Source organism: Felis catus, chromosome B1, assembly GCF_018350175.1.
Source record: "Felis catus isolate Fca126 chromosome B1, F.catus_Fca126_mat1.0, whole genome shotgun sequence".
Taxonomy (NCBI): Eukaryota; Metazoa; Chordata; class Mammalia; order Carnivora; family Felidae; genus Felis; species Felis catus.
The window spans coordinates 195,353,248-195,496,425 of record NC_058371.1 but is presented as its reverse complement, the minus strand read 5'-3'; the positions used below and the strand labels follow the sequence as shown (position 1 = coordinate 195,496,425).

Below are 143,178 nucleotides of genomic sequence, written 5' to 3'. Positions count from 1 at the left end.
CTCTTAAAAACTGAGAACAAACTGAGGGTTGAGGGGGGGTGGGAGGGAGGGGAGGGTGGGTGATGGGTATTGAGGAGGGCACCTTTTGGGATGAGCACTGGGTGTTGTATGGAAACCAATTTGACAATAAATTTCATATAGGGGAAAAAAAAGAAAACGTAAGAACCATTTGACTGATACGTACTCCATACTTGACTCTAGTTTTGATTCAGTAGACCCAGCAATAACAAGAGTTATTAAAATTGTAACAGCTTCAAATAGATGTTAGCTGGTCCCCATGGGTCTTTAAGAAAGGGTTTTGACTTTTTTTTTTTTAAGTTTATTTATTTCTGAGAGAGAGAGGCAGAGAGAGGAGGAGAGAGAGAATCCCAAGCAGGATCCGCACCATCAGCGTAAAGCCCAATGTGGGGCTTGATCCCACGAACCCCTGATATCACGACCAGAGGCAAGATAAGAGTAGGATGCCCAACTGACTGAACCACCCAAGCACCCTGAGTATTTTGACTTTTAATACAGATAGGAAAGTTAGCCTCCTGAGATGTGATCACTATCTTAATAATCACAATCTTTTAATATGTGTAAATTATTATCATAAGGCATTCTTGATTTCCCCACTTTAAAAATAAGCTGTTGAGGGCCGCCTGGGTGGCTCAGTTGGCTAAGGAACTGACTTAGGTCATGATCTCACAGTTCATGAATTCAAGCCCCACGTTGAGTTCTGTGGGGACAGCTCAGAGCCCGGAGCCTGCTGTGGATTCTCTCTCTCTCTCTCTCTCTCTCTCTCTCTCTCTCTCTCTCTCTGCCCTCCCCTGCTCACACTCTGTCTCACTCTCTCCTTCAAAAATAAATAAACACTAAAAAAAAAAATACACATAAAAATAAGCTGTTGAAACTCTGAAATTAAAATAACTGCTTTACATCCTCTCTTAAAGTACCCTAAAAGTAAAATCTTTTGGAGGGAGTTTCTATGCATCCGCCAAATGATGTTTATAATTTATAAATGCGAAAAAGTCACCTAATCCTAATACATGCACAGTGTTGAAATTCACCCTTAGCCACTTTGATAATGCACAGAACATCCTCATACTCTCAGAAATTTAGTCGAAGAAGGGATGACTGTCTTCTTTCTGCCAGAATGGAACTGTTTGGAGGGGGGAAGACGCCTTCAAGTGAAGAAAAGGGTCAGACCCAATTAAATCTGCAAAGGAAACTTCGAAAGGATGAATGCCATTAGCCCAAACTGGAATGTGGCCAGAACACGGGGTAATACTTCAACTCTTAGGAAAAGTGCCAGGGGGATATTTAACAACTGCAGGTGGCCAAATGCCTTTTCGTAAGTCTCATCAGAAAAGTCACTTCTGGCAACAATATTCACCAAGGTAAAATAATATTATTTGACAAACTGCCTATTCAAGTACTAGTTTAAACTCTGACGTTTGTCCGGTTATCAGTTGAAACTCCTTCTCCATAGGACAAGTAGAGAAATGAAATACTTCTGTTACTAAGCAAGGTGAGAACATAGGAAACAATTGTTACTTAAATCTGGCATCAGACTTCCTTAAATGAAACATCAATTATCATTTTGTCCAACACACTGAGCCTTGATACATGCGTGGTTTTGATTTTTCCTTCTAGGTTTTACAAGTCTTTGGGATATTTTAACCAAGATTTTATTCCCCACAATATTTCCTCACTATTATGTTTATCTTCGATGACTTCAGTCAGGTTTATATTTTCCACATCTCCAAGAGAAAGAGCTTGACAAGTTAAAAAAATTCACATCGCAAAACATTAATATGGTACACTTTCTTATAACCTTCTTAATCTTTCTTTTTATCTCTTTAATTTCATTTCCTTTTAAACAACCTCCCCCCACCCCCCCCCCCCCCCTCCCCCCCCCCCCCACACACACACTTTTTCTCTCTTACCTCGCTCCCTCTCCTGGGTTGCAAGGGAAACATTTCGTGAACTGTGATATAAGGGCAGTGGAAAATGCAAGCCTGTTAAGTGACATAACACATCCATTCTTGAATCCTGCAAAGGATATTATGTGAGCAAATGCACATCGTGAAACCTGAAAAAGGTTCCCGGTTGAAAACGCTGAACGCTTGAGAGCTCTGCCTTTACCTGCTGTGATTTAAAAGGCTCGAGGCCTCATTTTGAGCCACGAAAATTCAAAGTGACAGAAACCTACAAATTTTTATTGCTGTGCATTTAATAAAATTTACATTTACAAGCTGTCAGTGTGAAATGTTGAATAACTGGTACTTTCGCATTCAGACGAGCAGATTGGGTTGTACCGGGGGTTCATTACTACCTACTTACACGTTCTTGAAATGCTCAGAATAATCCTTCAATCTATGACTTTTGATATCTCTTAATTCAACACTGCACAAAAACACCATTGAGCCTGCAGTAAGGTCAACAAAAGGAATTTATTGTGCTCCCATAAAGCAAGGCGTAATTAAGAGCCCCCTTTCTGCTTGTTTTAATGTGCTAATACGAGAACATTAGAACCAAGGAACAGCCAATTGCTAGGCGTCTGCAGCAGCTGCCTAGGTTTTTGGTAATTTACTTACTCAATTATGTCGACTCTCTTAAATCCACAACACTGGTGGGTGGTAAGGTAGAGGGATAATAAAAAAACATAGAGTAGGAAACGCTTTTAATGCATGTTTTATGTGCATCTTGGGTAACATTTTTTGTTTGTTTGCTTTTGAGAACAAGAATTAAAGATTGTAACTTTAGGAAACTCAGCACAGGAATAACCATGCATGGGTTTAAGACACCTCTAAAAATTATGACATGTCTAATAATCCTATGATTATGTGGTCTGTTCTGAAAAAAGAATATTAAACCAAATGTTTGACTCAGTATTACAAAAACAGATTATCTAATGGCTTCCAAGGGGGAAATATGAGAAAGACCATTCATAAAGTTCCTTAATAGTAATAAATTACACACACTTCCTTATTCTCCACGTAAATGGAAAGACAAAGAGAAACTCTGAGAGAGAGGATGTGTTCTCACACTTTTACAAGGGCCACTGTAATAAAATCTCTTAAAATTGTTTGCTATCAATATGAATCTGATATTCTTTTGAAGTGAGCACCAAAAAAGTGCTCATTACACTTGTAAATATCTCACTTTTTTTAACATTCAAAGAAGCCTTGAATGCCAACCTCAACGTCTTCATTTTTTTTTTTTTTTTAAGAATACATTTGTTGTGTATGCAAGTCAAAACACAAACTGGGGAAAAAGGCCCAAGGTGGAAACTTCATCCTGAATTACCTTGCCACTATTCAAATATTAAAAGTTAAATTATTGAACTAAATGTAAATCACTGACAACAATGGAAATTCAAATGACCTCCTTTTAAACTTTATTTAAATTATTTCTATAATTGTGGCTCTCATATAAAAGGGCACATTCTTACATGTCAATATAAGCTGATACTTGGAGGGGAAAAAAAGTAATTTTCTTCAAATGTCAAAATTTATGTAGCATGCATCATTTATTTTCATTTCCATTTAAATTCCATGAAATGTGTTTGATAAATCAAATAATCTCTATACTACAGCTCAAAAATTGCAAAAGAATGTACAAATACCAACCTATTAGTTCTGATTGCATATTAGATACCCTTAAGCTTTCCTCCCTGGAACTTCTCATTCTCTCTTAATCAAGGAGGAATAATTTAGAAATAAGAAAGAGCAAAAAAAAAAAAAATACCCTATTTTAGTCATTGTATTTGAAATCAGTTTTATCTTCTGCCTCAAAGAGAACATTTTTTCATTTTAGTCTCAAAGGAATTGAAGGTATAAAATATTATACTAATTAAGTCATATACAATATTATGTTCAGTAATACAGGTACCTTTCTCAGTTTTCAAAAGCAACTTATGCCTCATTTTTCCTTTTAGTTGCCAGAAGTGAATTAAATAGTTTGGAAGGGAGCCTATGAAACTTTGTTTTCAAAATGAAAAGTGAAACCTGAAAATGGCTGGGAGGCTGCAAAATGACAGAAGAATGTGTAAAAGCCGTATTTTCCCTTTTTTATTTTCCTAATAATGAAGTCACTGGGCTAGAGGGACCCTACTGAGTTTTCATGGTGCAAAGATCACTGAACTAGCCTCTGTCTGAATTCTGTATGTCCAACTGAGCCACTTGATTCTGTGTTATTCCGTCCATTCTGAAAGATTGCATCCTGCTCAGAAAGTATAAACAAATATGATATCTCTAACAGAGCAAAACAATTTCACCTCTCAAAAAAAACAGACACTATAATCATTGCACGGTAAACATGGCAGTGACATATCTAAGGTAACACACGCCCATAACTCATCTACTACACTCTAGAAGGATCTTTTGCCCTCATTCATCAGCTCAGAGCAAGCTCAGCCTGACCATGAGTATTTACATGCTGACCCTTCCTCAGACACGTAGTTTCAAGGTCTGTTAAAATGCTAGGGTTATTGGTGTAATGCGTGCATTGAGTAGACCGGGTCTATATTAGTTGACTGGCTGCCTTCAAGATAACTGAACTCTTAGTAACTAAAATAACACCAATATTAATATAATTGTATTTACTAACCTCTTGCTACACCCTCCTGCCTGGCATAAGTGTTGGAATTACAAGTCAGACGGCGCTGAACAGCAATCTTCAAGAAAATTGCTTTAAATTGGCCTTCATTAGCGCTCACAGCCCTGGAAAACAACTCCAAGTGCATGCCTTATGGAAGGTAAGCCAGTAGCAAGAGCTCCCTATTAAAAAGGCAGCACATTAACCTGCTCAATCAGCATGTACCACATTCTAGAAATACTATTAAAGAGTCTTTAACCACAAAATAATTCCGCTAATTCTAAGTATTGGGACAATTAGGACCAAATTTAAAATTTCAACCTTCAATGGCATGTATGTTAATTCCAGTTTACTCTCTCCATTTTAGAGAATTGGATATTGCCATTGAAATTTTAAATTTCCTTTACACAAAGTTGTTGCTGGGTGATAAAAAAAAAAAAAAAAAAAAAAAAAAAAACAGTGCCACACAGTAACCAAGAAGAAAGAAACTAGACCTTTCCTAGGGAACTCAATTTAGATACCAACAGCAAGAAGAAAATACATTTCAAAGAGAAGAAAAAAATTCTTCTGTTTCATAGTTTTGCTTTGAAGAGCATGCTCTCTCTTGACATCTGCATAGTAAAAGGGAGTTTAATTTCCTTGGTCAACTATCCTTTCTGAAAATCCTGCATTGGCAGACTTGGAAATGGAAGGAATTTTTCCCGGGGATTAATTCGCAGTTCTTAACACTCAAAACGCTGAATATCTTCAGTAGACAAGCCAGGGAATTTGGTGCTGGGAGTTACACTTTTTAGCAAACAAATGTTAAAGAAAAATGTTTTTCACAGAAAGAGGCCACATGAAATCTATCAGATATATGAAGTGGTCTGATACGAAATTGATATGCGTATGAAATCCCCCAACTCAGCCCCCTCCGGTTTACAACTTGAAAAAGTTCCAGCATTTCATCCTTTATATTGGCATTTCCATTTCTGAACCTTACCACTGGTTTTGTTCCAAAAAATGACATTTCAAAACAGAACAGTAAAGTAAAACATTTTAGGCCTAGCAAATAAGACCACCTTCTTGAAAGCCAGGTAATTTTTCTCAAAGTCTAAGTTCATAGCCAATTCTTCCATTTCAGCTCGAACCATTTAATTTAGTAAACATTTTTTTTTTTAATACAAGGTTCTGTGAATTCATGTCTGTTCAGTGAAACATGGCTATTCATATCAATGGAGAGAGTAGCTTAGAGTAGTGGCTAAAATTTGCATCTGAAGGTCAACTGATCCCAGGTCCACTCTTTACTACCCATATGACTGTAAGAAAGTTAACTGTACCCTGCAAGGCTCCACCTTTTCAACTGTTAAGTAGGGATCATATCAAAAATTTTCATAAGAAGGAAATGAAATAATGTTTGTAAGGGATCAAGCGTAGTGCCTAGCACCTGGGAAGCCCTCCCTAATGGTAGTTATCTCCATGCTCAACCTGATTATTTTTAAAAATTAGATGGAGTAGTTTTAGACTAAAAATGGCCAGTCACATCTTTTAAAACTTTACCAGTATTCAGTTCAGATTTCAATTGACCCATCATACACTGCTTATACACACCAGATAAAATGTGAAAACCTGGATCATTCATAAAATACTTCACACACACACACACACACACACACACACACGTAGGTCAGGTTTTTCCCTCCAAAATATCTAGTTATCTGTTTCTCTTTTTTTAATGTTTATTTACATTTGAGAGAGAGAGACAGAGTACAAGTGGGGGAAGGGCAGAGAAAGAGGGAGACAGAATCCGAAGCAGGCTCCAGGCTCCAAGCTGTCAGAGCAGAGCCCCACCCAGGGCTCGAACCCACAAACCAAACCAGGAGATCATGACCTGAGCTGAAGTCGGACACTTACCCGACTGAGCCATCCAGGCACCCCTCTGGTTATCTGTTTCTGTAAACAAGACTTAAAGTGACAAAGCGCATGTTTCACTTTTCTTCAAAGGCTTTTACCATCTTAAAAACAATGGTGCTATGTTCCTTCGTTTGCCATGTGCATGTAAACCAAATTGTATTTTAAACATTTATTTCAAGATTTGTCTTGAAGCTGATTTTAAAATTTCTTTTCATTGTCCACCGTCGAGTTCTCAAACCTTGCTCTTTATTCTAACTCCAGATTCAAATAAGCTACGTGGTTTTTTCTTTGCTAGAATCTTGATTTCTTAAAATAAAAAAAAAAACTGTATGAATGGTAGGTAGAGGTAGGTACTTTTTTCCCCCTTCAGTTCTCTTGCATACACAAGCAATTTTCTTCAATATAGGTAATATAAATTAGTTCTCTTAATTGCAACACCCATCAGGACCCAAGATTATTTATGTTTATGCCAATCTACCTGTTCTTTACTGGGAGTCTAATTGCCTTATCAATATTTTTAGTCTTATGTTTACAAATAAAGGAGTAGAGAAGCCCAAGATAAAAGCCCACGTGGCTCGCTGTCTGCAAGGGGGGTGAGGATTATTTCATACTCATTTACTTCAAAGAAGAAAACTGGGTACTCTGTTAAGGGAGCAGGAATCTATCTATCTATCAATATATCTATTGAAGGAAGCTTCAGTTTGGGTTTCCTATTTGTAAGGTAAAGTTGGAAGAACAGCCCAGGCACAGCAAGGGAAAACACACACACACACACACACACACACACACACACCCCTCCAGCACAATGATGTTCTTGCCAAATGATCTCTGAAGAGACAAACTGATTGAAGAAACTACCCAGGCCCAGTTTCCTGAGGGATCAAGAGCTTTCTTCTGTCCCCGGGACCAGAGCCACAGCCACTGGGGTGGGGTGGGGGTGGGGGGGTCTGTTGGCTGTTGCTGGGCATATAGGACAACACAGATTTAGCCAGCTTACCCTTCGATGCCATTTTCTACTTGCCTCCCTCTGTCCATGGAGGTGGGGACTCCAGAAGTCAATGGGAGTTCAGGGCATATGAGCCTGTGTAAAGCAAGCCCATACAGCCCAACCAGGCCCATAAAAGCCAGGAAATGAACAAGTTCAAGTTCTCATAGTGTGTTAATGTGCCCACAAATGTACCTACTTTATACATTTAACAGCTCATGTAGTAATGAAAAATGCCATGTAGAACATATACCTGCATGTGCAAGGTGGGGTAATTAATATGCCTGTATGTGCTCCTTAATTGTTTCATTCCCTGTATTTTTGGTTAATGCAACACTCTGCAAACTTTTATATAAATAGTTTGTGTTTTATATGGATTTCCATGTAAAAGAAACCAAGGGGGAATGACGAATAAGGGAAAATTCTAATGGTATTCTTACTGAGTTTCATTAGCTCAATATTCCACCTTATTTTTCTTCCCTATAAACCGCCAATATATTGACACACAATTTTCAATGACTAGCTTGGTCACTCAGCAAGCTGATGGCCGGCTTAGGAAAAGAAAAAGGTCCCCATATCTATCAGAATTAACATGTTACCTTTTGTGTCCTTTCTCACCCAAGCCATCTCTGTAAAACAGCCAGATATCAAGTTTGGCATTTGAAGTGCAAACATGTTTGCGTTGTCAGTTGAAAACTGGGGAAGCATGGGATAAAGAGCTGAATTTTAAGGTTTTCACTATTACTAGTGAGGTGTGGGTTTGGGTTGTTTTTCTAGGAGAAACCCAAAGGCCACTGAAGATGTTTTTCCATCAATTTTTCATAAGCATTTAAGCTAAAGGGAAAAAAAAAAAGGTGGAAAGGTGGGAGGACATGGTTTTCTTTGGGGGAAGGAAATTAGAAGTCACCGCAAATAATTCACCTGGATAGGTAAAGGCGAGCAAACACTGTTTGCTTGTGAATCCCCGACAACCTCATTGCCTTGTACCCAAGGGAGGAGACAGAACCTCTCGCTTCATTTCAGACCGGCCGGGAAAGGGCTTTGAGGAGGGAACCGGGGAGGGGCACGTTCCCAGGTGTGGGTTCAGCTCGGCACTCGCCCGCGGCCTCCGCAGGTGGCTCTCCTTGGCACAAGGCCGGGCGCAAACCCGCTTGCTCGGGAAGCCTGACGTGACCCCCGCCCAGGGTGGCAGGAAGCGACGCTTCTGTTCCCTGCGAGGAGAATGAGGCCTCCGCCGGTCGGCTGCAACGGGACCCAGTTTGCTCGAGTGCTTCGGCACAAACCGCTGCAAGACCCGAGCTGGGAAACGCAGGACCCTGGGCTCCCCAGCTGGTGACCGCCCTCCCCAAGTTGGCAAAAGCCTCGTCGCCGGATGGAGTGTCGGCTGGGTCCCCCGCCAAAGCGCTCGGGGCCCCAGGAAAGCTGCAGCGCGTGGCCGCTCCCTCCCCTGCCGGGACCCGGGGACGCCTGTGCTGTCCCGGACCCCCACCGCGTGCGCCACCACACCGACCGCGCGAAAGCGACTCCCGGAAACTGGGGCCGGTGGCGGCACGTGGACCTCCGCCTGGCTGGAGGAAGTAGCCCAAAGGCAGAGTCCTGGTCCCAGGCCTGACTCTCGACTGCTAAACTGTCACCTCCCAGAGGGCGAGTCTCTGGCTGTCCCTGGCTCCCCCGTTGCCCCCGGCACCCAGGCTGTCGGGACAGGCTGACCCGGCCCAGGCCGGACTGCCCTGCACGCGCCTACCGCTCCCCCCCCCCACCCCGCCCTCCGCAGGCGGCGGGTCTCCCTGTGAGGTCCCCGGACCACGTGCACCAGGACCACCCGTGGGGCGAAAACGCGGACTCGGGGCCCCACCCTCACCCCGTGAAAGCAAGCACCCTCCCCGCTGAGTTTTGACTCGGGCTGAAGTTGGAGGCTTGCTGGGCCCTGGCCGATCGCAGCTTTTGCGTTTCAGAAGCATCTTCAGCTTCGCAACGAGAGAGACATCACCACCCCATCTTACTGGAGAAGGACCTACAGCACCAAGAGGGGCGGGGGCGCCCAAAGCCCCTCGCGGGCAGCGGCCCTGCGCGGCTGGGGCCGTGCCCGCACGAGCCCTGCGTGGGGCGGAGCACAGGGCTGCTAGGGCCTGGAAGATTCCTGGCTCCCACTGCTCCTGCGTACCGGCTCCCTCCACCTGCCCCCTGGGACCCAGAGGCTGGCGTTCCGGGGGGGTTCCAGGGCGGGGGGGGGGGGGTAGGGTGGGGGACGGAGCCCCCAGCTTGAGGGCAGAGGCTGGTTCAGCCAACTGCACACTGCGTGGCTTTCGCCAAGAGGGGGCAAGGGGAGGACTGGTCTGGCAGGTGTCCGTGCGTGGGGGCCAGGCCATCTTCGTGAGAGTGGGGACTGTGCCCCTCAACCCCATCGCACCCAACTCAAGCTGCCCCTGTGGCCCCTAAGCTGTTTCATCCCACCCGCGGGGGGCCCGCGCCTCCTGCCCGGTTACACTCCACTCAGGCCCGGCTTATGCCCCCTCACCCTCCCACCCGCGAGGCTGCCCCAGGCACCAACCCAGGACCGGATTCCTGGCCTCATCCTTTTTGCCTGCCTTGCTAGGAGACACCGACAGGATCCAGATCGCAGCCGCCCTGAGCAGCACCCCCCACACACGTATACACTCCGGGCTCTTCATCCTCGGCCTCCAGCACCCTGGAGGGACTCAGTGTTTGGGGGGGGGGGGGGTGGAGGGAACGTTTAGTCCGCGGAAATGGGGTGGCCTTCTGATTGGAGCGCTCGGAAATAAAACTAAATCAGTGTCCTCTGCGCGCCGGGCTGACAGCCCCTAATTCACAGAACTCCCTGCTCTGTTTGGGACCGAAAGACCCAGGTATTGAAGGCAGGGTGGATCCGGCTGGTGGCCCCGTCCCACTTCCTCAAGTCCACTTCGGTCGCGGGGGAGAAGACACGCCAGCGTGGCATCAGACCCCTTCCGGGCCCCGGGCTTGGCTCAGCAAGTCTGTCCGCTTGCTCACCGTTAGTAACAAGAGAAGAACAATGCCTTCCTCTCTCCGCAAGTAGTCGGGCACCGTTCTGGGCCGGAAAGACGCTGCGGAAAGCAGCATAGAGGCGCGGTCAGAGATGCGAGGTGCCACGGTTCAAACCCAGCTTTTTTGCTCGGGAAATTACAGGACCACAGAAAAATTCAGTTCTTTGCACTTGAGTCCTCGTAGCTGCGATATGGGGGTAGCAATACGTCTCTCGTAGAACGGATGTGGCAAATTATCGAATGGGCAGAGGTAGCTTGCCATGGAGACTGACCCCCGGGGAAAGCTCACAAAATCGTTAGCGGTCACTTCCATTATCCTGCTTCAGAGTGCGGCGAGCGTGCTATCCGTCAGTCTCGACAGCAACCTCTCCGTAAGGATCAGAAGGAAGGGGCGCAGACGTGAAGAGCGCAGGGAGACGCCCGCACTGCGGCCGCCAGCCCGGCGGATGCCGACCCTCGGCCCCTGCCAACAGGGCCGGAGAGCCGGAAGCGCAGAGATCCTGCTCGCTCTCCCAGACCTCGGGGTTGTGGGTCGCCCGAGGCGCGCCCGGCGCGGACCAGGTGCCCCAGAGCAAACCGCGGGCGCAGGTGCAGCCGCGCGCACGGTTCATCCCAAGCCGCCCTGAGCACCCGCGCTGGGCACCCGGGAGCCGGAGGAGCAGGTGCTAAGAGGCCCCCCCGGATTCGCTTCTTCCGAAATGAGCTGCTAGATGGCCTCCTGTCTGAAAGAATTCTAGCAGGAAAGTTCTCGGCTTCGGGATGTCCCTCAGTGAAATGGACAGAAGTTGCACCACAAGCCTCTTGCAGGCTCATCCGGGAAGGCTTAAAAATGCCCCCGGAGGCTTCTTGTGAATGTGTCCCAGAAGGTCCCGCTTAGGCCCTTTTATTCCAGGCATTTATGATCTGACTTGGGAATAGGGGCTTCCATTTTTCCAGGACTGTGTGCTAGGCAAGTTGCCAAACCTTTCACATGCTCTAATTCTAAATCTACAAAATAGGTCCTGAAGCCTGTGGACCTTTTAAATCCCACGGGCAAACGCAAAGTGGTTTCTAAGATCTGGCAAGTAAAGGGGATTTCTGATCAATTGTCCTGCGGAGGAGGAGTTCGGGAGCCCCAGATGAATTCGGCCCTTCCGCTGGCCTTTTGTGAGGGGCTAGGCAGCAAGTGCCCTGTCAATCAGACTTTCATCCATTGTGTCTGCACCAACCCCAGACCTGAGGGATTATGATAGGCGTATTAGCACAACACTTCGATCTCCACCAGTGGACTGAGGCAGCTGGTGCCACGGCCTGCGGGTCCCTTCCAGTGGATCACAGCATCCAATCTAAGAAGAGACTGATTGTTCTGCAGAACACCTTTAAGACTAACTTCCAGATGACCCAAGCCTCCCCGGCCCTTCCTGTTGGGAAATTCTGGAGTTTCCACTGCTAAATGGAAGTTGTTGTCTTTCTTGGAGAGGTGGCAGCTGGCTCCAAGAGGCCGTAATGGGCACCACGTCACCCAACTGTGAGTGGTCAGGTCAGCCTTGAACTCAGGTAATCCCTAAAGTCCTTGTCTCTGAGCGGTCATACCCAGGCGCTCACCAGAGCACGATTATATCGTCTTCCTCTATACTGGGAACACACATGTCTGTAAGGGCAGTTCATACACCAAGAAGAAATAAGGGCTAACAATATTGAACTCTTACTGTTAGGCAGTGAGATCAATGCTTTACATCTGTCTTTTAAAAATCATTTTACATAACAGGAAACCAAGCAGATTAAGTATCTGTTAGCTTAAGGTCACCTGGAAACAACAAGTGAGGCTGCGGCAGTGACCGAGTGCGGTCCACAGCAGACCTTGGGTGCAGGGAGAGGCGCCCTGCGTGGCGAGACCCACGGGGAACCGTGGGGAGATGCCAGGCAGTAGGGACGGCAGGGAGCCAAGGGCACTGGGGCGGGGATGGTAGAGTAGTGGGGATGGGGCAATGTGGAGGCGGAGAGCCACCCCGCCCCCCTTTCAGACCAGGACGCGTTGTTTCCCTTCTCCAGCTGTTTCCAGAGTGGGCATCTGGTCTGGTTGACCTTGCTGAGTCTACGCTGCTTCTGCGCACTTAGATCGGAGTGATGTCTGCAAACTCAGGTGGTCAGTCCCTCCCAGAAGAGACTTTGTAGAGAGCACCAGGGGTCTCCTCTTCTTCTGGGCCCTCGAGTCCTTGGCTCAGGACTCTGCACAGACAGCAGATAACCTCTAGGAGGCACCTACACCCTCTAGGGAAGCTCGGGGCTTCCTTTCAAGATTGGGTTGCATTCCTTAGCGACAGGAGCATCCCTCACCCACCACCGTGGAAGTGGCACAGTGGCTTTGCTGGAATGGAGCCCCAGCGAAGGTTGGCGCCTTCCCAGTGCCTGGACAAGAGGTCTCTACCGCTCCCTCAACCATATTCGTAGGTGGGTGTTTTCATCCCCATCGGACAGAGAATGGATCTGAGGTTCTACGACATAACTCCCAAGGCCAGGTAGTCAATTCTGAGCAGACACTCCTCCCGGGCCGGTGGACCTTCGTGCTTCCCTAGAACAAAGTGCATCACTCACTATCAGGCCCTCACGCCTGTGTGATGAACCCTTGTTACTGCGACCCCCTGGCGGAGGGGCTGTATCTCCATTTCTCTCTCTTCAAGGTCTCCCGAAGACACACGCCTGACGTGGGGGGGAGTTCGAGGAGCACAAGGGAAGCTACTCTTGAAGCAAACTAGAGAATGTTGGCCAATGGAGAGGTCCTCTGGGTCCACCGAGCCTCTAAAAACGAGCAACACCCGAGACACGGACGGGGGACTCACAGTTTCAGCTTTCTGCCTACTGGCCTCAATTTCTTCACACCCTAGGTGGGAATAATAATCTGCACCCTGCTGGTGTGCGCGCTGGATATGAGTGAGTGGTCAAGGTGAATTGCACCACCTTGGAAAGTGGTCAAGAGCCTGGGTTCCGGGCACGACTCCATCTGTACCAGCCCTTGGAGCAAATTACTTAGCCTCTCTGTGCCTCAACTTCTCCCTCTGCGTGAACTCTCGCCACAACGTTCCCTAGAAAAATTTGCCTCCCTCGGTCCGAGGCTTGCAAGTAAAGGAACATGCCAGGTCTCCCTTTCTCGGGCTGAGGGACACAACAGTCTCACTGCTCAGCACTCCAGAAACGGTTTTGAGAAGAACCTCCCCTCCAATGACCAGCCCTGACATCTTGGACAAGACGCACTCCCCTCTCTGCCCCTCTGTGCCCTCATTTGCAAAGGGAGGGGTCCCTAAAAATGCATCCGCCTCTGAGGTCCCTTCCAAGTTCCGGTGTTTGCCATTGGTAGTTGGAGGAACCTCCTGTTGGAGGGAGAGGCCGGGAGACTGAGCAGCCAGCAGAGATGGGCCCACCCCAGGGGCCCCTCCAGCTCTCCCCCCACCTTGGGCGCGGCCGAGGGGGTGGGGGGAAGCACGGGGCCGCAAGATCTCTTTGCCCCAGCGGGGAGGGAGAACCGTGGGGCCCACAGTTCCCGCTGCCACATATGGTGTGTGGATTTAGGTGTCAAAAACCGGAGAATTAGAAATGGTAATTTTCCGTCATTATGGCTGAAACGCGATCTGTCACAACAACTGGAACATGTCTCCGCGCTAGCGAAAATAATGTTCGTGATTAGGAATCATTACGCATGTCAAGCCGAGTCCATTAAGTTGTAGGGAGAAATTAGGCTTGACGGGCGGAATCAAACTACAAATATACAGGCCTCGCCTTCAGGCGGCCGAGCAGCAGCCCTGGGCAGGAGGCGGGCCAGAGCACCATGTTTTCTTAATAGGAAACCGCCCAGAGAATTAATACCCGCTTTCTCGCCCCCCACCAGGGAATTCCTCACCTCTCCCCACCGCCCAGACCCCACCCCAGGAGAGGGAGTGGGGCACAGAAGTGTCCCTGGCCAGTAGCTGGAAGCTTTGAAGTCTCACAGGCCCCCCCGGGGTAAGTTTTCTGCTCACCACTAGCAAGTTGTGTGACCCTGCCCTAGTCACTTGACCCCTCCTGAACTTGGCTCCCTCATCTGTAAAGGAGAGATAATCCCACCCACTTCATGGGGTTCTCCTGAGGATTAAATGAGATCAGATTTGGTCACCAGCGAGCACCAGAAGCCCTCAGACCTGAGAGATGCCTTTTCCCTTGTAGGAGCACCCTGCTCTGCACCGGGGGGCCCTGGTGACAGGCCCTGTCTTTGTGCTGGGAAGGGTTGGAGATTAGGGCTGGGTAGCCACAGCTGAGACGCCCTTGCCAATCAGGCCCTGAGAAACGAAGTCAGAATCTCTGAAAATCATGGAGGGGTAAACTCAGAGCAACCCGTGTGCCTTGGGTAGACCTCGTACCCCCTTCCCCATCACATTGCCAAAGAAACAGAGCGCCGGGTCCTCCACTGTGCCTCCCTGGGTGCCCCAGCCACCAGCCCAGAGGGATCCGTGGTGTCATGGGACACCACACTGTCACCAAGGAGAAGTAAATGGTAAAGGGAACCAAGAGTAAGAAATCTTCCTTTACAGGCAGCCCTCTCAGTCCCCTGCCCAGATGAAAAGGCATTTTACTATCCCCTGCTCTCCTCTGTAGGGAGTTTGGGGAAAATCCCCCTCCTTCTGCTGGGGGGGGGGGGAGACCAGTGTGAGAGTGTGAGTGAAAGAAGGCTGGTTCCTGTCCTGCCTTGGACCCTTGTCACCTCGGAGAGCTTGCTCTGTACAGGCACCAGCTCCTGTGGGCTTTGCCCACATTTTCTCCCATTATCTCCCACCACACCTAGGTCTCCAGAGTTCCTTCCTACGAGGAAGCTGAGGGTCAGAGGTTAGAGAACTCACCCAGGGGCCACAGAAGCCGGGAGAAGTGACAGCCAAGCGCGCCCAGGCTCCAGAGCCTTAACCCGGCGATGTGGCCGAGGCCCTCCTTCATCTGAGCCTCTTGCTACGGGGTGGGGAATCTCGCCTCGCCTAGAAGTGGTGGAAATGAAATGAGCTACGAAACTGAAACGTTCAGTTCGGTGCCTGACCCAGCGCACTCTTCCCGGGCCTCATTCTTCTCCTCCGTAAATGGGATGCCGGTGGCCGCGGCCCTGCGGTGGGGAACAGAGCGGAAATATGGCCAGCGCTAAGTAGTTTGGAGCCAGCCAGTCTAGTTCGAACCCCATCTCCGCCAGCAGTAGCCGCAGCGCAGGGTCGATCCCCAAAGTGGGGTAACAGGAATGGAGCTGCCAGGAGGAATGAATGAAATAATTCAAGGAAAGCACTCAGGGAAACAGAGTAAGAGCTAAATAAAGCACTGATTACCAGGGTGGCGGTTGGCCCGCGCAGGCTTGGACGGCTGCTGTCTGGGGAGGAGAGGCTGGCCCCAGCCCCCTCCGGAAACTTCTCAGCGTTTCAGCCGCTCCCAGCCCTGGAGATCGGGAACTCGGACATCGGTTCCGAGAGCTCCTGGGTCACGGGGCTGCTCCTCCTGGGCCCTCCCGCAGGCCTCTGGGAGGTGAAGGAAGTTGTTCAAACGGGAGGAAGGCAGGAGCGGCCCGCGCTGGGAGCTCCCGGCCTTTTCTCCGCCCCCACGCTCTCGGAATAGGGAAGACTCAAAGAAGGGGTTGAAGGAAGGGACACCACGGGGCAGGAACTTGGCCCGAATAGGGACCTCCTGGTGGAGCCAGTCGGAGACTCAGCCCCAGCGAACGGCACGCACTGAAAGCGCTGTTAACACACGGTTGACATTCCAGTGACCTTCCCGGACTAACCTCGCAAATGATACCCCTTGCGCGCTGAGCGCTACCCCACGGCCTGCTTTATTTTCCTTTCGGCACTCGCATCCCTGCCTCCCACTAGATGGTAAACCCCACTAGGATGGGGCCTCTCTCCTCTGCACCCCTGGCACAGAGTAGCCGCCCAACAAATATTGCTGGATATCTGGACAAACGAATGAAGGAGGAAAGAGGGACTGTCAGCAGTTCCACAAAAGGAGGTTTCTCTAGAGAAAGAAAAGCAAAGAAAAAGAAAGAAAGAAAGAAAGAAAGAAAGAAAGAAAGAAAGAAAGAAAGAAAGAGAAAAACACCCTCTCTGTAATTCCCCTCCCAGCTCTATTGAGGTCTCCCCTTGACCTACACCTGTGAAGGGTGAGACCCCAGTTCTCCTCCCTGCTATCCTGTGGCTGTCTTTCCAAGGGTGTTCTGGGGTTGCCTTCTCCAGACCGAATGATAAAGCAGGACACGAACCTCCTGCAGACATCAGCAGCAGCATGGAGGTGGGGGAGTGCTTCCCCGTAGGCAGCATTGCACAGAAGGATTAGCGGAAATCAAATAATACGCATCTTAGAAAACAATTATTTTAAGAAACTTTTCTGCCAGTTCTTGTGGACGGAAGGAAACAACTGGAGGGGCGCTTGGCTGGCTCAGTCGTGGAGCGTGCGACTCCTGATCTCGGGGTCGTAGGTTCGAGCCCCACCCCCCACCTTTGGGGGTAGAGAGTACATAACAAAATAAAATCTTAAAAAGAAAAAAGAAGGAATCAGCTGGAAAGCCATTGATGTATGTCTTCTTTAAACCTTAAAAGTCTACACAATGAATTTATTTTAAAAGCATCATTGCAGTCGCAAAAATACACAGGACCTGTTGCATACAGGGTTTGCAGTGCGGGTTGACTGTTCTCACCGTTTTGCTTGCTTTTACAATCACTCAACATCTCTTGTCCACCCCTACCCATCTCCGTAGATATGTTTCTTTAACTGGTAAATGTCTTTATTTAACTGGGCAAAAAACATTATCAGGCTGTGAGCATTTCATGGTGCCTATTGTTCAGGAAGCACTCCGTTCTTAGACTACCCCATCTTTGCGGAGGTTGGGGGGGGTAATTATCTCTATTTTCAGCAGAGCAACACCATGTGGGTCTTCATCAACCGTCTAGTTCCAAGTCTCTGTTCCCATGGGGTTTTTCAGGAGGAAGCTCTTAACGCCTTCCCTCCTGGAGAATCAAAAAGATGTACTTGGATGCCTGGGTTCAGCATTTCTGTCTGTGAACTTTCTGCAGGCACCAGCTTCTCCCTCTTTGAGGCTACTCATGGAACCAAAACTGCTTGCCGCCGACATTGAACAGAAATGGGCCGGGAGAATCTGTTCATGAAACACAAGCCGCTGGACAGTAGGAATCTTTCATCTAAAAACATGTGAGTGCCAGGCCCTGAGTTGACAATCCAGAGATTGCTCAAAAGCAGTTGTCCCAACTAACAGCACAGCCTTTAGGTGGTGATCACAAGTCTGCTCCCCGGGGGGCGGGAGACCAAGTTCATCTCAAGGCCTCTAGATGAAGCCTTCGTGCCCAAGGCCAATGAGCACCCCCCGCCAGCTAGGGCCCCCCCACCGGATCCACCAAAATAGCTCTCCCAGGGTGTCCCCATCCATTGGCCCGGCTCTGCACTCAGTGAGCCAGCTGACACTCTCCACCATAGCCCCTGTCCAATTTTGAAATTGGACCAGTGTCCCACCCCACCCCAAGTCCCCCTCCCATAAAAACCGGAAGCATAATATTATTCAGGACCATGGTTTTTTCAGTCCTTAGTTGGTCAGGTACTGTGTACATTTTTTAAAAATGTTTGTAATGTTTATTTATTTTTGAGAGACAGGGACAGAGACAAAGCATGAGTGGGAGATGGTCAGAGAGAGAGACAGAATCTGAAGCAGACTCCAGGCTCTGAGCTGTACTGAGCAGTCAGTACAGAGACTGACGCAGGGCTTGAACTCACAGACCGTGACATTGTGACCTGAGCTGAAATTGGACACTTAACTGACTGAGCCACCCAAGTGCCCCTACTGTGTACATTTTAATATGATAAAGTATGAGATGGTGAGAGGCTTTATCCAGTTTGCTCACAGCTAAGGTGGCTGCCAGAGAGCCAGGAAGAATTTGAGCCCCAGGCCTGGAAGCCCGACCCTGAGACCCTCGAAGCTCCTCCCTGAGCCCAGCTGGGAGAACAAGACTTTGGTGAGGTTGGGGAAAGTGTAGCCGGCCTCAAGGCCGGCCTGTGGATACGCACTCGCACTCGGCCGAAGGGAAGGATGGAGTGGGTACAGACAGGGACAAAGCTTTAAGGATCCTGATCGTCATTCAAAAGTCCTTCAAGTATGAACAGAACGTCAAAGAGCAACAGACTCCATGAGTCACTTAGAGCCACTGCAGGGGCAAGCCCTCCGGACGCTGGGACCCTGTCTTCCCGGATGTTGGAAGGCCAGGTCAGATGATGCCAGAGCACGACACTGAACCCAATATTACTTATCACTGCAGCAAGTGATAAGGAACAGGACAGTGGGACAGCCTCAGGCGGGACGTTTAATTGAAACCTGCCAGGAGGGTTGACTCAGGGAAGGCCTGAGACCTATATGTTGAGACCTGAAGGGCCACCATGAACTTGGTCAGGCTAGGTGTTCCCTTTAGTCGACTTTTTCTTTCACCTGCTCTGTGTCCTAGGAGTTCTGTCTACTCTTTCCTTTCCAACGCAGTTGGTGGAGGCGGCGTGGGGGTGGGGGGGAAGGAGGACCAGTTGTTCAGCTTCCCCTAGAGGGAGGGATTCCCAGAAGTCAGTCAGCCTAGTGACACTCCAGCTCCAGGTCTCGCTTGCGGGCGGACCAAGCCCCTGTCGGCCCGCCCTCACACCTGCACACGAGCGAGATTTTACAATTTAGTTTTTCGATCTTCAGGGAGAGGTGCCACTTTCATTGACAATCGATCGTTGCAAAAAACACAAGCAAAAATGTAGCAGAGCGGGAACAAAAGGCCAGACCTGCGGGTTCATCGAAGCCGTGGGCATGCTTTGGGGCCACATTAGGTGACTCCAGCTCCTTGGCGACCTCTAACCTAGCAGTCCCGCATCCTTCAATGGACGCAGTCTGTCGGGCTGGGCTGTGCGCAGCAAGGCGTGGACCAGAGGGGGACACCGAGGTCCCTGAGAGAACACTGTGGACACTCCCACACCCATCCCCGCAGCCCCAGCCCAGCGAGGCCCCCCCTGCGCCCAGGGCAGCAGCACCGAGAGGCAGCGAGCTTGTCTATGCGTAAAAACGCCCCCGCATTGCTGGGCCACACCGCCAAGGGAGGCCTTGGCTCGCACAAGGGGAGCCATTCAAAAATGTTAATAAGCTTATTAAAATAATCGGCTTTACTGGCTCCTTTTACAGCCTGCTGCCCACCCTTGCTTTCTGGTGGACCATGGGAGAGAAGGCACTAGTGGCATTAATTTTTTTTTTTTTTAACGTATTTTCCGTCCAAGGACAGGGGACTCTCCAAGGCTCAGTGCGGCCACAGAGGCGGAACAGCCTCAGGTCTCCCCCACTCCAGAGCTCGGTGGGTGGGGAGAAGTCCAAGCCGAGGAAAAGCTGGACTTTCCAACCCGGCTGACCACCCAGGCTTGGGAAGTGGACAGAGGAGGCCCAGAGATAACGGCCTTGGGGAGACCCACGGTGCGGCAACTTGGGGGACCTAGCTCCTTTTAAAAAAATAACACAAAACAACTCTCCCTCCAAAAGACTGCTCAGGAAGGGCGCGGCTCATTATTTAAAGCAGAAAGGCTTTGCCTTTTACCTCCGCTCCAGAGCCAGAGGTGAGTGTGGACTCCAAACATTACCCAGATTTAAAGCGCACGTCACAACCTTTTTTCTTTTTTTAAATATAGATGCGGAGAAGAGAAGTTAATTGCCTCCAATTCATCAAGTCAGTGGCAGAGCTGACTCCTGCCTGTAGACTCAGGCCCGAGGCAGAATCACTCTATGGATCTATGGGGCCATGGAGTCCGATTTGTGCAGGCTGGAGAGAGAAGCTCTCACCTGGACATCTCAGATGTCCAGGGCCGCACTCCCCTAAAAGGATAGGGCGCACCCCCAACTCTTAGGAGGGGAGCTCAGTCGGGGTGCCTGAGTGTGGCGACAGGAAGCGGGCCAGGCCAGGGAGTGGAAGGACTCACCGAGAAGCCATCAGAAGCCCCCCTTATGCCTGGAACTCTAGTTGCTGTTGCAGAAACAGTAAGGAGTGATGTAGGCACCGAGGCCTAGGCCCAGATCACGCGCTCTGAACTCCCGGGCGCACTAACCGCTGGGGTCCGGGGGCTCCACCGGGGCCTGTGGGCGGGGCACCCCTGGAGAAAATGCGGGTGTTTCTGGGAGGGAGGGTTTGGAGTGCGCGGGCTCCGGGCGTGGAGGCCGGGGTGGGGGAGGAGACAGCCGGACACGCACTCTCCCGCGGGCAAGGAGGAAAGCTTTGAGCCCAAGATCTAGCGCACCTAGCCAGACACTCCGGGGAAGGTGTTGCCCTGGCTCCCGCAGCTACTGCGTCTTCCCTTTGAACTTGACATTCCAACAGGAACTTTCATTTGCTAGTTCTGCCGATTCTGGGTCGGCTCCGGATCCGCCAGAAGGAGGGCGCCTGCCCCCCATCCCCCCTATCCGCCTCCTCCCGCGCCGAGGCAAAAAGTAACCGTAACAGCAGCGTTCCTGGCGGGGTGCGGGGCGGTGGGGCCGTCTGCTCATTTCTCACACCCGCAAACTGCCCCAAATGTGGACATTTGACGTTCCCCCCACAGCCTCCTATACACCCAACAGGTTGGAAAGAAGTTCATCGTTCAACTTAACCTGGACTCCATACCGGACCACCCCAGCTTGAGGGGCCTTGGGAATCAATCTTCTTTTATAAACGTTTTAATGATTTGGGCAACCAAATTTATGTTGAATAATTTCTATGTGTAACTACAGAAAAAAAATAATTTATTACATGATGTAACCATTTACAGTATAACTTTTTTTTTTTTTTGCCGCCTGCTTTGGCATTTCTTCATTAAAAAACAACAACAACAACATATTGATCAGGAGACTGGAAAACTGGCTAAGCCCCAGAGTCTCTACACCTCTAAGGGACCCATCGCTGAGCACATCCAGGTCACTTGGAAAACCCTGAAGGGTGCAGGAGTTCAGGGAGACTGTTTCAGATCTGCCTACGAGCATTGCCCAGAAGTTCATAATAATAATAATAATGGCCACAGTAGTAGCGAGTCCACACTGGTTGTACTGTGCTTAATGGTTTTCAAAGCACACGCATCCAGTCACCCAAAGCCAAACCTGGGAGATGCTTGCTCTAAAGGACCATCTATCCACACTGCCAGCCTCAAATACTAAAATATGCTTCTGAGCTTTGAATGACCCCGAAAGGCCTCTTTATGGCCTCTAACTTGGGTCAAGTCACATTGCCTCTTTGAGCCTCAATTTCCCCGTCTGTAAAATGGAGACCAAGCCCACGCAGCTAAGGCGGCCACAGGAAAACGCTGCGCAGCAGGGTACGGAAGCCCTTTTTCAGGTGTAAGGTCCCTGACAACAGACCGTAGTATCGATGTTTGGGGTTGTTGTTATTATGTATTGTTTGGCTGCTCGCCCGGGCCTCCCTCGGATTACGGAGCGCTCAGCTCCCGCTTCCTTGGCGGGTCTGGGCGCGGCCCTCACTCTCAGCCAGGGCTTGTGCAGTAGCCACGCGCAGCTAGCGTGCGTAACTCCCAGCCGCTACCCGCCTGCAGCGCTTTTCAATGTACGAAGCGCTTTCAAGCATTTGCTGTGTCCCGCGGTCCTCACGCAGCTCGGTGTGATTTCCAATTAAGATTGCTAGCACGGTGAGGTTGGTGGCCCGCAAGACTGGAGCCCTGCAGCGCCTGGGCAGGGCGCCTCCTACCCCCCTTCCCCCTGGCAAAGTCGGCCTCGATCCCTCCTCGTGCTTCGCGGACCAGGAGCTCCTCCGCCAGTGTTCGGGTTGAGGGGAGATGTCTAATTTTCTCCGCTGCTCAGGCTCGGCCGGCGGCAGCTTCCCCGGAGGCAGAGGCCGGAGACTACCTCTTCCTGGCAAACACCGACGAAACGTGAGTGGAGGGTCGGCCTGGCCAGGATGGAGCTCCGGCGGCCGCAGAGTCGCAGGATCCCCGCGCGGTGGGACCTCTGCAGGCCTCGGAGGAGGTCTGGCCTCTGTGCGATGCTCGGTGCGGCGCTCCCACGCTTGCCACTTTCTGGGCCAGCAAAAGCTCCTCACTCCCGGCTGCCCTCAGACGCCGCCCCTCTAGGGGCGCAGTCCCTCGGGGTCCGGGGATCCAGACTGGGCTCTCAGAGGAAAAGGGAGATCTTGTGGGAGCCTTTCTCAGACCTTCTCGAACGAAGTCAACCTGTCCCTTTCCCTAGCGCGGAGGACTGGCGGGTGGGCGCGGATTCTCTGCGGCCCGGAAGCCACTTATTTTCTGAAATGGAACTCATTCCTAAGCTCCCCGGTTTGGCCCAGCTCTACCGAGATACGCCCTCGCGTCAGTGAGCCCCTCAAACCTAGTTGCTTGGAGTTAGAGGAAGGTTGGGAGAGCCAAGGCCAACAGGCCAGGGGTTGGAGTTACACACACACACACACACACACACACACACACACACACACGAGACATTTGGCAGCCTGTCATCCCAAATTTGCTGCCCAGAGCCCAAGAATCATCGTGGGCTGAGCCTGAATCCTTGGGGCCGATTTCAGTGCAGGTACAGCTGTTCGCCCCCCTTCCCAGCCATTCCTCCCGCTATAGTTTACCCCTGTAAGTGTGTACGTCGTCCCCAACTGTACCGAAGGCCAGCGCTGAGATTCACTATGGGCCCCAAAGGATTGAGAAAGACGAAAAGGTACCCCCCCCCCAACATTGGGCTCAGCTGCAGCTCCGCTGGGAAATCAGGCCCCAAGGAAACCGACAGAGTACAGGGCACGCCAGGGGCGCAGAGAGTGAGTGGACTAAGGTCCCCTCCGTCAAGGTGGACAGGGAGCAGGACTGACTGTTTCTCCCTTTTTTTTTTTTTTTTTAAGGCGGGGGTGGGAGTGGAGAAGGAAAAGGAAACTGAGAAAGTAGTACCGCCTATTTCCAACAGGTCCCGCGTCCGCGGCCAGGGGCCCAGGTAAAGGTGCCGGTCTTGGGTCTCCCAAGTGCGTTGGGAAACCTCCCCAAGCCCGGCTGGACCCGCAGGCTGACTCCGACTCCACGAATCAGATCACAAGGCGCTGGTGGCAGGGCCAGCCGCGGGGGAGGTCAGAGGGAAACTGCCACAACCCGGGGCAAACTGAATTCGTTTGAGTCATTTTCCCCAGGCGTCTGGAGCCAGCCCGGCAGCGCTGGCCCTGGCGGGGAGCGGAGAGGGGACGCGAAGGGAGCGGGCACCGCCGGGCCTACTCGAAAGAAAATCCCCGGTCCTGTCAACTCTAGAGCTGCAAGGGTGGAAGACAAACCTACCCCCCCTGGGCCCCAGTCACAAGTATCTGACATTTTCCCAGAGGGAAGTAATCGACCCTCTCCACCCTCCCCACCCCCGCCGGGGAAACCTCTCGTTGTGGCGATCTCTGCGGAGAGGAAGGGCAGAGACTCTGGCATTATCGGAAATGTTCCTTCTACAAGGAAAATGCATTCGTGATTAATTATGAGGTTAAAATGGAATTTTTAAACATGCCAAAAAGGAACAAAATGATTGCAGGAACCACTTAGAAGGTGTTGGACTCGGGGACAAGGGAGTGCATATCCCGAGGGCCTGTGCCTTTCCCTGTGCGCGTTGCTGTGTCCACAAACAGGAATCGGTTGGGTAAAGCCCAAGTCGCGACTGTCCACCCCGCTGCCTGCTGGGCCGAGCGGCCTGCAGACCCCTGGCCAAGGACTTTGGGCTACAAAGGCCTAGGGGTCTTGAGGCTGGAAAAGGTCACGGCCTGGGAGGAGGGCGGATCGGCCTTTCTGCGCCGGGTAAAATTGAAAGTAGCTGGGGCCTGGGTTTGGCGTTTCCCTGCTCGGCGGCCGGCCGGGCGGCCGCCGGCCCCAAGGCCTCAGAGCCTCCAATGTGGCATTAACTCTTCCTTGCTCGACGCGGACCCGGCGGGAGGGGAGTGCAGCGGTGAGCATTTTGCTCTGGCCAGGCCTCTTGACAGCCTGGGGAGTCTGAACGGGGCCTGGGGGGGGGGGAGGGTTGTGTTCATCTGTAAAAGGTAAATAATAAATAACCCTCTCCCCACTCATTCTCTGCTTCCGCCTCAGGCTTCTGTGTGGATCAGATGACACCGTGTCACAGAGAGAGTGGAATCGCTCTGGAACAAGGTAGAGGGCCATTTGCACCCTGCCTGGGTCAAAGCTCAGTTGACCCTCCCAGGGGTCCCCTCATTATAGCCTTGTTTGCCCCTAGTCGCTTTAGAATTTCAGCTTCTTGCTAGCCTATTCTCCAAACGAAATGAAGACAGGGTCACTTACAGAAACGCTCGGAAAGTTGAAAGCAGAGAGGACATGGGCAGGTGCAGAAGTCAGCAGGTTAGGAGGGGATTGAAGCTGGGTGCAGGTTCAGTTATGAACGATTTCCAGACTCAGAAACCAGTCCCACGGAAAAAAAAATAATAAAAGGGAATCCTAGGCATTTGCTCCCGATTTAGTGGGATTCATCTGTGACTTCTGCAAAATCTCCTAAATCGCCATTCCCTGAACTACATGGGTTTAAGCACTTTCTGAGGGGCTGGAAACACGGCCGCTTCCTCGAGGGGAGAGGCATCCTTGGTCCAGGACCGAAAAGTGGTTGGGAAAATGAGCCCCAGACATTTTCACGGTACTGGATTCCCCAAAGCCAGACGGAGAGAGGCTCAGAGAAAACACGGCGTCCAAGAGGGCATGTTAAACTAAAAGTTTATAAATTAAAGGAAAAAAAAGATAAAGCGAATAGAGCTTCCAAACTTCACAAATCTTTTTAAAGTTAATATTCTAGATGAGTGCACAGTGCCCTTAAGGAGGCAAAAAGCGATGAGGTTGACAGGATCATCTGTCTTGGGGCAGGGACAGGGATGACAGAATCCTGGGTCAGAACACAAGGATCTCGGAGGATGGTCGGTAGGGACAGAGGGCTGGGTGGCTGAACAGCGAGGGATGCCATGGAAAGGCTGGTCAGGGATATTCACATTGAATACAAAAATAACCGTTATTTGAATACAAACAACTGAAAAGTGCTACAAGTTTTAACCTCCTTTAAAAAAATAAAAAGAAATACAGGAAAGTTTCTGTGAAGGGCTGCTGGGTTTGCTGTCTCCTGGTTTGGGGTTCCCAGGAAGCTCCCCAGTTGGTGGCGGCCCTGGGCTTCGCAGGGGAAAGATTCCGGCGGGGGGTCTATGCCCTGCCCTGTGCTCAGAGGCTCCCGTCTTTACATTCAGCACCCAATAGGGCATCCCCACCCGAGCTGTGACATGGGGAGGGGTGGGGCAGAGGGCAGGAAAACCAAACCTTTCAGGGTTCAAATCAACCCCATGGCTTGGGGCTCCTTGGGGCTGCCAGGGTTCCGCACCTCTTTGATACAAATGCAATTTCCAAAAAAAAATAGATATGTAGATACACATAGATTGGTAGCATGGATACCATGAACTATTGTGGCCTAGCGCACGAAGCTCCCGGCTAGCCTGAAATTCTGGGGATTCAGGCTAAGTGATCTCCAGGAGTTCTTTCCGCTCCAGGGAAACGTGGTCTCCCGGCAGGTACAATCCACATCCAACTTTGTTGTGATAATAAATAACGTCCCAGAGCTTCCAGGCAGGCGACAGGGGAGCAAGGCCCCTAGGCCATAGGGTGCCTCTGTTCGAATTAGAAAAAGGCGCCCTCTCTGGACAGACTCAGTCCCACTGCCAGGGCGCACTCCTGGAAGTCTGAGCCCAGGCTGGATTTCATCCTCCACTTGCCCCCTCCGCGGGGCGCCCTTGTGCAGAGCACAACCTGCACAGCAGTCCGCGGCCGTCCGAACTGGGGCGCAGGGATCATTTGCTGCCTCGCCCCAGGCCGGCTCACTGGGTGCCCGCGGCGGCTGCACACGTGGAGAGTGCCCAGCCGGGGAGGCAGTAGTAAGGGTAATAGTAGGAGGGCTGCAGCGGCAGCAGCGAGGGTGGCCGCAGCACCTCGCCGGGCAAGTACTGTCTCTGGTCGTCGCGTACGAGCACTTTCACCGCCACCTTCTTGGCGGCGGGCGCTGACGCCAGCAGGTCGGCGGCCATCTGCCGGCGCTTGGTCTTGTAGCGACGGTTCTGGAACCAGATCTTCACTTGCGTCTCGGTGAGCTTCAGCGACGCGGCCAGGTCGGCGCGCTCCGGCCCGGACAGGTAGCGCTGGTGGTTGAAGCGGCGCTCCAGCTCGAAGACCTGCGCGTGGGAGAAGGCGGCCCGCGAGCGTTTCTTACGCGGCTTGGGCGCCGCGGGCTCCTCCTCCTCCTCCGCGCCGCCCGCCGGTCCGCCGCCACCGCCGCCGCCGCCTCTGCCGCACAGCGCCGGGACGCGTGCGCTTCCGGGGCCCACAGCGTCGTCCTCGGCCCTCGGGCTGCGGTCGCCTGCGGATCCCAGGGGGAACAGAAACAACAGACCGTCAGCGCCGCAGAGAAGCGAGGTCGGGCCTCGACCGTGGGGGTGGGGTAGGGTACGGAAGTACACTTTGATCCCCGAAGAACGCTTGGGGAGGGTGTGTAAGCCGCGGGTCCCCGGCAATCAGTCTCGGAGCCCTGTCCCATAGTTTCTCGCATTTAGGCCTGTCCTGCGAGGGAAACGCACTCAGCCGCCTCATCCACGCTGCGTGGCCAACATCCAGTTCCCTGCCTTCTCTGGGCCCCAGGCTCCCCTCGGGATCGTGGGGCACTGGGGCCTGAGCACCTCCTCCGTTCTCGGCGCTGAGCCCTAGGGTTCTAGACTACTCCCCTCCCTGGGTTCCCCGGCCTCCCCACACTCACGCTTACACACACAGTCGCAGCACACAGGCGTGCACTGCACACAAGGGGATGGCGGGGGCCCGAATCCCCGGGACAGAAGTATTCGGGACCTAACCCACCCACCCACCTACCCCCAAGCACCCGGAATTCTGCGGCGGCCGTGGCAACAGGCTGCTCCAAAGCCTTGGTGGGCTTCTCTCTCTCTCTCTCTTATTGCAAGCAAATGAGGGGAGGGCTAGGGACCGAGGGTGAAGAGAGGGAGGTGCCCCCGCTTGGAGTCCCTGAACCCCAAAACGACGCCAGCTCCTCAGCTTCCTCCTGGATCTCCACACAGCCCCCTAACAGAGAGGTCCAGAGCTCCGGCCTCTGGCAAACACTATTTACTTGGAGCCAGCGTGAGGCCTACAGCGGCGTCAGGCCGACAGGGATAGGAACGGGGGTCTTTCCGACCAAATGACCTGCCAGCCCTAGCTGAGGCTGTCCCTCTCCCTGCTACCTTTGGGGTGACCCACACCAAGCCCTTCTGTCTTCAGCTAGCTGCAGGGTTTGTGGCCAAGGTCTTCGCTCCTCCGCCCTTCCCAGCTCTCCTGACCCTGGGGTCTGGGAGAGGTAAATAAGCCCCCCCACCCCCCAAAGCCCAGGCTGGGCTGATGGACGACCTCGGTACCACTTAGGGGTCGCCCTCACCACCTATCCTTGAGCTGAGGGCCGGGGCCTGGGCGTTTCTGCTTTATGGGCCAGCGGCCAGGGCATTGGCTACCCAAGGTCTCTGGGCCCCGGCTCTTCCCTGCCGCTGATTCGGGGGATCTGGACCCAGACACGGCCGAAGCACTGCCGACGCACTTAAAGCCAGGGCGCGGCGTTTTTTTCCTAGCCCAGGCTAGGGCACATTTGTCCCTGGACCTCTCAGGCCTCACCGCAGGACGCAGAACCCTGCGGAGTTTCTCGGTTCTCTCTCGGGCTCAGTTCCCGGAGGATCAGAGCAGTCCGCGCCAGCGCCAATAGCTTCGGTCCCCGACCAGCCACGGGGCCCCAGAGCGCAGGGTGCACACAGCAGGCCCACCCCACTCGGCGTGTTTGCCCTCCTCGCCCGACCCCCCCACCCCCACTCCGCCTGGCCCGGCCCCCTTCCCCGCGAAGCCCAGGCAGACCTGAGACGCTGGCCGACATCTCGCTGTCGCTCCGGCCTGCGGCTTCCTCCTCCAGGTCCTTGGCGGCGGGCAGCTCGCAGACCGGCTGGCCGAGGCCCAGCGTCCCCCCTGCGCGGCCGGCCCCGCTGGCCCCCGGCGCGTCCGCACAGCGCCGCCCGCCCTCGTTCTCCTCGCTCAGCGCCGAGTCCGAGTCCCAAGCAACCAGGCTCTCCGCGGTCCGCCCTGCAGCCGTTCTGGTCCCCGCCGGCGACGCCAGCAGAGAGTCCTCCGCGCCCCCCAGAGCGCCCGCGTCTGTCTCCCCGAAGAGTCGCCAGCAGCAGACAGCGGGAGCCTCAGCCACTGGCACCGCGGTGCCCCCGGGCACCGGGCGCCCCTCTGGCGCGGGCAGCCCGCCGCGCTCCTCTTTCTTGTTGAGGATTGCCTGGATGGAGAAGGGCGTCAAGGTGTTGGCGCCGCGCACAGCCATCTGCGCCGCGGGCCGGAGCGGCCGGCCGGCCGGGCGGCTGGGGCGCGGGGCAGCTCCGAGCTGGACGGAGCGCGCGGGCCGCCGCAGCGCGAGTGAGCCGGGCGCGCGAGGCCCCTGCAGCCCACTCCTGCGCGGCCCAGCAGCCCCCGCCCCCCTCTGGCCCGGGATCAGCGCCGACCCTCACCCCCACTTCCGAGGCCCACCCCGCGCGGAGACCCCCCTCCCCCTCAATCCAGCGCCAGACGCTCTCCGTTCGCAGCTCAGCTGGATTATCTCATCGCCTCGCGCCCTTAGGGGCGGGCCGGGGTCTGTCCCCTCCGAGGATGCGGAGGGCGGATCGGCGGGGCCCCCGCCGCGGCCGCAGTCCCCTTCTGGGCGCCTCCGGGGCGCACGGCCCGAGTCACTTTTTTCTTTGCGCCTCGGTCTCTTCCCGGGCTGCAGGATTTCGCTCCTGGCCCGTCCTTTCCCTCCCCGTTGGTCGGGCTCTTCCGGAGCCCACCCCCAGCGGCGGCGGCGACGACGGCGGCCTCTGGATTCCGAGAGGCGCGGGGCACCTTTTTACCCCCTGCTCTGGTTTTATCTGTTTCTTCTCTCTTTCCTTCCCCGGCGTTCCACCGTATCCCCCCCTCCCGCCCGGGTGTCATTCCTCACCGCTGAGTGACAGCCTCGCGCCACGCCCCTTCACTGGGCCGTCCCGGGCCCTCCCGGCCGCCCATTGGCTGGCTCCAGCTGGGCGACGTTGACTTTAACAGACAAAACTGGGCACGTTGCGCCGAGAAAGTCAGGGTCTGACTTAACCCCTTTCCTCCCAAGCCCCGGTCCTCGAAGCATCCTCCGGCGACTGGGAGGCTCACCCACCCACACACTCTGTCCGAGAAACCACGTGTCTTACCGCTGCGGAAGGATCCGCCTAGTCCAGCGCTCTTATGGCATACGATATTTAATAGTCGAGATCTGGCGGTGGGAGTGTGGGGAGGGGGGAAATCCAAAATAACGCAGTTCGGTAAATCGCGCGCGCAGTTTTCCGTTCTCTAGGAAGGTCCAAAGAGAAGAGAAGGACAGAATGCTGCTGCTTTTTTTAAAAAAAACCTCTATGTTACCGTTTCGTGGCTTCCTCATTGCTAATTCTTTCCGCTGAAATAATCAGTTAATTAAAATCATTAGAAATATTGTTTTTCCTTCTTCACCTTACTTTATTTGATTCGATTACTGTAGAGCAATAAAAAAAAAAAAAAGGTGGTTCAGTTAGAGGACTAAAGTCAGGCGAGAAATGAGAAGGCATCTTTGGGAGAGTGTCTGGAAATCGCGCGGTCATTTCCCTGGACGGTTAATACTGAACTTAATTGGAGCTTGTTACATTTTGCACCAGGATGGAGGAGGAAAAAAAAAATCTTTCCATTTGTTCTTTACATATTCTTTTACTTGTGAGTTGAATGAGATTAGAAAAGATATGTGTTTGCTTAGAGGACTGTGTAGATATTACTGTGGCAATGATCTTGACTTGACGACATGAAATTCTCTTAAAACAGTAAGTCCTGGATTGTTTTACATAACAGAAGGAACCAAGCTAAGAAACACAAATATCGTGGCATGAAAACATTTGTTACTTATTTACGTTATTTATTTTTAAATAAAAAAAATTTGCTCAAGTGACATGTTACTGTCTTCCATAAATTTACCGAAGGTGTAACAACGCCAGAGACACAATTTGAACCACTGAGTATGTTTAGAGAACCGTGATTTTGGTTTAGTAAATGCTGGGATTGGTGGTGTTGGTGTCACTAAAATAAATAACATTTCCCCCTGTTCTTGCTGTTTCTTCTTGTGCACCGCAGTGTGAAATACATGTACTATTCATAATTTTCGGGCTCAGGGTGTACGTTTGGGAGGGCTTTGCCGTGTCTACATTTTTCCAGCACTTTAGCTACATGATGCTTTGTTGCATCCCACACACGGCGGTGCAGATCCGTTAGTGTTCTTGGGTGAAAAATTCGCACTTGAAGAGATCATTGCCCTTTACAGCTCTTTAGGATTACATCACTTTTAAGGGAAAGGTGCTTGAATTTGGTGTTAGCATCTGGCCAGTGTAAGGAACCGACGCTCTTCAGGCCGGGAGGGGAACAGAACAGGATGCTGGTGAGGTTTCAAAAGAAAGCGTGTCCTTTCCTCCCTCCCGCTGACCTTTATTTACTCTGTAAATGACCTCCCTCCCCCACCATCCTGTTATTCTCTGGGGAGCGCATCCAGGAGGAGACTGACACAGGTCGCCCAGAAGGTGAGAGATGGGCAGGTGTGAACTGTGCGTCCCAGAACAGCTATGCGTTTGTGGGGTCAGGACTTGGCGTGGACAAACAATAGAGTTCCGCACCCACAGGCAGCCGAGATGTTTTGGAGGTCGAATGACCTAGTATCAGGGTAAGTGTGGGGGCTGCACCAAGACTCACTTGAAAATAGTAACTACTATTTCCTTGCCCCTCACACGTATTTATTTATTTATTTTTTAAGGAAACCCAAATCACAGCAGGATCTGCCCTTTGCCAGTCTACGGCAGAGGCTGACAAGGCGTTAAAGAGGCAGTTCGGTGATTTTGAGTTGTCCGTTTTTCGTGCGTGCCCGGAGCGCAGGAAAGTGGCCGCATTCCGAGACTTCAGCAGGCGAAAGCGACAGAGACTCGTGTCATCCCCGGGCAACTGCGGCGGCTGAGGACCTGAAGGTCTGGTGAGTGGCTGCAGGCTGGGCCGGGAGGTGGGTAAAAGTACACCGGTCTCGAGCTACAACTAGAAGCTGCTCCTGGTAAGGCGTTGGCAGGCGGGTGAAAAGGCTTTGGGGACGGCGAGCAGACCTAGCAGTAGGCAGAGGCTGCCCGGGATACGTGCAGAGTCCAGGCCGGTGAGTGGGGGCGTGTGGCCAAGGCTCCGCAGGTCAGCGCGCTTAAGGGCCGCGGGTCGGCGGGGAAGGGGCGCGTCCGCGCGGGCGCAGGGCCCCGCTTCCGGAGCTCGGAGGGCGGTGGGCCCCGGGCGCGGCCGCGAGCTCCTGGAACCCCGCGGCTGCCTGACCGCGCCTGACCTTCCGTCGGCGCCGCGCTCTGGCCTGGGCCGGCCCCGCGGATCGGCGGAGCCGGGAGCTCCGGCAGCCGGCCAGCCTTCGAGGAGGCGGCCGGGGAGCTCCGCGCCCGAGCCTTCCTCCCCGGCCCCTCGCCCGGCTCTCTCCTAGTCCTCCCCTCCTTCTTCCCCCCTCCCACCCCGCTCTCCGCTCCCTCCTCCGCAGTTCGGTTCTTGCGCGCCCCCTGCCCAGCTGCGCCCTCCCGCCCCGGGCGCTGCACTGCCCCGCAGCGCTGCTGGGCGGCGAAGCCTGCGCGGGCCGCGGGCGCAGGGTGGGAGGGGGGTGCGGGAGACGTGGGGGCCGGGGAGGGGGGACCCGGCTCTCCCGCGCGCACCGAAAGCTGACGCGCACGTCCCGGCGTTCCCCCGGACCTGAGTCCGCCGGCATTTTCCCGCGGGGCCACCGGGGGCGCGCCCCTGCAGCCCTCCACCTGCGCCCTTGGCCGGCCTCGGTTTCCGGGGGAAGAGACCGCCTTCTGTGCCCGGAGTGGCCCGAGGGAGTGGGAGGCCACGCGGGACTCGGCCCTCAGACGCCGATGACCTTGACTGAAGTCACCTGCTTTCTCTAGGCCAAGGTTTCCAATCCTTTAAAACGAGGGCTTGTATCTGGTGCCCTACGAGGCCGCTGTGGAACGGCGCGAACTGGCGAGCAGGCGGGAGGGGGGAAGCGCGCAGGCCCGCGGAGCCAGGTCTAGGTAGAGGTTGCGCCGGGGACTGACCGCCTGTCTCCACCCGCACTTGTCCACCTCCACCTCCCCCAGGCTTCTGAGGGCACTTGAAGCACCCGCAGCACCCCAAGCCCCAAGCTCTATGCCGCTTTCCTGCCAGCAGACCTCAGCTCCTGGCCTCCCGCGTCAGGGCTTTTCATAAACGTGGTCCGGGTGTATCAGTCTGAAGACAGAAGCTTTACTGTGGACCAAGGGAGTTTTACGTTTAAACAAGTGTTGTTTACCAACGTGTACCAGCAGTCATGGCCTATTGTGTTATTTAACCTACACAACACTGGGGGTGTGGTTAGTAGAAAACATTATTATCCCCATTTTATAGGTTAGTAAACTGAGACGGGGTTTAAAAGTGGCGAAATCAGGATTCAGTTCTGACTTTGTCAAAAGCCAATCTGGTTGGGTTTTCTGCTCTAACCGTTGTCTTCTCAAACCTTCACATTTATTCTCATTAAACGTTTTCCATGGCCCTCCCTACGCATTTCTGTGCTACTCATTCATCAGAAAAGGAGCTCAGAACTTAAGGAAATCAACGAAAGAATCCAGGCAGGCAAGTCTAACGATTTTTTCTCTTCTGGGCATTTGGAAATAAAGGACGCTAAGGCCTGCGCATCTGAACCTAAACCTTGTTGTATACAAAGAAAGAAACACTGCATTATCATTATAATCAACAAACTAAACCGTGCGTAGAGGGAGACAGCCAGGTGATGGAAGTTGGTTGGGTTCAGAAATAGGGGGACCTGTGTTTGCTCGCGGCTCTGGGATGCAGTGCTACGACCTCACGAAAGACACTTTGGAACTTCGTTTTCCTACCTGTAAAAAGTCAGGACTGGAGATCACCTCTCCTGTTGAAAAAGCCCTGGGCGGACTCCCGAACCCGCCCGGGTACAGTGGAGGACGGGCGCCACCTAGCGGGCGCCCCTGAGGGATGTGTGGCGTACCCGTGTAGAGAGCCGTGTAGAGAGCCGGGATAAACAGCTTAGGCAGCAAGAAAATATTGGCTTCACAAAACGGGATGTCTTTGCTCCTAGTTTTCTGTTTCCAGAGCCTCACGTTGTCCGTGATGTAGTAGCGGCGGTGTTCCATTTTAAAAACTCACGCAGACGCGTTCGGGAACCCCCACTGGAGACTTTCCCACTCCAGGCCAGGGGAAGATTGGAGCCTGGAGGGACGTACACAGACCAGTTTCAGAATCGAAGTGGTTGCAGTGGGGAGAGCCCAGACACCTCCTGGCCTAACAGCCCCTCCATCCTCTGTGCTGGCTCCGCGGGCTGCCTCTCCAGAGTGCTGGCTCCAGGCTCCTGATGGTTGGTCATATAGAGCACACGCTCTCAGTGTGTTTAAATGGTGCGGTAGGAAGGTTTTTCTGTTTCTTCGGAAACCAATTTCTTCAGGACACTAATTGGGGATATTTCGCCCTAAACATCGGAAAGTTCAGGCATTAAAACGAACCCATCTTGTCCATCAGGTTTTTTTTTTTTTTCTCATTTGGGTTGTCGGGCGGTGGGTGATGATGGTGATAATCTGAGGAGTGGGGAGGTTAAGTCGAGTAGATAAAGAGGAAGATGTTATGTGCTGCTGCTTGGTCGAGTCTGAGATGCTTGTAAAACACAAAGTCTTCTGGGGCGCTGGGGTGGCTCAGTCGGTTAAGCATCCAACTTCGGCTCAGGTCCACGATCTCACGGTTTGTGGGTTCGAGCCCCGCGTCGGGCTCTGTGCTGACAGCTGGAGCCTGGATCCTGCTTCGGATTCTGTGTCTCCCTCTCTCTCTGCCCCTTCCCGCTCATGCTCTATCTGTGTCTCTCAAAAAATAAATAAATGTTTAAAAAATTAAAAAATACAAAATCTTCGGGGCCACCTGGGTGGCTCAGTTGGTTGGGCATCCAACTTCAGCTCAGTCATTGGGCGTGAGATTCGAAGCCGAAAGAGATATGGAGGAAGAGATTTTTAGAGGGAAAAACTAGTGCCCAGGGCACATGGTGGGGAGAGTCGGTGAGCTCAAGGCCCCGGACAGGACACTCCTGTGGCCAGAGTGAGGGGGGAGGGGCAGAGTGGTCAGAGACCAGACAGCACAGAACTTTATAAGCCACAGTCAAGGGGGTGACCTTTATTCTAAGCATGATTGGAAGCCACAGGAAGATCGGAGGCCCAGAGCTAACTGAATATGAGTTGCATCTGGCTGTTCTGCAACCAAAAGATTCAGGCGGTGGCGAGTGGAGAATTGGGGAGACCAGCTAGAAGCTAGTGAGTCCCTTAGGTGGTGCTAGAGATAGAAGAGATGGAGGGAAAAGCCAGATTTGGCAACTGTTCTGGTAGTATGTTTTTTAATGGGTTTTATTTTTAAGTAACCTCTACGTCCCATGTGGGGCTCGAACTTACGATCCCAAGATCTAGAGCCACCTGCTCCACTGACTGAACCAGCCAAGTACCACAGGAGTATGTTCCTTTTACTGATTTCTTTGAAAAAGTCATGGTAAAATGATTATAACATACAATTTACCACCTTAACCATTTTGACGTTTGCAGCTCAGTGGCATTTCTGTACGTTTACGTTGCTGTGGGACCATGACCCCCACCCATCTGCAGAATGCATTCTTCTTGCAGAACTGAAGCTCCTTGAACCGAACCCGTGAAACAAGCTCCCGTTCCTCGGTAGCCTCCATTCTACTTTCTGTCTCTACGCATTTGACTACGTTAATTTCTTCCTGTAAACGGAATCCTTCACTATTTGTCCTTTGGCGACTGGCTTATTTCACTAGCATATTTCACTAGCATAATGGCCTCATGTTTCATCCATGTTGTAGCATATGTCAGAATTTCTTTTCTTTGTTAAGACTGAATAATACCCCATTGTATGCATATATACCCCATATTAAACAATTCATTCATCCCTCAGTGGACACTTGGGTTGCTTCCATACATTGGCACCATTGTGAATACTGCTGATATAAACATGGGCTTACAAACATCTCTTCAAGACCCTGGTTTCAGTTCTTTTGGGTATACACCCAAAAGATCATATGGTAACTGGATCATATGGTAACTTGTGTTTAAATTTTTGAGGAATCCCAATGCTGTTTTCCATAATGGCCACACCATTTCACATTCCCATCCACAGTGGCCACGGTTCCAGTTTCTCCACATTGTTGGCAACACTTTTGTTTCTTGTTGTGTTGTTTTTGCTAGTAGCCATGCTAAGGGGCAAGAAGTGGCATTTCACTGTGGTTTTGATTCTCATTTCCCCAGTGATTAGGGACATTGAGCTTGTTTTCATATGCTTATTAGCCATCTGAGTATCTTCTTTGGAGATGGGTCCGTTCTCGTCCTTTGCCCATCATTGAAGTGGTTGGTTTTGTTTTGTTTTTTTCGTTATTTTTTTTAATGTTTATTTATTTTTGAGAGAGAGAGAGACTGAGTGTGAGCAGGGGAGAGGAGGTGAGAAATAGTCATTTTGGACAACGGGGAAGGAAGATTCCAGGGTAAGGTAGAACAGCTGGGCAGGATTGAGGGAGTCTTTGGGACTCACATGCCTACACCGAAAGTGTGACCAGTTAGCACAGGTGTGTCCTTCTGTCCAGCTGCATTCCCCGGCTCTGGGTAAAACAAAACAAAACAAAACAAACCCAAAAGCCAAAGAATGAAAAGAAAAAAGAACAAACAGGTAGACTGGTAAACAGTTGGGCTTCCCGAGGTCGGGGTGTTGCGGGGCCATGAACAGAGAACAAGACAGCTGGGGATTTCAGGCTCGGAGCCAAGGAGTGGAAGCTGGATCAGGGCAAAATGACGACACGAGGAAGGTGATGGATAGATTTAAGATCGACGGCTTAGGAGTTCTGGAAGAGTAAGATGCGTGCTGGAGCATGCGTATCAGGAATATGAGTTGGAAAGAGCCGTAGTCACAGATTGGGGAAATTAGTCAAGACTTCACAGGTACTCAAGTTGTCAGTGACACCGAGGTCAAGGGTGACGGCGTCCGGTGGAGGCGTTGATCACTGAGGGTGCTCTCCGGCCTTATTTCCCCCAATATTTCTTATTTCTTATGTCTGCCGTGATGTTCCCACGAAACCCTCCAACCTTGGCTCCTGTTTCTTCCACCTACCCGCCATCTGCCCTATTCCTCATGGTGGAGATCCCACTGACCCACAAAGCTGGCAAAGAACACGGAAGCAGGAAAATGTACTTTTTTTTTTTCTCAAAGATACTGTCCTCCACCTGCCAAGCTCAGCTCACGTATTGCTTCAGTTCAGAGTCCTTCTGCTCCCCTCCCACCCGTACCTGTTGTGACCTTTCCCTCCGGGAAACGAGGAAACCCAGTGCTTTGGGATGATTTGCTGGGACACCTGACCTAAGCACTTTGTTTTTAATTAGAGCAACTCATCTGGGCAAACTGCCGCCCAGCGATGATTAACAAAGATATTTCATTAGAAAGTGTGGCTTTTTTAGAATAGCGTTTCCTACGTTACAGTATTTGATACCCTTTTCACATTTTTTTTTTTTACCATCTGTAGCCACCTGTCATCATTAGTTGCTTAATAGATTTATTTAAATGACTACTTTTAAAAACTCTTTTTTTTTGGTTTATGTATTTATTTTAAGAGAGAGAGCTGGGGAGGGGCAAAGAGAGGGAGAAAGAATCCCAAGCAGGCTCCATGCTACAGGTGCAGAGCCTATCAGGGGACTCAAACTCACAAACCGTGAGATCATGACGTGAACCCAAGTCAAGAGTCAGATGATTAACCGACTGAGCCACCCAGGTGCCCCTAAATGACTACTTTTTAAACTTGAAACAGGGCGCCTGGGTGGCTCAGTCAGCAAGCGTCCGACTTCAGCTCAGGTCATGATCTCACGGTTTGTGAGTTCGAGCCCCATACCGGGCTCTGTGCTGACAGCTCACAGCCTGGAGCCTGCTTCGGGTTCTGTGTCTCCCTCTCTCTCTGCCCCTCCCCCACTCATGCTCTGTGTCTCTCTCAAAAATAAATAAACATTTAAAAAATTTAAAAAAGTAAACTTGAAAAAGATTTATTTTCAAAAGAACCTTTGTAGAAAGAGCATCTATTTGGATATAAGTATGTAAATAAATGGGGCACTGGGAACCGCTTGCCAAGTATAATCTGAAAAAACATGGAATGCCAATAAAACAGCATTAGTAGACTAGCTGGGTAGAATGGGATGCCGAAGACTGGGGGCCTGAGGTTGGCTCTCTTACAGGAGCAGCTCGTCGTGTGCTGGAGAGACAATACAACGTACAGGCGTCAACCTGAGCCTCTCTCTCTGACCTAATGAAAAAGACTGAAAGGGAGTTGACCCAACAGAAATGTGCAGGTACGTTCTCCAAAGACATGTACCAGAATGTCCAGAGCCTCGTGTTCTAGTTTCCAAAAACCTGGAAACCACGCAAATGCCCATTCAGAATATCATGGATAAATCACGTATGATGTAATCCCAGAATAGGATTCTATGCAGCAATGAAAACCACCAGTCTACAGCCACAGGCAGCCACGGGGATGAATCTCATAAACACAATGTTTGTTTGTTTGTTTGTTTGTTTGTTTGTTTTTCTTTCCTTTCCTTTTTTTTTTAATTTAAATTTTAGTTAGTTATCATACAATGCAATATTGCGTTTAGGAGGAGAATTCAGTGATTCATCACTTCCATACAACACCCAGTGCTCATCCCAACAAGTGCCCTCCTGAATGCCCATCACCCATCTAGACCATCCTCCACCCATGTCCCTCCATCAAATCTGGGTTTGTTCTCTATAGTTAAGAGTCTTGTGATTTGTTTCCCTCTTCTTTCCCCCCACTTTCCGTATGTTCATCTGTTTGTTTCTTAAATTCCACATATGAGTGAAATCATGTGGAATTTACCTTTCTCTGGCTTATTTTGCTTAGCATAATACATTCTAGCTCTATCCATGTCATTGCAAATGGCAAAATTTCATTCTCTTTGATGGCTGAGTAATATTCATATATACGTGTGTGTGTGTGTGTGTGTGTGTGTGTATATATATATATATATATATATATGTATATTCATGTTTTCTGACCATTTCTTTACTGGGTTGTTTGTGTTTTGGGTGTTGAGTTAGATAAGTTCTTTATAGATTTTGGATACTAACCCTTTATCGGATGTGTCATTTGGGAATATCTTCTCCCATCCCATAGGCTGCCTTTTAGTTTTGTTGATTGTTTCCTTTACTGTGCAGAAGCTTTTTATCTTGATGAAGTCCCGATAGTTCCCTTACCTTCAGTGACTTAGACACAGTGTTTTAATTGACTCCCTGTCGCATCCCCAGTGCCTGGAGGCGGGGGGGGGGGGGGGGGTCTGGCACATCATAGGCCCTTGGCAAATATTTATTGAGTGTATGGTCTCATTTGATCCTCATACAGCACAATGATACTGGTGGGACAGGAATCAGAATTTCTAGTTACAGATGAGGAACCTGAGACTCAGAGGAGCCAAGTGGTTTATTCAAGGTCATCCAGAGCATGGCCACTGCATTGGGATGCCTGCTCTGTAAACGGGTTAGTTCTCCATCATCCTCAGTTACACAGCTCTTCCCCTAGCTTTTTAACACAAATAACATATTTCAGTTTCTTTTGTTGTTGTTAAATCATCTTCTGAGGCCCAACTTGGAGATGTTTATTTCCATTATGAGATATTTTGGACCGGGCTTTGAAAGGGAAAGGGCCAGAAGGCTGTGCTTTCAGAGAAAGGGGTGTAGGGTGGGGGAGAAAGCTCACTGGGGAGATTTATGTCAAAGAATTACAGCGAACTGTCATTCTGTCTGAGTAAGTGTGGCGAGGAACAGGAAGGGCGAAAACAGGATGTCGTGGTAGCACGTGGACTTCATGGAATGTCAGATGAACAGATGGGCCTGAGCTGTCCTGGGAACTGTCAAAGGAATAAGCTCGAGGAGGCTTTGGAGAAATCCCTGCACAAGCGCAGGTGACCTGGGCTGGAGACACGTGCTTCTTGTAGGTCAGAAAGGATTCTTAGTGAAGTACACAAAGGCAAAGCAGTGGTATCTTTTGTCTAAGCTACGACTCTGCAGTCAGTCCAGATTCAGGCCGGAAGGAAGTAGGGTTCCGGGGATTGAGGGGGGACACATTTATTGAGACATGGATTTCACTTAAAGGTTAGATTTGCTTTTTTTTAATTTCAAGAACCCGAAACAACTAAGTGTATCCTTTTAAACGCCAATCGTGTTAACTGGGGAAAGAATTTTTTAAAGGACCAGAGGGCCCCCACAATGACGGGGGTGAAATGAACAACGGTGTTTGAGGGCAAACAGGGACGCGTGAGCCAAAAATAGGAAAAGGCAAGGTCTTGTTGAATACTTCTTTTCGGTTGAAAAACTGTTGACTATTTCAAGTAAGGCTTGCAGAAGACTGACAAATTGGGTTCCGCAAATAAAAACAACTCTGAGTTTTGATGATAAACTCATTTTGAAAAGATGACAAAAAAAAAAAAAAGCATTGCATGGATTCTGCGAGTGGTCATAGGAAACACATTTATTACAAGCGAGCGGAGAGGCTGATCCGTCAGGAGACATAAACTGAGTCAATGAGGACACAGGCTTCTGCAGAGGCTTTGAAAAATGTATTTGGAGTTTCCGCTTTAGGAACCATGGCACAGAAGGAATTTAGCAAGGCCCTACTGCAACGAAACGCCCAGATGCTAGATGAATTACATACTGGGATTGCAGATGTCAAGTGCAAGCAGACGTCAAGTGCATCGCTGAGCTTGCTGGAGAACGAGGGAAATGTACAAGCCGCCCGTTGTTCCTGGGTGCAGAGCAGGGTGTGGGGGGTGAGTCGTCAGGAGTGTGGCGTGTGCCAATTACTAAGCTACTGTTTCTTCATCCCGGAGCCACGCCTCTCGATGCTGCTTCGTGGCATCGGGACCGGCCGTCTGCAGCCCTGGTTTCTCCCTGGGCGGCTGGCTCTCCACCGTCTGTCAGCTGGAGGCACTAAAAAGAGACTGAGGCCGGGGGTGCCTGGGTGGCGCAGTCGGTTAAGCATCTGACTTCAGCCAGGTCACGATCTCGCGGTCCGTGATTTCGAGCCCCGCGTCGGGCTCTGGACTGATGGCTCAGAGCCTGGAGCCTGTTTCCGATTCTGTGTCTCCCTCTCTCTCTGCCCCTCCCCCATTCATGCTCTGTCTCTCTCTGTCCCAAAAATAAATAAATGTTGAAAAAAAAATTTAAAAAAAAAAAAAAAAGAGACTGAGGCCGAAGCCGGGGAAGGGATTTGCTGCTTCCTGTTGGCTCCCTCTTTTGTTAGTGTCACCCTTGCAACGTTTCTTCGCCGCAGCGGTGGCAGCTGATGGGTCACCGTTGGCTTCAGTGTCCGATTTTTCTTCAGTCTCCTGGAACGAGCCCCCCCTGTCCTGTGTCGGGCATGCCAGCACCACCCGGACAGCCTTGCTGCTGAGTCTGAGTCCCTGAGCTCTGCAGGGCTTCCCCTCCGTCTCCTGCCACACTCAGTCTTGTCTTTGCGTTCCCCCCAGCCACGCTGGGGTGACGGTTGCTTTCTGAAGTTACTCTGTATTACGTCTGTGTGTCCCCCTTCAGCTTGTTAGTCAAAGCCAGTTCCCTATATTAAATGATTTTTTACAATTACTGATGTGGGTTCTCATATCCGACTGGACCGTGATGAAACAGGTCTAAAATGATTTGCTGTACTGCTGGTGGGAATGCAAACTGGTGCAGCCACTCTGGAAAACAGTATGGAGGTTCCTCAAAAAATTAAAAATAGAACTCCCCGGGACCCAGCAATTGCACTACTGGGTATTTATCCAAAGGATACCAAAATGCTGACTCAAAGAGGCACATGCACCCCAATGTTTATAGCAGCACTATCGACAGTTGCCAAATTATGGAAAGAGCCCAAATGTCCATCGACTGATGTGGTATCGGGACCCCTCTCCCTCCCCCCCACCCCCGGTGGCTCAGTTGGCTAAGTGTCTAACTCTTGATTTCGATTCAGGTCATGATCTCACAGTTCATGAGTTCGTCTCATGCTGATAGCGTACAGCCTACTTGGGATTCTCTCTCTAAAAAAGAAAAAAAAAAAAAGAAGATGTGGTCTATATACACAATGGAATATTACTTGGCGATCAAAAAGAATGGAATCTTGCCATTTGCAACAATGTCGATGGAACTAGAGTGTATTATGCTAAGCGAAATAAGTCAGAAAGAGGTAAATATAGTATGATTTCACTCATGTGGAATTTAAGAAACAAAACAGATGAACACAGGGGAAGGGAAGGAAATGATAAGGTAAAAACAGAGAGGGAGGCAAACCATAAGAGCCTCTTCAATACAGAGAACAAACTGAGTGTTGATGGGGGTGGGGGTGGGTGGGGAATGAGCTGGATGGGGGATGGGCATTCGAAGGGCACTTGGGCACTTGGGATGAGCACAGGGTGTTATATGTCAGTGATGAACCACTGAATTCTACTCCTGAGACCAATATTTCACGGTATGTTAACTAACTTAAATTTATAAATAAAATCAAAAAATAAAATGATTTGCTATAATGTAATATGAAGAATATGATTACCATCAGGCCTTTAATCCGATACTGAGAGATGCCCTGAGAAAGGGATTAGGTGACCTGGAGCTAGAAATTTCCAGGCAAACAAGGGATGGCTTTTGCTAGAGACTTGATACTCACAGAATGCTTTTAGCGGGATGTAGCTGGGCCCTCCAGGATCGCTTATAGCAACAACACAGCAAACAAACGACCCTTGGAATTTGTGATTTATGGGCATAGCTCCCTGGAAAATGTCACACAGGCTGTGTCGCCATCTGGGGAGGGATGTGCCATGACTGAAACGTCTTCCTTCTGTGTAAGCGATGGAGCTGCAGGTGGTTTTTAGAGACCTTATCTGCCAACGTGGGTACGTGCGTGTCCTGGCCCAGACCTCCATGCTTGAGTTGTGCCCAGCAGCTATGCGTGTGCTTGACGTTGTTACAACCCTTGACGCTGGGCGAGAGCTCCCATTTATGATGAGTCTGACCTGACAGTTGGTCCTTTGTGTTCTTACAGAAGAACTTTCTCAGAATGTTACCGGAGCTTTGTCAAAATATGATGAAGGTGTGTGATACAGGTCTTAGGGGATCCGAGGGACGAGAGCGGTGAAGGGCATCCCCAGGGCAGTGGTTAGAGGACCCCAGGACGTGAGGGCTGCCAGTCCACACTGGAGAAGTGGAACTCAAAAGACTGATTGGTAGAGAGCTGTTTTCAGCAAGATACCTTCCGGCTTTAGACTGGGAGAACTTGGCCAGATTTCTTGGGTACTTGGGTATTTTTTGGGTACTTGGCTTGCCTGGATCTCACACGAACACAGCCCTTGCTTTCCTCTCCGCACCCCCAATGTGAGACGCAAAACATAAAACTTGTAGAAGAATAGCTATTTGATCTCGAATCTCAAGACAATAACTAGCTACAAAATGAAACTTATATTCAGTGACATTAAAATTAAAAACCGTTCACCGAAAGTAGCGTAAAGAAATGAAAAGATAATCTACACGATATGTGCACGTGTGTGTGTGTGTGTGTGTGTTTGAGAGTGTGATATTTGTGGCACATATACACAAAGATTATTGCCCCCAGTACTAGAACTATATATTTACATCTTAAAAAATTTTTTTAACGTTCACTTGTTTTTGAGAGAGAGAGACAGAACACGAGCAGAGGAAGGGCAGAGAGAGAGAGAGACAGAGACAGAGAGAGCAAGAGGGAGACACAGAATCCGAAGCAGGCGCCAGGCTCTGAGCAGTCAGCACAGAGTCCGACGTGGGGCTCGAACTCATGAACCGTGAGATCATGACCTGAGCTGAAGTCGGATGCTTAACTGACTGAGCCACCCAGGCATCCTATGTTTGTATCTTTATATAAAAATATATAAAGAACTCTCACAAATCAATAAGCAAAACACAAAGAACTGAATGGGAAGATGGACAAAAGGCATGAACAGGCATTTCTCAGAAGAGGAAATGAGACGGAAAATAAACCCATGGAAAGATACTCCTTCCACCTTCTGGAAACCAGTGCAAATAAAAACCCTGGTGAGATATTTTACCTCCACCAAATAGGCAAAAATCATGAAGTCCTCAACTAAAAGGTCAAGAGAGGGAAGCGTACAACAGGAGGACAGGTGGTAAACCCGTTTGGGAAACACTTGGACCTTACCTCGCAAAGCTGAAAACATGCTTACCTTAGAGGTTAGCGGCTGTGCCCCTGGGGCCGAAAGCTGGGCATGTCTTGAAGTGGAAAATGGGGGTACGCTCATCTTCTGGCCGTCAAAGTTGTCGGTCTGAGCTGGTCCTCTGGTTCGCAGGCTGATGGTCTCCCCAGGCAGCAACCAGCCTCGTCCTTCTTCAGAATTCTGCCCCTGCGGTAAATGTAATTTTCTATGCGTACAACGATATGAGTAACTTTGGGAAGGTCTGCCCACAAAATATTCATAGAATGCTCATGGAAGCATTGTTTAACCCAGGAATGACACAAAGACCAGTAACAGGCAACTAAATGGCTTTAGTACATTGTGATAAAGTCTTTCAATGGAATCCTACACAGTGGTGAAAATGAGCCAACTGGAGCCACACCTATTACTGGAGATGACTTTTAAAACATGGTGTGAGGGGCGCCTGGGTGGCTCAGTCGGTTGAGCGGCCGACCTCAGTTCAGGTCATGATCTCGAGGTCTGTGGGTTCGAGCCCCGTGTCGGGCTCTGTGCTGACAGCTCAGAGCCTGGAGCCTGCTTCGGATTCGTGTCTCCCTCTCTCTCTGCCCTTCCCCCGCTGACACACTGTCTCTCTCTCTCCCTCTCAAAAATAAACATTAAAAAATTAAAAAAAAATTCTCTTTATGTAAAGGGTAAAAATGTTCCAACTTGCAATGTTGTTTAGGGTCGTATGCGCATGTAGTAAAATGATAAACTTGTATTTATAATGGTCATGGTAACCTTGTGGGCATGCTGGGAACTTCCAGGAGGTGTTGGTATTTATGATTCTGTGTCTCAAGCTGAAGGGTGAGTAAATGAGATTTTAAAGAACAATTCTGTCAATGGAGTCTGCTTAAGATTCTCTCTCTCCCTCTCTCTGCCCCTCCTTCACTTGCGTGCACACTCTCTCGTTCGAAAATACATACATACATACATAAATACATAAACAAACCCAATCATGGGGCACCTGGGTGGCTTAGTCGGTTGAGTGTCTGACTTCGGCTCAGGTCATGGTCTCGCAGTTTGTGAGTTCGAGACCCACATTGGGCTCATTGCTGTCAGCATGGAGCCCACTTTGGATCCTCTGTCCCCCTCTCTCTCCTCCTTCCCACTTGTGCTTTCTCTCTCTCTCAAAAATAAACATTAAAAAAATTAAAAAAAATTCTTTATAGCATATGTACATACATCATATATGTATATACACACATATACATTATATATATAATCTTATAGCATATGTATATACATATATCCATACTTACTACGTATATTATCTAAGACATATGATATTCTTTAAAAAAAATTTTTTTTTCAACGTTTATTTATTTTTGGGACAGAGAGAGACAGAGCATGAACGGGGGAGGGGCAGAGAGAGAGGGAGACACAGAATCAGAAACAGGCTCCAGGCTCTGAGCCATCAGCCCAGAGCCTGACGCGGGGCTCGAACTCACGGAGCGCGAGATCGTGACCTGGCTGAAGTCGGACGCTTAACCGACTGCACCACCCAGGCGCCCCTGATATTCTTATTATATACTTGTATATATCATATGTATGTACATATATTTTATATATGTATATATAAAAGCTCTCTATCCTTTTGATTGTAAGAAATATTCCATAAATACGTAATATTTTAAGAGTATAAAAATGTAGATATGTAAAATCTCATTTTCGTAAAAAATCTATCTACCTATTTCATTAATTCAAAGGCACGCTTTTGCCTCCCATGTTTTAACACCTCTGGAATTAGAAAGTATCTTTTTTTTTCAAGTGTATTTATTTATTTTGAGAGAGAGAGACAGAGCGAGAGAAAGAAAGAGAATCCCAAGCAGGCTCCACACGGTCAGCGCGGAGCCCGACTCGAGGCTCCATCTCCCAAACTGTGAGATCGTGACCTGAGCCGAAATCAAGAGTCAGCTGCTTAACCTGATGAGTCACGCTGGCACCCCAGAAAGTACCTTAAAATTGCCACTGATCAAGTGGCAGTTAGGCTACAGTCATCGTCACGTGTTCTCGTTTCTAACTATTGATACTGCTGTGAATGATGTGCATCATGGATTCTGTGTGCTTTGATTTTAAACGTCATTTAAAGTGTCTTTTCAAAGATTGCATCATGATTTGGCAATAAAACAGAGGTAGTGTGTATTCAGAAAGTCCCAGGAACCTGGCAGCAAGAAATACCTGACGTATCAGGGAGGCAGATACTGTGTTGGAGGAAAAATACCTGTGATTTCATCTTTTCTTGCAAAGTAACCACCAAGTTCCGTGTGAGACAAGAAAGGAAGATATCCCAGAGCAGGTGAGGCTGTTCCATCTTGTTCCTGAGCTATTTTTCAAAAGATTATGTGGTGCATTCCCAGGCACACAGCTAACGGTGGGAAGAAATCATCAATCTCTTTCATTTCAAAGCAACAAGTGGATATGATGGATTCATGCCTCTAGTGAGACTATGATGAGTGTCATACTCTCAGTTTTTTCTTTCTTAGTATATAAAGTAATGATGATGCATTTTATAGTCAATAGCATCTTAGATTTCATGAAATATGGCATATGAGTTTTATATGTACGTAAAAAGAAAAGTCTGGAGGAACTGTGTATCAATCAAAGTAATAACATATCTGACTTGTGGGCTTACGAGTGGTTTTTTTTTTTTTTCTATCTTTGCCTCCTGTTTTTTAAAATGTTTATTTTTTGAGAGGCGTGGGAGAGAGAGAGAGAGAGAAAGTGCAAGTGGAGAGGGGCAGAGAAAGAGGGAGAGAATCCCAAGCAGGCTCTGTTTGAGGGGATCGATGCCACAAACCATGAGATCATGACCTTAGCTGAAATTAAGAGTTGGAGACTTAACTGAGCCACCCAGGTGCCCCTGCTTGGTTTCGTTTTTAATTTTTTCCACAACCAAGACATTACTTTTAGAACAAAAATGCTACTATTTAACAAAATTCAGGTTTTATATCATTTGTTTAAAAAGGTCAAGCATACAACTAAGAGGGAGCGAGGACGCTCCAGCCTACGTGTGTCCGCGGGTCACCTGGCTCCTGCCACAGCAGACACTGTCACGGCCACACTTGTGGACGCTGACGAGGCTCACGGCATCTCGGTTCCAGTCCCAGCAACACGTAGTGTGTGTGTCCTTAGAAGTCAGTGATACAACCTGAGTGTCGCCTCTCCTTGCCATAGAACAGGGGGGCCGATATCCTTCACAGGGCTAAGAACCGAGTGGAGTTTTCAGTTTTGAACCTCATCAGTTTCCGTGGACGTTGAATTACGTTTCTGGGTGTGCAGGTGTATGTGTGTGCGTTGGGGTGCGGAAACAGGGGTTTTAGGTTTAGTAACTTCCGGGTTAAATAAACTAACCTAATTTCTTGGAAATTTATGTGCACTGCTGATACATCCAGTGAACTTTCCAGAAGGGCCGCAGGGTGAGGAAGCCTCTCTTGGAACTAGTGCTTTGTGTGATGTAGAGCTGTTGAAACAGTTATCTCCTCCAGGAACTTTCTGGAAAGTTGACCTGGTGGTAAAGATGGCACCCATCATGGCCTCCAGTTCTCCCTGCTTGTCAGCTTCTAGAATGCTCTCTTCTCTAGGTTCTAACCTTGCTTAAAACTTGCCTTATACTTAAAAGAAAGCAAATAACAACGTCTTCCTCTGGTCTGTCAGGAGTTAGTCCTTCATCTGGCTTCCCTCTTCCCCCTGCCGGGTCCTGTGCCTGGACAGCAATCTCTGTGCAGCACAGCTGTTTCACTGATGTCACCCTTCAACACCTGGGTTCAGACTCGAATCCCTGGTGCCAGGCCTGGTGCAGGAGCTTGTCAGATACATATTCCCCAGCACGGTGGCTTCGATGGGAAGACAGGCCCTCGATTTCCTTCGCCTCAAGGAGGTGTCAATGGATGGTGAAGAACGCCTTATTCTTGACTTCATCATAATGGCTAAGCAGTAATTCGGGGAAACGTAAAGTGCTCTTGCACATAGGATGAATAGAAGACACGAAAATCACAGAAAGCAAGCAAACCTTTCGGCATCTGAGTTCGAATCGTCAACCGCCAGTCTCAAATCGGTTAGTAGGTTGACCAGTCGCTCGATGTCTGGGCTCCACTACAGGATGGTCCTGAGGTCGGTGGGCCTGCTGTTGGATTCCATCAGTGGCCCCCTCCCACGGGGCCTGGCAGGGAGAACCCCGACCTGGGGGTTAGGAGAGTTGAGTCCCAACTTTGCCACCAACCCACTTTGAGATCTCGCCGGGAAGAGGAACACTAGATGGCCATTCCTAATTGGGGTGCTTAGGGCAGGACATCGTTAGTAGGTTGTAGTCTTTACAAAGCCTAGGTGGTGGTGGTGGGGGTGGGGGGCATAACGTGCAGAGGCCTCAAGTTGGCAGGGAAGGACTGTGGTCATGCACGACCAGCTTTAGCTCAAGAGGAATTAGCCACATCACTTTCCACCAGGGGATTTTTCTGCCCCTTCGGGAAGTCTTGCTGGCTTATTCCAGCCCCGTCTCAGCTCCGCGATGTGCTGGTGTTCATGTTGCTCGCGGAGGGGCAGAGAGTGGTGGGGACAGTGGTAGCTGGGCGGAGACCAGGGGATGGCAAACACGGAGATGGTCTGTGCGGGTCTCCAGGGGAAGCTACAGGCATTTGGCGCAGACGTTTCTGTGGAGGCGAGGGCGGTCTCGTCCCCTGCAGAACGTTCAGCGTTCTGACCTCCTCCCTTCTACTAAACGCCAGCAGGACTGAATCATCGTGATGACCGAGAACTGCTCCCCTGTAGTTCCGGTGCCCCATGGGACGGTGTCCCCTCCCTACCTGGCTTTTAGAACAACTGGAAGCCACAATGGCCTAGCTGAGTTCCCACCAGAAAATTGCATTTCCCAGTGCCGATATTTAGCTCCAACTTTATAAAGAGGCAGCACTTCCTCCTGGTCCGATGACTCTGTCGCTGTCAGGCCATGCCCAGAACGGCTGTGACCCAACCGCATACGCAGGTTTCGCACTGAGAATGCAGTTTGAGGTGTTTCTGGTAATCCAATCTAAACCCCACAGTGCAGAGACTGTGGCTCCAGGACTTTGGGGCCTTGGAACCAACTCTGGCTTCTTCCCTTGACTAAGAAAAGCCACTTTCCATTTCTGAGCTTTGGTTAAATTCATCCACTTAAATGAAAACGAGTAACTCTCTTGTTCTTGTGTCCAAGGTCCCTTCCAGATCCAACATTCAGTTCTACCGAGGGGACACCACGGACTCATATGTGAAAGTGAAAATGGAACAGTATCTCCAACACTAAGTATTTGAAGAGAAGAAGTGTTTTTCACAGGAAGAACATTTAAAATACGGAAAAAAAAAAAAAATCTTACCGCTCAAGTTTTGGAAACATCTTATAATTTATATATAAAATCTTGTAAGAAACCATGTAAAATGACAGAAATATCCACCTTACATCAAGAGTCAAAAAAAAAAAAATTCACACACACTGAATGTAAATTTTAATTATAAAACAATATGAACAAAACATTTTAAAATAATCTCAATTATTTGGCAACTCATCACATCCATTGCTAGAGACAAATTTGATCTTAAGAAAAATGTAATCTTATGAAAAAACTTAGGTTGGACAGTTTGTTCATATGGGAGTTAAAACACGTTTAAAAAAGAACCCGGCGATAAAGCCAGTTTCTATCTTGAAATCACCGTGTATAAAACAACATAAAATCCTGAAGCTCGATAGACAGGAGTGACCTAATCTCAATGCATTTCTCGTCACCGAGAAAGGACAATACGGAAAGAAAATGGGTAGAAGCCTCGGGGTAGCACAGAGGGGAGGAACGAACACCGACAGAGAGGTTTTTGCTGCAGGTGACGGGACGTAGGTACATTCTTAAAAACAGTCACAGCTGTGAACAGAAAAGCAATGCAGACCCTTTCTGGAGCTAAACTACTTTACTGGGATACATGCGAGAAGATTCTGTATTTCCTGCCGGGTCATATTCATATAGTTACAAGGCAGGCAGCGTCCTAAAACATCTCTACTGATGACTGCATAGCATTGAAACCCACCCCACCCCCTTTTTTTTATAAAAAAAAATAATAAAATAAAATAAACAGATATATAGTAAAGTTCACAGATAAGTTTTCTCTGTAAAATAAATAAAGTGTTCATTGATTAGCATCATACATAGAGTAAAATACAACCTATTTTTACATGTTTATATACTGTACACAGATTACCAGTAGGCAGCCTGGTGTCTGATGGGCTGGAAGGGTTCGCATTAGTGACGTGTCCCATCGGGAAATCCCAATTTCACATGTTAAAATATACAACTACTTTGTTTTGAGTTCAGATACAAAGTAAACTTATTTTCCTTTATCTGAAATAAATGTACATAATATCTTCTATGAACAGTAGTTTATAAAGCTGTTTAAAACAGAACAAGAAAAAGCTTGCACCTAGAAACTCAGAGCACATGCATGTCCTTTCCCTGGTTTAAAAAAAAAAAAAAAAAGCTTGTGGCCCCGAGGCTCGTCCCTCCTCTCTCCGCGGTGTCCTCCACAAGCCAGGGGCGGCGGCGGCCAGGATCACCGCTTGGCCTTCTTCGAAGGGGCTTCTTCCACCCTCTGCTGGCCTCTAGTTCGGGCTCCGGGGGGGCTGGCCTCCCTCTTGCGCTTGCTAGGAGGGGAGAGCTGGGCCTTCGACCTGCAGGAAAGAAAAGTCGAGGCAGTGATGAGAGCTGAAGGGAACGGCCTCAGTAACTTGGGAGTTCTTTAACCAAGGGGAGGTTTGGACTTTAGAGCCAGGAGGAGAAAGCCCGGGTCACGTTTCCGCAGGAAGAGGCGGCTCTAGGGGGGAGCAGCGCTGAGTGGTCATCCGCTGACCGCCTCGTACAGACGGCACAAGGGCAGCTCGGAGGCCTGTAATCTGCTTCCAGCTCCCTCATGCTCCGGGTGCCCGCCTGGGTCCAAGCACCTTCTTCTCTGGGTCCTAGTTCTTCTGTCTACAAAGTAACCAACAGCCAGTCCTCCACGCACTGCCCCGAGTTGAGACAGCCAGCGGGACCCCAGCAGGGCTGTCCGCTATGTCTGGGCGAGGGCCCGATCGTGTTTCACGGGCCAGTTTACAGAGAAGGGCTGGCAATGGTAGAAAAGGCACCGGAGGGGGAGTTCGGGGCGGGTGGGGGAGGCGCACATGGGTGGCTCAGTCAGTTAAGTGTCCGACTTTGGCTCACATCATGGTTCATGGGTTCGAGCCCCCCATCAGGCTCTGAGCTGACAGCTCGGAGCCTGGAGCCTGCTTTAGATTCTGTGTCTCCCTCTTTCTCTGCCCCTCACCTGCTCATGCTCTGTCTCTCTCTCTCAAAAATGAATAAACGTTTTTAAAAAAAAAAAAAAAAAGGCACTGGAATTTCCTAAGAGCATTCTGGCCAATCTCCTCGCTCTCCTGTCTGCCGTGACAATGATCTGTTGGAAACCCCAACGAATCGTGTCACTGTCCTGTTTAGTATTATATGGATGTCCTTGTTGACTATCTGATGCTTTCAAGATAAAGTCATCCCGAGAATTCAGAAGTCCTTTACAGTTAGCCCTTGACTTCGACACCACCCTGGGCTACGGTCCTGCCGAAGTCCTGCCGTTCCCAAACACGACATTCCTTTACGTTTTCGTGCTTTGACATGTGAATTCTTGGAGAATCACCCACACCTCCCATCTAGCAAACGTGCGCGTTTTTAGGCCCCAGTTCAAAAGCAACTCCTTCCGGGAAGCCGTCGTCCTCACAGAGCAAGCTGCTCTCTTCCAACTAGAGGATACAGTCATCGTTCTAGAACGACACGTGAACAGACCTCAATAGGAAATGCCACCGGCATTGCTTCTATTAAATTTCGTTCACGAAAATTTTGTTTCGGTGACAGAGGCAGAATGTGAACACAGGTGATGCTGCAAAACCGTTTTGGCGCGGTTGGGGCCAAGGAAAGTTGAAAATCACGTCCACGCGTCCGCGTCCTAGGCTGCTTCTCCAGGGCGGCTGCTGGGTCCAGTACCGGGTACGCAGGCACGTGTCCGCGCCTGTCCGTGTGCTACCCGGGAAGGAGAACACCACGGAAGCCAAGTCTGCAGGGGCGGACCAGTGGGGCCACACCGACAGGAGAATGCGTTTGCTCTATCGTTCTTCTGACGGCACAGGGACAGAACTCAAACGGAGGCAGCTGCGCTTGTACAGGACGCGGTTCCGGCGGGCCCGCATGAGCGAACGTCCACCTCGAGCCAAGTCGGGGAAGCCGCCGGCCACTAAGTGAACACCTATTTGCCGGGCAGCCGGTGTATGCCGGGCCTGTGCCCCATGCCATGTGGCGGGGAACAGCAGCTCTCGGTCAGGGTGCTTCTTCCCGGCCGGGGGGGGCTCGGTGGGCCCCCCAGGATGCGGTCTGTGACCAGCGGCACCAGCATCACCTGGGGCTGTTGGCAACGCAGACTCTCGGCCCCCCCACCCCGCAGAATGGCAATCTTCTTCCTAGCAAAAGTGTCCATGATTGGTCTCCAGTTCCGCTTTGGGAAATACGGACCAGCCTTTCCTGAGATTCATCCCCTCCCTGATGAAATAAGGATAAATACTACATTCCACATAATGAGGATTAAATGGAGAATCTATGTGAAAGGCGCCTGGCCCTTTAGTCCGCTTCCCTTTCCAGGACGTGGGGATATCAGCGCATGTACACATTATACACACCCGTATGCTGTGAGAAGCAAACTGTCGTAGGACAGGTCGCGACAGCCTTTGTACAGCGTGAAGAGTCTTCTATCTTTCGGTGCCATGACGTACGGAAAGTAAGACACGCCCCGCATCTCAAGGAAGAAGCTTACAGTCCGAGGGGGACCCACTGCCATCCTCCGCACAGCAGGCGAGAGGTGCGGCAGGAAGGACAGCAAAGACACCGAAGCAGCGGCGGGGGGGTGGGGGGGGGTGCTCCTGAGGAGGGAGAGTCAGGATGGCAGTGCCTGGCTTACTGGGGGCTGGTGGCAAGGGCGCTGGAGACCCAGCACAAGCCAAGGCCAAAAAGGAGGCCTCGGCGCAGCCTGTGGGAAGCGGCAGGACGAAGGGGGCTGTGGACGGTGGGGGCCGAGCCAGAAGCGGCCGTTTTGCTCGTTACCCCATCGCCTCGCCAACACTCCGGCTAAAACACAAATGGTTCTGGGCTATGAGATGCCCGACCATGCTGTGCTGGGTTAGCCAAGCACTCAGACCCGTGGCCACCTGGGAAGAAACACACCCCACCCTCGGCCCTGGTGGACGGGAGCCGGCAGGGAAGGCGCACAAGGGTCAAGGGCAAGTCCATGTAGCAGGGCTGACATTCCTTCCACAGCCACTCCAATTCCTTTTGGAGGAGGTTTCCATTTGGGAAACCAATGATCCCAAAAGACAGATCTTAAAGGAACTTGGGAAGAAAACATTATCGTACCAAAAATAGGCTCAGGGCATTAAAAAAGACTTGGAGTGTAAGCAGGGACTTACCTTCCTAATGGGGGAGAGTTACTAACTTTCTCGCTGGCAGATAACTTCTCTTTTGCTAATTTTTGGCGATTTCTAGAAGAAACTGTCTCTGGGCTGCCATGTTTGGATGCTGCAGGTGCCGATGGCTTGCTAGGATGCTTTCTGAAACAGATTACAGAAACACCGGGCAGTGGTACCCTCAGCACTCCAGTCCCGGGGCCTGTCCCGAAAGGACAAGGCTCCTCGTGGGTGAGTCAGAGAATGGGGACTAAAAGCAGAAAATGGTTGGTTTTCCGGACCGATGGTAAAAAGTGGACCTGATGTCGTCTACCACGAACTGCCCGCACGGCTCTGGATTTGCTTTGATTGTGTGGGAGGTTTTTCCATGATTTAGAGGAAGAGGAATCTGTGATAATAACAAATACACTGGCTGACAAGATAGCAATCCCCACAGTGCTCCCCGCAGGAGAGTAAGGGCCCAGAGTCACAGAAGTACAAGTCACAAGGCTAACGGATGAGGCCCTGGGACTGGGCGGAGTAACGGTCTGCACAGGTAACAGGGGACCGGAGAGCTGGCTCGCCAGGAAGCCCGGGAGAGAAAGCTCATGTGAGCTGCTGTGCGGCTCCAGCAGAGAACGGAGAGCCGGGCGCACGGCTGGCTGCAGCGCGTCCCTACGAGATAAGGTGGGGCGATCCTCTCCCGGGTTCCTTAGCCCACACGTTGTGCAGGACATGTGTGCAGAGCAAGTGCTCCGGAGTGACACAGAAACTCTGGGGAACACATGGATGATGAGGGGGTTCAAAGTAAGAGGACACCTAGAAGTTGCCCACAAGCGTTTAGGGAAATGCTGGAGAGGAGCTCCCGGAGCAGATCCAGAACAAGGGCAGACGCCTCTGGGAGGCCAGCTCCTACTGCGCACAAGGAATAGAATGCCAAGCAGGGGTGGCTTCCTCGCCCCCGAGGACCCCGCCGCGGGAAGGCCTTCCGAGAGGAGCCGCGGGCGCAACAGGTTAGCAGCACTAACCCACGGAGGCCCCGGCCAACCCCCAGCATCTGGAATTAACCAGAGCCAAAGCCCTGGAACCAATCAACGGATGCCAAGGAATCGAAACTAAGACAAGAGAATCCCTTTGTAAGTCAGAAGCCCTGAAGGCACGTTAAGGAGAGCGCTGACAACCTAGGCGATCACGGAATCCGAAGTCGAGTCAGGTTTGTTTTCAAAGAATGAATTCGAAACACCTGACCGCTACCTGCAGACGCTCACTCAGAGACCACAAGAAGGCCCACAGACTGGCCGCGAGGCGGGCCCGACTGTCCCGGCGGAGGCGGCGGCCTTGCAGCGGTTCTGAGCCCGATGCAGGGGACTGCGCTCCACTTCCCGCCCTCTCCCACTCTGGCTCTTCGGCTTATCTGAGCTGCTCCAGCTAAAAACCAAGTACGAGGCCACCCGCCACCTCTCTTCACCACGCGAGCTCCTGAAGTCTCGTGGCTCTGAAATCTGATTCTTGGAGAAACCAAACTGTGGCGCCAGTGGCTGCTGATGAGTTAAGTATGGAGTGATCAGAAACGGTGATTTTGGAGCACCTGGCTGGTTCAGGCGGTGGAGCGTCCGACTCTTGATTTGGGCTCGGGTCACGAGCTCACGGTTCGTGGGTTCCAGCCCTGTGCTGGGCTCTGCACTGATTCTCTCTCTCTCTCTCTCTCCCTCTGCCCCTTCCCTGCTTGCTCTCTCTCTACCTCAAAAAAAAAAAAAAAAAAACTAAAAGAAATAGGTTGATTTTAAGTTTTCACGTAAACACACGTCACTATTACTGCTACACGACGGTGACAGATATAATCAAGTGATACTCTTGAAATAAATGTTCCCGAACTTTTTGCTGAATCTTGGGTAATGAAAGGACAGAAGATGATGCCACAATTAGCGGCTTGTGAATCACCTTAAACATGGAAAATACTCTCGCTTTAGCAGGTTAATAAACCATAAAGTGATGCAACAGGTCTCAAAATGTGCCCTGGGGAAAAGAACGCTGACTGATACTAACAGGTGCGGGTGGGGGTATAACTGGCGAATAATGTCTGTTCAGACAAAGTTCAACAGGTTTCTTTCCTTTAGGACCACGCCAAGCCCTTGATATTCTCATGTGCACTGGGACTCCTGAAGGACAAAGAATTCACTGGCACTCCCCAAACTCATTTGCCCACGGCACTCTGTCTTCCGGAGGCTTCTGCTGACCCAGGGCCTGGGAGAATGAACTCTGGGAAACATGAAGTAACTTATGTGAGGAAAAAATGGTCGCGTGCGGGCAATTTCCCACGGTCAACCTGGTCCGGGCCACCGGCTGCACGCGCCTCACCAGTGACGGGTGTGCCTGCCTCCTCTCTCGCTGGAGCTGAGCCGGCTGCAGGCGGGGCCTGTGTGCGCGCCTCCCTTCCCCCACGGGCCCAGCACGGAATCCGAGACACCGAGGGACGCTCAGTAAGGAGCTGTACCGGGACCGAACGGGTTCCACCAAACGGGCTTTGGGACCCTGGCAAAGACTCGAAAGTGAGGGTGGAAGGAGGGTTTCTCCGAGAACTGCAGGGTGCGAGGGCTGAGAGCACGTGCTCTCTGCTCAAGATACGAGGAAAGGACACAGCTTACACCGCGGCACGAGGGGGTCAATGAAAAGAGAATCCCGTGAAACCCGAAGCTGCTTTCTGACGGGAGAAGCTGGTGAAGGCCTTTGGAAGCTCTCTGCCCCCGTTACCTCTGAGCCTCGGATCTGGTGGTGGACCTCGTGGTGGCTCCCGAGGGCTCATCCTCTTCCTCCTCTTCCTCGTCCTCCTCAGACTCCGGGTCTTTCTTGTCCTCGGTGGCTTCAGACACTGATTTCTGGCGTTTCCTTTCTGGCTCTGAGGATTCTGCTCAAACAGAAGGGTAACACCTGGATTCTACAATTCCCCGAGACACTTCCAGAGGAGAGTCATGGCGCTTAGAGCGTAGGATATGAGGGACTTGGAGGCAGAAGAAGCGGTTTTCCATTTCCTTTTGTTTCAGCACTTGCAACTCAGAACTGTTTAACTTAATCTCAAACACATTTGCGATAGTTTACTTAGGCAGTTCACAGCCAGCATTCACGAAAAATCCACATGTACTCAGAAAAGCATCTGGGATGTACCATTTCTGACATGGGATTAGAGCCATTTCACACATATTTATGTAATATTAATACTAGCTGTGCCCCACTGGATTTTCCCTCATCCAGAGAAAAACTCTTAAAAAGGTGATTTTGAAATGGTAAGACTCCGCAATTAAGAACGTGCCAGAAACATACCAGCGTCGTCTGACAGAGTGAGCGAGCGCTTGGGCTTTCTTCCTCTCCGACGCACGCTCGCTACTGCTTTTTCTTCACCATCATCCTAGAAGCAGTGACGATAAAGTGAAAAGGGTGGTTAACTGAACATTTACTAAGTTTATTCCTGAAGGATGGACCTTGATGAGAAAATTGACTTACATTGCTTGTACTTCTTTCTTGTGGGGTAGTGGTTTCTTTATTGGACTCATCTTTAAGAAAAGGAAAATCTCTGCATTAATACTTGGTGTAAAATCAATTTTCAACAGTCTGGCTTCTTGTCTCCGAATGTACCAGTGCTGATTAATGCCCTGTTACCCCAGCTGTCACCATCTTGTATCAGGCAAGCGGAGCTCGAGTCAGAATACCCAGCAGAAAGTACATCTGAATCCAAGTCGAGACCTCCAAATCTGTGCTTCAGACCCGTCAGAGGTCACCTGCGCCATCTGGGAAAATTATTTAAATTCCCCAAGCCTCAGTGTTTCACCTGTAAGCTGAGGACCTGGCTTAGCCCACCCTTTCAGCTCGAATGCTCTGAACCCAGAAAAGGAGGAGGAAAGGGACATCTGGGACACCTCGGGACACACCGGGAGCTGCGCATCAGGACGAGAGACCTCACAGAGACCTCGGTGTAGCTCCCTCTCTGTTATAATCCCCATTTCACAGTTAGGAAAAATGAGGCCCAGGTAACTTGATGTGAGTAATTTGTTCGGAGGCACATCACAAGTGCGTGCTAGCTGGAATGCTCTGACTGTAAACAGTTATATTGGAGCAATGAGAAAAGCACATATTAGAGGCCGATTTTAGGTTGTGTGTGCCTGGTCTTTACATACATGCTTCCTGTAGACGTTACAGCTTTCTGACGGTGTATCTGAAGTTTAGTTTAAGGCGCTGTTTGAAGTTATTAAAGTTATGTAGATGGAACAGTCACGTCAAGAAGGCTGGCAGTGGAGGAGCCTGCCTCAACCGGCCATCGTTACCGAGACTCAGAAAATCACTGCCAAACCACTGATCACGCAGCTCAGATTAGACTCTTTCGAGGGGATTCAAGTTATAAAGGTTTCTTGTTATATGGATTCAAAATTATAAAATTATGAATAAAAAAATTATGAATAAAAACTGGTTAAAAACCAAACATAACAAGTCCCCTTTGTAAAAAAAAAAATAAATAAAAATAATGATAATTAGCCAACCTTAATTTTCCAAGAGACAAGAAAAACCGGAATTTGATCACAAGATCAAATGTGATCAGTTAAACGCGGAGAAGTTTTTAAATCACGTATTTGCTTTACCTTGCTGAGAACATGTACTTTCCTGATCTAACCAGCTGTTTATTTGATCCCAAATCGTGGTCACATTCATCTTTTTGCCTGTGCCAATCCTTTAAAACCCACCAATGGGTCTTGTTGGTTTTAAGTACAAAGTTTTAAACCACGTAAGTAATATATACACATTGTACAAATTCTGGAAAATGCAGGTAACGAAAAGAACACGGAATGTTCCCATGATCCCACCACCCCGGGCCAATCATTGTCAACATTCTGGAGTATTTTTCTCCTTGGAACGAGGACCAAAATAACGGAAGCAATTTTATCTCTTGCACTCGGCCTCTAGAACTGCACAGGCTACTTTCAAAACTGTGTGAGAACAACAGGCTTCTGAGTATCAATTCCTATCTTCCTGGTACGAGTGCCCAGTCCCCAGCCTGACCCATCTCTTCCTTAAACATACCTAGTAAATTATGGTTTGGACACGGCAGTGTCGCCCGTATTTTACTTTTGGTTGCCTTCACCCTCCTCTCTGGAGGCTTCCTCAAGAAGCCTGAAGCCAAGAAGGGCTCCTGTCACAAGAGAGGCCAGTAGCAAGAGTCTCCCAAGGGCTACGAGGGCAACTGTTGAAACCCACTTCACTGAGAAACAATGAAACTCTGAAACCTTCCCCCATAGGCGGCCGCCTCCGCTCTGTCCCTAGATCCCGTGCAGAGCAACGCTCGAGGCATACCTGCTTGCGTTAATTTTGGTTTGCTGCCAGGTGGAGACTGTTCTACCTAAAGTTAAACAAAGAAAAAACTGAAGTCAGCAGTTAGTTGTCACCATCAAGAAAGTCAGCAATTACGTAAGGAAGGTTCAAGATCGCTACGACGTAGGCAGAATCTGTGGAACCTGTCTCCTGTCGTTGGCTAGGTCTACCAAGAGAACATGGATGCCGTGCTTGTGAACGCATGGTCTTTCCACAGGAGGACCGGGGCTGCCACGAGCCTCGTCCCCGGCCGCTCTGCTGCTATGCTGGGAGAGGAGCACCGGAGGGGACGTGGCATGGCCCACTGTTAATATTCCCCAACTCGGGCAAACCATCTTACACGTTGTAAAGTGCATTCACACGTGGCTCCTCGGTCCTGCTGTCTTCTAATAACTCTACTGAGAGAAGCACGGCAGGTACTGTTACAGTTCTTTACATCCAAAGACACGGGAGTCTCTGGAGGCTCACATCACTAGCCTAGTGCACAGCTCTGGCAGGAAGTGGCAGAGTGGAGACTCCAGTTCCATTTGGTTTTGTTAAAACACTGGACGTGTGTTTGTCCTTCTAATAACGCTGCCCTTGAAACTCATGCAGTGAAGTCTTGACGCAATGATTTTGTTGGACGGTACACGTCAGGGCCAAAGACAAAGAAAAGATAAAGTATCGCTGAGGATTTTCCTGCACTGATATCAGGGTGCGTTTTATCATGAAAGGAACTCCATAGGGAGTAGTAACAGGTGAGACACAGTGAGGGTTTCCATAAAGAAGCCATTATCTAAAAATCACATACAACAGCCATTTTCTACATCTTAATCAAGGATGACAAGAAGGTAAGTCCCTACGTAATTTCTATATAACCAAACTTACACGTGAGGGTGGGATCGGACTGAAAAACAGTATGTTTACGTAAAGTTACTGGTAACTGAAATGTTATTTAAATGGTTATTCAGGATTCTATTTGAGGAACTCGTTCAATGCTTTCCAAATATTAAAAAAAAGTAAAGTGGTTCAGAACACGAATGCTGCAGTATATACTATCCAGGTCCAGAGCAAATGCTCCCAGATTTCTCATGTGCTGCAATTACTCACAGTGACAACACCAGGATCTGTTTTGCAATCTTCTTCTAAAAAATACAAAAATAAAAATCTCACTTAGAAAATCGGTTTGAAAATATCCTTTTTTTTTTTTTTTTTTTTACATAAGCTCTATGCCCGATGTGGGCCTCAAACTCACAACCCTGAGATCAAGAATCTAACGACTGAGCCAACCACGCCCCCCTGGAAACGTCTTTCCTGTGAACCGAGAACACATGAAAATAAATACCTACTTGTTTTTAACGCTGTTTCCACGGGGTATTTACGGGGTCTTCCTCTTTTCCTTTTAATAATTACTGGCTGATCCTCCTAAGGGGGGAAGGAAACAAAGAGCAATAAAATTTTGTTGTTGTCTCCAAATGAGATTTAGAGTTCTCTCCTAAGACGCAGGTCTCAGATCCCAGCTCTGTCACTTAAAAAAAAATACCTGGCCCAGGGCTCCATTCCCAGTCGTGCATTGTCACCTTGTAAACACGGAGAGCTGTACTACTAATTCGTGGAGTCCTGGGGATTAGGTGATGAGCTAACGGAAGTGAGTGCTTAGCGTCAGCTTTTACTTCTGCAGTCGACATATATGTGCACTTAAATATGGATTCAGTCCTAGTCACCTGTGACCAAATGTTATCCCTTATGAAAAAAATAAAGCAGGCCACTGATCTTCTCATACACAAGTGTGAGAAAACAAAGAGAACTATTCAGAAGTTGTATCAAGTCAGGCAAACTTGGTCACAGTCATCTGGATGTGGCTGGTGTATAGGTTGTTTCCCTTGATTTATGGGCCTGTCTCAGGCCAGCGGGATTCTGCCTCCACCGCACCCCCGCCCCAGGCTCTGCACATCCCCCAGAGTAGAGGGGGATGTGGCTGGAGGTCGGCCTGCCCTCCTGAAAGTGGGTCCCATTCAGCACTCGCTGTGGGCCTTCTGTGCACCCGGCTGTGCTGTCCCCGTTTCGTCCTGTCTAGACTCCAGGGCTCAGCAGTCCTGCTCTCTGACCTAAACACTGAGGTACAGCTCTGGGCTGATCCTACATGGTCGTGACAGAAATAGGCCTCTTAAAACGTTCGGATGAAATGAAGTGAAAATGAAGAGAACAAGATTAACCACAACGACACCGATGATACGATGCGCGGCGTGAAACGGTGGCCCAGCGCGCTGAAAAAACAAACGACCTCAAAGGCACCTGGCAAAAACTTTCGGTAATCGCCTTCAACGCACTCTATTTCTCGTTAGTACTCGCGTATCTGAACAAGAAGACAGGAAGGACGCTGCTTACCTCCTGAGATTTCACCGTGTCATCGTCATTCTGCTCCGTCTTTTCGCCAGCAGCTTCCCCGCTGCTGTATTCGTCTGCAGAAAGAGCACAGCTCGGTTCACTGCTGGGGACCCCGGGCAGCCGCGTCGCCACCACACCCGTCCAAGCGGCCTACGCGGTCCCAGTCACCGACGCGCACACACGCCATCCTCAGGCCTGTGCAGCCCAAGTTAAGGCGCTGGAGTCTGGCTAACTGATAAGCGTACTTTGGGCAGAGTTAAGATCCAAATTCAAAACGATTCCCAAGCCCTGGGGCTATGAAGTGTGAGCCACCGGATTCTCCGGGAAGGACAGCTGAGTCATCTGCAGCTGTGGCCAGCGAAGCCTGGGGACAGAGACGCTGACACTTGGAAGGATTAGTCTCTCCCAACAACGTATCTAAGTCTGTGTATCACTCACCTTTTTCGTCCGTGGCCCGTGAGGCAGTGCTGTTCGTCTTAGAGCTCATTTTAGATAATTCTTCCAGATCTCCTGCGTTCTCCTCCTATGGAGAGGTTGAACAAGACCAGAAGCTTCCTCACCCTGCCTCCTTTTGTCCTTCCCAAAGTTTTCCTTTCTATTTCAAAACGTATTTCCTAGGAGTTTTTGTAGAAGTTTGTTGCACAATTTTTAAAAAGTAACTGTTTTTGCTGCTAGTGAGGCTATACCAAAAGATACAAATTCCCAAGGCAGACCCACAGGAGATAAGGCTAGACTTTACAGAAACAAGGCCATTCTTCTTTCCCCTGCAAAACAGAAATCACTCTTCCTCCCTCAGGCTGGATTTTGTCTTTTTGTGAGAAACTCCAGAGAAGAACTGATAGGAATTTGCAACAGATTTCTTTTGTTCGTTGGGAGGTGGAGGAGGGGGTAGGGGGTGGGGTGGGGAGGGATAAAGGGGAAAGTGCCTGTGAGAATCTGGGGGGATCCAGCTGGGCTGATTTAGAGCAATGATCTCGCAACACACGAAGTCATCCCTTAGGGGCAAAAAAGTTTTGAGCAAGAAACATCGAAATGCTATACTGTAATACTAACATAGTACGTAAACAAAACCACATAAATTAAAATATAAAATGAGAATTCTGTCTTACAACATTGAAGATATTATCGGTATGTGATTTTTTTAGTGAAAATGGTTGGTATCTTTGACCTAAATTTAACATGAAAAAACTTACATGAAATTGAAGGGAAAATATAAAGGTACGCCTTCAACCTGGTCTCTCCAAATCTAGGTGTACTGTCTCAGGATTCTTGTTCAGCACAGGGCAGGGGGAGGGATGCGGTTAAAATCCTCTTTCTTTCCTTCACCATGACCAATTGAAATTCATGACGTTACATGGCTCCCTCTCTGGTTGTTAAAATCCTGCCATTACTTTTTATTTAGTTCATTGGTCACTGGGAGAAAAGAGAGACTCTGAACTGGTTTTACTAAGCTAGAATTCAACTGCATGTATGGACATAAGCTGACTTCAATACTTCTGGAACAAAGTGGAAAAAATAAATTAGGGAAAGAGAGAACAGGGAGACGGAACTAGTTTGGAAGAGACAAAAAGCAGCACTGAGTCTCAGAAATGGAAGCGTGCCCAAGAAGAGGTGTCGCCAGGAAATGCAGAAACGGGGGCCTGGAGAGCAAGGGCAGAAATACAAATTTGTGAGCCGCCTCCCTGAGTCCTCAGGGGAGAGTAAGACCATGTGAACGAGAGGCAGTGGGTGAGGCCAATCCTTGGACGACTTCTATTTTAAGTCCAGGAAGTAAAGTAGAAGGCAGAATATTGAATTTTTAAAATAACGTGATGCGTCACCGTATTTCAATGTTTTGGTGCAAGCACATCGGTAGCATATGACACTTTGGAAGAAAACACCTAGAAACCTTAGGTCAGTGAATATGACTGAACAGAAACCTCAGCAATGGTTACATATAAACTGTGATGTTACTGCCCTTACAGCTTAAAATGATAAAGTGCAGTATTTGTTGTTTTGCAGGATCCTAAAAAATATACCTTTTATGATAAAGTGACTATTAGAGATACATGAAGTAAAAAGGATACGAGAATAAGAATATCATAATAAGTATTCACAGTGATGTAATTAGGTTGCCCCAAAACCTAAAATTAATATGTGGAAAAAATACCTTTGTATCTTGCGGCTCAGTTTCAGAACACTGTGCTGTTTCTATTCTGGAATCTAGGACATCTGGATTTTCATCTGTAAATCAGTTTGGACAGAATCACAAAGGGATAAAAGCTAAATGAAAAATGAAATGCATAGTTCTATTTTAAGACACTTTAAGGCTTCTCTTTTAGTCTTGTGATATAGTGAGACCAAAAGTTACTCTAAATGTATTTATGTCACGTGACTTGAGCACTGAACACTGATGGTGGCCCCGGCAAAACCAAGAAAGCAAAACATAAAAAATAAAACAAGAAATCCACAAGTGCTCAGATGACACCAAAAAAGCAGCAGGTTCCATGGAAAGGGCTTAGGGCACACGGAGTTCCTGGAGATACGTTAGCACCCTCAATGAGTTACCACCTAGAAGGTGTAGCTTAGGGATTAAGACCACGGGCTTGGGAATCAGATTTACTTGGTGGGAATGAAGTCATCGTCTCGCCAAACCTTCATTTACAAATTCATTTACAAAATGGTGATGATGCCTAAGTCACACAGTTATTATGAACGTGTATAAAATAACATGAATGGTGCCTAAAATATGAACTCGAGAATTAAAAAATAATTACGTGCTCCTAACCAAAAAAGAAAATTCTTTCTCACATATTATTTAATAAGCATTTATTGCATTTCTATTTTGTGTCAGGTGTCAGTCTCCGTACCATCCAATACGGTAGCCATTAGCGACATGTGGCTGTTGAAATTTAAATTAAAATTGAATGAAATTATAAATCCAGTCTTCCGTTCACACTGACGGCATTTTACTGCTCAACAGCCAGCCACATGTGGCTCTGGCTACTGTACTAGACAAAACAAATGCAGAATATTTCCACCCCTGCAACAAGTCCTATTGGATGGCACTGTTACAGACCGTGGGAAAGTCAACAATATGAAGCACAGAAGGGCTACTGCGTTTAAGCTTCACTAACACACTTCATGAGCTCTGTGGGGCATCTGTTTATGATATAAAATAAGGAAACTGGTGGCCCCTGGCAGGGTCCAGGCACAGGTTACAGAGGGACCCATAAAACCCAGGGTTTATGTCAGTCCCAGTGATTGGGTCTTCTGCATGTAGTTTCTAGATCAAGTCCAGAAAAATCCTTGAGGTGCCAAGCCAGTCTGGATGCAAACTGGACTCAAGAGTTGTAAAGTAAGTAATTATCACCCTCAAAAATTTTCTAGGATGTTTGCCCAGTATATTGGATGTAAAAATAATATGATCTTCAAAGATGTCTAAAAGAGGAACATATATATTCTACATACCCTGTTCATCTTCTGAAGAGGGGTAATGCTTCTTTCTTTTTCTTTTAGGCATCTGCCTTTCTTCCTCTTCAACCTGGAATGAAGAATGACTATATTAAAGGCAATACAATCTGGGACCACATCTATTGAAATGACAGCACATTATATTAGCTTCTAGCCTTTGAAATAAATTTTCATGCAATTTTTTTTTTTTTTTTAACTCTAGGATAGCATTTTTGGCATCTAGATTTGGATGAGACTTATTTTGTGAGCCTGAGTCTTTTTTTTTTTTTTTTGGATCTGAATGTAAATCCATATGAAACATCTAAATCTGTTTCTGGTTAGATACTGTAATCCAACAACTCTAAAATATGTTCTTAAAGAAGCATCTCCTTTCTACCATCCCTGAAGTCCAGCTGTGTCTTACAATCAATGGCATGTCATAAATGAATCGGTAGGGCTCTTCTCCTCCTCAGTGGCCCAGCAAAGAGCCAAGGAAAGGCAGGTATGAAGTAACACTTAACCTTCCTGACTGTACAACGTGGACACATCCCAATAACTACTTACACAACACAAGAGCATATACAGGTAAAAGGGATACGGAGATTCATTTAATTTTTAATAGATACAAAAAAGTGAAGCCTTTCTCCGTGCACTCCTAGTGAAAACACTAGGTACACACCGTGAAATACTTGAGTTTCTTATGAAAACTCACCTCTTTAGGATTTGCTTCAACACTGTGATCTCTTAAGGCTTCTGTGTTGTCTTTTCTGCCATTGGACATCTCTGATTAATAAACAACAAAAAAGAAAAAAAAGGTTAAATTATTCATTCCGGTACTTATTTGAGGGGCGTGTGTGGCAGGGGGAAGGACTTCATAAATCTTTGTGACGGGGTCCTCACGGCAACTACGTCAGGTAAGCTCCGTGATTTCCATTTGTAAAATGTGAGTAAATGGGTTTGTGGAAGGATGAAGGTCACTGGACTCTACACAGAGTAGCGCCATTTTCCTCCAGCTCATGTAGCAACATCTTGTGAAGATGTTTCACAAGTCCTTGTTTCACAAGTCCTTGTCCTCCGATTAGCGAACATTCCTGAGTCTGATAATACTAAATATAGGAGACGATGTGGAGCTATAATTGGTACACCACCTGGGGACACTTGGGCACAGTCTGTGAAGCAGAGGAGGCGGCCAGCCGCTCAGCAACTGCACACCCAAGTCACAGCCACACGACTACGCGTTGGGAAACAGGTACAAGATCACGCACGGCAGCACTCTTCGTAATTGGGAAAAGTTGCTAGAACCCAAACGTCCACCAACCAAAGCAAAACAGGATGAAGGTGGTCTAGTCCCACAGTGGAATACTAAAGAGCACCCGAAACCAAGTAACTGGAGTTACACACGTCAACACGACAGAACTTCAGGACGTGATGCCGAATGAATGGCCTCCAAATAAGGCGGGGGGGGGGGGCGGGGCGGGTGGGGGTGGTCAGCTTCTCTGTGTATGCAACATCAGGCTACAATTTTCTGGGGAAATACATACAGCGATTGTAGAAGAGTGGTTCCCTTTGGAGTGGGTTGACAGAGAGGGATTGGGATCAGGGAGGCATACAATGTGATTTCAATTCTATCTGTAACATTTTTTTTTCCAAAAAGCCGATAGAGCAGATATACCAAATTTTAAGATATGACAAAAGTAGGTGCTGAGTATTTGAGTGTGTAGAATTACCGCTGCTTTACTTTGGTTTGAAACACAGTACATAACGTGTTACAAAAATACCTCTTTCCCCATTCTTGGAGTAAGGTGCCCACAGCAGGAATCGACTAAAGTCTATGTTCTGCTTGAGAGGAGAATAATCCCTCTGCAATTGGCAGCCTCCATAGGTTTCGTGGAGGCCTGACTCCCGGGAGAAGAGCCACATAACCGTGACACCCCTGATCTACCAAACTGGGACTGTCTGTCTGAAGGCAACACAGGTACTTAGCACAAGTACTGAGCACAAGTACTAGGAACTGCTCTTACAGTACAGACCACGGGGAACTATGCGTTTTGTGTTCCCGCCGGATTTAAGTCCACTGTGAAGTTTCCAGCAAAGTTCTAGTAGCTATTTACGGCAAGCCACCACTCACTTATCTGCCAGAGGGCCTTGAACAAACACTGGATTTCTCCAAGCCTCAGTTTCCTCAGCTACAGAAGTGATGCTGCTAACACCTACCAAATGATATGACTTGAGTAAGAGCAACTTTGTGAAGTAATTAGCATAGGGCCTGACAGACAGAAGGCCCTCGACAAATGGTAACCACAATTAATACTAACGTCAATAGTACGAAATTCATGAACTTACCTTCTTGGTTATGAGATTTGCCATGAATTTCTTCATTTGTTCTGGAGCCTGAATTTTTGACCTAAACATACCATAGGAAAGGTTATTTATGGATTGTGTCACCAAAGTCTTAAAGGCAGAGAAAACAAATAAGGAAGATAGTGGGCACAATCTGGTAGTCTGTGGGAATGCTGAAATGGACTAGAACACATGCTCAAATTTCACCCAGAAAAAAAAAAAAAAGTTCAAAAACTAAATTTCACCCAGAAAAAAAAAAAAAGTTTAAAAAATAAATTTCACCCAGAGGCATAAGGGCAGAGTGCTTTTGAAGAAGTTTTGGTTTAACAAATTATCATCCCACTGTGTTTACTCTCCTTGTCTTTAAAATGGTTATGGTAAAAGTGTAAGAGGTAAGAAGAATTTTCTGATTTCTATGAATTCTCTTCCCATCCAATGATCCCTCATGACCTTTTTCCCCGTCTTTATTTAAAAATGCTGAAGGATTCTGTCTTTCTGTCATCATCTCTCTCTGGCAAATCTTGTCAATTGTGCTTTTATTTTTTTTAGCTGAGGGAAGTCTTAGAATACCCTACAACACTCGAAATCTTAGCTACAGAACTTTATGAATACTTGGAAAGGACAGTGATGCCCTGACTGGGGAAAGGCAGCTGCCGGGGGGCCTCAGGGAAATGAGGCGGGGTGGAGGCCTCCACATTTGGAATCCTTTTGGAGGATAAAGCTGAACCAAACCCAGTGGGCTTTTTTCTCTTCCTTCTCACTCAGCTGACTGTGGAGGAGTTTCCAGCTACCATACAGGACGTTTCAAAGGGGTGAAGTTAGCCCTCTGATATCTGCTGGTGCAGAGCTCCCCCAGTTCTCTGGGGGCACTGGCAAGAACGTGTCTCTTTGCAACTTGCAAGCATTTTACAAAATGTTCTCTCCTGGTAAGATATCAGGTCCCTTGTGCGTTAAGAGAGACACAAAATTTCTTCCCAGCACAAAGGGGATTATGACAGCCACCGCTGGGAAGGAATACGTAGGCATGACAACCACAGTTGAGTATCTTCAGAAAAGCTTTCCCCAAACATAAAACGCCCTGTAGTTTTCAAACGGTTTTGTCCACAGCACCAGGATAATTGCAGAGGCCGCAATCCAATGACCAAACTTGCTACCATTCATAAAAAATAGAAAGTTCATAGTTCTTTGAAGGACCGCATTAGTAATTACCAGGTGAGTTTCCTAGTCTGAGGTACGCAGGCCTTCTTCTGTTTCCTTAAATGCTTCAAGACACTGGTCTAAGGAGTCACTAGCACGCGGTACTGCACTGCTGAATTCAGGGAGACCCTTTCCTTCTGAGGAACACAACTAAATTTCACGACATCAGGCGACACAGTTGAACGCTGGCTGGCAGTCAGTGCAGCGACAGCAGTCAGCGTGCTGCTCTCGAGGGGAGAGCACATTACAAGCAGCCTCCTGTCTCCTAAAGAATGCACAAGACTGCCCTTCTGCGAGACGCCCCAATACATTTGCTCTCAGAACACCAGACCCCGCGACAAAACCCAAACCACGACGGTGACTTACGTTAAGTGATTCATTCACTGAGAAAGGCTCCCCCTGTGGTCCAGCTGTTCAAAAACAAAAATGAGAAATAAGGAAACCGAATACGGTTTCTGAACCACAGAGAAACAAATTGAGAACTTTCTAAGGTAAGGTAGGGGCTATGCCGCTAAGTGGCCTAGCTGCCTTGTGAACTATGAGATTCTGACCAATTGTTTTCTACAACTCGTGTCTGCCATTATGCCAGAAAAACAGGAATTATTGTTGTCTGCATTTTTATAATAATGGCAGTGGTCCATCAAATCGCTGCAGCTATTTAACTATGTTGGTGATCTGAAGCTTAGAAGAAAGGGAGACCTTTGCAAAGTGACACGGGTTCATTTAAAAATAATGTCATCAAGCAAAAAGTCAGATTCTATCCCTTCAAACGGCAATGGTCTATTTATATTCTCTGGAAACTTGAAGTACAAGGTCTACTGTTTCTACTCAACAATGACAGAACACACATTTTTCTTTTAAACAACTTCCTTTTACGTAAGTAGATCTCTTATTGAATCGTACCTAAACACAGTGAAGTCATCTGGATTATACTGTGGGAAAAAAGACTTCAGAATCCAAAAACGTCACCTTGACAATTAACAAGGGGATGTTAATTATTTGTACTCTAACACATACAGACCAATTTTAACTAATGCATCTAGGTTTTGGATAAATTAGTCACTGTTTTTGTTTGTTTGTTTGTTTGTTTTTTAACGTTTATTTATTTTTGAGAGAGAGAGAGAGAGAGAGAGAGAGAGAGAGAGACAGAGCATGAGCCGGGGAGGGACAAAGAGTGAGAGAGGGAGCCATAGATTCTGCAGCAGGCTCTGGGCTCTGAGCTGTCAGCACAGAGCCCGACGCGGGGCTCGAACCCACAAGCTGTGAGATCATGACCTGAACCGAAGTCGGACGCTCAACCGACTGAGCCACCCAGGCGCCCCAGTCACTGTTTTTAACATGTCACCATGAATGGCTTCTCAGGTCTTGGGGTGATCCCCGAGGACTATTTGATACTTCTGCTTATAAGGCTCTTGAGATCACATACTCTGGAGGCTGTGCCTTCAGATGGTTTTGCCTTGGAGGGTCCCTGTTCTGACCACTCTGGACAGTCCTGGGTGAGGATCCACACACACCGCTCCCTACACATCGTCCTCCTCTGTTGCCTTGTCTACCTAATGCACACCTGCTCATCCTTTCATAATTTGGCTCCAACTTAGGGGGAGTGACCAGCACTTACGGAAATTTAAACCTTCTATATTCTTTGACCCTTCGATTCTCTTTCATGGAAATACTTGGGGGAAACACAGAACTATATGCCTATGAAAGTTCATCGCAGCTTTATTTATAATAGTAAAAACCATAAAAACTGGAGACCACTAAAGCTCTAACAAATGGGAAAATGCGTTACAGACTACTTTCAGCTGTTAAAACAAATGAAGTCAATCTGTATATGCTAACACCGAGTTAAAAAAGAAATTACAGAACACTACAAATACTATGATTTCATCTTTGTTTAAATACAGAATTGTATTTAAGGTGGGTATCATGCAATGTGGGAAACCTTGCTATGCACTTCTATGTATCTTACTTTCTATAATTAAAGGGGAGAGAGAGACTGGTTCAGCTTAAAGCCAGGCCCTCCCCAAGGCCCTCCCAGCAGAGCTAGCCCCACCGGTCATGCATGTATCTGTCTTACACAGAGAACCTTCCTCACTGGCAGTTACTTCTCCAAACTCCCTGAGCACAGGAACCACATTCTCCACCTCCATTTCCTTGGTACTCACAAGGAACCCCGCTTACTAATGTTTGTCGGGGGAGTAATTTAAAGAGCCAAGGTCATCACAGTAAATGTAATAGCTGCTCTCCTAGCCCCTTCTCCAAGAACTCAGACCGTGGTCTCGGATACTACGTGCTTCCAAAGACACTAACTCTATTCTTACCCCAGGAACAGAGAGCACTTGATTCACTTTGAGTCAACCAGCAAATCATATTCATCTGGTCATAGCAGTTAGTTTAGAGTGGACAAAGGTATGTAAGCTGAAATCAGAGTAAGTCTCAGGATTTTGGCCAGGAATGACAGGACAACGATATTTCTCTAAAGGCTCACAAATGAGAAAGCAATTATCTCTGTTGGGGGCTGAGGGAAAGGGAAGAAATTGGGTCTTTGGGGACCTCATCATGCTCCGAGATCTTGCTCTGCCTGAACTTTGCAGTTGTGTGAATACTATGGACTGGATGTTTGAGTCCCCCCCAAATTCATATATTGAAACCCTAGTCCCCAATATGATAGTATTTGGAGGTGAGGCTTTTGGGAGGTTTCAATATCATGAAGGTGGAACACTGTGATGGGAGTGGGGTCCTTGTGGAGAGCAGAGGAGGTAGGAAATCTCCTTCTCTGCATGCATACATGTGAGAACATAACCAGAAAGAGAGCCCTTACCAAGAACCTGACCACACTGGCACCCTGAACTTGGACCTCCAGCCTCCAGAACCATGAAAAATAAATATGTCGCTTCAACACTCAGTCTATGGAATTCTGGTCTAGCAGCTGAACTGCCTAAGATGCTGAGCGCACACATTCCCCATAAACATTGGCAGGGTTTCTGTTACTTGCAACCAAAATCGCCTTGACCGTTCGTTCTACGTGGCTTATATGGACATTCCAACATTTAAAAACAAACAAAAAAGAACAGACTTAAATTTGGTCACATACTCTCAAGTTCCTAGTATCTTTTTCCCTGGTTGATGTGCAAACCAGAAGAGATGTTACAGTACTGATTAGAAACAAACCAGAAATAATTGTCCATTGTCACCATTCTCATATCTATTTCCCTAACCCAGTGATTCTCGAAGTGTGGTCCCAGGACTCCTAGGACTCCTGAGATCTTCCATCAAGGGGTCCACAAAGTCCAAACTATTGTCAACACACTAAGATGTTATTAACTTTTTAAATTCATGAGTCCACAATGGAGTTTTCTAGAGGCCATGTAATGTTCCCAGAATTATCTGAAAATGCTATTAAAAGCCAACCATTTAGGGGCGCCTGGGTGGTGCAGTCGGTTAAGCGTCCGACTTCAGCCAGGTCACGATATCGCAGTCCGTGAGTTCGAGCCCCGCGTCGGGCTCTGGGCTGATGGCTCAGAGCCTGGAGCCTGTTTCCGATTCTGTGTCTCCCTCTCTCTCTGCCCCTCCCCCGTTCATGCTCTCTCTCTGTCCCAAAAATAAATAAACGTTGAAAAAAAAAAAAATAAAGTGCAACTATTAAAAGCCAACCATTTAAGTGTGATGCTGGGTTTTCTTCATATACTTCAATCAAGACAGCATCAGCAATACACTGAATAAAGAAACAGCCCCGAGTAACCAACTGCTTTCTATTAAAGCCAGACTTACAGAGATTTGCAAAAATGCCAAACAAGGTCACTTTTCTTGGCACATTTTGCCGTTTTGGAAAATGTGCTATTTTTCATGAAAAAAATGTTACTTGTGCTTAACCTATAGTGAGCTGGTGATATTAACTCAGTTTTAGTTTCTTATTTGATAAATGCCAATGGGTATCATCCACGTAACAAAAGCTGTCTGGGATCCTCAATAATTTTTAAGAATGGAAAGGGGTCCCGAGACTAGAGTTTGGGAGCTGCTGTAAATCCTGGGGCTCTTTCCTACGAAGCCTGCAGTGGACCCTGGAGACAGCGCACAGAGACCGGGAGGAGCCTGTGCGTGCCGGGAGCAGCTCTGTGCTCGCTGGGGCCCAGCCAGAGTCCAAGGGACAACAAGCAGAGCTTTGAAGGGATGCACGGGCTTTCTAGCTTTTGGAAAGGACCTGTGACAGCATCTTCCGTGGCAGGAAGGTGCAGAGAGCCACGTGCTGGGGAAAGAGCAAGAGTTTGCTCCAGAGCAGTTTGCCTCCTTGCACACTTACTTGGTAAGAAGAGATTTAAACAAGTACCTTACATGAAACTGACAAAGAGTCAGTTTGATGAGAAACTGTATATGCTAAGAAAGAGCATATGCTAAAAATGAAATAGGAAAGAACTCTCTCCAACCTATTTTAAAAAGTGAGAGGAAAACTCATATAGCCTGTGTTTTATAATTATGAATCAGCTATTGATTTTAAGCTGCAACAGAAAGTAAAAACTGTAGACCAGGAAAACAGTAACATGGACAACCACTTAAAAGGGCTTACCTGCTCCACTTGGCTGTCTCCCATACAGACTTTCTGGTGCTGCTAGAACTTCCTGGGTTTTCTCTTCCTCTGATGGTACAAATGTCTAAAAAGTCCAAAGCACCATAAAACACTAAGTTAACTGAGGTTCTGACGACAAGGCAAGACTAACCTCAAGATAATGAAGGCATCTTGCATCTTGTAACAATATAAAAGACCACGTTCAAGTCTGTGCAGAATTGAAAGCGAACACATGCCAAACTTTGAAAACGAAAGTCAATCTAACCTCATATTTCATCCATCAGTGGTTGCCCTGTCCCCTTAAAAGTGAAACGCCACCGTAATATGACACACAAGACGACCCCCCGCCCCCATCACGTCCCCTCCCTCGTCAGGCCTCCATTCCCGCCCCGCTGCGGGGTCTGGGGCTCACAACTGCCCTCCTGCTCCACGTCCAGAACATACTTCTTTGCCTGCAAGGCTCTTTTCCGTTTCGTTCCCCTCTGGTAACCCCCTACTCTGCTTGTGAACCACCACTCAAATGTCTTCTTTGCAAGCCCTCCTGTCTGCGCACCATTGCTCCTGCTGGTAAGTTGACCGTCCTCTGCACTGTGCATCGTTCCCGTGCTTACTGCTACCTTGTCTCACACACTCAGAGGGGGCCGTGAGATCCGGCTGCAGAGATTCAAGTCACATTTTGGACATGGAACGCGTAGGAACTGGCAATGGCTTAAATGCAGGGTGACACCGAGAGATTGCGGGTGACTCCTGGTTTGAGTACATGGAACTGATGATGGCACTACTTGTTGAGATTATTAGCTTTCCTTGCACAGGACACGACCATGACAACGTGTAAACGTCCAAAGTACAGTGGGAACAGGAGCCGTGTGATGCTGAAGGATGCACACGTCTACACGTGGTGAGATAGTACTTACACCACGTGCAGCCCAGTGGAACTGAATTGTCAGCCATACCTCAGTTTTCAAGCTGCCTTTCAGTGCCCATCCTCCCAAAACACTCGACGGAGATTCTTCAGTGCCTAAAGAAAGCCAAACCGTTAACCAATTTAAGAATTTGCTTGCAAAAAAAAAAAAAAAAAAAAACAAAAAAAAACATGCTGAATCAAAAGGTAACAATGTTGTTCCCTAGCCTGCCGTGACCCCTTCCACCGCTGTTTTATTTTGCTGTCAGTAGAAAACAACAAAAGGAGGCCGTGTGAAAAATCGTGGCTGAAAGGCAGGAGTCGTTTGCTAAGTTTGGGGGTGAAACTGTTTCTCGCTGTTAAGATGGCTGCCCAGAAAGAATAACAGAAGATTATTTCTGGAGACGTGATATTTCCAAATATTTTTCTACAGTGTTCTGCATCAAGTTTGGCCCTAAAAGAAAAAACTCTGGGCCGCTGAGCTATATTCTCAACAAAGAACATGTTTATGAACAGATTCACTTTGCTTGCTTCACCCTGACACAGCAGAGTTGAAAATAAAGTTAGGAAACCGGGAGCGACAGAAAGAAAATGGCATTTTCTCTGGTAAGACTCAGTCCTATCCCTGTTGTGACCCTTTCTCTCTCGCCCTCGTCCCTCTGTGACTGTGGCCTCCAGTTCTTTCATCCACCCGCACAGAAGCCTCCAAAGAAAATCCTTCCTTTCTCTAAGAGGATGCGGGCTTTTCCTTGCTAAAATCTCTTCTATTTTTTTTTTTCTTTTTAACGTTTATTCACTTTTCACAGAGACAGAGCACAAGCGGGAAGGGGCAGAAAGACAGGGAGACACAGAATCTGAAGCGGGCTCCAGGCTCCGAGCTGTCAGCACAGAGTCCGACGCGGGACTCGAACCCATGAACCGTGAGATCATGGCCTGAGCTGAAGTCCGCCGCTCAACTGACTGAGCCACCCAGGCGCCCCAAACCTCTTCTATCTTGTTCCTTCAGGGAAACAAAGCAGGGGAGAAAGGAGTAGCAGACTGTAGCAATGGTTAATGCATAAAAAGTTGCAGAACACTTGGGGCGCCTGGGTGGCTCAGTCAGTTGAGTGTCTGACTTAGGCTCAGGTCATGATCTTGTGGCCTGTGGGTTCAAGCCCCTTGTCGAGCTCTGTGCTGACAGCTTGGAGCCTGGAGCCTGCTTCGGATTCTGTGTCTCCCTCTCTCTGCCCCTCCCCCACTCATTCTCTGTCTCTCTGTCAAAAATAAACAAAATTGGCAGAACACTCAATTTTCCCAGGCAAAAAGCAATGGAAAAATTTCAAGTCCCTTATTTCAACCCTTGGAACACTTCTTAATGCCCCTTAAGTCCCTATCATGAACAGGACTCAATCTATTGGCCTCAGCTTCCTGAGGCTGTATTTGATGACATCTAAGGGCTGCTGCAGTTTAAAAGTCCAGAACACTCTAATTCACACACCCACAGAAAAGAAGTCGACGTCCCTGACTCCCTCAGGTCCAGCCCACGACGTCCCTTTGAGTTCCCACAGCATCTAAGTGCCTGCCATCAGAGCGTCCCTGCCTACTTAAAATGCAAAGCCGGATTCACAGCTGTTCCCCTTCCCCAAAGCCCAGCACAGTCATGGCTGGCACAGGATGTCCCAAGTTGGATGGCACAGTGAATGACTGAGCCTAAAGGTTACCCCTTTGAAAGTTACCAACTGTTTCTACCAACATCTACTCTCTGAGATCTGTCAGGAGGGAACACGTTTCTTTTTGTCTTTCAAATTCCAAACCAGAAGCTCACTTTACCTGAATGAAAAACTCCATTAAAAAATACTGTGCTCCCCTGATGACAAGTAGCCAGCCGGACTGAACTGACATTCGTCGCAAATCTATAGGACGTTAGATGAGGGCTGAATCGTGTTTGTTTTTGCACTATTATCCGCCTTTTATAGGATGGAAAACTAAGGCTCGGAAGTAATTTTTTTCTAAAGGGCCCTAAGTACCATGCAAGTTATTTAAACTCTCTGAACCTCTTTTCTCATGTGTAAATGGAGTGATAAGAAAATGCTCACTTCACAGGGCTGTTGTAAGGTAGTGTTCATTTTGACAAAAACCCGAGGCTTCAAGGCTTAGTAGCTTGCAGCAGCCATGCAAATCACACACGGTGGCTGACCTCCCCTCCCCCAGCTTCCTGCCTCTGCTCTCCTGGCACATGAGAAACGGGTCTAAGGTTTTAAGTTTTTAAACCCATGGTTCTGAGCTCAGTCTTCCTACTTGAGAAGTTATTTTGTGACATCCTGGAGGCAAAACCACCTTTTGAAAGATGGTTTTAAACATACCCTACGTGCAATCACCTTTGTAAAACGCTAGTATGTGCAATTAGGGAGAGTCTCACCTATATCGTGCAAATTCTCCTCAGGAGGAACAATGACCTTGAGGTCTCTTTCCTCCTGGAATGATTTCCTCATGCCACTACCGTCTCCTGCTTTCTCACTGGACCCTTGGATTGTCCGTCCGCCGTTGTGGTCACTTGTCACGGTCAAGTCCTGCTCATGTCTTGGAGCCGACGGAGCTACAGCACAGGCAGCTGGAAGGGGCGCCCCGTGGGAAGGACCAGTTTCTGACTCTCGGCCATTAACACATTCACTGGTGGTGGTTTTCCCGGGGTCGGCCGGCCCACGGTGCCCAGGAGAGGGCGGCCGCGCTGCAGCGTCTGGGACAGGAGGCACGTTGTCGGCCCTCCCGGCACCGGGACTCACTGCCGGCAAACAGCAGCTCCCGAGGGAGGCGTCCCCGGCCGTCCGCCCCTGTCCATCCTCGGGTGCGCCCGCTCCCCTCTGCTCGCCCCTCCCTGCCCAACAGGTGTCATGCCCTGCGGCGGCGGCCCCCTGGCCCCCCCGCCCTCTCTGAACGGAGCTCGGCCACGTGCTCCTCTCTGCCACACCGACGAGGGGCGAAGGGCTCTCGCTCCGTTCTGTCACTGCCGGTGGCACCTCGCAGGGACGGTCCTCGGGGCCCATGGCTCTGGCCCCTGGCGGCGGCGCTGGGTGTGGAGGGCTGTTCGCGGCCATCGGGCTGGGCGTCGGGGCCTCACCCCGGCTCCTCCTGGCGGCCGAGGGGTCTTTTCTGTCGGCGACGCTGGCGGTCAGCGGGCTCTCCTCGTGCCTGTCGAGGCTGGCAGGCAGCAGCACGCACTCGGCCGTGCTGGTGGAGATGATGGCCGTATCGCTGGAGTCCTCCGTCCTTGCAGCGGCGGGCCGCTCATCGTCCCGTGGGACAGCGCCCCACATGACCGCCTCGCGGCCTTCGGAGGTGCTCGTGGAAATCATGGCGGTGTCGCCGACCTCCTCCGCCCGCACAGCCGAGGGGTGGCCTTCCTCCCGCGGGGCGGCACTGGACACGGGGCCCTCGCAGTCCTCCCCCGAGCTGGTGGAGATGATGGCACTGCCGTCCTTCTCTTCCAGGGTGGTGGCGGGCCGCGCGCCTGCCACGGAGGCCTCGCGCTCCTCCGCTATGCTGGTGGAGATGAGCGCGCACTCGTCCTTCTCCTCCTTGCTGGTCGAGGCAAGGGGGCTTTCAGCTTGCGTGGGCGCGCTGGGCATGGGCACCTCGAAGTCGTCGGCGCTCGCCGAGCCGGCGCCTTTGGCACTCTCCTCCGCCGCGGCCGCCGGCGGCTGACTTTCGGCACACGCGAGGGTCGTCGCGCTAGAAATCGGCACCTCGAACTCTTCGCCGATGCTCGTGGAAATCATGGCACACTCGTCTTTGTCCTCATTTCTCACGGCAGCCAGCTGGCTCTCGCCTGACACCGCACTGGGCATGGGGGCCTCGAATTCTTCCCCATTTATGCCGGCACCTTCCCGATCTGCCCCACCTCTCAGTGCGCTTGAATGACCCTCCCGTACATCAGCAACTGTGCTTAGCTGAGGGGTGCAATCATTTGTCGTGCTGGTGGAAATCAGCAAGCCTTTGCCTGGACTTTTGCCCCCAGCTACGCCAGCTGGGTTGGTAATGGTGTCACTGGCTGTAGTGGCCAGAAGGCCATCACACTCTTCATTTTCCCCAGAGGTGATGATTCCTTCGTCTTCCTTCCCACCAGGCGACATGTGCCCAGCTTCACATTGTGGGCCCGCACCTGACCCGAGCGCCTCGTAACTGCCCCCCACCAAGCCAGTGGAAGTAGTGGTGTCGTCCACTTTTTCCTTCCCGGTGAGCAGACTGTCACTGTGATCTGAAGCTGCACTGGTCATGGGAGCCTCGCAACCTCCGGGAACTGGGGCCACGTCACCCTTCCCTGAAGCCGCACTGGTCACGCTGCTTTCCACGACGCCTTTGGCGCTGGAGCAGATCTCCGGATCTTTCATGCCCTTCTCCGCACCGCTCAAGCTGTCAACACTGCTCTCGTTGGCGTTGGTGACGGTGGCTCCGGCCTCAGCTCCCACGCACCCTGCCGCAGTACCAATCTGACTGTCCCCTTCTTCGGCACTTCCGCAAATCGATACCCCCTCGCTTTCCTCCTCTGCCCCGGTGCAGGTGGATGCATGCCCGATTTCATTTCCCCTTCCGGTGCTGGTCACCACACCTTCACCTTCCTCGTCCTCCTCTTTTGCGCCGGTGCTCGTTACAATGCCTTCGTCGTCACATGGGCCAGCGGCGACCAAAGGCACGTTAGTGGCTTCTTTGGCTACCGTGCTGTCCATTGCGCTCTCTCCATTTTCTTCTGATTCAGAGCTCAGAGCAAAGCCCTCGCTGCCCTCTTCCGAGCCTGTGCAGCTGGCTGGCCCCTCTCCATCTTCTTCTGTTATCCCAGTGCTGGTGACGGCACTCTCACCTTCTGCGCCGTCATTCACAGAAGCGTCTCCGTCCTGGGGGGCGCTGGTTCCTGGTGGCGCGTCATTACCCGCCAGGGCCACAGCTGCGCCTGTAACCACACGCTCCTCCTGTCGCTCTGCGCCTGTGACGGAGCACATGACAAAAGCAGCGCTTCTCCTTTCCGCTCCGGTGCATGTCACAGTCCCCTCGGTTTCTTTTTTGGGGCCCGTTCTCGTCACATTTCTCTGGAACCCATCCACCTCCTCACTGCTTAAGGAGCCCTCCCTTACTTCTGTCCCAGCACTTGTCACCGCGCCATCGCTTTCAACCTCACTGATAAAGGTGACAGTTCTTTCTGCCATTTCCAACGCACTACGTGAAGAGCCGTCACACTTCTCTTCAGAGCCGGCGCTGGTGACAGCATCATCTTTCTCTTCTGTCACCCCACTATTGACATTGTCTTCAATTGTTACTGCGTGAGCAGTCACGGGGTCTGCTGCCCTTTCTTCGGATTCGGCCATAGCACACTCTGCACTCTCTCCCTCCTTGGTGCTTGTGAGGAAGGTTTCACTTTCGGCAAACCCTTCTGTGACAACGCCTCCGCCTTCTTCGGCCGCCGCGAAGACAGTGCATTCGCTGGCTTCTGCCCCGACGTGAAGGGGACTGTTTCCAGAGCAGACACCTGCTACGAAGCCTTCGTCTGCCTCAATGCTCATGCAGGGCACAGCCACCTCACCCTGTCCTGTTTCTGAGGACGTGGTTGTAGCATCCCCCGCCTTCACGGTATTGAAGGGAACACCTTCGCCTTTCCCTTCGGAACTAGTGGCAAAAGAAGACTTTTCTGCTCTGCCAGGCCCGGCAGTCACACCCTCAGCATTTCCACTCCTTTGCTGCAAAACTGGGGAAGTGGCATTACATCCAACACTGGTGTCCACCTCGCTGTTTTCAGTCCTTCTTTCAACATCAACTGATGTGTTTTCTACTTCACCTGGGCCACTACTACACTTGAGCACAACTGTCTCGGCAGCTTTGTCTGTCCGCGTGCCGAGCACTGGGTCAACAGTGACGCCATGCTTTTTGCCATTTTCTTGCACAGCTCTCACTGTCGGCTTTGAACTGGGCTCCGTGCTTAAGTCACTTTCTTTCCTGGCCACGTCCATCAAGCCATCTTCTGTGTTAACACTCTCATTTTCCATCCTCGCGTCAGTTAACTTGCTACCAACAGGCATGTTTACTTGTCCCTGCTTACTGTGCAACATAGTGGGCTGGTAACCTTCTGGAATGTGTCTTTTGCTATCCACGCTTGCTTTTGCCGGTGTATCTACTGTGGAAACTGCCCCACTTTCTTTGCTGTCACCTGTCATAAGGACTTGTGATTCCCTAGCAGTCAAACTTGTGTTAGGAATACCAGAGCGCTCCACAAGTGAGGGGCTGGCTGGGTCGCCTTCTAAAACAGTCCTCCCGTCAACCAAAGGAATTACGTCCGAATCAGGAGACTGTTTTGGAGGCACGACAGTTACTGAACTTAAGGATGGTGAAGGATCTAAATTTGGGGAATGTACACGATCAGCATCTCCTTGGGCAGCATGTTCTTCGGGGGGCCTGGTTGTATTTTTCAAATTCTTTTGTGCCCTGTCATTGTCGGACGGGGCTCGAGGAAACGGTGTAGGACTAGTTTCGGAGTCTGTATTTGTTTCATGAGTTCCCTGGTGAATGGGTTCTTTCTCCCCAGGGTTCAGTTTGGACACAGCACTTTGGATATGCACTTTCTTGGTCAGGGTGCTTTTATGGTCAGCGTGCCTTTCAGAATTACTAACAACTCCTGTCCCACGTCCTGATTTACAGGCTGGAGCTGCTGTTTTTGAGTCTACTGTGGAAGTTCTTAATTCATCCTTTAGAACCGGGACTGCGGTTTTTTGTTTCGTAACATTTTCAGAGTCAACGTCTTGTTGAGAGATAGTATTGCTGTTGTCTTGGCTTTTAGATGCTTCAGACACATTTTCAACAGCTGGCTCGGAATCAATTTCCATTGGCTCTTGTTCAGGCATCGATGTGGTATCACCACTCCTTTTTGGTCTCTGAATGGAGGAACTACTGGTGGTGCCCAAGGTGTTTGCTGATCTTTCTTCTCCTTTGGTCATTTCTTGGGATAAGCTTCCTCTTCGGTTTTCACACAACTTCCTACTCAATTTCTTTTCTATAACCGAACTATTCCCTCTGGCCTTGTCGTGATTACTGTCAACTTCTTTACCATCTTTGTCATCCGATTTATTTTCTTCCCTTTTTCTCACTTCCTTACTGCTATGCTTTAAGCTTCTGCTTTTGTGCCCATCTGATAACTTCCTCTCAGGTCTGGAGGGGCCTGAATCTTTTTCAGCCTTATATTTCTCCTTTGCTAATGGTAACTTGGCTCTGTGACTCGAAGAGTCCTTCTGTACCCCGTGTGAAGAAGCGGCACTGTCCGATACAGCTTCTACACCAGTTTCCTCAGAAGGTTTGTCTTCAACTTTAGACTTTCGCTGTCTATCTGGGTTGATCTCTTCTGCGTTCTTCTCCTTATCTGGTTTTGGAGTGGTCACCTGTTTCGCGACACTTTCTTGTAATTCCGGTTCAACTACTTTTAACTGCTTGCCCTGACTTTTTGGTTTCGACTTTAACAAAAGCTTCTCTTCCAGTAGGCTCTTTGTTCTTCGCTTCTCCTTGTGAACCATCTCTTCTGGTTTCGAATTACTATCTACATTAGTTGGGTCCATATCACACTTGTCCTCTGAATAACTGTCACTTCTTCTCTGCAATGGGATTCCGTGTTGCTTTGAACTCAGAGAATCTTTCTGAACTTTAGAATCACTTGATCTTCTTGATTTGTGTTCTGCCTTAGTTTTCTCGGCTGAAACATGTCTCTCTTTTTTGTTGTTTTCTTTACGAACATTCTCATCTGTTTTTATAATATATTCAGAAACTGGCTTCCCATCTTTGCCTAAAATTGATAATTTCCTCTCATTCTTATGTTTACTTTTTCGTTCAGTTTTATCATCCGAAGACAGTTTTGGTTGTTGACTTTGCTTTTGAGTATTTTCATCCACTTTTAAGCTTTTCTCAGAAGAGTGAAGCTCCGTCTCCTCACTCGTTTTATGCAGACCGTCACCTTTATATTTATGTTTCATAGACACTTTGTCTTCTGACAGAGTCTTCTCTTTTTCAGGCTTGTCCTTTGAGGACTTTGCCTCTTTCTTAGGTAGGCTTTTCACATGTGGTGTTTCAGAATCATCTTTCTTTAGGTGCTTTTCATTTTTAAGTGTGCTCTTCTGTTTCTGGGGCTCTTCGGTGCCAACCTCTGACCGTTCTGCCTGCCTCTTCCCATCTCTTGCATCAGCCTCTTCCTGTGCCCCTTCCTCCACGACGGGGGTGGATGTGCGTCTTCTGTGTTCTCTCTCTATCTTGGACTCATTTTTGTTTTCATCAGCCGAATGCAACGACTCGGAAAGTCTCCGGGCAGGTTTACTTGGTTCGCTTTTTGTGTGAACATGCTTCAGGTCCTTTGAAGAGGACACTTTTTCCTTTTCGCCATGCTGTAAAAAAAAAAAAAAAAAAAGGTAAATATGAGCAATACTAAAATCAAACTTAGCATTTGGGTACCCCTGATATGCTGAGTGCCATCACGTGTTACATGTCACTTAAGCTCGCCAGCAGCCTGTGGTAGGTACTGGTGACCCCACTTGGTGCATCGGGAAACCGAAGCTCAGTGGGACTTGATGACCTTGTCCCCAGGCCAACGACTTCAGATGAATTCATTCGCAGTCTAGGGCTCTTCCCACTGCACCGCAGAGATCTGTGCAGAGACCAGCTATCTCTCCTGAGACCTGTCCCTGCATTTGGGAGGCCTCCTTGAACTCCAAACCGTTAAAGCTCACTAACACCCAGCAGCCACTAATAAATATAAGCTGCATGAATGAGAGCTCAATGTTCTTTTCAGTTCCAAAACATGATGAAGACAATTTACAAATTCTATACTGAAATGAAGGTTTCTTACATTTTAATTTAGGAGCCTGAATGATTTGTGGAAACCTCATGAATTCAGGCTCCTTAAAGGACATTCTAGTTAGGAAGTTCAAATGTACGCAAAACCTCACTGTAACAGTAACCTTATCACATATCAAGCACATGTATGTTTATGTATCTGAAGGAAGACAATGATGGACCAGAGCATCCGACCCTTCCTCCCTGTCCCACAGTATGGCACCGAGTACATTATTAATGTTAGTCAGTGAACGCAGACCACACATACTACAGTCTCATTGACTACTACCTATAATTTCTCATTCAAATAATGAGCTGAAGTTCTCAGAAGGATCTGTGTCTCTGGGTTAGTTTATCACTGCAACTTCTTACAATTTAACACAAAGATTAATGCACTTCTACAGATTCAGGAGTAGGACACAGAAAGATCTTAAAAAAAACACTTTAAAGTGAAATTCCTCAAAGAAAGAACTAACAAGGATTTTATCGCCTAATTTTACAGTAAGCTTCAACCAGTTTATATGAACAAAATTTTATGAAGCCATTTTTAAAAGAAATTTATCACAAAATGAAGTTAAATATTTTAAAGTATGCCATTAAAACATCAGGATATTCTTATTAATATGCCTCTAATTTCTGAATAAAGAAATCAAGATTATTTATTGGCTATGAATAAATAATCACTAAATTATTAGTTTTCCCTTGGAAATGTGAAGATAGTTTCAGTATAGGGGTGCTTGGCTGGCTCAGACAGTAGAGCGTGAAACTCCTGATCTCAGGGTCGTGAGAGTGACCCCTAGGTTGGGCGTGGAGTCTGCTCAAAAAAAAAAAAAAAAAAAAGAAAAAAAAAGATAGTTTGGCTATAGAATTATAAACATGGCAGGGTAAATAAGGATCTGAATCCAGTGAAAGCAAAAGTTTATCCCAAGAAAATAATCCAAATGGGGAAAAAATGTATTCATTAAACATACTTTCAGTACTTACATTGGCAGATCTTGGAAGTAATCTAAGTGCTCAACTATAAGGGAATACTTAAGTTACAGTCTATCTATTCAATACAACCCTATGCAGTCATTAAATACAATAACTAGAAACTTACAAGGTAACATGAAATGAGCAAGAGGGAATGTTAAAATCATTTTGCAAGATTTCACCCACTCTACAAAATTATGTACATTTGTGGAGGAGTGTAGGAGAATGAAGTGAATAATCTGCCCTGGAGAAGGGATTTTAGCTACCCTCTTTCTTTTCCATTATCATTACTGGCAATTTTGCTATTGCTAATATAACAAATGAGGGTGGGGGGCTGGGGAATGAGGGAAAGGAAAGTAGAAAAGTAGCTATTACTTGGATAAAAGATCACATGAATCAACTTGGTCAAAATGAGGAATTCAGGTCATAATAAGATGGGGGTTCAAGAATGCTGAAGGTGATACATTTTTTATCTAACTTGGAAAAGATCAAACTGCATTCCAAGTTTTACTCCGAAGGACTGAATGGCCTTTATCTAACAAAAGAACATTTAAAATGGGTTTTATTAATTCAGACACACCTCACTTGTCTTGAGAGTTTCTTTGGAATCTTCTTCAGATTGCTGTTTCTTTTTAGAACTCTCTTCAACATTCCTAAGTGGGAAGAAAAAGTCATATATGAGCTTAATTTGAATAAAATATAAGAATTTCTCAGTAAGATTAGTTACTGGTTCAGCTAAATCCAAGTCTGTGACAAATGTACATAATGCAACTTGACTGTAGCCTATGGCTCATGGGCCTTCAGGCCACTTTCAGAGTCTCTTTGGCTTTCTAATTCTTATAGAATTCACTATGACAATGCAATGACAGATAAGCATTTGGTTCAGCCCTCTGGTTTACAGGGAGAAGCATGAGACCCTGTTGAAGGGAATGCCTAGCAAGACTAGAAAATGGATGCAGTCACTATAAATAAGTGGTTAAGTGGCTACTGTAGGGATACTTCCTGCGTATTCTAGAGGGTCCATAAACTCTGAAATTCTCAAAACAACTGTATGTTTATACACATGCATTTTTCTGGGGAGATCCGAAACTGCCATCAGATTATGAAAAAGTTCCGGGCCCCCCCTCTCCCAAAAACATTAAAACACACTACTTTACAGTAGAGATACTAACACAAGGAATGAGGATATAAAGAGTTCTGAACCCCCATGGTTCTCATAAATGTGCAACAATAACACACACTTTCAAGGTAAGGTTCTTTACTGTCACTGCCAATGCCTCCCTTCTGAAAGTATGCCAGGGGAAAGTTATAATGGGAGCACTGCCAGATACAACATGTACCTTGAATCTTTCTTTCTTCTTTTGCTTAAGGCTACCTTTTTCTCTAATACTTTCCGCTCTTTAAGGACTTCTTTAATTCTGGGGGTTTTCAGTTCCAAAGTCTTTGTTGATGATTCTTCTAAGTCCACACTATTTTTGCCTAGGAAAGAAGCAATATCAATAAGCTGTACTTTAGAATGGAATTTATAAACAGTGTAATATTTATTTTTCATTGAGAATTTCTGATCAATGTAAAAGTGCTGAATGGCTTTAATATCCTTAAGTTGTACTAGAAGAAAAGTAATATTTTAGATGGACAAGTCTTAGCTTTTTTATTTCAAATGCTTATGTGTGTGTATTTTTTTTTTTTTTGTATGCTACATAGGATCAGTGCCCAGAGAAAGTGCAATTTTATTCAATGAAATATTCCAGATAAATGTTTGACACTTTAGTAAACAAAAAAGCACAGATTAATTCCACTAATATCACCAGCAAGGCTTGATTACTCACATGCAAACAATCCATTTTCCAGTGATAATTCATTCCACAATGGCTGGAAAATAAATTGCTAATGAGAGCTGTATAAGCTGGTACCTGACAGAATGTATAACTTAGATACAGCAATAGAATTTAAAAAGTGATACATCAGAATAAAAAAAAAAACCTTCCATATTTAAGAATAATTTTTTTAATACAACAGCTTTATTGAGATGCAATTTAGATCATTTTATATCATCTCATAAGTAATATGAATATCTAGAAAATAATGGAGTATACAAGATAATTTAAAATATTAAAGTTAACACCTCCTATACCTTGACTCTTAGCTTTTGAAGACTTTGTCTTTTCTGCCTTCTGCTTTCGTTTTTCTTCAAGTTTCTCTCTATTAATTTGCCTTCTTAAAAGCCTCTCTTCTTTTTCTTTAGCCTAAAACCACAAAATATTCACAATTATCCTGACCAACTATTAGGCAAAAGCAAAAACAATGAAAACAAGTATGTTTACCCTTCAAATATTCTTACAAAATAATGGGCTTTGCAAAGGTGCATACACATTATATAATTTGGAAGCTACCAGAAGAGACAGATCAGAAAATTTTCCATTACTCTTTCAGATTGCCATTAGTTTAAGGAATAGGAAAGGTATCATTTTGGGAAATGCTGGTTTAACAAACCAGTTACTTCAATTAAAAGGCTGGCTGGGGCGCCTGGGTGGCGCAGTCGGTTAAGCGTCCGACTTCAGCCAGGTCACGATCTCGCGGTCCGGGAGTTCGAGCCCCGCGTCGGGCTCTGGGCTGATGGCTCAGAGCCTGGAGCCTGTTTCTGATTCTGTGTCTCCCTCTCTCTCTGCCCCTCCCCTGTTCATGCTCTGTCTCTCTCTGTCCCAAAAATAAATAAACGTTGAAAAAAAAAAAATTAAAAAAAAAAAAAGGCTGGCTGTGAAAATATATATGAACATCAATGTACATATGTACACAGGCAAATCTCCTGTGTACAATAATTTTTAAATTCTTCTTTTTTTTTTTTTTAATTTTTTTAGCATTTTTATTTATTTTTGAGACAGGGAGAGACAGAGCATGAACAGGGGAGGGTCAGAGAGAGTGAGACACAGAATCCGAAACAGGCTCCAGGCTCTGAGCTGTCAGCACAGAGCCCGACGCGGGGCTCGAACACACGGACCGCGAGATCATGACCTGAGCCGAAGTTGGCCGCTTAACCGACTGAGCCACCCAGGCGCCCCATTTTTAAATTATTCTTAAAAAAAATTTTTTTTAAACATTCATTTACTTTTTGAGAGACAGTGAGCGGGGAAGAGGCAGAGGGAGAGGGAGTCACAGATTCCAAAGCAGGCTCCAGGCTCTGAGCTGTCAGCATAGAGTCCGACGCGGGGCTTTAACTCAAAAACTGCAAGATCACGACCTGAGCCGAAGTCAGACGCTTAACTGACTGAGCCACCCGGGCACCTCAAATTTTTAAATTATTCTTAAAGGAGAAACTGAAGTGCAGATTCAAGAGACAGGCTAGTTCTACAACAAATATGACTTGTGGGTTATGCTCTTGGGACCCAGGTTTTGGACATGGGACTTTCTGCTATCCTATGTTAAAAAAACAAGGGGCGCCTGGGTGGCTCAGTCGGCTGAGCATCCGACTTTGGCTCAGGTCATGATCTCATGGCTTTTGGGTTTGAGCCCCACATCGGGCTCTGTGTGGACAGCTCAGAGCCTGGAGCCTGCTTCAGATTCTGTGTCTCTCTCTCTCACTCTGCCCCTCCCTCGCTCATGATGTGTCTTTCTCTCTGTCAAGTATAAAAAAAAAAAAAAAAAAAGAAAAGAAATAAAATAAAATAAAATAAAATAAAAAAACAAGAATCTGGTCATCGTGGGTTACACCCCCCACCCTTTTCCAGCCAGAACTCCAAGTCTTAGAGGGCCAAACCCTAAGCATTGGTATAACCTCTGATGAAGCAAACTTCTCAGAGACAAGCAACTATCAGCATTTCCACCTCCTTCAAATGACCATCGTAGGTAACAGCATTTCCTCGCTCTAAGATGTGCAGCTCCATATTTTAATGTTTCTAAAACCATAAGTCATCTTAAAACTGATGTACACCTATGATAAGGTAGCAAATTTTTTTCTCTAAGAAGCTGTTAATCCAATGACACATCTTGTACCTAGGACATTTGTAGACTGCACTTCTCTCTTTTTGAAATAAAATTTTTTAACGTTTATTTACGTCTAAAAGAGAGAGCGAGCGAGCGCATGAGCGAGGGAGGGGCAGAGAGAGACAGAGACAGAACGTGAAGCAAGCTCCAGACTCCAAGCACAAAGCCTGACATAGGGCTCGAACCCACAAGCAGCGAGATCGTGACCCGAGCTGAAGTCTGACACTTAACCAACTCAACCACCCACCTGCACTTCTCTCTTAATCTTATGTTAATGGCTGCACATCCTATCTTTGTATGGGCTGGATCCACACTTGATTCAAACATTTCCATACTGTGAAACACTTGTTGCCCGGTTTTCACTATTAAGCATAATGACACAAACACCTGCGTCACACGTTTATGTCTGTTCTGCCTAAGTGACAGGCTGCTGAAGGCAGAACCTCCGTGTCATGGTTCTGTCTGCTGCCCAGTACCTTGCACACAGACTAGCCAGGTTTGTCAACCTGATGTGACAGGTTAAAATAGCGACAGATCGAATCTGACTTACAATAGACTGGCGTCGTTGTTCTACGGTAAGTTCATCATCAGAGTCGCTATAATACTTTGAGTAAAGATATGGTTTGTGAACATAAGCATGCCGCACGCTTTTTGCTTTTCCTTCACTGGGGTCGCTGTTTTGAGTTTTTGTTTTGTTCTGCTTGTTCTTCTCCTCATCTGGAAGAAAGCCAACAGAAAGAGGAGTGCTTCTGTGAATTACCAATAAAGTCGACACCATGCTTGATCAACATCAAGCAACAAAAGCAGTTATTGATATAGTTCAAGTGCATTTGTCAGCCCAATGGAAAATATCAGGATGCAAAAAAATCAGAAATAAACATTTTTAAAGGCTATCATCCCATCCATATCGAAATTTACTTCTTCCAATGAGCTTCTCACACATAAAGAAGGCCAAAAAAAATTAGACCCTGTCACCATTCAGGGTTCCCTGACAAATACTTAATTCTCGTTAGTACGTCAGTAGACTTGGTACGGACGTGGCTTTGCCACTGTAAAACTGAACAAGTTCACTTGAACCCACACTTTAAAGTAGGCTTGAGATTTTTTTTTTAATTTTGAGATTTTAATGACCACCTGAGAGTCTCTCACTACGCAAGAGGCAAGAGTCAATAATTGGCCCACACCAAGTATGTACTAAAAGCCCTCTACCCTAGGAAGGTGGGTATGTTTCCCACAACACAGCAAGTGAAGTAGAAAACCTGTAAACAAGGTCTTCATTTCTACCACTTAGTACTCTCCTACCAGTCACCTTCTTACTTCTTGGATCTCAGACATACAAAACCTAGTCCTGTCCAGGAAAAAAAGTGGAAAGCCCCACAAAAGCACCTAGAATGAGAATTTTAGTCAGGCTTCAGAAAGTGGGGTGCACACAGGATGAGTGATATCCATCATACACAGGGCCTACGGAACTGACCTCACAACGAGGTATGAAAAGCATACCTGATGTTGTTTTCTGGTCTGGTCATTTCGGTTTTAGGGGGATACTAAGGATGCAAACTGGGATGGACTGAAATTAAAAGGTGGAATTAAAAGCTTCTACTTTTTCCCCTCTAGGATTTTCTCTCTAGGTGTCCTATCCAAAAGCCCACGGCAAATTTACAAAATGCTGCTTACAAGTAGTTGCAAATAATATTTGATTTTTAACAAAGGTTGTAAGCAGAACTTAATCACGTGATACAGAGCACAAAGTGTTGGTCAGAAGCCCAGACCACGGTTGAAACTGACACCGGAGCTCAACAGCTGCGTGACCCTAGACAGGACACCTTCTCTTGGTGACTCTCTTTCCTCACCTGGACCTACTTCTCAGGATTGTTGAGGATTACAGGAGCTAGGACACAGAATAGTACACAGTGCCTGGAACACAGTAAGTGCTTAGTAAGGGCTGGGTGAAAAACAAACTCTACAGAGAAGTATGGTCTTGCCCGTAGCTTCTGGGAGGTAATCTCTAAGTCTGTGGAATGTCATGTCTGACACGAGTGTTTGTCTGCCTGGGGGTCTTGGGTCAAGCTAAATCAACTCATGGTATGATCTGGGTCAGTAGCTTTGGGCCATGGCATATCAGCTTGACCTGTGGAGGGGCTGGAGATTAAGATCTGACGCTATGTCTCCATGATGGAGCCCCAGTAGGAATTTTGGACATCAAGGTTTCTGTGAGCTTCCCTGGTTGGCGATTAGCCATATACATATTTCTGACATCAATGCCAGGAAGGTAATGCTCTCTGTGACCCCACAGGGAAAGGGCTTCCGGAAGCTCCGTGGACTCTGGCCTCTGTGCCTCTTCCCTTGGCTGATCTGAATGTGTGTCCCTTCACTGTAATAAACCACAACCATGAACTGTAAAGCTTTCAGTGAGTTCTAGGAGTCCTCCTAGAGAATCGTCAAACCTAAGGGTAGGCTTGGAGACCTCAACTTTGCAAATGGTTTCAGAAGTGAGAGCAGCCTTGGGGACTGTGCTCCCCCAACAACGCCCATACAAACCCACAGACACCCACACCCACAGCACCGTCATATACACTGCCTCCTCTACATCTTCTAATAAACCTGCGGGATGGAGTTCAAGGATGGAGAACCAAGGCTTGTGGAGTAACTTACCAAGCTTGCTCAGACAGACAACCTCGGAGCTGGGACTCAGAAACACATCTTCCAACTACAAAGTCCCATGCCCTTGCCAGTATACCACACTGTCTTTCACGATATAGCCATGTGAATATACAAACAATGCTCGACAGGAAGCTTCCCAGAGGCGTTATTAAGTAAAATGCTTTACCGTCTGACGTAATCTCTCCTTCTTCCATGCTATCAGACATTACAACTTCCTCCTCGGTGTCTTCTTCAAAAGATGAAAGGTCACTGGTATGGACAGAGCTAACTGTGATGTCTGTAAGTCCATCCACATCAGAATCTATCAAAGAGCAATCTTCGAGGAGGAAATAAAACACAAAGATAAGTCATGTTATAAGAACAAACTCAGTACCCAATTCCTAAATTACGTTTAAAATACTCTGCATTAAATACAGGTCAAAAAAATTGCCCCCCCCCCCCAACTGACACTCTTTGATCTGTAAACTGTTGCAGATTTTTGCAAGTTTTTATATACCTTCTTTTGTCCCTTCAATGGTTTTAGCTTTATTACTATTCTTTTCTGACGGGAGTTTTGAACATTCTACTTCTTTTTCCTTTGCTTGCTTTTCTTCTTTCGCTTTTTGTAGGTCCTCACTCCTTTTTGGATGGTCAAACTTCTTTTCGGTCTTTTCCTTCTTTTCTTTCTTTCTTTCTCCTTTGTCATTGCTCTCTGGTTTCTTTTCACCTTTGTCCGTTGATTTATTTTTTTGGTCAATGCTTTCCTGTTGAACATCCTTATTTAGCAGAATTGAACTATTACTCTCTTTCGTGTGATTTTTAATTTCCTCAACTGGACAAGGGAGATCATTTAATTCTTCAGACTTGGGGGCTGTTTCCTGTCCTTCCCCTGCAGAGTCGGGTGTAGACTTTTCTTTGTCAGCCATGTCCTCTGAAGTTCTCTCTTTCTCAGTACTAGTGTCAGTGCTGGGCTGAGATGGGAGTTTTTTGGACACTCTCTCACTGGTCTTGGTGTTTGATGTTTCTGTTGAAGCTCTGGCTGCACTAGCTTCTTGGTTAAGAGAAGTTATGGTTTCCAAGATTGACATGGCGTCATTGGCTACATTAGCGCTGGGTCCAGGCACTGGGACACCTTTGAGGGAAAGATGAGCGTTAGAAAAAACTATGCAGAAGTAAGCCCCTCTGATGAATCGATGCTACAAGACGCTCTCATCTTTATAAGACACGTATGCTGTCCAGACCATTCATATTCTTTTAGACTTTCGGATACCAATTCTAACACCGAGCACATTCTAAATCCTCTACTGTTCTAACACTGTGTCATAGGAAAGGCACCATGCAAACCTGAGAATAGTCTAATTCTCTTCGGTTATATTAATTATTCCCTCAGTTGAAACACACACACGGGGGCGCCTGGGTGGCTCAGTCGGTTAGGCGGCCGACTTCGGCTCAGGTCATGATCTCGCGGTCCGTGAGTTCGAGCCCCGCGTCGGGCTCTGTGCTGACAGCTCGGAGCCTGGAGCCTGTTTCAGATTCTGTGTCTCCCTCTCTCTGACCCTCCCCCGTTCATGCTCTGTCTCTCCCTGTCTCAAAAATTAATAAACGTTAAAAAAAAAAAAAAAAGAAACACACACGTACAGACAGCCAACACGTCAGGAAAATGTCTACCATTCTGCATTAATCTCAAAAAGAAATGTTCTATCAGTTGAGGAATGTGATATTTGAAATAAATACAATTTCACTAGAGTAGCCAAGGAACAAAATTGATAATTATATCCCTAGCTTGATACCCAGTTCAAGAAGCAAAGCAAAGGAACTGACCAAGAGTAAAAACAAAGCACCTTGTGTAATGACGGAAGAGTCTGGTTTCTCATCATCGGGGGCTGTGCTGCCACTTGCTTCCTCTTTGTGGTTTAGGGTGGCCAAAAACTCATGCACAGCTTTCTCCACCTGAGGTCTGAACGTGTGGTTGATCTTTGGATCCACAACCTGAGAAATAATTCGGTCAATACCAGACTCCAACATTCCTGATCTGAAACACAAAATAAGTTTTACAGAAAGGTAAAACACAATTTCATATGATTTACATTAACTGCTTTTAAATAAAATTGTACCTGTCACATATATGTTCAACCTGAAATTACCCAATCCACTCATCTCAATATATGGAAAGAATAGGCAATGGGGAGTCAGTTTCACACCAGGCAGCATTTAGGTCGATCACACTGCAAGAAAGTCTGTATACTTTCTACCAGCGGTGTCACTAGTGGAAACGCTAAAGCAGGCAAAACAAGAAACAAAACACCTTTAGAACTAGACACAATACGGGGCGCCTGGGTGGCTCAGTCGGTTAAACATCTGACTTCAGCGCAGGTCATGATCTCACTGGGTTTGTGAGTTCCAGCCCCACGTCGGGCTTTGTGCTGACAGCTCAGAGCCGGGAGCCTCCTTCAGATTCTGTGTCTCCTCCTCTCTCTGCCCCTCCCATGCTCATGCTCTGTCTCTGTCTCTCAATAATAAAAAAATAAACGTTAAAAAAAAAAAAAAAAGAACTAGACACAATACATTATCTACAGCCCACACTTCCAGGTGATGCTTACCTTACCCCAACCCTGGCCAGGGCATATGGGAATAAATGATCACTAAAGCTGAGTTCTGGGTATAAATCTATGGACTCCACAAATTTTTTTTTAGCAGAAAAATGTAAGCCTTTTAGAAATATGAGAATCTCCAGGAAAACTGAAGAACATACACAGAGTGTAATTTCAACAAGCTTATAAAACAAAGAAAAGAAAGCAAACTTCAGAAAAATAAAGAAAAACTTAAGACTTCTCATTTTCTTTTTATTACATTATCTTCCTGCTGTAAAAACTGATGATTTATTCATTCAACAATCAGGTTACGAGTGTCTTCTCCATAACAGGCACCGTGCTGGGGATCGGTCTGTTACAAATCAGACCTGGTTTCTGGTCTGGCGGGAGAGACAGACACGATTAAAATACCAGAGGGCAGGCACCATAAGACACCGTCTACTCTAGGAAAGAGGGGAATAGGGAAGTATTAAATATGTTTAGGGTGATCTGGGAATGCTTCACAAAGAGAAGACACTTCCACTGAGCCTTGATTTCCATAGAGGCAAAGAGGAGGAAAGAGCTGAGAGAAATACACGCAAGAGACGGGAGGAGCAAAGCGGGCGACATAGGCTGAAATGTGCAGAAAATCACAAAAGCGTGAGTAAAATAAAAGGATGTGGATTTGTTTTAAGAAACGCACTTACACCTCGTTTCTTGCTAAAACAAAACAAAACAAAACCAACCACCTGAGGAGCCAACGTTTCTGGACAGTATTGGATGAGCCGGGGGCTGTCTCTTCCAGCTTCTAGGCCTCGGCTCTCTCCGCGGAACGGGGGAGCCATCTCTCCTTACACTTGACAATGCTATTTTTGAGTGCAGCTCTTTCTGAGTGGAGGATGGATTTGATTTCCATTTCCTGAGGTACCTTGCAGCCTTGTGATACTATAATTCTACTTATGTGGGCCATAGAGAAAAATGAGTCAACACCGGACAAAGTAGGTAACCTGCTTTTTAAAGTTCTAAGATAAAAAAAAAAATGCAAATCCTGCACACATCGTTACATCTTAGAGGTGCCTTTAACATGTAGCAGGTGTAAAAGAAATAAGGACAAGCAATCTTAAAAATGTTTTCAGGCACACTACAAAGGCACAGCATAAAAAATAAAACCCACTCACCCTAACATCACTGCTGCAGCCGATGTTTCTCTGCCTCTATTCCAGGCCCTCGTCTATTTCAGTCTAGTCTCCCGCGAGGTCAGCTCTGATCTTAAATCAAAGTGGGGGCCATCCTAATGAACACACTGCTCTTAGTGGGCCCACTCTAGTATGGTGTGGTCACAGCAGCCTCACCAGAGGGAGATGCTACAGCCTTGGACTCAAGGGCAAAGCCGAAATGCCAGTAGGTAGTATTTTCCTGATTAAAGCTACTTCCTTTTCCTTTCAAATTCTGTTAAGATCATTACTTAGAGCTATCTGGCATTTTAGATTCTGTTGTTCAAATGAATGCATAAAAAGAACACTACTGAGAGGTGCCTGGGTGGCACAGTGGGTTAAGCTTCTGACTCTTGATTTGGGCTCAGGTCATGATGTCACGGTCGTGAGATCGAGCCCCACGTCGGGCTCTTCGCTGAGCATGAAGCCTGCCTGGGATTCTCGCTCTCTCTGCCCCTCTCCCACTCGCAATCTCTCAAAATAAATAAACATTAAAAAAAATACCACTGAGTCCGAAGATCAATTATTAAGTTGAACCATTTGAAATTGCCGTATTTTTGTCCTACAAAAATGGGAATTGTAGACGGTTCAGGCTAATGGTCAATTGAATATTTCTCAAAGTCTTTGTAGGAAAAACTGTTTGAAATTGTATGTATAGGGGCTGGTCCCTCTCTACAACAATAGCTGGACAACTAAATACTGTGGTATCTTTCCTTAAGGAAGCTTGAAAATGATATACTCAAGTGATATGTAACTTTACTCAGTAAGAGAATATTTTAATTAATGGGGCATCTGGCTGGTTCCGTTGGTTGAGCATCTGACTCTTGATTTCGGCTCAGGTCATGATCTCATAGTTTGTGAGTTCGAGCCCCACGTCGGGCTCTGTGCTGACAGCGTGGAGCCTGCTTGGGATTCCCTCTCTCCCTCTCTCTCTGCCCTTCCTCAGCTCATGCTCTCTTTCTCTCTCAAATAAAGATTTAAAAAAAAATAATAAATAACATAGCTAGCAGAGAATTTACAGATGTTAGTCTAAGAAGAGCAATTCCTCAATTATCCAAGGGAAGCTGTTTGTCCTGTTATGAAATGTCTCTAGAAGACAGGCACGTGGGTGGCTCAGTCGGTTAAATGCCAGACTTCGGCTCAGGTCACAATTCAGGGCTTGTGAGTTCGAGCCCCTCGTCCGGATCTGTGCTGACGGCTCAGAGCCCGGAGCCTGCTTCAGAGTCTGTGTCTCCCTCTCTCTCTGCTCCTCCCCTGCTTGCGTGCGCTCTGTCTCTGTCTCTCTCTCTCTCCCAAAAACTGAATAAACATTAAAAAAAGAAATTGAAGTGTCTCTAGAAGATAGTTCCCAAGACCCAGGCTGGTGGTCACAAGAACCCTTTACCGTAATGTACAGCAACCCCTCACTAAGCATGATTCTGTGAAAATGTCTTAGAAGGGGGCTATTAAGAATTGTTAAGTGCTTTCGATTTTACAGGGGTGAGAAAAGAATGAAGGACTGCTTCCCTCCTTGATAGGTTTTGCCTGCTGAGGGATAAATACAATGCTAGGAAATCTGCCTATGACTTCGGTCGCTCAACTTTTGAAAAAAAAGAATGCACCTCCCCCACACCGCCCCAGTAAAAACTCTATGCTTCCAAAGGGATGTAATGGCTGGTTTGAAAAGGGGGGCAGCTCCACCCTCTGTAATCTGGAGTGTTCTGTAGAAGGAGGGCAGGCCCCGACCTTGCCCCGAGGTTTGCCCCACCCCCACCCCCTGCTATGCCGGCTACTGGTCGGAAAAGCCTGGAAACGTTGGCAGCCACAGACCCTCGGGTTTTCAGGAAAGTCTTTGGCTTTTCCCATCAGGTATTAACCCTGCAGCCTTCCCTGGCGTCTTTTGACCTCTCGGGGACTGTTTTATAGGTTTCGCAAACATCCTTTAAAATGCAGACAACAAAGCTTTTGTTAAATTTCCCTCGTCTCTTATTCAGTAGGAGACAGTCAGGGGCCCCAGGTTCCAGGTGTCTAGTATTACGTGTGGCTAAATGGGTCTTTGAGACAGAGTGTGAAGCTTTGTTTGTGGGGCTTCCCCGGGGCCTGCACACCAGGTAGGCTTGCAGGGTTCCTACCCAGTTAGAGGGTTTGAAGAGGTGGGAGGTAGAAGATGAATTTGTTTAACTGTTTAAAAGTCACATTTCATTCTAAAAGATGAGCTTGAACGTAAATATTTGTCAAGAAAGGAAGACTGGGCACTCTTTAAATAACTCAGTCACCCCTTCCGCGGGGAGGGTGACGCAGGGATACGAGGTCCGGGTCTTCCTGTCTTGGCAAATATTTATATCCAAGAACAAGATGGTATTGTAAATCTGCTTTTCTGGGAACAAATATGATTTTTTTTATAGGTCCCTCTAAACACTCCAGCTCTTCTCATTCTCTTTATCTTACCCAAAATGGCTCTGACAGGTCCAAACACACTTTCCTGCTTTTTTTTTTTTTTTTTTTTGGCTATATCATCACTAAGAAGCAGACTTAAAAGTCACAGTAAAGTGCAAAAGAAAAAAAAAAGAGGGGAGTCGTATTAGAAGATAGGAGACATGGCCTCAAATTAGGGGAAATTATTTTAACTGCCGTGATCTAGAATGCCTTTTTTACTTATCAAAGCAGAATAATAAAGCCTGATCTTTATGGGATATTCTGGCACTTACCAGCAATTAACATTATACCCTAGTATTTTGTTTCTGGAGTCACATTGGCATCCTGGTCCTTCAGGTATTTCCAAAGGTCTGCAGAAGTCAGACTGCTAAAATTCATGGGGAAACGTGAAGCGATTTGAGCCCCCTCTAAAACTGCACTGCGTCATCCTCGAAACAGCCAACCAGACGTGATAAAACAACATCTAGCTTCCACAAAATGGTCTCTGCCTTCCACAGAGCAGACTGATGCCTTCAAGCCTGCCTAGGGACTCTGGGTCTGGAAGACTTACTTGAGCACCTGCTGTCTAATGTTGTTTCTCAGCTGGTTCTTATTGAGGTGAGGACTCCATGTATGAGTTGCCAAGTGGTTCGCAACAAAGCTGTCAACCCGTTGTCTCAGGTTCTGATAGGCAGGCTGGGAAGTGGGGGGGAAAGACAAATGTTAAAAATCACAAGTGTTACATAACATCAATATTTCTAAGTCTCAGGAATTTGAGGATGCTTAACAGTGTTAACGTTTTTTACATTACAGCATCAATGTGGCCACAAGGTTTCTCAGCTTAGGACCTTCCTGCTTCAGGATAACTGAGACATGCAAATACTGCTTATTTTGTCGAAGCCAAGACGCTTGGAGATAGGAGGACACAAAGAAGAAAGACATACCTCTCATCTGTAGACAAAGGACTCGAAAATCAGATACAAGTAACTATCTGGGTTAGGTTAGCTTCAGATGATCTGGAGCCAAGAAAGGGAGGGGAGCAGAGGAATAAGTCTTTGCTGAGGATGTGGCATTTGAGTTGGACCCTCCGAGTTTCACAAAGCAGCTGGTCATCGGAGACGCAGGCCTTGCACATACAGCCAACAATAGAAGCAGTGCAAGTGGATGAGAAAATGTGGGGTCAGGAGCATCTGGGAGCCTCCAAGTTGGTGGGGGAAGAGAATATAAAAAAGCAGAGATACGAGGTTGCAGACAGCCCGCGGCCACAGGCTGAAGGGCATCCCAGACGTGTAGACGTCTGGGATTATGGGGTTGAGGACAGGAACTCACTGCACGTGAGCAGAGGGATACGCTATGGCTGAGCTTTCTGCCCAGTAATCTTCCGACAGGGAGAGAGTAAAGAGACACACGATATACTTTGGAAAGGAGGCAGTAACTACAGCGACGAAGATGCGTACCGGGGGAGTGGAAACGGGCTGAACCAACACTGCAAGCAGGCATTCGATCTAACGTAAGCGGTGGTCCTCAACCAGAAGCGATTCTGCCTCCACCACCCCCACCCCAGGGCACTTTAGACAATGTCTGGAGACAGTTTTGGTGGCCACAACTCAGGGAGCTGCCACTGGCATCTTGTGCGTTGAGGGCAAGGATGCCGCTGAGTGCCCTAGAGTGCAGAGGGAACCCGAACAACAAAGAACGTTCCAGCCCAGAATGTCAACGGTGCTGAGGCTGAGAACCCCTAAGTTAAGGGAAGCAGGAGAGAGAACACATGGTATGTCACTTTTTTTTTAAGTTTATTTTTGAGAAAGAGAGAAAGAGAGAGAGAGAGAGAGAACAGGGGAGGGGCAGAGAGAGGAAGACAGAGAATCCCAAGCAGGCTCCACTGTCAGCGCAGAGCCCGATGCTGGGCTCCAACTCGCAACCCGCGAGAGAACCGTGAGATCGTGACCTGAGCCAACATCAAGAGTCGGACGCTTAAGTGACTGTGCCATCCAGGCACGGACTTAAGTGACTGTGACATCCCCGTATGTCACTTCTTAAAAGGACATGCCTAGGAGTGCTTGACCACCCTATCAGGACTGCACCCCTCCTTCCTAGAGCCTGCCCCCCCAACCCCCACCACTCGCGGTCTGTCACGTGGCTTTTCATGTAGTGGAGTGAGAGTCCCTGAATGGCCATACGGCTTCATCTGCTGTTTGTGGCTCCTAACCTTACCCTTCAAAGCCCGTAGTCCAGTGAAACATTCTCACGCCTTCAATCTTCTGTACCTACCATTCCCTCTACTCTCTATTTGGCAAACTTCTCGCCTTCAGAGCTCACCCTCATCTGTGATGTCACCCCTGGCTTTCCCCCATGTTCCTCCCATCCTGTGTACATCCCCCCTTTCCAACAATGCTTGCCCTGTACTGTATTTTGGGGAAGGGGTTATTTATCTCTCCACTGAAGAGGAAGCCGGGTCCTCACATTCCCTTCATCTTTGTTTCCACATAGTTTCTCACACTGCTTGGCAGATAAGCAATTAAAAAAGTAGCTGTCCGCGGAGATGGCCAGATACCTATCTCAGGCACAGATGATAAGACTTCGTCCCTTTGTGATGCCCCCTCATCCCTCCCAATTTCCAGACTTTTCCTGATTCCTATTTCCTGTCCTACAAGAAACACTCAGGATCCCGTCTCACATCCCTCTCCATTTATCCAAAATCAACGTGAACTAAAACGAATTCTTTCTCCCCACTGACTCTAAAACATAATTCTTGTCTCCAGTATCCCCCAATCCCAGAACCACTGGACTCAAACATCATCACAAAGCATTCAGCACTCTTGCTGCCCCAAACAAGCTCCAATCTGAACTACAACAGGTTAAGTCTCCTTGTTGCCACATTCTCCTTTCAGTAAAAAGCCTAGTGACTTCAGCAATATTTTGGATCCCATTACTCCTCTGAGAAGCTTTCCTTTTCCTCTTTTCTTCCTTTTCCAGTGCTCTGCTCAAAAGCCTTGGAGTCATCCTTGACCCCTCCCTTTCTCTTCCACCCCACCTCCAAACCTTTGGCAAATTCTGTCCGCAGTAGCATCAAAATACACTCAGAATCTGACCACGTTCCACCCCCTTTACCGCCACCCCTCTGGTCCAAGGTGCTCTCATCTCCTCTCTCGATTCCCAACCTATCTCCTTTTTTTTTTTTTTCAACATTTATTTATTTTTGGGACAGAGAGAGACAGAGCATGAACGGGGGAGGGGCAGAGAGAGAGGGAGACACAGAATCGGAAACAGGCTCCAGGCTCTGAGCCATCAGCCCAGAGCCCGACGCGGGGCTCGAACTCGCGGACCGCGAGATCGTGACCTGGCTGAAGTCGGACGCTTAACCGACTGCGCCACCCAGGCGCCCCTCCCAACCTGTCTCCTTACTTCTGACCACTTGCCCACCTGAAGTCTATTTTTCACACAGTGGCTCGGGTTAATCTTCCAAAATTAGGGTAATCATATATTTATTGTCCAAACCACATCATGACTGAGCGTGAGGGGGACACCCTTAATAATTACACACCTAAACCCAACCCATCTAAAAGGGGAGTCAGACCACGTCCTTAGGCTCAGAAGGTGCCAATGGCTTCTCAGCTCCAGTAAAAGCCAATTTCTTACCATGGCGTCCAAGGCCTGCCAGATCCATGAAGGGAGGGGGGACGGAGGGCCACTCCTATCTCACCTTCTGTCACTTTCTCCCTCACCAGGTCCGGCCTCAGGCCTTCCCACTGGCTGTGGTCTCTACTCAGAGCACTGAGCCCCACACAGCTGGCTGGATGGTCTCTTCGGTTCCTTCAGTGACGGCTCAAGTAACACCTTCTCGAAATCTTCCCCGGACAACTTACTGAAAACGAATCAGCAACCCTTCCCAACCTCACCCTGCTTTATTTCTTCCACAGAACCTATTACACGTTATCCCCTGTCTGCTTTTCGCTGCTGGGATGCAAGCTCCATAAAAGCAAGGAGGTTTTGTTCACTGCTGTATCCTGGCATCTGAACAGTGCTTTGTACATAATGAATATGTGTTGGGTGAGTAAGTTTATATACTCTGTCTTCAATATTCCTTTCAAATCTAAAAAGAAAAAAAAAAAAAAGAGGCAATAGTCACAGTGACCAGGAGCCACTTGTAACTGAGAAAGTATACAAAACTTGGCCTTTATTACCTGGGGAGAAAGGTGCCATATTTATTTGGTTGGTGAGTTCTCTGCCTGGGACAGAAGGACAGGCCTCTCTTGATCTTCCCTCTTCACACTCTCCAGGGTGACCTCAGAGCCAACGGGTCAGAAACGGCAGGGATCTGAGAACTAGTAATCTACAGCAGAGGAGCCTCAGCCTTAGTTAGATCTTGGGATGACTAAGGTTCTCATTCTTTGGGTAGGAGGGCTGATTGGTTTGCTAAGGTCAGATCCCTCTCTTGGTTGGTTAGAGGCCATCAATAACCCCAGGGCAGTCTGGAGGGTTTTCTGGCCCGCAGGAATGCCAGCGGACTTTCGTACTTCTCATCTTGCTTTAACCACACTGGGCTGGATGGTGGCTTTGCTCTTGGAGAGCTCCTGATAGGTGTCAAATGTCTTGATTCTTAAATATGCATGTGACTGACAAGCCAGTTACTGCTATAACCCTATAGATTCTATACTGCAGGTCAGAATTTGACATAAAGCAGGTCAGTCTTCAGGGTTCAATTATCAAAAGCACCATACCACAAATGGTCTCAATTACAAGTTGTTCTTACAGAGCAGATTCGACGGTTCCCTAAAAGTGATGCTCCTTTGCATGAACAGGGGATCTTACGTCTACTCTGACCCACTCATCACATGGAGAGGAATGTCAGGCTCAAAAGAAAACCTTGGCTTCTGTAGGATTTTTGAGACTGTCAAATTTAAGTCATATGTATGTATACGTATATACGTATATGTGAAAAAGGATATAAAATGCTACAAAACAAGAAGAAACACTTTAAATCAGATTAAAATCTGCATAATCGTTAGTAAAGCCAAGGAACAGGAAGAGGGAGACACTCATGGGGGAAAGAGGAAAGAGAACCAGAACCAGGAGGCACAGAGGTAGACGACAAGGAGGAAGAAGAGAGGAGGGGAGGCATCAGGAGTGAAGACAGAGGGAGAAAGCAAGCACAGGAGGGGTGAGGAAAGAATTTCCGCTGCACACAGGCATCCTTTTCCGTCAGGGAAGGGGTGTTATTTCAGTTCTCTAGTTTCCAACATTAAAACAAGGGACCTTGTTCTGCGGCCCCTGAAGTCCTTGCAACTGGGTATTAGGTTGAGCCACATGTAACTGCCGACAGTCGACCTTTTCTGAACGACGAAAGTTGCACTTTAATATGCACAGGTACATTTTTTCGTGGGAGAAGGTCCTGGCTTCATTAGATTGTCCAAGCAACCGTCCTCCCTTCCTTCCCACCAAGAAAGGTTTTCAGGCTCCACTTTGAGAGGATCTGGCAGGGGCATTACAAACACGTAACAGTAACATTTAGTGGGGATGGGGGATGAAGATAAATTTGAGCCTTAGGTGTTGCAGCGCCCCCTTTAGCATATTCAAGTTTCCAATGTGCCTGCCCAAGGGTAACATAGAGATGTGGTTTCTCAGAACAGCAGAGTGAAATCTCTATTTGCCCGATACAAATAACCAGCGTCATCTACATAACACGTACCTGGATCTGTCTCATCTCCCATTTTTTTTTTTTTTTTAAAAAGGGCAACAGACATTTTCAAAAAGATGGCTGTGCATATTCCCTAAAACAAAGTGAGAAAACTATATACTTCCTACACAGATGAATATCTCCAAGTATCTTGAATTCTCTGTGGTGTAAAAACCCCAACACCCCGAAAAAGCACATTCTACTTCTGGTCCACATGGTGGATCAGAGACCCCCAGATTCTCCAGAGGGTTTCCCCAGGGAAGACAGCAGAATCGTGTGCAGTTTCCATCAAATCCTGGTGGACAAGAGTCACAAGGAAAAATCCGTGTAAGGATGCAAACACTCCTTGTCTCAAAGACATGAGGTTCCTCAGAAAATGTGAGGAATGTGTTGAGAAAACCCTCACCCCGTGCAAACCCCAATCTGAGGGACCCAACCAGATATAAGCCAAATACCCCAATTTCCTAATTGTTTCCAACTGAAGCTTCCTGCTTCAATCATTTCCAGAATTCCAGACTCTGTGTTCCATCCTCCTCACTGATCGCTCTATCCTGGTTGTCTACTGCTCATTCTTTGCAGAATCAGCAAAGTGCACTCATTCCAGCTACCACCCCCTTTCACTCCGACATTTGGTACAAAATCCTTCCCCTTCCCAGCCCCTAACTCTTTCCATGCAAGGAAGCACCTTGCTGACCTTTCCCCTCTTCCCATTACTCTCCAGAACTCTCTTCTTTCCTGTCCTTCTTCCACTTCAATACCTGCTGTCACCTCTCCTCCAACCTTTCCTCACTGAATGGCTTGGTTCTCCCTATCCCCCTGCCCCTTGTCACTTCAGAGAAGTGACTTGGCCTGAGCCACCTTAATCAGGCAGTCAGCGGTGGAAACAAGAGTCTCAGTCTCTCTAGCCCACCTTTCCACCGACCGGCTCTGTCTCCTTACCTCTGCACCCACGCACACAGTGACCAGCAATGCACAATGCTAATAATTTGATTCATTACCACTGGATTCCTCCAAAGGACACAGACATGACCCTTCCCGCCCAAAAATCTTCAAGAGAGCACGCAAAAATAACTTGGATACAAAGTAAACCACGAAAAAACAAAAAAAAGAAAAAGACCAAAGACGAAAGCCCTGTTAGCATTAGTGTTTCCAGACGAGTCTCCCGAAGAACCATGACTTAGTCTTGCTCACCACCATACTCCCCGCGTCCAAGCAGGGCAGGTGATTAACACGAGCCCGTTAAACGAACGACAGGATCGGCGAATGAATGAACGCACCGAGCCTCGCACAGTGCCCGGCCCCTAGCAGCCGCTCAAAGAGGAAGCGGCTGCCCAGGGAACCTGGGGAGGGAGAGGCGCTCTCAGCAGGGGCCCCAGCTGGGGAAGTCGAGGCGCAGCCGGCCGACGGACGAGTGCGGGGCACTGCCCGAGAGGGCCGCCCTCGGGGTCCTCCCCTTCGCCCTGCCCCCGCAGCCCCCGTGCGCCCCGAACCTTGGTGTCCACGTCGGCCAGGCAGTCCCTGCGGAACTGGTCGAAGAGCCCCTGGCTCTTGAGGTGGTTCACGATCATGGCCACGAGCTGCGGGTCCCCGGCGCCGGCCCCCGCGCCGCCCGCCGCACCCGGGCCAGCGCCGGGGCCCGGCGGCGGCGGCGGCGGCTGCGGCTGCGGCGGGGGAGGCGGCGGCGCCGGAGGAGGCGGCTGCGGCTGCGGGTTGGTGGCCATGGAGGCCTGGGCCGCGGAAGGCGCAGGCCCGGGCGGGCGGGCGCTCCTGGGAGGCGGCGGCTGCACCGGTCCCGCCGCCTGAGGGAAGCCAACGGGATGTTGTTACGGAACCAGCGGATCCAGAGCAACCCCGGAAGTGAAAGGGAACCAGGGGAAGAGAGGAAAAGGAGGTGACAATAGCAACGGAGGCTTGGCGACGGGAGCCGCGAGGGGCCAGTTCCGGCCGCCCGCGGGCGCCCTCGCGAGGCGCGCTTGCGGCGGAAGCGGCGGCGACCAGGCGCTGCGAGCCGCGGCGTCGGGGCCAAAGACCAAGGTCAGGAATCCGGGGTGGTCGGGCGTGCGAGCCACGCGACTCTCCGGGCCAGGGGGCCGACTGGGCGCCCGCGCGGCGCCGGCCGGGTTCCCTGCGCGGTGGCATTTAGGCCTGACGCCCTTGCTTCTCTTACACGGAGCAGTCGAGATCCATAGTCGTTTGTAATGCGAACCGTAGGTGGAAGTGCTTCTCTAAACTCTCCCAACCGTCTTCGCTCAGCCTACGATCCGGCCCAGTTTTCTTCCAAGCAGGTAGCTCCAGCCGCCTCCTGTCTTTCTTCCCCCCTCTCCCTCCGGTTTTTCCGTGGGCGTCCCCCTCTTACTCCGAATGTGCCCGTGGTCTGGAACTCGCTCCATCCCAACAGCACCTTCCTGCCCGTGAAGACAAGCCCCCAGGCTTTTAGTTTTAACGGTTTGTTATGGATTACTTTGATAGGAACAGGTAACGCTCCTGTAGCTCTCATGCAGCACTGTGTGCCCCGCATGGCCCTGAAAGCTTCTTATATGCATTAATTAGTTCAGTCTTTGGAACGACACTAAGCTACTAGGTCTTAGTACTATCATCGGTTTGCAAATCAGGAAACGGAGGCCCTTGAGACGTTAAGTAAATTGCCTAAGGTTACACAGCAAGCAAATCGCCCGTTTCTAGACTAATCTATTTTTTAAAATTATTAGTACACAAAGTGAAATAAGTATTAACAAATTTTCGTAATTATTTAGTAGAATGCAAAATTTATTGGAAAATACATCTTGGTTAAGCGGATACTGTTGCTTTTACAAATTCATTTGTCTGTGGATGAATACGCTTCATTGTTGGAAGGAGAAAGGCTGAGCATGACTTCTGTTGTTATTTCTAGTTTTTATAGCTCTACGTCCTGAAAAACCGTGTTCATATAAACAAGTACATACCTGTGAATGGAGTCTTACTATAGCAATGTCACTCAATTCTTGATCTCAAAAAATTAGAGTTGATGACTTATGAGTTCACTTACTCAATTCAGCCTCCTTCAATTTTGTTGAAAGCAAAGAATTGAAAACCACCCGACTTGTCAAAGGATTTGTGTATCTAGTCCTTATTGTTCCACTTTTTCAGTTTCTGGGAAATATAACAAATAGGCTTAACAACATATCAAATGACTATGAATTAGACTTTTTTTTTTTTTCAGTGAGATGTATCTTGTGTAACCTGACACGCTCAAAATTTGGGGAAAATCTAGACATTGTTCATTTTTGTAAGTGGCTGCAGATAAATTTTTTTTTTAATTTTGTTTTGTTATCGGATAGCTCGGTTTTGTTTTGTCAAGACTTTGCAGCTAATTATATAGCTCATTCCAGTTGAAACTTTGTCAAGCATGGAAAATGTTTGTCATATACCCTAATTAATAGCGCCCGTTTTCACCATCGAACCAGCCAAATTGGATTTAGTTTCCGTGAGAAACACTTTGACTTCCTTGTTTCAGTTTAAATAAAGTGTCTTGCATTTTGAGGATTGTAATGAAGACTGCGGAGAGAAAAAGTCGTTGAATGAATTGTAAAAGATTTACTAAAAGCAATAAAGATTAAAATAGTGTAAGACACAATTGTTTTATCCATTTTCAAAATCAGTGAAAATGAGATGCAAATATGATGTTTCCCTTAGTTATCAACAGTGCAATATAATTTGCTAAATATATTTATATTATTTATTAAGTGTGTCTAGTATGATAAAAGGCATGGCATTTGGTATGTATGGGTGCTTGTATCACCAAACTTATTCAGCTTTAGGGGAATAACTAAGTATGAATCATCCATAAAAATTCAGCAAAACTCCATGAATATAGTCAGTCATAGTGATCAAACCTAAAAAAAAAATAATAATAAGGCATTTTTGCTACTAAAAATAAATTGGTTCATTGGCTAGTAAATTTTTTGTTTTGTGAACATTTAGAAAATCCTAAATATTTTCTATGTAAGAACTGATTATAATTTAAACAGATGATCCAAAAAGACCAGTATCATTTCTTAAATGACCCTCCACCCACCCAAAGCCCAGTTAAAACCCTGAAAGTTCACTTTTTCAATGACACCAGAACACGTTTTTAGGTGGGGTTCAAAAGCCCATTAAGTTGTTCTTTTTTTTTAATTGTATTATTATTATTTTTTTTAGTTTATTTGTTTTTGAGACAGAGACAGAGAAAGATAGAGTGCAAGCAGGGGAGGGGCAGAGAGAGGGAGACACAGAATCCAAAGCAGGCTCCAGGCTCTGAGCTGTCAGCACAGAGCCCGACTGGGGCTTGAACTCTCACGAACTGTGAGATCATGAGCTCATGATGGGAGCCCCCCAGGGGCCCCGCCCACGAAGTTTTTGTAACAGTTTTTGTCAGGTTGTGGGGAGAGGAAACGATGTGTGGCTTGCCTCCCCGCAGCAAGCTCCGCAGTCACAGCCAGCCCTCCGTTTCGGCTGTAGTATAAAATACCCAGTAAAGACGGAAGTGGCCGTTGCACAGAGCGTTATAAAACGTGAATGTGAGAAGTGGGGAGCGGGGGGGGGGGTGCTTTCTTCTCTGGAAGGAACTTCAAAGAATTGCCCCTTGCTCCAGGGTCAGGACCTGGAGATGGGGTGTCAGAGGGGAGACGGTCAGGTAGAGGGCTGGTTGTCCAGGGCAGCATTTGGCTGGCAGGCACTGGAAACTTCCTTGTTCCTTGCCGGTCTGGGAGTGCTCAAGAGTAGAGGTGTTTTGGCAACGGTGGCTGTGTGAGCATATGCTAGAGCTGCAGAGTTCGAGAAGGTCGCTGAGTCCTAGCTGGTAGGACAGTGGAGGGTGGGACTAGCACAGCAAGATAGCAGTGATGGCAACTGAGAACCAGGGCTGGGCCCTGGGATACTGGGGCAGGAAGTCCAGAGGAGAGAAATCATGATGTGGGGTGTGGTGGGGGGAGCTGGGAAGGGACACTTTCTGGTGAAGTAGGACGTACCCATCACCTTAGTTACTCATACTTGACGTGATAGGAGAGTCCTGTGTGGGTAGTCAGGAAGATTAGCAGTGGTGCTCAAACTTTAGCATGCACCAGAATCTCCTGGAGGCCTGGTGAGCGCACAGTGCTGGCCCCATCCAGGCCCAGAGTCTAATCTGGTAGGTCTGGGACAGGGCCTGAGACTCGTGTTTGCAACAAATGCTGATGGATCACCGTCTGAGAAACTCTGGATAGACAAACCACACCCCACAGGCCTAGTCCCGTTTACCTGTCCTTATTAAGTATTCTCTGGAACCTAGCCACGCCCACTGGGTTTGCTTGGTTTCCAATGTCTGGCTGCTTTCACTGCAAGGTTGGAGTTGAGATGGAGACTGTGTGGTTGGGAAAGCTGAGACTAGTTACCGTGTGGCCCTTCACAGAAAACGTCTGCCAAACCCCTGGGCTGGAAGGAGGCCGCAAAGGTGCGGTGGTGAGGCTTTCCATTTGGGAAGCCTGTATTCCAGAACTTCTGCCATTCACTAGATAACAAGGTACTCCTCCCAACAGAGGAGATAATGCCTACTTAGCAGGGAAGCCAAGTCTTATAAATGACCGTGGTTTGTACTGTGCAGCCCAGATGAAGTGAATTATTAAGAATGGGTGGAGTTTTGGAGAGTCCAGGTGGCTCAGTCGACTGAGTGTCCGACTCTTGATTTCTGCCCAGGTCAGGATCCCAGGGTCATGGGATTGAGCCCTACCCAGGGCTCCGCCAATGGAGCCTGCCTAAGCTTCTCTCTTTCCCTCTGCTCCTCTCCCCTGCTCGTGCCCCAGTGGGTGTGCTTTCTCTGTAAAAACACAAAAGAAAAGAAAACAAAACAAAACGGAAGAAGTTTGGATAGAGAGAGAAAGGGGAAGCTATGCCTTGTTGAGGAAAGAACACGCTCTAAAGGGAAAGAGTCAGAGTGTGCCTTTGTTTCAGTCTCCAGTCACTCCATAACTGAGAATATAATCAAGGTAGAAAACCAGGTCTCTAGTATGGTGCTGGGCACACACTATGGATGTAACAGGTGTTCATTTATTATGGGATATTTATTTCATTTCTGTTAGAAATATTCTGTGATGTAGCCCATCAGGTAACATTAAACTGTCCATTAACACACATGGAGATTTGCTACTTTGTGAGGAAATTGCTGTTGGTCTTGAAGGAGGGAGGGGCTGGGTATACCAACCTAGAACTCTAAAACAGGAATTTTCTCATCTACATTTGGGGACTCTGATGGCCATTTATCTTTCCCTTAAGCGATAGCCTTTTTGTCATATTTTTATTCCTTTCTAGTTTGAACACTTTTTTTTTTTATAAGAAAATACTCCTTTAATGCATGTAACGTCCCTTTTTTCCTATTCCTTTGCTTTTAAGATTTAAACTTCTGGTAATGACAGTAATCAGATTAACAAAAGTAAGATTTATTATGAAGTTAAGAAGCCAGTATCTGTTAATGTTACTGAGTTGCTGGCTGTTTTGACAATTGGGGTAACATAGCAGATGGCTTGAAATAAAAAAATATTCCTTTATGTGCTTATAAAGATGGAAAGGAACTTTGCATTTGTGAGTTAGTCGTCACGAAGACTCTTTTTATTTTTAAAATAGCTTCAGTTTGTGTGTATGTTCCTTGAATAGTCTAGAAGGTACATGGTGCCCTGAACATGAAAAGTCACACCTCCAGGAATGAAACGAGGAAATGCAGAAATAAAAGGAAGATCTGTAGAAACTATGTGATATTATCTGAATACCCTAAATCGAATCCAGGTCTAAGTGGAATCTAGGGAGAAATTCTAGTTAGAAATTCTGAGGAGGAGGAGAAAATAGTAATCATAAGCAAGAAATTGTATACTTAAGTAATGAGAATATTCTACCTCTGGAAAAGGAATATTTTCAGAGGGGAGATGACAGACAAAGTTTCTGAAAAGGAGGGATTTACAGTGTCTGGAATCGGCATTGTCTCCGTGGAGAGTATACATTTGCTGTGTCGGGACAGAAGAATTTTCCCTTCCTCCCCACTAGGTTATTTGGCTGGTCAAACAACCAAATGGAGATTGCACAGGATTAACAGGAGAAAAACTAGTGTAATTCTGCACATCCAGGAGCCGCAAACCTGTGACACCTGAAGGACAGCCAGGTGACAGGCTTCTGTAACATCCTAGCTAAAGAGGCTGGTAGGGGTCTGGGGATACAAAGGGAAGGAAGGCTATTCACGGGAAGGGGAGAGACGTTTGGAGAACAAAGCTTGCCCTGTTATCCAGGGAAGTTTCTTAGGTAAGAAGGGATCTTCTAGCCCCTTTCCTCAGCTGGCACTAAAGTGATCGGTCCTTCCGAGGAAGCTGAGGCCATGCTTACCTGGCTGCACTCTGTCCTTAATCTGCAAGGTGGGGAGATGACCCCCACAGAGAAGACCAATGCCCTCAGTAGAGCAGCCGGTATAGACGTTGAACCTTTCTGGCTAGGCTTATTTGCAGTGGCCCTGGCCGATGTCAACATCGGGAGCCTCAGCTGCAGTGTCGGGGCCGGGGGACCTGCCCCAGCAGCTGGTGCTGCACCAGCAGGAGCCCCCGCCCCCTCTACCACTGCTACCCCAGCGGAAGAGAAGAAAGCAGAAGCAAAGAAAGAAGAATCTGAGGAGTCTGATGGCGAGATGGGCTTTGCTCTTTTTGACCAAACCTGTTTTGTAACGTGTTCAATAAAAAGCTGAATTCAAAAAAGTGTCTTCTGGGGCGCCTGGGTGGCTCGGTCGGTTGAGCGTCCGATTTCAGCTCAGGTCATGGTCTCGCAGTTCGTGAGTTCGAGCCTCATGTCGGGCTCTGTGCTCACGGCTCAGAGCCTGGAGCCTGCTTCGGATTCTGTGCTTCCCTCTCTCTCTGTCCCTTCCCTGCTTGTGCTCCGTTTCTCTCTCTCTCAAAAATAAATAAACATCAAAAAATAAATGTCTTCTGGTAATTGTTCTCTTCCTGGTATAGGCTCCCTTTCCAGTGTAAATTTAGGCAGCTGAGGTGGAGATAAAGAGATTTTCCTAAATCTGCTGGGTTTTGGCTACCTGAATTTAGTTCAAGATAATCCTCATGTCGGAGGGCACTTGTTGGGGTGAGCACTGGGTATGTATGTAAGCGATGAATCACGGGGACTCTACCCCAGAAACCAAGAGCACACTCTATACACTGTATGTTAGCTAACTTGACAATAAACTTAAAAAAAATAATAAGTAAATCAAAGATAATCCTCATGCCAAAGGGGCATATTTTGGAGACGCTTCTTCTGAACCCCCTCAGCTATTAGGTATCAGCCATTAGGATCAGTTAGAGAATCTTGGGGCGCCTGGGTGGCTCAGTCGGTTCAAGCTTCCAACTCTTGGTTTCTGCTCAGGTCATGATCTCGTCGTTTGTGGGTTCGAGCCCTGGAGTCTCTCTCCCTTTCTCCCTGCCCCTCCACTGCTTATGCTCTCTCTCTATCTCAAAATAAATAAAAACTGAAAAAATACATAAAACATTAAAAAAAAGATCAATTAAATGATCTTAGTTGTTCCTCTTATGACTCTGATCCTTAGGCAAACTTTGGGGGACATATTTAGCTTCCTATTTGTTCAGCAAATATGGGAAGCTCTTGACTTGGTTATGTCTCTCCCCATGAATGATTTCAAGGTGGTTTTTTTTTTTTTTTCCAAGTTTTTATTTTAATTCCAGTCCTCTGAATGATTTTTATGCATAAAGCTCTAAGAGCTTGGTTTACTTGTGAAACTATCTGGGGTTCAGATACATTATTTAAGTACTGATATTCACCTTCTGACCTTGCAAGCCTGAAGGCAGGGCCCACACTGTGGTGAAGGAACTGAGTCATTGCCTTGGGCAGTATGGGTGGCCACTGGCCTATCTCAGGTCACCTCCAATTTTCTTGGCCAATTTTATTGGTTTTAAATTCAAGTGGCACTGATTACAGTGGTGACTCGTGTTCTTTGTAGACAAGGAGGAAAATCTACAAGTTTATTGACAACAGCTAACAATCTAGAGATAAGCCCCTGATCCGAGCTGTACTAATTAGAACCATCTTTGGGACTTTTGAAGTCCCTTTTGGTATCCCTTCCTGGTGGCCACACGGTAAACACATGTCTGGAGTAGTCAACCACCGGATCATCTCCCACATGGTCAGAACCGGTCTCTGGGGGGAAAAAGAAAATCTTGCTAACCTACAGAGGAAAGCACAGAGAACACAAAGGCCCAGCCTGCATCCACCATGTTCCTGCAGCCCAATTATACTTGTCCCTATTCATCATTTGATGATGTAAAACAAACTCTAAAATACATCCTAAGAAAAGTCCTGTTGTTTAATATGGAGCATGCCTTTCTGTGGTCACGGGAGAGACCGAGAATGGGAAGGGCTGGTGCAAAATGGTAGCATGTGAGTGGGAACCCATGAACACCAGCATCGGTCAGTGTTTACCCCTTTGTAAACAACCTGAGCCCGGCACTTCCTGCTCCTCGCTGCTGGCAAGCATCGAGGCGTCCATACAAATGTGATCTGCCAGCCAGACAAATTGTTCTTTTCGCTTCAGGGCCGCAGTTACTCAGGGGGCCCGTGGATTGGGTGGGGGCATCTCTTTAAAGGCAGGAAGTCTTTTGCTACAAAGATCTGACTCAAGACTGATTTCCGTGGGGTTGAACTATATGCCTCAAGAGATAATCAAAGTTAGTTGGGACAAGAGAAGACAAATGCGCACTTCTTAAAAGAAAAGGGCATAAAAATATTCATCAGCAATTATTTCGACAATACCAAACCAACAGTTAGGCTTCTCTGGATGTAAGTCTGGCGATCGTCCGGGTGTTTTACACGCTCTTTCTGTGACAAGGATGAGATCGTGATTAACAGGTGAGACTCTGGTAACCATTTAAAAAAAATAATAATAAAAGCCTGAGTAGCTGTCAAGATTCTTTTTGCCTGAACATAAACTTGAATTTCTACTATTTTAGGTTATTGGAAATAAACGCTTTGATGTGGTAAACATGTTGAACAAGTTACAATGCTGGTTAAACAGTGAATTTTGTAATAAAGCGTTTGTGGTGTTCCCCAAATCTGGACATGTCAACAAGGAATGGAGAAGAAAGTGCATTTTTATTTATATATTCACATTTTCTGCTAATTGGCACCTGAACACCTGTTCTCTACTGGGTTGTTGGCCCCACGTGGATTCGCCTAAGATAGGAAGCCCAGTGGGCATGGGTTCCATTCTCAGGGAGCCAGAGTGCTCATTGTAAAGACAAAACGTGCTTGTCATGCACATACAGTGCATATTTTTAAAGCCTTGATTCAAATTATAATACATATTTGAAATAAAATCAGTGCAGTTGGGTCATGTACAAATGAGGGCAAAATGGAAGAAATGGATGTGTACATATATGGAACAGTGCTGGGCTGGGCTCAGTTAATCCATGAAACACACTGTGGGAAGGCAGCCTTGAACCTGGTTTTAAAAGAGACAACAGACACTGGATGGGCAGGGGGAGGGGCTGGAAGGCCTGAGCAAGTTGTTAAGAAGCCTAATTTTCAAGGTCAGGCACAGAAACAGTGTAGTCATACAATTATAGGCATATTCACTCCCGAAGTGGGCATTTTCCTTAATTTTGATTTACATAAAATAGTACATTAGCCCTTTTGCTAATGAAAGCAGGGAGCCACAGGCACCTGGGTGGCTCAGTTGGTTAAATGTCCAATTTTGGCTCAGGTCGTGATCTCACGGTTTGTGGTTTCAAGCCCCGCTTTGGGTTCTGTGCTGACAGCTCAGGGCCTGGAGCCTGCTTCGGATTCTGTGTCTCCCTCTCTCTCTGCCTCTCCCCTGCCTATGCTCTGTGTTTCTCTCAAAAAAGGAATAAACATCTAAAAAGAAATCAGGGGAACCAATTTAAAGCAAGGGCAGAGTTCTAGACTAACTGTAATATCTATCACAATACACAAGTGAAGAAGCTTATTTTTACAGGCATGATGATGAAGGGGTAGAGCCTGGGGGCTTTGGAGCCACATCTGGGTGTGCATTTCAGCTTCGCTGTTTTCAAGCTTCATGACTGTGGGCAAATTGTTCCACCTTTCTGTGCCTTGTTTTCTTATTTGTTAAATACAGAGAATAAGAGAGCTACCGTAGGGCTTGGGAGAAGATTGAGTGAGGTCATTCATTCATTCCACAAGTATGTTTTGGGCTCCTGCTACATGCCAGGAAATGTTCTTGATGTGCAAGAGAAAGCAGATAAGCAAGACAGACAAACCCTTGGTCTGGTCAACAAACAAACAAATACATGAATAAAATATCAGGCAGAGATATGTGCCCTGCAGAAGATTAAGTAGAGCCATAGGCTAGAGGTTGAGGGGAGAGCAGCTTAGGTCCAGTCTTTCTCAGACCTGAATGTCCTAGTGAAGTCAACAATAAGAACATGAAGAGGAGCAGTCCTGACAGGGAGAACAGTTCGTGTAAAGGTCCTGGGGCAGGAATCAGCTTTAATGTGTTTGAGGAGAAGAAATCGTGTCATTGGGGCTGGAGGATATTAGGCAAGGGGTAGAGGGGTAGCAGATCGAATCAGATCATGTAGGGCTTTGACATCAAGGATAGGAAATGTGTTCTGTCTTAAGTTCATGGAAAAGCCCCTGGAGAATTTTAAACCAGTAAATGACATAATTTCCTAATGGATGTACAGGGTTCACCACCGGTCCTGGCACAGGCTAAACATTCAGTATTTGTTAACTGCTATTACGATTTCATTTAATCCTCATGCCAGCCCAATGTGATGGTTACCATGAAAGGAAATCATTCCAAATCTCATCCGGGGCAGAACTTGGTGGGTTGATGTGATTTTCAGCCCCTTTGGGAAGGATCTAGCATTCCTGATAAAGCACTGGTGGTTTTTTTTTTGTTGTTGTTGTTTGTTTGTTTGTTTTTTTCTGATGGACTTCAATACGATTTAGAGTCCTTCTGGGGACTTAGTTTGATTCCATTCCGCTAACTCTCATTCTTTCGAGGCACCCAATATTTTTTAACCAGATATTCAAAGGTAGAATGCTCTTTTAAGCCAGATGCTATCCTAGTAATCTGTAAGCCACACATTCATCTTTTAAACCTCTAGTCGGATAGTGTTCTTTAAATCACACTTGTTTCCTCTCCAAATAAAACCTTGGAACTGGTTTTTCTGACGTCTTTTCTCTCGCCCCTAACAATGAAATAAAACGTGGATAAATGTTCACACAATTCATCTGAGAAGCTGTTTTGAAGCTATCACGAATATCCCCATTCTACAGTCGAGGAAACTGAGGCTTACAAATGTTAAGTGACTTGGTCAATGCCACAGATTGCTGCCCAAAGCCTGCACAGGTAGGCACTCCACGTACTTCTTCCCAGAAACACCAAACTTAACCCAGAGTTCTAAGAAGCAGCAAAGCACATCTGAGCCCAAGGGAAAGGATGATCCCTGGTTTCCACACTCCTTTTTCTTTTATTGAAATCCCAATATTATTTAAGTTTATATTGATTTTCAAAGACTGATTCATTGTGACCTCCTCTCCCCCACCAAGGTGGTGATATATATATACATATATACATATATATACACATATACATATATACATATACATATATACATATGTATATACACATATACATATATACATATACATATATACATATATATATATGTATATATATATACACACACATACACACACACTACATACATATATATTTATACGTATATACTATATATGTACATTTCCTAGACATAGGGTGTATGTAGTTCACCTCTATTCCCACTCTGCTTTTCATTTGTAAGAAATTTGTTCCTTCACTAACTGAACCCAATTTTGTCTTGGATGGATTTTTTCTCCAGTTTGACTCATGAAACCTATTCTTCTGGTCTAGAACGTCCCTTGCTTGAATTTTCAGTCCATGGAACCCAGAGCTTGAAGTCATTAGTGTTCTGTGTGCAATGCCAGTCACACAACCAGACTGTGTGGGTCTGCGAGACTGAAGTAAATTACGCATTAGCCCTCGTGAGAAGAAACCTGGATGAGATCATTGAGGGATGCTAAGACACTCTGGATTATTTTGGACTGGAGGATGGGAGAGTCCCTACTTCTAACTAACAAATATCTTCTTAGAATGGAATTGCTTCCATAGGTGTCCTGGAGCCAGTTCAAACAACAAGCTCATGTTAAATTTTCAGGTAATTTTGCGAAGTAGTTGATGCCAAGTTGGTAGATTGAAATTGGTCACAGTGAAGTATTTATACCAGAAGTTGGAAAATGCCACAAATGAGGGTATTTCTCCCCCCCCCCCCCCCCCGGCCGGAACCAGTGTTTAAATATTTACCAGTATGCCTTTTGGTTCACCCTTGTTTTCCGACTGGTTACAGACCAAGGAGAGGACATGGAAAGACAGTGGGACAGTTGCCAGGACAGGTTTTTGGCTGGCATTCATTTTCCTTTCTGCATTTTCCCCCATCACATACTCTGCTAGGAGTTCCTTAGTCAAACAGACCCCACATTCCTAAGAGCAAATGAGCGTCAATATCAGCCCCCACCCCCACTCCCTAGCCCCAGGGTGGAACCCAGCTGATTGCCACTTGCCCTGTGGCTTGAGCTAGTCAACTATCCACATCTCTAGGCCTGTCTCCTCGTCACTATAATGAAGAGAATACTGCCAACCCCAAGGTTTGTGTGTGACATTTGGGGTTGGGGGTGGGTGGGTAATAAAGGGTGTCCATGGAAGGCTTTGCTTAGAACTTAGTGCATTGTAAGCTTTCAGTATATGATAGCTCTAATTGTAATTCTAAATGAAGCTCTAATTGAAATTCGCCAGGTATTCACAGACACTCAGGGACCCCCTGCCCTGGAAACGCTTGTAAAGTGCTAGTTCCCAGAGGCCACCCCTCCCCGCCATCTCTGGCGATGTGTGCAACCCTGGAACCAGCCTGGCTTGTGACATCTCTTCCACCAGGTGGCAGTCTCTGCCTGCCTGTGCACCGTGTGGCTGGGAGCCCAGGCACGGGCGTGACTCTGGGGTACTTCAAGCCGCCCCAGCCACATACCCTTTCATTCAGTACCCACCCCCAGGGATACCTCTAGTGCTCCTGGCTTGACAACATGTTCAGCTACAGAGAAATGGGGAGAAAGAAACCTTTCTTGAAATATGTTGATGCTTTGGCCCGGATGGCTTTTCATTGATATACAGGAGTATTTTGTGTCACAGTGCAAAAATCCGCCTTTTACTCAATGCAAGGATGTTTTTATTTTCTTTCTTTCTTTTTTATATTAAATATAATTTATTGTCAAATTGGTTTCCATACAACACCCAGTGCTCATCCCAACAGGTGCCCTCCTCAATGCCCATCACCCACCCTCCCCTCCATCCCACCCCCCATCAACCCTCAGTTTATTCTCAGTTTTTAAGAGCCTCTTATGCTTTGGCTCTCTCCCACTCTAACCTCTTTTTTTTTTTCCTTCCCCCTCCCCCATGGGTTTCTGTTAAGTTTCTCAGGATCCACATAAGAGTGAAAACATATGGTATCTGTCTTTCTCTGTATGGCTTATTTCACTTAGCATAACACTCTCCAGTTCCATCCACGTTGCTACAAAGGGCCAGATTTCATTCTTTCTCATTGCCAAGTAGTATTCCATTGTATATATAAACCACAATTTCTTTATCCATTCACCAGCTGATGGACATTTAGGCTCTTTCCATAATTTGGCTATCGTTGAAAGTGCTGCTATAAACATTGGGGTACAAGTGCCCCTGTGCATCAGCACTCCTGTATCCCTTGGGTAAATTCCTAGCAGTGCCGCAAAGATATTTTTAACAGGCAGGAAGCTGAAGTTTTGGAGGGTGTTTCTGTTCTATTTTGTCTGTCTTGGTTCCTTTTTTTCCTCATTCTCCAGAGTCTGAAGGCGACATGATAGAGTAAAATCAATGTGGGATCAGCAATCGGACAGACCCAAATTTGATACATGATTCTGCTCCTGACTGGCTGAATGACCTTGGGCTACTCATCTGAATTTCTGGCCCTCAGCTTCCTAATCCATAGAATGGGGGTCTCTCTCCCCCTTTCTATCCTGTATTCCTCGATCTTGGATTAGTCCTGTACTTCACAACCCGGCCACGCATTAGATTGACCTACTTAGGGAGCTTTTCGGAAATCACTGCTTCCTTGGCTCCACTCCAAAAGACTCATTCAATTGGACTGGGTTTCAGCCCCAGCGTCAGTCCGTCTTAGAAGCTCCCGGACAATTCTGTGAGCAGTGAAGGTGGAGAATTGCTGAGATCCTCTTAGTAAGCCTCTCTAAGCCTCAGTTGGCCCATGTCCTCATAACCTGGAAGTCCCTGGACCTCAGCAGCTCATAGAAGTACAAAATGAGCTCCCTTCGGGAATGGTCGCTTTGTGACTGCAGTCCTCCACCTGTTCAGGCAGTGCAGTCTGTTCCCCTGCCCCACCCCTTGTCTTCAGGGGCCTTTCACGAGGCACCCAAGACTCCCCATTGGTGCTCTGCAGGGGAGAAGAACAATAATTGGCGTCCTTATCCCCACGCTGAAGCTGGGCAGACCCTGTGGCCGGCAGAAATGCTGCAGTGGTTGCTCAGAACAATGGACCATGGTCCTTCTCTTGGTTTACCTTTGGTTACGGATACTCCCCTATATTTGCCCTGGGTCGCCAGGACCACGCCCATCAGATGTCAGGTCTTCCAGGTCACACAGGAGCAACCATGCTTTCGGGCACAGCCCCGTAACCAGAGAGTGGTGTCATGAGTGACAACATCGTTCACTCACTGCTCAGAGCGGGACAATCTGTTCCAACAACCTATGCGGTGGTTGCTCAGTCCATGCTCCTCCCTCTTGATGAATTTCCTCTTGGAGATCTTTCTTTTTCATCTCGCTCTCTGGCCTCAGATGGGTCCACCCTTGTCCATCACATGCGTTCTAATAAATGTAATTAGTGGCTAAATGGCCACCTTCTGCTCCCAGAAAGATTCTTGGCCCACCGAGTATACACACACACACACACACACACACACACACACACACACACACTATATATATATAAATGTAGGAGAGAGGATCCATGATCACTTATCAGCCTCTCTCTTCTAAGCATAAGCTCCTTCCAAGCCTCCTCTCCACTAAAGCAGCCCCTTTCCCAATATTGGTGGGCAGAACTGCACTTACTTTGCATATGTATAACTCAGAGGAATTATTGAAATGGTCATTTCCAAGACAAAGGACTACTTGCCCCAAACGAAAGTTCAATTTTTTACCATGAGAAACCACAGAACACAGCCCAGATGGTAGTTTTGTTAGTTTCAACCAATTTTAGGATTCAGTCTCTTCCGGGCAACCCCCTTTCATGTAAATGGGATTGATGTGAATGGCAACCTCGCAGGGTGGTTGAGAAAAGGATGTGGAAAAAGCAACTTGTAATGTCTTATTGTTATCTCTGTTACTAGTTAGTTATGCTAATCGGCATCTAATCAGAGTTGCCCCTTTGGACAGTGAGCACCCGGTGACGGACTCATCTCCCCTCCTCTTACAACCCGATGCAGTGGTCAGTGTAGTGGTCCCAGCCCCTGACCAGTATGACTCCATGACCCTAGGTTCTCACAGTATCACCAGTGAGGGAAGCCACATGAAGAGTGATGGGGCTCTTCACTGAAATGCAGGCTATGGGTGCTGTGTTATTTGCTGTCTCCATCTCTGGTTCTGGAAAATGAGTCCTTACATTGAGCTAAAATCTGGTGGACAGAACAAGATTGTTCAAAATTTCCTCATTTATGATCCCACCTCCAGCCTTCAGGGGAAGGATGACCCTGTCGCCAGCAGGTGTGGGTTGTGCTGCCTGTTTTCTGTGGAGCAGCCTGACGAGTGGGGAGATCTTCAGGGGCTGGCGTGCTCTCCAGGCAAAAGATTGGGGATCCCCTGAGAAAGAAAGATCCTGAGAAAGGATGCTGGAGGGGCATGGCCCGATAGGAATGGGGTGAGAAGAAACAGGGAGGGGACGGAGGAAAGAGGCAGAGGCGTGGAAGCTGTCCAAATTATTCTTCAGTGATTCTGGAGTAGGATTGGGGTTTGCTTATGGGTGTGTTTGTAGATGCTTCAATCAACTGAAATGTCTGTGAAGGGAGAACAGGGGGCCCAAGTTGTGCAGGTGCATTTGAGTTGTGTCTGCTCCCCTCGAGTGCCCTGAATCAGCGTTACATTCTCAGTGCAAAGAGCTTTCGGAGGACTATCACCCTGGCCGTGGTTGTCAGAACGCCACCTTGCTGCCTTTCTTCCCGGCCCAGATTGCCTCTTCTCTCGCTTCAAAGGTTGTTCCAGACCAGAAGTTGTGGAGAGAGAGGAGGAGGAGGCAGGCCAGGTGTCATCTCTGACCCAGGGTGGAAGTTTTTCCAGGGCACGGGGTAGCACAAAGATCTCCAGATCTTTGTCAGATGTATGTCAGAGGCCTTGGGCTCAGACTCTTTTCTGCAGTAACTTCACATGCAACCTTTTGTCATCCGCTCTCTTCCCTGTGCCTCAGTTTCCACCTCTGTCCGACAAGAGGCCAGGGCTAGAGCAATGTTTCAAGTGCTGCTTGTCGCACACTGCATGATCTACAAGGGGCGGCCAGGGGCTTGGGACAGGGTGGCAGCAATGTGGATACTTAAAGGGCTGGCTTCCTGGCCACTGTCCTCAGAGTGGCTCTGTGCTATGTACAGGACAGGCTGGGGTCCCTTAAACCCCCCTCTTACCACGAAATTTCTTTGCTTCTCTAACTTGGAATATTTATTTATTTATTTATCTATTTATCTATTTATTTATGTGTTTATTTTTAGTGAGCTCTATGCCCAAAGTGCTTGAACTCACGACCCCGAGATAAAGAATCAAATGCTCTACTAACTGAACCAGCCAGGGGCCCCTAGTACCACTAAATTTCTGCTACTAGAGAAAAAAAAGGCTAGAATCCAACAAACTTTATCAATATTTTGTCCATATGTGTGTGGTGCATGCCCCACTAGAGGGATACATGTTGACTTCATGTGTTAGATGGCTGACCATTTTTTTTTTTTTTTTTTGGAGATCCACTTGGCACATAATCTTCTATTAGTTTCAGGTCCACAGCATTATGATCTGATATTGTGGATATCAGAATGATTGCAGAATGAGCCACACATAAGTCTCGTTACCATCCGTTATCCCAATGATTATAATTTTTTTTCTTGTGATGAGCACCTGTAAGATGTATTTTCTTATTAGCACCTTTCATATCAACCACAGTCACCATGCTGTACATTACATCCCCAGGGCTTATCTATTTCATATCTGATAGTTTGGACCTTTGAACCACCTTTACTTATTTCTCCCATCCCGCATACACTGCCTCTAGCAACCACCAATATAATCTATCTATGAGTTCCGTGTTTTTTAGATACCACCTATGAATGAGATCGTTTGGTACTTGTCATTCTCTGACTTATTTCACGTAGCATACTGCCTTCAGGATTCATCCATGTTGTCACAATTGGCAGGATTTTGTTCTTTTTTTTATGACTGAATAATATTCTATTGTATATACCTACCACATTTTCTGGTTTGGCCATCAGTGGACAGTAGGGTTATTTCCACATCTTAGCTCTTGTAAATAATGCTGCAATGAACACGAAGGTAAAAATATCTTGGTGAGATGGTGGTTTTGATTCCTTCAGATAAGTATCCAGAAATGGAGTTGCTGGATAGTATTGTAGTTCTATATTTGATGTTTTATTTCTTTTTTTCAGTTGAAGTATAATTAACATATAGTGTTATGTTAGTTTCAGATGTATAATATAGTGATTCAACACTTCAATACATTACTCAATGCTTATCATGATAAGTGTGTCTTACTATTTTTTTAATGTTTATGTTTGAGAGAGAGCACACGTGGGGGAGGGGCAGAGAAAGAGAGGAGGGAGAGGTTCCAAAGAGGGCTCTGTGCTGACAGAGGAGGCTTGAACTCACGAACCTGAGATCACGACCTGAGCAGAAGTCAGACACTTAACCGACTGAACCACGCAGGTGCCCCACTAGTTTTAATTTTTTGAGGATCCTTCATACTTTTTCCAAAGTGGCTGCACCAATTTGCATTCCCACTTGTAGTGCACAAGGGTTTCCTTTTCTCCACATCCTTGCCCGCTCTTATTTCTTGTCTTTCTGGTAATAGCCATTCTAACAGGTGTGAGGTGGTATCTCATCATGTTTTTGGATGAACATTTTTAGCCTTCCTGGTTACCATGTTTATTTTAATATCTGTAAGGAAAAATATAACGAGCACATGAAGTGTCTAATTTCACTGTTTATTGCCCAGATGAAGGTAAATGTAGTCAAGTAAGCGGACTTATTTAAAGGAAGAGAATAAGCCAAAGATAGTACCGATGCCATAGGAATATGGCGGTCATGACTGATATTTGGAATGGGCAAAATGGCCTCTGCAGGTCTTCCTGGCTCTGACGTTCTGACGTTCTTACCCCTCCCCGTCTTTTCTCCTGTCTCCTCTGCCTCTCCAGGAGAGAGGGCATTACCTTATGCATTTCCAGATTCAAAACTGTGCTGGGTGGCTCTTCTCCATCTTCCCCAGCCAAGAGCTCTGTTTCGTCAAGAGTCAGCTCTGTTGTCCCACCTCCGTCTCTGATGAGGCACATGAAACTGGCAGGAAAGCAGACCCAACTGAAAGCAAGAAAAAGAGGCGCGGTGTTGTGGAGAGTTGTGTGGCTGTGCTTCACCTGAGATTAGCCAAGGGGCTCTCTGCTCCATTAGCAGAATACCTCAGGCCCTCCTGTTTCCAAAAGCAAGTCTGCAGAAACAGCAGCCAATGAATTGTTAGTGTTGCAGACCATTGATTCTGTGCTGCCCCTTTATACCACCAGAGCTCACTTATTTTTTACCTGCTTCTTGTCACGAAATCATTTCCTATATTCTCTTTTTAACTCCCTCCTAATGACATAGTGTGTGTATTTTCCTCATTCTGGATTCTGAATGATTCGTCCATGATTGTCTGTTGTCTAATGTTAGACGCGCATTGGTTTTCTGCTGTTGACGAAGTGTGGCACGTCGTGGTGGACACACCTTGGGCGTTGGGCCAGGCAGACCTGGATTTGAACCTGGCTTAGCCACCTATGACCTGGAGACAGGTGTTCCTTACTTCAATAAGCCTGGGTATCATTTTCTTTGACTACTCGGCAAGAATCATGCTTCTGTCACAAAATCTTTGTGAGGATTTAAGAGGTCCCACGTGTGTGTATATAACCCTGGTCCGAGTCTGTTGAGTTTTAGATGTTAAATAGATATCAAGTTCTTTTATAATTTTCCGCAAGCTCGACAAGTCTTTGTACTAGATGCTACAGACAAAGCAGAGATGAACTTGACCTAGGTCAGGACGGCACATAGGTTTTATTTCATGTGCCAGCCCTCGTGGAACCTGCAGCTTCAGGGACAACCTTGGAGATGGATTTTAGGGCCCAGCAGGGAACAGGGGTGTCATTGGTTAGTCATGTCCTCAGGCTCAGGAGGGGACAGTGGGGGGCGTGCCCATCCCACATGTGCCACCACTGACACAGCTCTGCTTTGGGGAAGTCAAAGCTAATGGAGCGTAACATTCCTGGAGAAGAAATGAATAGCTATTGAGCACAAGGACAGTGGTAGGTAGGTGCTTTTACAGGTGTCATGTCTCGAACCCTCTCAGCAAACTGGAGAGGATTGAGTTATTGTCCTCATTCTATTTTTTTAATAATTTTTTTTAATGTTTATTTATTTTTGAGACAGAGAGAGACAGAGCATGAACAGGAGAGAGGCAGAGAGAGAGGGAGACACAGAATCTGAAGCAGGCTCCAGACTCTGAGCCGTCAGCACAGAGTCCGACGCGGGGCTCGAACTCATGGACCGTGAGATCATGACCTGAGCCGAAGTCGGACGCTTAACCGACCGAGCCACCCAGGCGCCCCGTCCTCATTCTATAAGTGAGGAAATGAAGGCTCAGCCAAGCCGAGTACGAGCCTCCAGGTCTCACAATGTAGGGAGTGGTGGAAATGAGATTTGATCCTAGATCTCTCTGATTCCAGAGGCCTTTTATTTGCAGTTACTAACTTGGTAAATTGGGGTGTTCAAATAGAGTCCTTTAAAAGACCTGAGATAATGGGGTGTCTGGGTGGCTCGGTTGGTTAAGCATCTGAGTCTTTGTTTCAGCTCAGGTCTGATCTCACGGTTTCGCGGGTTCAAGCCCCACGTTGGGCTCTGCACTGCCAGTGCAGAACCCGCCTGGGATTCTCTCTCTTCCTCTCTCTCTGCCCCTCCCCCACTTGCCTCATCTCTGTTTCTCTCAAAATAAATAAATAAACTGAAAAAAAAAAAAAAACCTGAGGTAAAATTAAGTACTTCAAGGTTTGCCAAAGTGCACTAATCTTAGGTGTTCAGCTTGTAGAACCATCACTTGGATTAAGACACAGAACTTTCTCACCTTTCTGGAAGGTTCCCTTGTGTGCTTGCCCAGTGAAAACCTTTTCACTTAGAGATAACCACTATTCTGATACTTACCATCAGTGATTAATTTTGACTGTTCTTTATTTTCATAAAAATGGCATTTCATAATTTTGCTTTTGTGTCTTGCTTCTTTAACATAATGTCTCTGAGATTTATCATGTCGTATTAGTACTTTATCTTTTTTTTTTTTATCCGTTGTACAAAAACACCATAATTTATCTGTTCTTCTCTTGAGGGACGTTTGGGTTGTTTTCAGTTTTTGCTTATTATGAATAAAGCTGCCGTCAGCTTTCTCATAACGTCTTTGGGTGAACATATACCCTAATTCCCTTGAGTGTGTGACTACTAATGGAATTACTGGACCACGGGTTGGGTGACTATTTAACTTCAGTCGATATGAGCCTTTGCTTTTTCCAGTGGAAGCTCCATAAAGTCACGGACTTAGGTCTTTTCCGTCTATGCTGCATCCCTGGAACCCAGAGCAGTTTCTGGCTTTGAGTTGGTGCTAATGGGTTGTCTTTGAGTACATGAAAATATTTACATATTGTGCATTTTGCTTTTTGCCTTTGTATTGGGGCTGTCCTGTTTCAGTGAACAGAGAGGTCAGAACCTCTCTCCCTGTGCCCAGAGCCCCCCTTTTAAACCAAATATTTAATTAGTAATTAATTCATTAAATGTTTATTTATTTTTGAGACGGAAAAAGTGCAAGCAGGGGAGGGCAGAGAGAAAGGGAGACGCAGAATCCGAAGCAGGTTCCAGGCTCTCAGCACAGAGCCCGATGCAGGGCTTGAACCCACGAACCACGAGATCATGACCTGAGCTGAAGTCAGATTGCTTAACCAATTGAGCCATCCAGGAGCCTCTAAAACAAATATTCTATAATGCCTTTTTATTTATCTGGAAATGAAGTTCATAGATATTACAGCTTGTCTACACATGTATGTTCTTTTTAATCAATATGATGTTCTAACTATTCTTCAAAGGAAAAAAATAAAAGAAAATAATTCATAGTAAGGTAATGAGAATTTCAGTATACAAATGCCTGAGGATGACTGCCTCAGAAGGACACAATGAGACACACAGACACAACTACACATGTGATCAGTACAAATGCAGAATGAAGTGAGAGACATCTGATGGCCTTTTAACTCCTGCCTTGAATCGCACTGTTGTTGGTGATGTGATTTTCCAAATGGTGACCCGCTCTTGGTAATATTTCTAATAAAGGAAAGTGCAATCTTCCTTTGATCGGTTCTGGAAAAGTCACTGTCTATTAAAACTGTGCGAGAATGCTTGCTCTATGTAAAATGGAGCTGGGGTCTAGGTTCAGGTAACTTCATCAACTACTGGAACATTCTGTGGCATGACACATATTCTGAATTGAACAGCACTGTCCCAAGCATCACATAGAGTGTCTACTCTTTGTGGTCCTCAACCATGAAATGCCAGTCGGGGCCCTCTTATCACAATACCAACCATCCCCCCCAAATTTCCAAAATATCTTTGGGACTACCCCCATGTGAACCACGGTTCTCATTCAACACCCTCATTTGACAGATGGGGAAATCTTGGGATTTCCCCGACCATACAGGGACTTGGAAGCTAGGCGTGGACCACAGTCTTGTGACTCCTTGGTCTAAATGTCCTTGGTCTTCTGTCCACAGTTGCGGCTAGAGCTGGGTCTTTGAGTCAAGTCGACTTGGGTTCAAATCCTAGTTCTGATCCTAGGCAAATTGCTTCATCTTTCTGAGTTTCTGTTTCATCATTTGGGAAGTTGAGATTAAAAATAACATTTACCTTGGGGTGCCTGGGTGGCCCAGTGGGTTAAGCATCTGTCTCTTGATTTCAGCTCAGGTCATGATCTCAGGGTTGGAACTGGAGAATTGGCATTGGATTCAAACGCTAAGCCCTGCTTAGGATTCTCTCAAGAGAATTCTGGGTGGCAGCTGGGTGGCTCAGTTGGTTAAGCGTCTGATTTTGGCTCAGGTCATGATCTCGAAGTTTGTGAGTTCGAGCCCCGCATCGGGTTCTGGGCTGACAGCTCGGAGCCTGGAGCCTGCTTCGGATTCTGTGTCTCCTTCTCTCTGCCCAACCCCCCCGCTCTGTCTCTCAAAAATGAATAAACATTAAAAAAAGATTCCTTTTCCAGTCCTTCTAAACCCTTCCCCACGAAAGCTGTCTTGAGGCACGTTCATGAACAAAAACGTCTTGGGCTGGGCATCTCTGAGCATCCTGACAACTAAGAAGAAACCTTAGGGCTGCAATTTGGATTGAAAAGGAGGAAGACAGATAATGACATCTTTAAGCCCTTGTTTTGTTTCGGATGAGTTGCATGTGGTTTATTTTTTCATTCTCTCGACACCTCGTGAGGTGGATATTGTTTATTATTACCTCCGTTTACCAATTGGGAAAGTGAGGACTGTAAGCCGCTAAGTTCCTTCCTCGAGGTCACAGCGCCAAGATTGAAATCAAGTCTGATTTGGGCTCTTTTAAGAGCAGACCCTGAGACAAGGATATGGATGCAAGTAGTTTATTTGGGAGGAGTCTGTGTGATTAACTTATTGCTCTCAGCTCTGAGGCAGCCCTTCAATCTATGCTCTGTGATAACGGAATTCGCTTAAGTATTTCCATTTTATGTGAGCACGGAGTCAAGCTTCTCAGTAGAGGGCGCTGGAGGGCTGTTGCAGAAGAGGAAGGTCTCCTGCCATTTTTGTACCAGAGGGGGCTCAACTGTACGGGTGTGAGGACATTCAGTGGGTCCCCCCTCAGCCACGGGCCACAATGTGGTCCTTTGGCAACGTGGCAAAGGTGGTGATGACATTTGTGCAGGCCCCTCAACGCAGAAGCCAGAGCCTGGGACATAGACGTATTCTCTGAAGGACTCCTGGCCCTGTTGGCTTCCCGACTCCACACCCTAAGGTTGGTCGCTGGTTGTCCGCTTTCTCACACGCTCTCTGGAGTGTGGTCTCTTGTACTTACAGCGCCTCTGGACCAGCCCCAGCCTGGCCAAAGCAGCAGACCTCTCTGCTATCCAGTGGGCAGAGTTACACCTCCAAAGATGTCTGGACCCCTCACAAGTTTGGTTCTTCCATGGGTACCCGTCCTAAGCCACAGGGCGCCTTTCTAGAGTTTTCTTGTATCTGACAGTTACTCTATCACAGTTAATGGTTCTTTGTACTAAGCGTGCTCTGTTTGAGTTAGTTTGTGGTCTCTGTCTCCTGTTTGGATCCAGATTGTCATAGGAGGTGATCCTAGGAAGAAAGCAAGAGAATGGAGAAGGAAGAAAGCCAATAAAGGATGTGTTAACGAGTGGCTCACTACTGTGGGCTCTTGGCGCTCAACTGTACTGGTGTCCCTCTGAGAGTCTGGGTACCACACACTTGAACGTTGCTCGAGCAAGAGGCAAGGGGCCTGGATATTTATGGTATGTATCTACCAATTTCCATCTGTCATTGGTTGAGCGTTGCTGTATGGGGACCCTAATGTCCTGGCACTTCTGTCCTGCCTTGCGTGCCTGGACTGTCCAGGGCACACTTCTGTAGACAGAAAAAGCCCTTGGGTGGAGAGAAGCAATTCCTTGATGATAAGATATCCGTGTGCTCGTGGGAACTCCCACTGAAGCTGCCGGTGGCCTCCGGGGTGGGACCAAGGAAATGTGGGTGGGCACCAACGAATTTACTAGTGACATGTCGCAGGATGCAGGATGACAAAAGGAAATTGGTCTGCTGGATGCTGATCAGTTGCACAGACTGATCTGCGGGTGCATTTTCTGGAAAGGCCAGTTGTAGGGGATCAAACGTTTTTCCGACCGGTATAATTTAATTGTACGGTCAGTGTTTGTTATAGATAACTGGGTTTTTCTTTGACCTTGACAGTCTCACTGCCTTGCTGTCTGCACTGGAGGCACCGTTTTCTGTTTCGAACACGACAAGCCAAAGCCGGCTGCCACTGCTACGTTCAGGAGGTGCTGATGGCCGTGGTATCCAACCAGCAAAAAGGCAGTGGTGTTTGTATTTCCCATTTTGCCCTTTACGAGAGCCTTTCAGCTGAAGCGAAAGGCTTTCTTCTTCACCCTGGGTTTTTAATAGAAATCTTGGTGCATAAAGCCGTTTCAGTTCTGAGCGCCAGCTTGTAAAGTTCAGTAGCGACAAAGCTCTCTTCTGGCGTGGAACACAGTGGGCACCAAGGTGAGAGACGCTCATTGGCAGGAGCACCAGGATGCAAATCTAAGCAGGCGACAAGTTTATTACCAAGGACAATATGGACCGTGTTCGCCTGTGGGTGATGTGGGCCGAAGGTTATGTCTATACCAACCATTTTAAATCACTCACATTTTGTGGTAATTCTACCAACGTGTATGGTTTGCCAACTGGCAGTGTATGTTTTTGCCCCCATATTTGAAATGCTCAGTGAGAAAAAGAACAAGGAAGCTTACATCTCTGAGATATGGTGTTCAGTGACAAAAGCAGTATGTGGAACAGTGGTGAGTAGGTACCTATTTTATGAGAAAGAAGGAAGAAAAGATTATACAGCCACACTTGCTTATATTTACATAAAAGATCGAATAAAAGCATCTGGGCATGGGTAAGGAGGGCATCCACAAGATGGGGCCTTTTTCAATTTATAACTTTTCTTTATAGTGCTCTGATTTAAAAATCATGTCAATGCATTTCCTGTTCAGATCAAGAAACAGCAAAATGTCCGGTGAAAATATAATCATTGGAAAGCAGGCCTCTGTCCTATGATCACTTTCGCAACCTTTGAGGGATAGCTTCAGATGGAAGAAGGCATTCCGCAAAATTCAAATATCCGCACATAGAGAATCCTTTGCAAATATTTAGGGCGTGAGTGGAAATTTTTTACATCGATGCTGCTATTTACCGTATCGACAGCAGGGGGCAGTGTTTCTCTGTTTTTCTTTATGCCTCCGTCTACCTCCCCGACTTGAGATGCAAAACCAACCGCGAATCCTCTAATTCAAATCTATGCACAAAACGCACCACATTTTCTAGATTCATGGTGTTACTCTCTCATCCCGAAAACCTTTTGGGGACTTGGAGCTTCCAGCAGGCTGCTGCTGATTATTCAAATGGGGCTGACTGATTATTGGGCTTGCTGGTGTAAAGTCTTTCTTCCCTCTTCTCTGCTCCCTTGTCGAGCCACTTGGCCCCCACCCATCCCTTTCCATCATCAGGCCGTAGGAGAAAACCCTTAAATTATGAGAATGCACAGCACGTGCTCTCTCTCTCTCACTTTGTTTTACTTTGTAGACGAGACCCAGGATTTGGAAGGCACAACAAACAAACCGATATAGAGAGGGCGTATTTTGGATCTCCAGAAATGGTGCCAAAGTTAAGAATAACGGAAAGAGGAACAGAACGAGTGTTTATCTGTGCCTGCCTGGCCCCGTACGCGCCAGAACTCCTGACGTCTTCACCACAGAAGTATGTGCGTTCAGAGCCATTTTGCAAAAAAGGAGATCGAAGCTCAGGAGGGAGAAACTTACCCAAGTCTATGCTGCCGAGAAAGGACAGAACCGGAAGCGGATGCCAGACTGCGTCCAAGGAGGAAACACCGGAGTGTCTTTTCCCCGCGCCATCTAAATAAATGAAGGCAGTGCCTCCCCTGTGTTCTCCTTCCTGCCTCTGCCCCCCAGTCTCTATCCTGTTCTCCCTCCTCCTCTTGGTGTCTCTAGAAAGAGGAAAGGGGGAAAGGGAAGCCACCCCAGGGGCTCCCCAGATAGTGGAAGCTGTTCTTGGTGGTGCACTGGCGGCGATTCCTTTCAAAAGGGCAGCAACGTTGAACGGCCCAAGGTCAGAGACCCCCGGAGCCTCGGACTTGGGGAAGCGCCAGAGAAGGCGGTGCACCATTTGCAATCTGTTGTGGAGCGTTTCGTGCTCGTGAGGGAGTGCGTGTTTTGAACTGCTTCTGCTTCCTCATCCCTGCTCCCTGGCAGTGCCCGCAGGTGAAGGAGGTGGGCGAGTCGCAGACACAGACGCCTTGGAACGTTGCACGAACTAAGTGTAATGGTGGGCAAAGACCAACAGTGAAGACATTTCACCCAAAGTGAAGTACGTGAGATTGATCTTGGGTGGTGCCGCGTCCAGGCTCTGTGATGAATAGTACACCAGCACAGCTTGGGAGAGAGCTGTGGCCCTTTTCAAGGTGGAGCAGGGCCAGGAGAAATCGCCTTTTGTGCAAGCATGACATCAGTAACCTTTCGACACTAGCCATGCTGCCATTTCAACAGAGAGGTGCACGCGACTGGCTGGTGTCCTTGGGCGGGCAATCTACCCAGCTAGAATTTTCTTTGCTTGTTTTACTTTCCTTTAGTTATGATTCTATTTACGGCAAGTGATTACGGTTTTCGGTCTATGGTAGTGGTAAGTCGTCCCTTTAAAATACGTGCCTTTAAGAAATAAAGTCAACTTGAAGAAAAATAGTTGGGTAAATCATAGGATAGGTGGTATGCAGATGTGGCAAATAATGAAACGGCACTAAAATGATTGAAGTACAAGGATGCCATATTGGATTCTTTCTTTTTTTCTTTTTCTTGTTTTTAATGTTTATTTTTGAGAGACAGAGAGCACGAGTGGGGAAGGGGCAGAGACAGAGGGAGACACAGAATCGGAAACAGGTTCCAGGCTCTGAGCTGTCAGCACAAAGCCCGGTGCAAGGCTCGAACTCACAAACTGCCAGATCATGACCTGAGCCGAAGTCGGATACTCAACCAACTGAGCCACCCAGGTGCCCCATGGAGTCTTTCTTTCTCTCTTTCTTCCTTCCTCTCTTTCTTTCCTTCTTTCTTTCTTTTCTTTCTTTCTTTTTTTATGTTTATTTGTTTATTTTGAGAGGGAGAGAGAGAGACAGAGAGAGACACAGAGAGAGAGAATCCCAAGCAGGCTCCCCATTGTCAGCACAGAGCCTGATGGGGGCTGGAACTCACAAGCTTCGAGATCAAGACCTGCACTGAAGTTTAATTCTTAACTGACTAAGCCACCCAGGTGCTCCCATATTGGATTAGTTCTAAACATATCTTCCATCTCAGACAATTTGGGACTCTATCGTCATCATTTGAGAATCATGGAAAAATTGGAATTGTGTAATTTCAGAACAGGAAGGGATGACCTAGTCCGATCTCCCCATGTTATAGTTGATGAAATGTAGGCTGAGAAATGAAATGTAGGCCCAAGGTCCCACGGTTCTGTTGACTAATAATGTGGGTGCGTGTGTGCGTGCCATGAGGGGTGGCTTTAGCGGGGGGAGAGCAGGTCCAGACAGTAGCCAAAGGTAGCTCTGCTTTAAATAATTTGAGTTGTCTTCACACCATGGAGGGAAAGAAGGAATAGGAGGGGGACACAGTGTCTGAACAAAATGAAAACCCCTAGACCGCAAGGGGGAAAATATCCTGAAAACCTAAGTTTCTTTTGCTTGCTGCAGCAGCCAAGGACAGAAGCTGGCGGGTTTTGCTAAGTAATCCCAGCAGTAGCTTTTTGCTGCGGAACACGGCATTAAATACGATAGGTCGGCACCGAGCTTGAACAAAATGTGATGACTGATTAGGAAATGAACGGTAAGCCATGGATGGTGGTGATGCTTATCAACATCCTCCCCCGCCCCCACCGGAACAAACAAAGCTACACTTGCAGGCTCATGGAGCTGAACCCTGATGGCCTTGTCCTTGGGACGATGTAGCTCTGGCTAGGACAGTCATCGATGAGGAAATCAGGTGTCACAGGGAGAAAAGACTCAGCTGTGCTTCAGATGCTGCGGGGGGGGGGGGTGCCTTGGGGGACTGTGGCCCCTTGTTTCCTCTTCACTGTGAGATCTGTTCTGAGTCTTGCTTTCCTATGTGTATACTGAGATTATCAAACTGGGGTGCAGGGGCGCCTGGGTGGCTTACTCGGTTAAGCGTCCGACTTCGTCTCAGGTCATGATCTCACAGTTCGTGGGTTCGAGCCCCGCATCGGGCTCTGTGCTGACAGCTCAGAGCCTGGAGCCTGCTTCGGATTCTGTGTCTCCCTTTTTCTCTGTTCCTCCCCTGCTCATGCTCTGTCTCTCTCTGTCCTTCAAAAATAAATAAAAAAAGATTAAAAAAAAATAAAACTGGGGTGCAGCCCTGATTTAAAGACAGCTTCCCTTGTGGATGGGGCTGGGGAGCCCATTGCATGGTGCGGGGCAGGGACTTAAGATATATTTGTGGAACAAATGACCACAAGTCTGGATAAATCAATCAGTGATCAATCAGTGGGTCTTGCAGCCAACTGCTCACCCACCTTCCTATGTGGACAAATCGATTTTTCGGAGTCACTGGTTCTTCATGCCTAAACTTTACATAAGAAACTGCATTCTACAAATATGTTGTTGGGATATGAGAGATGAGTCTGGTGAGTGTGGGGGTTGCCTGTCTATTCATTCACTCATTAAATCATTTATTCATCCAACCAACTGATATTTATTAGGCACCTAGTGCACAGATGGCCTCGGCCCCTTCTTGTAAAGGTTAAGACCTAGTGGGGAAGTCAGGTAACAACCACATAGAAGAGGTGGAAAGCCAAGATAATGCTTTCAGAATATACCGGCTAGAATAAAATAGCAATTAGATGAAAATACTAATACTATTGATGAAAGCTAACATTTATGAAACACCATGTAGCATACCTGTTGTGAACATTTACCTGCATGATGCATTTAACCCTTACTGTCATCCTAAAAGAGGTATAATTATTACCTTCATTTAATAAAGGGAGACTGAGGCACAGAGCGAGAAAGTCGTGGGGAGAGGTGGGATATTTTAGACAGCATGCTCAGGAAAGACTACAGGGGAACGACTTAAGCAGGGGCTGGAAGTGCACATTTCTTGTGTGTCCCTAAAATCCATAATTCCTTTTCTTTCTTTCAATGTTTATTTATTTTTGACAGAGAGAGAGAGACAGAGCATGAGTGGGGGAGAGGTAGAGAGAGAGGGAGACACAGAATCTGAAACAGGCTCCAGGCTCAGAGCTGTCAGCACAGAGCCCGATCCCGGGCTTGAACTCATGGACCGCGAGATCATGACCTGAGCTGAAGTCGGACGCTCAACCGACTGAGCCCCCCAGGTGTCCCATAATTCCTTTTCTAATTGCTCCACTTTCACCCTACCATCGTTTGGTGAGGCTATCCTGCCATTCATCATCATCATAATTACCTTTAAGTAGACTGGCCGTCCTTCCAGCCAGAGTGGTGTGACAAGTATGGGGAGGACAGAGAGATTGGCCAAATGCATTGGCCCGCTTGTTGCTCTGTTGACCGTGCTAGGGTGTGGCCTATCGATGGCCTTAAATTTAGAGGGCTGAGAGCTCTAGGATGATACAGCATGGAGTCACAGCTTGCCACTATGCACTTACCCATGGAGAGGTCTGGTCTACATATTCTCTTCCCTTAAGCATTAAGTCACAGCCACTTTCTGTGAGGTTGGGCAGATTGGTGGGGGGTGGTAATCACAATAATTTCATCCATGCACACAATGCATTGTTTCAAGACCCTTCACATCCAGATCCCACCTGGGAATCCCGAAGACCTTGGGAAGCAGAGACTGTTAGGCACATTTGGAAGATCAGAGACAGGGAGGTTGAAAAGCTTCAGAAGTTTAGCCAAGGCCATACAGCTGGCAGGGGACAAAGCCAGAGCTTGAACTTTCTGAGAAAAGGAAAATCTACCAATCCATCTGATCATAGACTATAGGGATAATATCTGTCTTCACGGCAACAATGACCACCATCCACTGTTATAAGTGCTTACCTGGTGTCACGTTCTGAACCAGGACCTTTAAACACGTTAACTCATTCAATCCGGTTACATACGGCACGGAAAGCAATTCGCACAGTGTCTATCCAGGTGTGGTTAAGAATTCAACGTTAACTTACGTGGCTCTATTTTTGGATAAGTGGAAAGTGAAGCCCAGAAAGCTTGAGTAACTTGTCCAAAGTTGCACTGTCGGTAAACAGTGGGGCCACGTGGTTATGAGGTCCAGTTCTTGTCCACGATGCCCATCGCTGGCTGCTCTGCCTCAGAGTTGGGTCCCCAGTACCTCCGTGTGTGTTGTGGGCAGTGCACGCTGAAGTTTCGCCTTGTGGGACTTGTCTCTTGAAACACTTAGACTTTCTTCAATTTCACTTGAATTACCCTTCAGAGTCATGTAAGCCTTGGGTCTTCAGCCCCACGGGGACAATTGGGACTGTAGCTTTCTCTGTGGTTCCCCAGAAAGGCCACTCATGTCTTCACTCAGGAGAGGCTGAGGGTCTGGGGACCGGACAAGAAGGCTTTTCCCTCACTGTGCCCTCGGGGATTCATGTTTCTTAGAGGGGTTGGTAGAATTCCTTCCCCACGAATGCAACTGGATGTGGAATTCCAGTTGTAAGGGTTTTCTGTTTTGAATTTTGCCCACATTTCCAACGTAAAGCTGTTTCCTAAGTAGACAATGTCCTGGCACACCTCATCTCTACTCCAGGCTGCAGATTCATGTTTACTTTCCTTCAGTTCAAACAGAATTTATCAGTGGGGCCTTGCTCTCAGCAACTCAGAGAAGCCAAGCTGAGGGGGATCCAGACTGTTTCCCGGCCTGTGGGATGTGGCAGAGAAAGGACCGATGATTGTCACTGGAAGTTTTATCAAGGAGGCAGAATTTTAGCCAAGGTTTGAAAGACACTGGAGTTTGATTGATGGGGGAAGAAGGCAAAAACAGCAAGCCATGTATCTGACAAGGGCTTAGTATCCCAAACATGGAAGCAACTCAAACATTTAACAGTTTAAAAAATAAAAACAGGGTGCCTGGGTGGCGCAGTCAGTTAAGCGCCGACTTCAGCCAGGTCACGATCTCGCGGTCTGTGAGATCTCACGGACCGCGAGATCGAGCCCCGCGTCGGGCTCTGGGCTGATGGCTCAGAGCCTGGAGCCTGTTTCCGTTTCTGTGTCTCCCTGTCTCTCTGCCCCTCGCCCGTTCATGCTCTGTCTCTCTCTGTCCCAAAAATTAATAAACGTTGAAAAAAAAATTAAAAAAAATAATAAAATAAAAACAATGCACATGATGTTTTTTAACCTTTTTTGTTTTGTTTTGTTTTTTTTGAGAGACATAGAGAGACAGAGTGTGAGCAGGGGAGGGGCAGAGAGAGAGGGAGACACAGAATCTGAAGCAGGCTCCAGGCTCTGAGCCATCAGCACAGAGCCTGATGCGGAGCTCGAACTCATGAACTGCAAGATCGTGACCTGAGCCGAGGTTGGACGCTTAACGGACTGAGCCACCCTGGAGCCTCAAAACAGTAAACATGATTTTAAAAATGCACAAAAGATCTGAATAAACATTTTCCCAGAAAAGAAATACAAATGGCCAGTGTGTATATGAAAAGGTGCACAACATCACTAATCATCAGGGAAGTGCAAATCAAAACTATAGTGACGTATCACCTCCCCTGTTACAATGGCCCTTATCAAAAAAGGCAAAAGATAATAAATGCTGGCGGGGATGTGGAGAAACTGGAATGTTGGTGGGAATGTCAATTAGTATAGCCACTATGGAAAACAGTAGGAGGGGCCGGATTGTCAAAAAATCAAAAAACGGTCTCACTTCTAGGTGTAGATATATATATATATATATATATATATATATATATATATATATACACATATATATATATATATATATATATATATATATACACATATATATATATATGCATGTGTATATATATATATGTGTGTGTGTGTGAAATGAAATCACCATTTCAATATCTGCATCCCCAGATTCATTGCGGTATTATTTGCAATAGGCAAGATATGAAAATGACCTAAGTGTCTGTCGATGGATGAATGGATAAAGACAATGTGGTATTTGTATGTATGTGTATATATATATATATATATATATATATACACACACACACATATAAATATGTATATATGTATGTATATATATATATGTATATATGTATGTGTGTGTGTATATATATATATTATTCACCTTAAAAAGAAAGAAGTCTTGCCATTCATGTCAATATGGATGAGCCTGGAGGTTATTATGCTAAGTGAAATAAGCCAGACACAGAAAGACGAGTACTACACAATCACAGATCTCACCAACATGTGGAATTGATAAATGCCAGACTCATAATAGCAGAGAGCAGAACGGTGGTTTCCAGAGGTTGGGGTGTAGGGAAAATGGGGAGATGTTGGTAAAAGGGTATAAAGTTTCAGTTATGGAAGATGCATAAGTTCTGAAGATCCAATGTGGAATACAGTGCCCTCAGTTAATAATGCCGTATTGTACACATGACATTTGTTAAGAGAGTAGATCGTAAGTGCTCTCACCACACAAGAAAGGTGGTAACTATGTGAAGCAACGGGTATGTTAATTAGCTCGATCATGATAACTGTTTCACTACTATATATACATATATCAAAACATCACAGGATACACTTTAAATACATTCAATTTTTATTTGTCAAGTTTACCTCACACACACACACACACAAACCCGCCAAATACCACAGGCTCCTGAGTGGCTTAAACAACAGAAATGTATTTTTCTCACAGTTCTGGAGACTGGATGTCCGAGATCAAGGTGTGGGCAGGGGCTCCTGGTTTACAGATGCCCGTCTTGTGCTCTGTTCTCACAGGGCATTTCTCTGTGTGCATGTATCTTTGGTATCTCTCTGTGAATTTCTGCTTTTCTCCATGTGAATTTCTGCTTTTTATAAGAACACCAGTCAGATTGGTTCAGGCCCACCAATCTGTACTTAATCACTATTTAAAGGCCCCCCCTTAATCACTATTTTGTACTTAATCACCATTTAAAGGCCCCCCCTCCAAACATGGTCACCCTTTGTGGTACTTGGAGTTAAGCTGGTAAATGGCAGAGCCAAGATTTACCTACAACCAGGTCTGTCTGATAAAAGTCTTCATTCTTACCATCTAATCTGGCTGAAGGCAACCGGTTGTCTTCATGATGGGTATGTTTAGGTTGTGGTCAAGGGCGTGCTGTACCTCATTATCAGCTCCTCTTAATTTGGTCTGGAAAAACAGCATCAGCAGGGAAGGGTTTCCAGGAAGGTGGAGAATATAGGCAGCGTTTCATTATTTTTTCAGGTAGGTATTTCGATCTTGGAAGGGAGTGGCAGTTTTGGGAGGGGTACTGCTGGCTGTGTACCTGGGGTTCCATCATGGGATTGGCATCCTGAGCTCAGGAGGAGATGGTGATGACTCCTTGGGCTGACTCCATCCCTGGGGATGAAGAACAGGCTATTTGTTCTGTAGTCCAGCCGACTGAAGCACAAGGATCTGAAGTGAGTAGCAATGATGTTCTCCATTGAATTGTGTTTCCTCAAAAACATATGTTGAAGTCTTTACCCCAGTACCTGTGAACATGACTTTATTTGGCAATAGGATCTTTGCAGATATAATTGGTTAAGATGAGGCCATACTGAGTTAGGGTATCCCTCATCCCAGTGATTGGTATCCTTCGGAGACGGTGGCCATGTGAAGACACAGAGATTGGAGTGATGTCTCTACAAGCCATGGAACACCATGGATTTCTGGCAAACACCAGATTCTAGAAGAGATGCACAGGACGGATTGCCCCGCAGAACTTGCGGAAAGAAGCGACCTTGTGGACATCTTGATTCTGTGTTTCTAACCTCTAGAACTGTAAGGCAATACATTTCTGTCATTTTAAGCCACCGGGTTTGTGGAACTTTGATAAGGCAGCCCTAGGAAACTAATACAGATGGGAAGGGAGAAACGTTCATGGAAATAATTGCTTTGGCCGATAACAAGTATGAGTCAGAGAGAAGAATGGAGATGCAGAATGTGTCTGGGGACTTATGGGAAGGGACGATTTTAAAGGAGGTGGGAATTAGGGTCTCAGAATCTCCATACAAATTGGCAGATTATAAGAAAGAAAAGAAACTAATGACAAAATGCGGTCAGTGTGATGTTTTAGAATCACCAAGACTTGAGCTGGAATTCAATATTGGTACATACTAAAATGAGTAATATACCTATTATGTGAGGAGGTAATTTGTGTTAAAAAAAAAAAAACCATAGACATACTGATGGAAATGAGGGCATGAGAGGGAAAACAGGTCAGCAGAGAATAGGGTGAGGCTATAAATAAAGATGCATGGAAGGGCTGCTGCTACAGGTGTAATAAAAGCCATGTGAATCTCGAAGGAAGTGACCAGATGTCTCTCTCACCCAGGTCACAAAGTGCTCAGAGGTAGGCTGTTGTAGTAACGGGGGCTCACATCACCGCTCCAGATAACTGCTGCGAGCTTTATCTGGCTGAAAGTGGAGAAGTGTGCCGTATTTTTGTCTTGTTTTACGGACAACTGCCCCTCACAGGGGGCAGTGACTAAGGAATTTCAGCTCTGGACCTAATTATGAGTTATTAATTGGCTGGTAAAGTAGAAATGACAGAATTGTATGAGAGAGCCAGATGAGATTTCTCCCTTAAGGTTGAACATGACCTCATAGAGTTTATGAGCTCCAGTGAAAAGAGAAAAGGCAATAGTGAAAAGAGAAAAGAGAATAGTCCGGACTAGACCCTAGACGTTGGGAGGAAATACTTTAAAAAAATTAAGAGAATATCCTTTTCTTCAGGTCTTACTGGCAGATTGCAAAATTCCAGAAGTTTTTTTTTTAATCCTTCCTCCCTCCCTCACTTTCTTTGTAAAGTGAGAATACTAGAACCTACCCTAGTGAGGACTAAATGTCATCATGCAAGTCCACTGTTCAGACACTGCTCAATAAAATGGGAACTAAAACCTACCAATACTTGCAAAGTGCTTACAATTAGGTATCATATGAAGTGCTTTATGTATACTGCCTAATTAATCCCCAGAAAACTCCATGAGGTAGGTATTAATTACTATTGCACATGCTTTATGGATAAGGAAAAATCTGAGGCAGAGGACTTTTAGGTAATTCTCAAGATCACACAGTTGGACCCTGGCAAAGGAGGGATTTGAACCCTGCAAGCATGGTTCTAGACTTATTACTGGTAACCACCATACTGCGTGGGATGATAACAAGAATCATCCATTTCTTTGCTAAATGGGTCTCACAATGAAATCAGAGCCAAGTCAATGGTCTCTCTTCACTTGCAAACCATTTCTCTCCTCACTTGCTATGGCATCTCGAGGGGCGGTGTCTTGCTCACTCCCAAACCCCTAGAACTTAGCTCAGCCCTTGCTCTATGAGTGGCTGAGTCAAGGCCTTTCCCACATTGACCTTTTCAATCATCCACGCTGATGCTGCTAACTACGTATTGTTCCGTCTGGGAACACCACCTGGACAGAAATCATCCCAGGTTCCACTTTGAATCCAATGCTCCTTACTTAGGGGGAACATTGTTGAAATTGTGTGAGGTTAAGCTTCCACCTGATGGAAACCATCCTGTTGAGCGTCTGGACAATGTCATTTTCTGCTAGTATTTCTTAAAATTCATGGAGCTGACTGATGTTAGCTGTTTAGTCTTGAAGAGGACCTTTGTGATAGCCTAGAAGACAGGAAATAGTGATCCAAAGTTGTAATGTTACTCTCTAGAGCTTAGTCAGGGGTAGATTTCAGACTGGATACCAGGACTCCCCACATGTGTCCAGTGTACTTTTCCATTTGCGTATAGTAGGAAAAACTGGGATATTTTCCAAGCTAGGCTTTGCTTATATGTCACGTAACATTCACGCTAAAGCTGAAAAATCCAAATAAATATTCATATATTGCTTTTTTTAACAGTGGAAACTGTGTCTTTAAAAGGCTCTTTTAACAATGAACATTTTTTAAGGACATTCATAGAAGGCTCATGGACAATGACACTATGATAATATGACTTAAGGCCCTCGATGAGATCTTAGTGGAGGTTCTGTACGATTGGTGTTTTGTTTTGTACACCATACATCGAGTAGGTAGGTATTCTACAAAAGATTAAAGACATCCAAGATACTCGGAAGTGTATTATTTGTGGAAATTTCTAAGCACCCACAGAACAAACCAACAGTGCTTTGGACAAACTCACCTTATTCCACTAATGGAAACCCTAGAAAAGAGGGTTTGAGTGAGGTTTGAATCAAGATCCATTAAAATATTCCTTTAACAGATGAGCCATTTGTGAAATTGGATTTTCAAACAAATGACTACACCATATTTTGAAATGAGTGGCTTACAGTTTTGCTTGGAAAGGAAGAAATTTGTGAATTTAGGGGAGAGATATTTTCACAATGACTATATTAATAGTGGCCAAAGATAACAATGATTATTGATTAATCAATGCCGGGCAATTACTAGATATATGACCCAGATACACCCTGTCACTCCTTCTTCAGAGCTACCTCTGTCCTTTATACATACTTTTAGCATGGCAATAATCTCACCCTTAAAGTATTTGTAGCCTATAGGCTACTATGGGTAGGGATGCTGCCTCCTTATTTTTTTTTTAAATTTTTAAAAATGTTTATCTATTTATTTATTTCTTTATTTATTTAAATGAAATTTATTGTCAAATTGGTTTCCATAGAATACCCAGTGGTCATCCCAATGGGTGCCCTATTTTTGAGAGAGACACAGACAGAGTGCGAGCAGAGGAGGGGCAGAGAGAGAGGGAGACACAGAATCCAAAGCAGGCTCCAGGCTACGAGGTGTCAGTCCAGAACCCGAAATGAGGTTTGAATTCACGAACGGTGAGATCATGACCTGAGCCGAAGTTGGACGCCTAACCGACTGAGCCACCTAGGTGCCTCGTCTTTCTTTTTTTTTTTTTTTTTAACTGGTGAGGCAAGTTATTCAATGTCATGTATGGAATGAGTGGAAGATCCAGGATTAAAACTCCGATTCTTTGATTCCAAGCCCTGCAGAAATAAACAGAGATCAGCCAAATAAACAGAGATCAAATGGGGAAAGCAAAGGCTATTTATTCTGAACTTAGGATAGCAAAAGAGTCAGCCACCATCACTTGGGTTTTGGCAAAGACTCAAAGGCAGGCAGGGAAAGCGTTTTCGTAGAAAACAGGGAAGCCTTCATGTATGTCCTGATTGTAGGCTGTGGGCCCAGGGAAGCTGCAGGCAGGATATTTAGAAGCCAGGCATTCTGTGTGATTGGGTGGGATGCGTATTTGGCTTTTTCTTGTCCTTTGTTGCAAGTGAGGATGAACATTAGGAAAGCTGTCAGTCGTTCATCAAGCCCTGACTGCGGTTGATTGTTACAGGATTTATTGTTTGGCCTGGCCTGGGTGCTGGAGACGATGGTCTCCCCTCCCACAAGCCTGACTTGTAGTAACAGGTTGGTTTCCTGAGCTGGTTATTATAGGTCATGGATTGGTTTCTTGAGATGGCTGCTGTGGATTGTGGGTCAGAATTCATATGGGTTTATGTGAGTCAGTTTTACATTTGGTTGGCCATGTATGTGTCTATATCTGTACATGATATATATACAATGGCAATAATCTCACCGTTAAAGTATATGTAACCTGTGAGCTACCGTGGGCAGGGACTCTGCCTCTTTAATTTTTAATTTTTATTAAAATTAAATCGACTCTAAGTTCTGTGGAAATCAGAGATCAGCCAGATGCAAAAAGCAAAGGCTCTTTATCCTGCCCTTGCTATAGCAAGGCAGTCAGCTACCAAATTTTATTTGTAGATTGTATATATATATATATATATATATATATATATATATATATATATATAATTTGTACACAGCCTGTCTGATCAGTTCTCCTCCTTCTACATCAGGGGTGGCAAACTTTCTCTAAAGAGCCATATAGAAAGTGCTTTCAGCTTTATGAGCCATACGGTGTCTCCTGCAATTACCCACCTCTGACATTTTAGCACAAAGACAGCCATGGACAATATGTAAACAAGCGGCTTTGGCTGTGTCCCAACAAAACTTTATTTATAAAAACAGGGGGCTGGCTCGACTTAGTCGCAGGGCTGCACTTAGCCGACCCCTGTTCTACAATGAAGAGCAGGCAAAATCAACAAATGTGCACATGACGGTGGCCTCCTGGGCAGTGACTCATTTCCTTTAGGCCTGTGTTCATGCTACTGAAGCTATGATCGCTGTGGTCTAGTTTCTGAGCGGTTTCTATTCAAGAAACATAGTTCAACCACCAAGAAAATTTTCAGAAGTTCTATTATTTCTTCCTTCCTCTCAGAGGATGCTATATGGTACCCATTTAGTAACTAGAGTGATTCTTCTTCCAATGTTTTTTTCTGTCTCCTTCGCCTATAGACCACACTCCCTTTTCTGACCCTCTTATTTGTCTTCGGCCTGCCCCCCGCCCCAAGAAACACACTGTCATGACGGGGAATCAGCACAAGGAACCATCTTCCTTTCAACACATCACATGTCAGTCAAGAGCAGGTAAGAGCAATGTCGTTAGATTGGTGTGAATCCTGGCTCTGCCACTAACTAGTCTGTGACCTTGGTCCGTCCTGGTCCCGTTATGTTTGCAACATGTCTGCCACAGTTCGAGGTATCGCATCTAGATTAACAAGAAAATCCAGAAGAAGTAGAGGGCATTTCCTCCTTGTATCCCCTTGAGAGGGAAGAACCGTCTCCCAGAAGCTTCCAAGCACACTCATCCTCATATATCATCGGCCCAATTGCATGACATACTCCTAAGTCCACATAGGTAAGGGGAATAGGGCCGCTGTGACTGGCTGAGATTAAGCAGGAGTCACCCGCTGAGACCGGGGTACATGCTGCCTCCTCTGATGCACGTGGCCTTACAGAGGAGGGTGGGATGCAAAGGAGCGAATCCCAGCGTCGGCAGGAAAGATGAGGGAGACGGGTCCCTCTGGAGACGTCAACCAGCTGCGTCTTCAGCAAGAGGCAAAGGGGCAGCGAGGGCTTTGGCCATAAAGGGAAGGCAGCAGGAGGTAATAGAGGACATGTGAGGAGTTCAGCTCTAGGTTTTTTAACATTCCTCAAAGTAGAAACAGTCAAGGATTCCTTTTCATGACAGACAAGGCTTGGGTTTGTTGACGGAGACCTGTGTCCCATCTTCCCCCGAACACATCACGGACCAGGCACGGGTGGGTCACGACCACATTGTCAAACTGGCAGACAGCAAACAGTGTCAGACTGTCAGACTGGTCTGCCTGTGTTCTCTCTAGCCTGGTTTGACGTCTGCTTTCACCCTTTCCCCTGGCCTCACCCACTTGTGCCTGAGGACCTCGCACGCTTCACCATGAAACTCACCATGAGCTCACCATCCGTGCTTTCAGCTGGGGGAGCTCGGCAGTGGGGAGGGGAAGAGGTGGCCGACTCTGCCACTTACCAATCTGTGACCTTGGGCACGTTACTGACCAGCGACAAGGATTAGTCACCCATGTGTAACGAGGGGAGACGTCTGCCTTCCTCACTCAAGCAGTTGCTGTGAGGATGAAGTGAAATTTTTCAGTGCCTGTGGCATACAGGCACTAAATATATGAATTTTTTTCCTTTGGGTTGATTAAACCTGTCTACTCATTGTTCCTGAAGGCACTTACTTATTTTGTCATTTTCTACCTTTACATGTAGCCCATGCCCTTTCTGCTTCTTACTCTTTTTATTAAAGGTTTTTTTTTTTTCAATTTATTTATTTTGAGAGAGAGAGACTGAGAATGCAAGCAGGGAGGCACAGAGAGAGGGAGAAGGAGAGAATCCCCAGCAGGCTCTCATGAACCATGAGATCATGACCTGAGCCAAAATCAAGAGTCGACGCTTAACCAACTGAGCCACCCAGGCCCCCCCCTGTTTCTCACTCTCACACCCCAACCACTTGCAATGCCTTTCCCTCCCTTCTCCACCGCAGATCTTATCTGCTGT

General features: G+C 47.3%; 2 protein-coding genes and 1 long non-coding RNA gene across 5 annotated transcripts; 1 reads left to right on the top strand and 2 right to left on the bottom strand.

The window, feature by feature from the left end:
* Positions 1 to 25,174: 25,174 nt before the first annotated feature.
* NKX3-2 (NK3 homeobox 2) lies at positions 25,175 to 29,466 on the bottom strand. Its single transcript, XM_023253307.2, has 2 exons — positions 28,390 to 29,466; positions 25,175 to 26,866 (listed from the first exon to the last, which is right to left on the bottom strand). Exons 1-2 carry the CDS (start codon positions 28,853 to 28,855, stop codon positions 26,331 to 26,333), a joined length of 1,002 nt encoding a protein of 333 aa, XP_023109075.1. The 5' UTR covers positions 28,856 to 29,466; the 3' UTR covers positions 25,175 to 26,330.
* A 19,901-nt stretch (positions 29,467 to 49,367) lies between these two features.
* Positions 49,368 to 103,691, bottom strand: BOD1L1 (biorientation of chromosomes in cell division 1 like 1). Of its 3 annotated transcripts, none has more exons than XM_019829965.3 (27): positions 103,309 to 103,691; positions 96,713 to 96,837; positions 91,805 to 91,995; positions 90,481 to 91,095; positions 90,151 to 90,300; positions 87,874 to 88,040; positions 85,477 to 85,588; positions 84,683 to 84,821; positions 83,923 to 83,995; positions 75,937 to 81,922; positions 73,591 to 73,655; positions 72,638 to 72,722; positions 68,440 to 68,483; positions 66,880 to 66,940; positions 65,249 to 65,319; positions 64,555 to 64,627; positions 63,254 to 63,327; positions 61,543 to 61,627; positions 61,105 to 61,178; positions 60,066 to 60,141; positions 59,827 to 59,861; positions 58,720 to 58,765; positions 56,881 to 56,930; positions 56,701 to 56,785; positions 56,134 to 56,287; positions 53,407 to 53,547; positions 49,368 to 50,598 (listed from the first exon to the last, which is right to left on the bottom strand). In XM_019829965.3, exons 1-27 carry the CDS (start codon positions 103,537 to 103,539, stop codon positions 50,481 to 50,483), a joined length of 9,126 nt encoding a protein of 3,041 aa, XP_019685524.3. In that variant the 5' UTR covers positions 103,540 to 103,691; the 3' UTR covers positions 49,368 to 50,480. The 3 variants fall into 3 exon arrangements, with proteins under 3 accessions (XP_019685524.3, XP_044912513.1, XP_023109074.2); XM_045056578.1 differs by lacking the exon at positions 103,309 to 103,691 and adding an exon at positions 97,599 to 97,902; XM_023253306.2 differs by lacking the exon at positions 53,407 to 53,547.
* On the top strand, positions 97,824 to 100,181 carry LOC111560207. The gene is made up of 3 exons (XR_002741950.2): positions 97,824 to 97,912; positions 98,904 to 98,998; positions 99,870 to 100,181. It is a non-coding gene; the product is annotated as an uncharacterized LOC111560207 (long non-coding RNA).
* Positions 103,692 to 143,178: the final 39,487 nt, after the last annotated feature.

What these genes read in the sequence shown, in the direction of transcription:
- NKX3-2 (XM_023253307.2), bottom strand. Translation starts at nt 28,855, where the DNA reads ATGGCTGTGCGCGGCGCCAACACCTTGACGCCCTTCTCCATCCAGGCA. An exon ending in GATGTCGGCCAGCGTCTCAG is followed by an intron (nt 26,867 to 28,389) that starts GTCTGCCTGGGC and finishes TGGGATCCGCAG; the next exon opens with GCGACCGCAGCCCGAGGGCC.
- BOD1L1 (XM_019829965.3), bottom strand. Translation starts at nt 103,539, where the DNA reads ATGGCCACCAACCCGCAGCCGCAGCCGCCTCCTCCGGCGCCGCCGCCT. An exon ending in CATTGAAGGGACAAAAGAAG is followed by an intron (nt 90,301 to 90,480) that starts GTATATAAAAAC and finishes TCCTCCTCGAAG; the next exon opens with ATTGCTCTTTGATAGATTCT. An exon ending in GGAAACAGCGTTAAAAACAA is followed by an intron (nt 59,862 to 60,065) that starts GTAGGTATTTAT and finishes TGTATTTTTTAG; the next exon opens with AAGAAGATTGCAAAACAGAT.